A 144,179-nucleotide genomic window follows, 5' to 3' on the forward strand; every position below is an offset into this window, starting at 1 on the left:
AAACAAATCATGAGTTTGTTATTCATAATAATAATTATAGCAACTATTTATTTTGGACTTTAACAGGAATCAAGGCACTAAACAAAATAAGCTCCAATAATAAAAGAATAAACATCAGTAATAAGAAGTACACTTCAACAATGCACAAAAATCCCAAATTAATGATCTGATAATACTTATAAAAGTGCGACTTACATATGTGTTTTTCTTTTTCAAGAGGCCTTTTGTAACAGGTGCGATTTATACTCCGGTGCAACTTATAGCCAGAAAATACAAGTAACTGTGCATGATCACATTTGACATCATTAAATCAACAAAACTGACAGATTATGAATAAATATTGATACTGACAGAACAGTCCATATCAAATTCATATATAAATGAAATGATGTAAATCAAGAATGTGACTCCAAACACTACATCATATAAATAAATATATATAAGATAAAATAAATGTTATATAAATGTCATAAATAATAAATACATTTCAAAATATTATTATTTATTTATTGGAAAGGCAAATTGCTCAACCACAAGTAATCAAGTGTTAAAATTTGTGATTAGAAGCAGTTTTTCTATGCAACAACTGCTATTTGAAAATCAAAACTTGGGTTTTAGGCTACAGTGTGTATATAGGGCCAGCAGAGGGCAGTGTTTTCATTCCTAATGCTTCACTCCTCTGCGATCCATCCTTTGGGTGAACAGACAAGACATCTGGGAATGATGGACTGAGATCTTACCAGCTGTCTCATCCCACTCTGAGTGTTATTAAAGTCCAGGAATCATCGCTCGATAGGACTTTTAATGTATATGTTTTTCAGTCTAGTAAACTGGCTTTTCCTGCCCGTCCACGTGTATGTGCTGGTATCACATCAGAGCTGGAACCTTGGCTTGCTTCAGTAGACTGTGATATTGTTGCTGGAATGTCCTCTGAGAGGATTTTATGGTGTTTTCCTGTAAAGTCTCATTTGGGACTGACTGAAAATCCTCCTCAACAGACGGTCAGGACGCTCGGCGTGTTTGGACAAATTCCCCCTGACAACCACAGAACAAATCTCATAAAGTCTGAGCACCTCGCTGGGCTTTGTCAAGTCTCTGCGATGATTTCAGCGTTCTGCCCTCGTAGGAGAGAAACTCAATCTGTGAGAGGAGCTTTTCCTTCATCACAGTCCTGATGTATTCACAGGGACATAAATTATAATGCAGCTGTGACATTACAAATCATATCCACATTTGGAGTCATGCATTGCACAGAGTGAAGAGTTTTGTTTTTGTTGGAGTTAAAATATTACAGCAACCCCAAGATCTTTGAAACAACTGCTGAGAAATGATAGGTTTGCATGGAGCCAGTGGCAGTGTGGGTGAACGACAGCTGGTCCAGATGACGCCACAGTGCAGCAGCACAGAAGCAAAAAACAACAAAATAACCCAACCTTAAAAAAAAAAAAAAAAAAAAAAACAAACAACCCAAACCCTTAGTCATATTAAAACATTGCCAGTGTGAAGTCTGTGGTCACCTTTGATTGGAGTTCAAACTAATGATTATTTTCAAGATCAGTTAATTTGTTGATTATCTTCTTGACAAATGGATTAGTTGTTTTGTGCATAAATTAATAAAAAATGGTGAAAAATGTAGATCAGTGTTTTCAAGAGCTCAAGACGATGCCTTCAAATGTCTTGTTTTGTCCACAGTCCAAAGATTTTTAGTTTACTGTCACAGAAGAGTAAAGAGCTCACAAAATGTTCACATTTAGGAAGCTGAAATCAGCTAATTTGCATGTTTTGAACCAGATGTTAAAATGGTTGATGATTAATTTAGTATTTCCATTAATAATAATCAGTTAAATGTTGCGACCTTTGACGGTTACTTCGAATGACAGAAATCCCCTTTTTGCACAAATTGATGGAAATAGAATATATGAGTGTGACTGAAGTTAATTTATATATATATATATATATATATATATACGAGGTCTCTTAGATAATAAACCGACCCTTTTATTTTTTTTTTTAACTATATGGATTTGAATGACATGCGATTACACCAATCATGCTTGAACCCTCGTGCGCATGCGTGAGTTTTTTCACGCGTGTCGGTGACGTCATTTCCCTGTGGGCAGGCCTTGAGTGAGATGTGGTCCCGCCCTCTCGGCTGAATTCCTTTGTTTCACACGCTGCTCGAGACGGGTTGCTTTATCAAAATTTTTTCTGGACCTGTGAGGAATATCCGAGTGGACACTATTCGAGAAATTAAGCTGGTTTTCTGTGAAAAGTTTAACGGCTGATGAGAGATTATGGGGTGTTTCTGTCGGTGTAAGGACTTCCCACGGAGCGGGACGTCCTGCAGCGCTTCCAGGCGCTGTCGGCGGCCTGTTTCGACCTGAAATCATCCTAATTTAAGGCTTAATTCACCCAGGACATCGGTGAGAGAACAGAGAAGATTCAGAAGAGGCCGGCATGAGGAATTTATGCGGACATTCCACTGTTTAAGGACATTTTTTTAATGAAAGACGTACGCGCAAATTCGCCGAGTCGTTTCCGTGACGACTCGGCAAATCTGTGTGCGCCGCGACAGGAAAAACACCTCCGTGTTGAAAACCATTTGTAGAATTCAGGCGGCTTTTAATGGCTTTCAACAAGTGAGTAACTGAGAAATTGTTTAACAGCTTGGGCATGTTCCAACTTGCCCGTTAAGATTTCCAACGGAGGTGTTTTTCCTGCCGCGACCCCCCGCGGTCGGGTCCAGCCCGACATGCGACTCTGCCCGCACGTTCTTTCATTACAAAATGACCGTTAACAATGGAATGTCCGAATAAACTCCTCATGCCGACTTCTTCTGAAAGTTCTCTGTTCTCTGACGACTTCCTGGGTCAACAGAGCCTGAAATGTGGAAGTTTTCAACTTGAAACGGCGAGACGCTGCCGCCTCAAAGCGTAGATCGCCGTCAGGCGCCGTGGACCGTCCTTAAAGCGACACTACCAGACCAAAATCTCTCATCAGCCGTTAAAATTTTTACCGAAAACCAGCTGAATTTATTGAATGGTGTCCACTCAGTTGTGCCTCACAGTTTTGAAAAAATTTTTATCAAACAAAGCAACAGTCTCTGAGCCATTCCTAAACAATGAAAAAAATCGACGAGCAGGTGGACGACTCCTCACTCAAAGACTGCCCACAGGCGAATGACGTAACCGACAGGCGTGAAAAAACTCTCGCATGCCCACGAGGGTTCAAGCATGTCTGATGTAATCACACGTGATTCAAATCCATATGGTTTTTGAAAAAAAATAATAAGGTCGGATACTTTTCTAATAGACCTCGTACACAGTGAGGAAAATAAGTATTTGAACACCCTGCGATTTTGCAAGTTCTCCCACTTAGAAATCATGGAGGGGTCTGAAATTTTCATCTTAGGTGCATGTCCACTGTGAGAGACATAATCTAAAAAAAAAAAAAAAAAAAATACAGAAATCACAATGTATGATTTTTTAATAATTTATTTGTATGTTACTGCGGCAAATAAGTATTTGAACACCTACCAACCAGCAAGAATTCTGGCTCACACAGACCTGTTAATTTTTCCTTAAGAAGCCCTCTTATTCTGCACTCTTTACCTGTATTAATTGCACCTGTTTGAACTTGTTACCTGTATAAAAGACACCTGTTCACACACTCAGTCAATCACACTCCAACCTGTCCACCATAGCCAAGACCAAAGAGCTGTCTAAGGACACCAGGGACAAAACTGTAGACCTGCACAAGGATGGGATGGACTACAGGACAACAGGCAAGCAGCTTGGTAGAAGACAACAACTGTTATGATTATTTATTAGAAAGTGGAAGAAACACAAGATGACTGTCAATCTCCCTCGGTCTGGGATTCCATGCAAGATCTCACTTTGTGGGGTAAGGATGATTCTGAGAAAGCTCAGAAGTACACAGGAGGACCTGGTCAATGACCTGAAGAGAGCTGGGACCACAGTCACAAAGATTACATTAGTAACACATGATGCTGTCATGGTTTAAAATCCTGCAGGGCAGCAAGGTCCCTCTGCTCAAGCCAGCACATGTCCAGGCCTGTTTGAAGTTCACCAGTGACCATCTGAATGATCCAGAGGAGGCATAGGAGAAGGTCATGTGGTCAGATGAGACCAGAATAGAGCTTTTTGGAATCAACTCCACTTACCATGTTTAGAGGATGAGAACAACCCCAAGAAAACCATCCCAACCGTGAAGCATGAGGGTGGAAACATCATACTCTGGGGGTACTCTTCTGCAAAGGGGACAGGACGACTACATCGTATTGAAGGGAGGATGGATTGCGAGATTTTGACAAACAACCTCCTTCCCTCAGTAAGAGGATTGAAGATTGGTTATGGATGGATCTTCCAGCATGACAATGATCCCAAACACACAGCCAGGGCAAACAAGGAGGGGCTCCGTAAGAAGCATTTCAAGGTCCTGGAGTGGCCTGGCCGGTCTCCAGACCTGAACTCAATAGAAAATCTTTGGAGGGAGCTGAAACTCCAAACCTGAAAGATCCAGAGAAGATCTGTATAGAGGAGTGGACCAAAATCCCTGCTGCAGTGTGTGCAAATCTGGTGAAAAAGTACAGGAAACGTTTGACCTCTGTAATTGCAAACAAAGGCTACTGTACCAAATATTAGCATTGATTTTCACAGGTGTTCAAATACTTATTTGCAGCAGTAACATACAAATAAATTATTAAAATATCATACATTGTGATTTCCAGATGTTTTTTTTTTTTAGATTATGTCTCTGTGTGGACATGCACCTAAGATGAAAATTTCAAACCCCTCCATGATTTCTAAGTGGGAAAACTTGCAAAATCGCAGGGTGTTCAAATACTTATTTTCCTCACTGTATATATATATATATATATATATATATATATATATATATATATATATATATATATATATATATATATATATAATGAAAAATTTCAATAATTTTTTCTTACGTATTCCAGAAAGTGAAACTTTTATATTCTCGGCTCAAACATAAAGTAACATGTTTCAAGCATTTTTTATTTAATTTGAATAATTATGGCCTCTAGCTTTAAAAAAGTTGAAAATGTGCATCTCAAAATATTAATTTTTTTTCATAAGATCAGTTTAAAAAAATGGAGATTTATATTACAGAAATGCCAAACTTCTGGAAAGTATGTTCATTTGTGCCCTCAGTATTTGGTCAGGGCGCCTTTTGATTGAAGTTTTGCATCATTGCATTGAGGCGATGAGCCTTTGGCACTGCTGACATTTTATGGAAGCCCTGGTTGCTTTGATAGCTCATCTGTATTGCTACTCTGGTGTCTCCCATCTTCCTCTTGACAAATTGTTTATGGGGACAATCAAGTACAGTAACACCATGCTCAGAAAACCAGTTACTCATAGTTTTGGCACTGTGGGCAGTTGCCAGTAAGTCCTGCTCTCCATCTCCATCAAGTTTGTCAGCAGATCGAATCATAAATCGTCCTAACATATCATTGTAGATGGCTGCGTTGACTTTGGACTTGATAAAACAACGTGGATTAACACCAGGAGATGACATGATACTCCAAATCATCACTGACTGAACCTTCACACTAGACTTCAAGCAACTTTGATTCTGTACCTGTCCACTCTTCCTCCAGACCAGGGGTGGGCAATCATGTGCCATGAAGGGCCGAAGCACTGCAGCTTTTCCTTACTACCAATCACCTCAGCAGGTGATTTCATTAATGTTCAGGTGTTTCAGCAGGTGATTTCATTGACAACCAGGTGTTTATGTTCAAGGGAGAAGCTCATCAGCAACCCACCTGCTGAGGTGATTGGTTGCAAGGAAAACCTGCAGTGTCTTGGCCCTCGTTGCCCACCCCTGTTCCAGACTCTGGGACCTTGATTTCCAAATTTACATTTGCTTTCATCTGAAGGAGGGCTTTGAACCACTGAGCAATGGTCCAGTTGACGCTTCTGACATTGTTTCTGGTTCAGGAGTGGCTAAACACTACAAATGTAACACGTTTAGCCCATTTCTTGGACTCGTCTGTGTGTGGTGACTTTTGATGTACTGACTCTAGCTTCAGTCCACTTCTTGTAAAGCTCTCCAAAGTTCTTGAATCAGCTTTGTTTTGCAATTTTCTCAAGGCTGTGGCCATCCCTGTTGTTTGTTCACCTTTTCCTACCACCCTTTTCCCTTGGATTTGCTTTGATACAGCACTCTGTGCACAGACAACCCTTTCAACAATAGCTTTCTGTGCCTTACCCTCCTTGTGGAGGGTATCAGCAAGTGTCTTCTGGGCAACTGTGAAGTCAGTAGTCTTCTCCATGATTATGGTTATTTGTACTGAACCATATTGTCACCTTCCTAAAATAATGGCCAAAGTCAAACATGACTTAGCCCATTATTTTAGGAAGGTGACGATAATACAAACACATTTGCAGAGGTGATGCCTTAAAAAGAATTTTGTCTGTTGCATTGTTTCCACTGTCAGGTATGGGCCATGTTCTCGGTGCAGCTGGTCTGTGCAGTGCACACCTCAGCGTCCCACATCTCACAGCTACAGTTACATTATTAGCTACGGCTGTCATTACAGTAATACGTGGATTTATCATCAGGGTTTTTGGCGTTCAGGCCCCAAAGGTTTGCAGAAAATGGTTTTAAAAGAGTGTTTGGATAAAACAAGTGTGACTGTGAGATGTGTAACATGTTACAGATGATGTCATGCTGCTTTTTTTCCTTTTAGTTTGTCCTCCTCTGGCCTGTAGACAGAAAGCAGAGCAGGGAGATCAGCGCCTCCTCCACTTGCCTCTGACTCCTCACGGCTGTGTTTACAGTCGGCATACCTCGCCCCGAGCGGCTGCGCTCTAGAGTTTCACTAAAAAGACCCATGATGCACTACTGGAGTACGAGTGTGAATCCAAACTTTGTTTATGTCTCAGTGTTTGGGCTCTGCTGTCCTTCTGCTGCCTTACAGGATAATAGGATGAAGTTGGAAGCCCAACACAGCGCTCTCTTATTGGATAATGAGAAGATGTGGGTTGCTGACACTACATGAGCTGTTCGCTCGTGTCCTCTTTCATCTGCTTTCAATTGTGGCTTTTAGTCTTTTCCTTATCAAACTGAAGGAAAGGCGCTTTGGAAGAAGAAAAGGATCAGCGAGTGAGTTCTGGAAGGCAAATGGAGTCTTTTTAGAAATGCTGAAACCAGCTGTGAATAGTGAACATTTTACAAAAATGTTGTGCAACATCTGATGAAATTTAGGGGCAGTGCCAGTGTAATTTATTGCAAACTCCAAGGTATAAAGATTAGGTGCCATAATGCACCTAACCTGTATATATACACCATACCAACTTTATTTATAGAGCACTTTAACACAGTCACTGCTGACACAAAGTGTTGTACACTAAAACATCCATTAAAGCAGATTTAAATAAATAAATAAATAAGAAGTACAATTTAAAAACTAAGTCTCCCTGGGGCCAAAGCCAAGGAGAAAATAGGTCTTTATACAAACTTTGAAAATAGGCAATGAAGGGGCCTCTCTCACAGACAAGGGCAAGCTGTTCCATAATTTAGGAGCAAAAATAGAGAAGGCCCTGTCCCCTCTGAGCTTCCTTCTGGATCTCGGTACTTCCAGGAGGAGCTGGTCAGCTGACCTGAGAGGCTGACATGGTACATAAGGATGAAGACGCTCAGAGAAGTAAGGCGGGGCAATACTGTGAAGAGATTTAAAAACGAACAAAAGAATTTTAAAATGTACCCTAAAACATACAGGCAGCCACTGAAGTGAAGCCAAAACAGGAGATATATGATCTCACTTTCGCGTTCCTGTCAAAAGTCATGCAACTGCAGATGCGAACGTAACGACTGATTGACTCCCACATAAAGTGCATTACAATAATCCAGCTGAGATGAAATGAAGGCATGGATCACTGTTTCAAAGTGCTGCCTGGACAAAAAAGTTTTCACAGTTGCTAACTGCCGCAAATTATAAAAACTAGACTTAACCACAGCTTTATTTTGGCTGTCCAATTTAAAATCACTGTCCACTTTAAAACCAAGATCATTAATAACAGAAAGCATCTTCACAGCACAGTCTGGTTCCATTTTGATCCATGCAAAGAATTCCCTCATAGTAAGTGTCTATATCAATTTTTCTGAACTACAGATCTATTGAGAGTGCATCCATCCATCCATTTTCTTCCGCTTTATCTGGAGTTGGGTCGCGGGGGCAGCAGCTCAAGCAAAGCCGCCCAGACCTCCCGATCCAGACACACCTCCCCCAGCTCCTCCGGGGGAACCCAAAGGCGTTCCCAAGCCAGCCGAGAGATGTAGTCCCTCCAGCGTGTCCTGGGTCTTCCCTGGGGCCTCCTCCCAATGGGACGTGCCCGGAACACCTCTCCAGCGAGGCGTCCAGGGGGCATCCGGAAAAGATGCCCGAGCCACCTCAACTGACTCCTTTCGACCTGGAGGAGCAGCGGCTCGACTCTGAGCTCCTCCCGAGTGACCGAGCTATCTCACCCTATCTCTAAGGGAGCACCCAGCCACCCTGCGGAGGAAACTCATCTCGGCCACTTGTACTCATGATCTCGTTCTTTCGGTCATGAGCCAAATCTCATGACCATAGGTGAGGATCGGAACGTAGATCGATCGGTAAATCGAGAGCTTTGCCCCCCTACTCAGCTCTCTCTTCACCATGACGGTCCGATACAGCGACCGCATCATTGCAGATGCTGCACCGATCCGTCTATCGATCTCACGCTCCATCCATCCATCACTCATGAACAAGACCCCGAGATACTTAAACTCCTCCACTTGAGGCAAGGACACTCCACCGACCTGAAGAGGGCAAAGCACCTTTTCTGGTTGAGAACCATGGCCTCGGATTTGGAGGTGCTGATTTTCATCCCGGACGCTTCACACTCGGCTGCAAACCGCCCCAGTGCACGCTGAAGGTCCTGATTTGACGAAGCCAACAGAACCACATTGTCCGCAAACAGCAGAGACGAGATTCTGTGGTTCCCAAACTAGACCCCCTCTACATCCTCGCTGCGCCAAGAAATTCTGTCCATAAAAATAATGAACAGAACCAGTGACAAAGGGCAGCCCTGGCGGAGGCCAACGTGCACTGGAAAAAGGTTTGACTTACTACCAGCAATGCAAACCAAGCTCCTGCTGCGGTCGTACAGGGACCGATAGCCCTTAGCAAAGGACCCTGGACCCCGTACTCCCGGAGCACCCCCCACAGGGTGCCCCGAGGGACACGGTCGAATGCCTTCTCCAGATCCACAAAACACATGTGCACTGGTTGGGTGAACTCCCATGAACACTTGAACACCCGATGGAGTGTGTAGAGCTGGTCCAGTGTGCCACGACCAGGACGAAAACCACACTGCTCCTCCTGAATCCGAGGTTCGACCATCAGTCGAATTCTCCTCTCCAGTACTCTGGAATAGACCTTACCGGTGAGGCTGAGGAGTGTGATCCCCCTATAGTTGGAACACACCCTCCTGTCCCCCTTCTTAAACAGAGGGACCACCACCCCGGTCTGCCAATCCAGAGGCACTGTACCCGATTGCCATGCGATGTTGCAGAGGTGTGTCAGCCAAGACAGTCCCACAACATCCAGAGACTTAAGGTACTCAGGACGGATTTCATCCACCCCAGGAGCCTTGCCACCGAGGAGCTTTCTAACCACCTCGGTGACTTCGGCCTTGGTAATGGATGAGTCCGCCTCTGAGTCCCCAGTCTCTGCTTCCTCTTCGGAAGATGTGACGATGGGATTGAGGAGATCCTCGAAGTATTCCTTCCACCGCCCGACAACATCCCCAGTCAGGGTCAACAGCTCCCCACCCGCACCATAAACAGTGCTGGTGGAGAGCTGCTTCCGCCTCCTGAGGCGTTGGACGGTTTGCCAGAATCTCTTCGAGGCCGACCAATAGTCCTCCTCCATGGCCTCTCTGAGCTCCTCCCAGACCCGAGTTTTTGCCTCTACGACCGCACGGGCTGCGCACGCTTGACCTGCCGGTACCTGTCAGCTGCCTCCAGGGTCCCACCTACCAACAAAGATAAGTAGGACTCCTTCTTCAGCTTGACGGCATCCCTTACTTCCGGCGTCCACCACTGGGTTCGGGGATTGCCGCCACGACAGGCACCAGAGACCTTGTGACCACAGCTACGAGCGGCCGCATCGACAATGGAGGTGCACAACATGGTCCACTCGGACTCCATGTCTCCAACCTCCCCCGGGATCTGGGAGAAGTTCTCCTGGAGGTGGGAGTTGAAGACCTCGCTGACAGAGGGTTCTGCCAGTCGTTCCCAGCAGACCCTCACGATACGTTTGGGCCTGCCAGGTCTGACCAGCTTCCTCCCCTCCCAGCGGATCCAACTCACCACCAGGTGGTAATCGGTCGACAGCTCTGCCCCTCTCTTCACTCGAGTGTCCGAGACATGTCAGATGATATGACTACAAAGTTGATCATCGACCTCCGGCTCAGGGTGTCCTGGTGCCACGTGCACTTATGGACACCCTTGTGCTCGAACATGGTGTTGGTGATGGACAAACTGTGACTAGCACAGAAGTCCAACAACTGAACACCACTCAGGTTCAGATCGGGGAGGCCGTGCTTCCCGATCACCCCCCTCCAGGTCTCACTGTCGCTGCCCACGTGGGCATTGAAATCCCCCAGGAGAACAATGGAGTCCCCAGTCGGAGCGCTATCTAGTACCCCTCCCAGGGACTCCAAGAAGGTCGGGTACTCTGCACTGCCGCTCGGCCCGTAGGCGGAGACAACGGTGACAGACCTGTCCCCGACCCGAAGGCGTAGGGTCGCGACCCTCTCGTTCACTGGAGTGAACTCCAACACATGGCGACTGAGCTGGGGAGCAATAACCAATGTGACCCCAACTCTCCACCTCTCCCCATGGGCAACACCAGAAAAATGAAGCGTCCAGCCCCTCTCCAGGAGTTGGGTACCAGAGCCCAAGCTGTGCGTGGAGGTGAGCCCGACTATCTCTAGTCGGTATCGCTCAACCTCCTGCACAAGCTCAGGCTCCTTCCTCCCCAGCGAGGTGACATTCCACGTCCCAACAGCCAGGGGCTGTGAGCATGGACCGGGCCGCCGGGCCACATGCCCTCGACCACCACCCAATCCTCTCTGCACAAGACCCCCATGGCCCCCTCTGCAGGTGGTGAACCCACAGGAGGGCGGGCCCACATTGCTCTTTTGGGCTGAGCCTGGCCGGGACCCATGGGCTAAGGCCCGACCACCAGGCACTCGCGCGTGAGCCCCAACCCCAGGCCTGGCTCCAAGGTGGGGCCCCAGCTCCACCATACCGGGTGACCTCTCGGTCCTTGATTTTTTACTGGTCATAGAGGTTCTGAACTGCCCTTAGTCTGACCCGTCACCTAGGACCTGCTTGCCTTGGGATACCCTACAAGGGGCACAAAGCTCCCGACAACATAGCTCCTAGGATCATCCGGGTACGCAAACTCCCCCACCACGATAAGGTGGCAGCTAGAGGGGGAACAATTGAGAATGCATAAATAGCCTATTTTGCATAAATAATGCATAAATAGCCTATTTTGTCAAATAGGCTATTTATAAGAATACATAAATAGCCTATTTGACATTACTAAATGGATGATTATTCTACTGTCACGTAATATCATGTCCTGTTTTACCTAAGACATGAAAACATTACATCCATAATGATTTGATTATACAACCCCAATTTCATTGAAGTTGGGATGTTGTGTAAAATGTAAATAAAAACAGAATACAATAATTTGCAAATCCTCTTCAACCTATATTCAATTGAATACACCACAAAGACAAAATATTTAATGTTCAAACTGATAGACTTTGTTTTTGTGCAAATATTTGCTCATTTTGAAATGGATGCCTGCAACATGTTTCAAAAAAGTTGGGACAGGGCAACAAAAGACTGGGAAAGTTGATGAATGATCAAAGAAAACGTAATTGGAAACACGAGTGTCATGATTGGGTATAAAAGGAGCATCCCCAAAAGGCTCAGCCATTCACAAGCAAAGATGGGGTGAGGATCATCACTTTGTGAACAACTGCATGAAAAAATAGTCCAACAGTTTAAGAACAATGTTTCTCAACGTTTAATTGCAAGGAATTTAGGGACTCCATCATCTGCAGTCCACAATATAATCAGAACATTCAGAGAATCTGGAGAACTTTCTACACGTAAGTGACAAGGCTGAAAGCCAACATTGAATGCCCATGACCTTTGATCCCTGAGGTGGCACTGCATTAAAAACTGACATCATTGTGTAAAGGATCTTACTGCGTGGATTCAGGAACACTTCCGAAAACCACTGTCAATTAACATAGTTCATCGCTAGGGAAAACCATACATCAACAACATCCAGAAACACCGCCGCCTTCTCTGGGCCCGAGCTCATTTGAAATGGACATACGCAAAGTGGAAAAGTGTGCTGTGGTCTGATGAGTCCATGTTTCAAATTGTTTTTGGAAATCATGGACGTTGTGTCCTCCAGAAAAAAGTGGAAAAAGACCATCCAGATTGTTACCAGTGCAAAGTTCAAAAGCCAGCATCTGTGATGGTATGGGGGTGTGTTCGTGCCCATGGCGTGGGCATTTTACACATCTGTGATGGCACCATCAATGCTGAAAGGTACATCCAGGTTTTGGAGCAACACATGCTGCCATGCAAGCGTCTTTTTCAGGGACGTTCTTGCTTATTTCAGCAAGACAATGCCAAACCACATTCTGCACATGTTACAACAGCATGGCTTTGTAGCAAAAGAGTGCAGGTACTAGACTGGTCTCTCTGCAGTCCAGGCCTGTTGCCCATTGAAAATGTGTGGCGCATTATGAAGCGCAAAATACAACAACGGAGACCCCGGACTGTTGAACAACTGAAGTCGTACATCAAGCAAGAATGGGAAAGAATTCCACCTACAAAGCTTCAACAGTTAATGTCCTCAGTTCCCAAACACTTATTGAGTGTTGTTAGAAGGAAAGGTGATGTAACACAGTGGTAAACATACCACTGTCCCAGCTTTTTTGAAATGTGTTGCAGGCATCCATTTCAAAATGAGCAAGTATTTGCACAAAAACAATAAAGTTTATCAGTTTGAACATTAAATATCTTGTGTTTATGGTGTAATCACTTGAATATAGGTTGTAGAGGATTTGCAAATCATTGTATTCTGTTTTTATTTACATTTTACACAACAGCCCAACTTCATTGGAATTGGGGTTATTGTAAGAGAAAATTGCAAGAGCATTCTGGAATTGTTTGGCTGTATTATATAGCCATGTATGATCATCATTATTCTTCACAATGTATACCACTGAACTGTGTGCATACCTATCAAATGCCTTCAATCATCGTTATGCAGATGACACTGTAATCTATTGTTCAAACTCAGTGTCACAGGCATTTGGGTTTTGCAGTCTGCTTTTGACATAGTGCAGAACCATCTGGATAAATTCAAACTCTTCTTGAATGCATATGCATAATGTTGCATAATGCATAATTTCCTTGGAGAATATACCATCAATCAAAACTGCTCAAGGTAAATCTGTCAAGGTAGTCAGCAGTTACAAGTTTTTTGGATTAACTACTGACACTGAGCTTTCTTTTAAAGTTCACCTGAAACACTTGATCTCCAAATTAAGGGTGAAGCTAGGCTTCCTTTATAGAAATAAGTCATGTTTGTCCTTAAGTGCTCAGAACCTCCTGATAACTGCTACCTTCTTGCCCTTACTGGACTATGGCGATGTCGTATATATGTGCGCTTCAACCAGTTGTCAACAGTCCCTGACCCCGCTGTATTACTGTGCTCTGAGATTCACCCACCACTGTGAGTTGTATGCCAAAGCTGGCATGCCCTCTTTGACTGTAAGGCGATATACATATTAGATGACTCTGATTTACAAGACTCTTATTGGACCATTTCTGACCTGGTATGAATGCCAGTTTACTTCGGAGATCTGAAAGCCATTATGGTCTGTGTTTGAATGGCATGCTGTACATCCGTGTACCTCGTGTTCACACTGAAACAGAAAAGAAAGCTTTTAGTTTCTCTGCTCCCTCTGATTGAAATGTCCTCCAATCTGAATTGAAACTGTCTGGGTTGATTTCTTTGAACGCCTTCTGCTCTATTATGGAATTCTTTTGCACAGTGCCCGTGTTTCTACATTCTAATTTGTTTTATCCTATACATTATAACAATGACCACGCTGATTGTGTTGTATATTCCTTGTATTTTATTTGTTATTAACATTCTCATGATGATGTTAACTTCTCTATTATTATGTGTACTGCTGCCTTTCTTGGCCAGGTCTCCCTTGTGAAAGATGTTTCAATCTCAATGGGCTTTTATCAGGTTAAATAAAGGTTATTATTATTATTATTATTATTATTATTATTATTATTATTATTATTATTATTATTATTATCATCATCATCATCATCAGAATGTCTGTAATCACGGTTTTCCTCTATGTTGTCTCCCTGCTCAGACACATTCTCCTCCAAATCTTTATTTGCTTTCTCATCTTCAAAGATCCAAGCATTGGCCTCCTGCACAGTAAAGCCCCTCTCACACAGACGTATGTTTGCGGCGTTTAGATGTGCGCTTAGGACCCGCCACCCAAATCGGCGCTATCTCCCACAAACATGACATTCTGCCACAAACAAGTCACACAATGCCACATGGTTGCCAGCACTCCCCAGGGGGTGGACAGTGTTTTGGTCATGTTCAAACCCCGTGCCATTCAGTTTCACTTGTCGCTCTGTCACCTCTTTCACATGCCATGCACACAGCACAAACACGCTGTTATTAATTTAATCCAAAGTTATTAAGAAAATCCAAATCCATGTGTAACCCAGGTCCCACATAGATATGTTATCCTTCCCTTCAGTGTGTAGTACTATGGGGCCGGGCCTGAGTTCATTGTTAAACTGTTGTAATATTACCTTTTAATTTACCTCTTTTGAGTTTTACCACAATTTTGGCTTCTGAACCTCTTCAACAAAATTAATAAGGAGACCAAACAGCAGTACTTTAAATGGAATAATCCTTTTACAGGTATTTATTTACAAAATGAAATAATAAAATTTGGTACCTCTTTCTTTGTGAAATTAAAAATAAACAATACTCAAAATGTTATAAATAAAAGTGTACAAAATGAAATGTCAGGTTTCTTTATATCCCCGTCACACGTAGCCGGAATCACGCAGAGTGGCATTGGACTTATGAATTGGCGCACATCAAAGGTGTCGGATTTCAGTTCCAAAACATTCTGACAGCCATCTGCGAAAGTCGACACAGTTGGTCAAAATTGGCCCGCGGCCCCGAGTGTGATGCACATATTCAAAACTATCCGGGCGCCGTCGAGATGGGGCATCTATCTGACAGCGATCCATGGGTTATGTGACGACCATCTGACCGCAATTTACATATTCTGACGGCATCAAAAAAGCATCTGAAACGATCTGATCGTGGCTGATTGAGCTCTGAGATCACAGCAAAGCCTGCCGACATGTTGTGCCACGTTTGTCCACCTCCACTGGACCCCGGCCAGGGAGTGTGAAGGAAATGTTGTTATGTAACAACACGTATGTGGCACAGTGCGTGCATCAGAGGCTCGGTGCAGTGCTGCAACGCAGCTGAATGGGATGTCGCCGCTGTAAAGCGCGTAATATTACACGTTCACCTCCTAAGTCTGTAGCATGTATGATGTGGAAATGTTTGCCCAGCACTTGACGACATAAATAAACATGTAACTCACCTCCATTACCCTGCGCTCCACAGTGCAGCGTAGATAGCTGGTCAAGTCCCTTTCACCCGGCTGCGCTGCGTGCTGGCAACATCGACCAGCTGACAAATACATAATCCACCTGTGGTATGAATGAATCCCATGTGAAGTGCCGTCCCACAACGATAATCCAACTACAGTTGTGTTAAGATCCGCATAAAGTAAAATGACAACAAAAAGGAGTTTAAAAAAGAGAAAGTCCACTGGCTGCATCTCAAAGTTGTGCACATGTGGGAAGTTGGCACACTGCCGACACAGTCCAGCCGCCAATAAAATCTAGCAATGCAAGTATATACTGATCAAACACCTAAAGCGATTTTTCACCGGACTATACAACTGCAGGCGATCACTGACAGCTGTCAGCCAGTTTGTGCTGACTCCTGTGCTCACGCACACGGAGTGGCTGGTACAGCGTTTATGAAGACATATACACGCAGCTGAGTGAACATTTCAGCCACACACTCGCACACTGCTTGGATCACCTGTTCTACACACTCAGGCACATGCGGCTCGTTCAGCCATTGTGAACACATGTGTGCAGCTGAGTGGACACACACTCATCACTTGGATCGTCTGTGCTACACACGTACATGTGTGCACTCAGTCATATGAGACACACTGATGAGAGGTCAGTTTAGCGCTGGGAACGTGAGGCCAAGCGGAGGTTTGATTGCATGGGTGAGTGAGTGGGTGACAGGTCCATTGTCGGTGCTGTCTGACAGCAGTCTGTGTCATCTGACTGTTGTCTGAAATATGTTTGGGCTGCATCCTGCAGGTGTGCATGAGGCAGTCTGGATGCATTCAGACCACGGCTGACCACGCCTCTTTTCCTCCCGACTGTGTCGGATTATGGCAATATTTGCCGTGTCGGAATGGTTCCTCCGCATTCTTGCTATGTGTGGCGGGGGCTTCAGTTTCAAAAATCTCTTTTATACCTTTATATTCAGTGAAGAGAACCTTTTTAATGCTTTTAAGTTACACAAAAATATCTTTACTTAAAAAATAAAAAATAAGCACCTTTTAACATTTGTTTAATCACATATGCATAATCAGAATGACTCAGTGTACACACACACACACACACACACACCTTCACTCCTTAATCAAAGATTTACCCTGTTGCAGGCCTGATTTGAATCTAGGGTGCGATGAGGCCTTAAACTTTAATGGCCGCTTCACTCTGACATGAGCAGAAACAAAAAACACGTGCAAGTTCACTTAGTACTCACAAATCCCAAACAAATTGTTAGGGGGGATACCAGGGATCATGGCAGTCACATCTGAGCAGCTAGAAACAGGAATCACAGGAAGAAGCCCATTCACTTGGAAGACTGGGAATACCGCTCCGAACCTCTGTCTTTCCTCTCTCCACAAATCCTTTAAGCATATTAACTTAGTTGAGCCACAATACCAAAACACTATTTCATGACAAAATAAAGTGAAATCTGTTTTAACTACAAAGCATTACAATGCTACAATAACAGAATGATATCAAGGCACATTTACATGGTATGCTAAGCTGAATAGCAAGTCGCTAACTAACATCATATATCACATATTTTTACAACAGTTAGCTACAGCACAGAACAAAAGGTACATACATATGTATTTACCTTTTTTTAGGTTACAAACAAGTTATTATCTGGACTAGGGATGGGTATCGAGAACCGGTTCCTTTCGGGTATCGTTAAGAAATGATTCGATCCACCAACATCAATAAGCTTTGTGCTTAACGATTCTGTTATCGGCCCTTCAGAGTGGCCGTTGTTTTGGGGGGTGTTTGTCAGGAAAATAATCATTTCTCTACATTGATTACGGACCCTGCAGCGGGTACGTAATCAACTTTTCCGCAGCGCGGCTTTGCTTTGAACCTTGAACCAATCGAAGCAGTGGTTCGCAGATTGAAGCAATGCTTCAATCTATTGCTTCGTTTATTCTTTCTTTCTTTCGCTTAATTTTCCCCCGCTAAAACCCTAAAGAGCATACGTCTGTGAGTATTATTTACCTTTTCTATGTTAAACCGACCTGTTATGGTCTTCTGAAATAGTTGACAGATGTATTTTATAACTTAAAAACGGGAGCGATACTAACGCGTTAGCATGTCTATGGCATTTTCAGTGTTAAAAGTTAGCATTAAGCAGTTGCAGCTGTCATCACGTTCGGGTGAATTGTTTTCAAATTGTAATATTTCTTAAATTTATTTTTGTTTATATATTAATAATCTAATGATTATTATATACAATTTTAGAGAAAGAGACAAAAAGAACCTGAATAGAAACACAACAGAAAATATAAAAGCAACTAACAATGAACATAAATAAATACATACATACATACAGAAATAAGTGCTTCCTGTGAACACCTAGTGACTCTTACACCTCCATTTCATCCCTGTTTTATTTAAGTTTAATGACAGTTTGTTTCGGTCAAACCATATTTTCATTGTGTTAATTTCTTCAGTGATTTCCTCCAGAACCATCTGCCAAACTAGAAAACTGCTGCATCCTAGTAAGAGCAGAATACTACTGGAATGAATCTGAATAAGGAAAGTTGTTTTTTTTTTTTCTCAGCAAAATGGATGCTGCACTCACTGCAGTTTATTGTCTGGAATAGTCCCAGATTGCATTTCAGAGCTTCTAGAATTCAAACATTTTCATGCAGGTGGTGTTGGGGGGTAATTTTGGGTTTCATCTTTTTTTGTTTTGCACCACTTTCATCCCTGAATATGTCAATCGTGAGTCACGTTAGTGCAGATTAAAGTTACTAAACTGGGACTCCTGTCTTGTTGCGAGAAAGAAACGAGAATCGTCCTCCGTTCTGTTCACACAGCTCCAAACGTTGCGCGGGTCTCTGACGAGTCAAGTTAGAACGATAGAGTCCAGTCAGAATTAACTTCAAAGTGAAACACCGTTTTATTTATTTTTATTTACGTCCAGAGATCAAGGATACAGTGACTAATTTCATATTTATTTACTTTAAGACTCAATGAAATACATAGAAAACCTGTAAAGCCTACTTTTAGTACAAAATTCACGAGGTATCGATAAAGGAATCAATGAGGAATCGGATCGATAAGCAGAATCGATAATGGCATCGATATCGATAAAATCTTATCAATACCCATCCCTAACCAGGACCACAAGTACGGTGGCCATATGTCCGGCTTTAAGTTGGACAGTCCAGTTTTAAAAAGGCCTGTCCTCTGTCTGCCGCAGCCTTGAGCTGGACACTCATTTGTCCTCCTTTTGAGATAATCACTTTTTTGTATTTCATCTAATTGTATATAATGAAAAAGTAAATATGTTTAAATAAAAATAAATCAATAAACAATAAATAACGAACAGGTTACATGCAATTACACATTCCCTTTTGACGTTTGTTCTAACAGATTATTGGATGAAAACGGTGTCAAATAAATATCTGTTATTCTGTTGGTCAACAGCTGAACATATCCAAATTAGCCACGTGGTTAACGTCAGGTCGTGCCAGGCGACGTGAACACACCCAATTCACCTGCAGCAGTAGCAAACCATTGAAATGCCAAAACGACAAACTTTGCTTAATTCCAAATGGTCCAAAGAGTACGGATTCATCTCCAAAACCAGAAAGGACGACTTCCATCAACATCGACCGACATGCTAGCACAGGCAAGCATCAGCGCAACAATTGAAGCGCAAGCGCATCGTCACTCTTTTCTTTTTCTATAAGACCACATCACCCCAGGATGACAAAATTTCTGATGCAGAACTTTGTAAAGTTTATCGCACTGTCAAGCATCACCAGTCATACAGGAGTGTCGACTGTGGAATTAAAGTTGATCTACAATGACTCTTCAACAGCTAAGGTGGTAACCTGTGGAAAAACAAAGGCTAAAGCCTTGTGTGAAAATGTCTTAGCACCCTACTCAATCCAGACACAAGTGGACTACATGAAAGAAAATAAACTGCATTATTCATTGACGACTGATGCATCAAACAAAGGTACGATCAAGGGTTTTCCTGTAGTATTGAGATATTTTCACTTTGAGGAGAACTGCAGATTTGTGTGAACTTCACATTCAAATGCACAGTCGTACCAAAAATTCTTGGTCAACAAAAAACTCTTGGAAGCAGCCAGGAAAGGCCTAAAAGATCGAAAATAGACATTTACCCCTTTGTTCAGTACACCAGAGTCATGTTATGTTATAGGTTTAATGTTATTTTTGAGTTTTATCTTTGTTCAGTCTTGAAAACTGTCCTCCGTTTCATTGTGATCGAAATGGCCACCCTAACCATGAGTAGTCAACCTTGCAGATAAAACTTGAAAACTCTCTGTAACCCACTGCTTGCCTTTCCTTTCTCTGGACAATAGTACTTCTGCCCACAAAACCCAACGCTACCCTACACCACTTGTCCCTGGCTGTTAATTTGTTAAAGTTCCAATATCAACACACTCAGGGTCGTTACATCAGAGCCAATTTGGATCTGCATGTTGATTTGGCACAAGTTTTACACTGGATGCCCTTTCTGACACAACTCCACATTATATGGGGAAATGGCAGAGGTGGGGTTTGAACCAGGAATCTTCCGCACTGAAAGCAAGCGCAGTAACCACTTGGCCACCACCCCTGCCAATACATAAACAGATTGACATTAAATTTATAACCAGTTAGATTGCACAGACATCAGATCAGACAAACTCATTTTCTCCTAAATTATAGATTTTAAAGGAGCATTACTTTTTTTTTTTTTTTTACAAATATTTTAACTTTTACCTTTTAAACTGTACATTATACAAATAATGAATGTTTATGAGTTCAATGGTAGGAATATTTCGTGAGGTGAAAGCTGGAACATACCATTCAATGAGGCGAAGCCGAGTTGAATGGTATGTTCCAGCTTTCACCGAATTATTATCTCCGCCAAGGAGGTTATGTTTTCGGTCGCGTTTGTTTGTTTGTCTGTCTGTCAGCAGGATAACTCAAAACGTTTTGAACGCATTTTGATGAAATTTTGTCGAGTGGTTGGAAATGACAAGAGGAACAAGTGATTAAATTTTAGTGGTGATCCGGATCACGATCCAGATCCCGATGCTAATGCGTTAGCATGTCTATGGCATTTTCAATGTTAAAAGTCAGAATATTCAGAAGAATATTCCTAACACCTTAGACACACTACAGTTTGCATACAGATGGTACCGGTCCACAGACGAGGCAGTTAACACAGCCATACCCATGGCTCTCGCACACATTAGAAGGCTATTTATCAACCTCAGCTCACCTTTCAATACTGTCATCCTCCATAAACTCTCTGCAAAACTCCTCCCCCTTGGACTGGCACCCACCCTTGTAACTGGGTGTTGAAGTTCCGAACTGACAGCTGGAATCAGCAGTCACACATCCAGCACAAAAAATGTGAGCACAGGGACCCTGCAGGGCTGTGTACTTAGTCCTCTATTATACATGATTTACACTCATGATGGCGTGGCCTGTCATAGTAACACACGCATCATCAAGTTTACCAATCCTGGGATTGGTCTCCAGTGCGGATGTGATGGCATATAGGAAAGAGGTGGTAGATCTGGTGGACTGGTGTCATGACAACAATCTCTTGCTTAATGCAGACAAAACTAAGGAGATGACTGTTGATCCAAGGAGGAGGGGGGGAGTCGCATGCACCACTCTACATAGATGAGGTGGAGAGGGTGACAACCTTTAAATTGTTTGGTGTTCACGTTAGCACAGTGCATCATCAGGAAGTCCCAGCAAAGACTGTACTTCCTGAGAAGACTGAGAAAGTTTGGCATGATAGCCAATTTTATCAGTAATGCCTACAGATGCGCCATTGACAGTGTCTTTACCAGCTCTATCATAGTCTGGTATGGAAATTACGCTGCACAGGACAGGAAGCCTCTCCAACGGGTGATTAAAACTGCAGAGTCCATTTCTGGAGTAGCTTTTCTCCCACTGTAGCAAATTTGTCACAGCAGAGTCATAACGGAGGGCACACAACATCATTACTGATAATACACATCCCCAGCACAATCTCTTCACACTACTGCACTCAGGCAGGTGTTACAGGGGTGTGACGTCCTGGACAACAAGAATGTTGAACAGGTTTCCCACTCGGCCTCCTTGCACACTTCCTCATCAATATGACCTCGTAAAATGATCTCAGTCACTTTATTCTGTACTGTTGTATCATCATTGTTGTTGTTATTAACATGGTATTATTCATAATAATTATTATTACAGTACTTTTATTCCTTTTTATTGCATTTATCATTTTTTTATTCTATTTTTATTATTTGTAGGGAGATGTGCAAGTAAGAATTTCATTATACAGTTAAACTGATTGTCTGTGTATATGATAATAAACTTCTATTCCGTTCTATATCCTCTAGTAGGAACAGGTCAGGATTTTAAGCAGGTCATTGCAAATCTCTTTTTGGAAGAAACAGACACCACTGCTCTGGCCCAAAGATGAAAAGGACCATCTAGACTGGTATTAGTAACATGTCCAAAAGCCAGGGTCAGTCATGGTATGGGGTTGTGTTTGTGTTGTTACTGACACTGCTGTGATGGCACCATTAATGAAGAAAAATACTTTGCATTCTGTGCACATCACAAAGGCAGAGCTGCAGAAGAAGCGTTTGCAGGTACTGGACTGGCCTGCCTGCAATCCTCACTTGTCCACAAGAGAAAATGTGTTGAGAATTTTTTTTTTTTTTTTATTGTGATGTGAGCGTGACTCCTCTGACTCGCTCCACTCGGGACGCAAACTCCTCATCTCCGGCATGGGAGGCGGACGCTCTCACCAGTCGGACAAAAACCCGGGCTCTGGCCTGAGTGGTCAGAGAATCCTTTGTGTGTCGTGGGAGTGAAGCCTGTTTATTACCATGTGCATAGCGACTCCTGCTGGCCTCTGTCACACATAAAAGAGTGATGATTGGAGCAGACTTCAGTGGGCATGTTGGTGAAAGGATCAGAGGTGAGAGGAAGTAATGGGTAGATATGGTGTCTGTGGTGAATACTTATTTTAAAAAGAAGGTGAGGTTGTCAGTAATGTGCAGACCCAGGTACTTGAAGCTGGAGGCCACCTGTACAACTGTGACTGCAGTGTTGGGGGTGGTTGTTCCTCTTGAAGTCCACAATCATTTCCTTCATCTTCATCACCTTTATACAAAGATTGCTGGCTCTACACCACACCTCCAGATGTTCAACCTCCTGCCGGTACTCTGCTTCGTCATTGTGGGAGATTAGTCCCGCCACCAGCTGGGATGTTTGGCCCAGCACTCATAAGTCAGCAGAGTGTACAGCAGGGGGCTCAGGACACATCCCTGAGGAGAGCTGGTGTTCAGGATGGTGGATGAAGATGAGCATCCATGGAGCTTCATCGACTGTGGCCTGTTGGTCAGAAAGTCCAGTACCCAGTTGCACAGTGATGGTCTAAGCCCCAGTAGTGCCAGCTTGTTCATGAGGGTCTGTGCGATGTTGTATTAAAGGCTGAACTGAAGTCCTGTCATACATTCCTGCTCTCCAGGTGGGTGAGGGCCTGGTGGACAAATGCCGACACTGCATCAGATGTGCACCTATTTTTCCTGTAAGCATACTGATGAGGGTCCACAGTGATAATGCTGGTGTCCTTTAAGTGGGCCAACACCAGCACTCAAAGCACTTCATGACTATTGGGGTGAGCACCACATGGCGATAGTCATTCATGCATGATGCTGTGGAGGTTTTAGGTACAGCAATGATGGTGGCCATCTTGAAGCATGTTGGCACCACAGCCTGGGAGATGGAGATGTTAAACACATCTATCAGCACCCCTGTGAGCTGAGAAGCAGCATCTCTCAGAACCCACCTCGCGATGTGATCTGGTCCTGCTGCCTTGTGTGGGCTGATTCTGAGCAGAGACCTCCTTACACCCCCAGCAGCCATACTGAGGGACAAGTTCACCTGGCGGAAGAGTGAGTCTGGTGCGGGAGGAGGTGTTGGATGCCTCATAGCGAGCATAAATTGTGTTCAGAGCATCGGGTAGAGAAGGGTCCACTGAGCACTCAGCAGCCTTCTTTTTATAGTCTGTGAAGGTCTTCATGCCCTTCCACATGCTCCATGGGTCAATGGTGGAAAAATGTCCCTGTATTTTTGGAGCATAGCTGGCTTTGTTCTTTTAATTCCTGCATCCAGGTTCTGTCTTGCTGCTGTCAGTGCTGACACGTTGTTCCACATTAACTGTTGTAGTTAGTGAAGGTAGATGCATAGTCCTCCAGGTTCCTCCCATCATATGTAGCTACATCCCTGAAGATCTGCCAGTGAGTGTGCAGAGGAGGAGCTCCAGGTGAAACATTAGAGTGGAGGAAGGCGCACAAAGGTGTACTACATTCTATGTAGGAGATGCAACCTAAAACAAATTGGAGACTAAGGTAGTATCAGGGGAAAGCATAGCTACACAGCTTCAGATGGTGGGTTAAAGGATGACTTTGTAGGTGAAGAAGAAGAAGAATGGTGGAAGGAAGGAGAAGGAGATCATGGAGATCAAATTGTGGAAGCTGAAGGAGGAAGACTGTCATGTGAAATCCAGGGAGAAGGTGAGACAGGCACTAGATGGAAGTGAGGTGATGCTGGACAAGTGGACAGAGACTACAGAACTGGTGAGGGAAATAGCAAGGAAAGTGCTGGGTATGACATCTGGGCAGAGGAAGGCAAAGAGACTTGGTGGTGGAATGAAGATGTACAGTACAGGAGGGGTAAGGTGGAAGAGGCTGGTGAAATATAATTGGGATAGTCAAAGATATGAAGTAAGTATAAGGGGATTTGGTGTGAGGTAAAAAGAGATGTGGTAAAGGATAAAGAAATGGCATATACCAAACTGAATATGAAGTTGAACACTAGAAAAGTAGAAAAGGACTTGTACCATCTGACAAGACAGAGGCAGTGAGCTGGAAAGGTGATAAAGGATAGAAATGAAGCGTTGACAAACAAGGATAGTCCATTGAGGAGGTGGTACTTTGAGGAGCTCATCAATGAAGAAATGGAGAGGGAGAGAAGGCTGGATGATGTGGAGAGAGTAAATAAGGAAGTGTAAAGGATTAGTCATGTTGAGGTGACGACAGCTTTGAAAAAAGAGTGGAAAAGCACTTGGTCCAGATGATATTTTAGTGGAGGCATGGAAATGTTTAGATGAGGTGGCAGTGGAGTTTTTCACCAGACTGTTTCATAAAATCTTGGAGAGTGAGAGGATGCCTCAGGAGTGAAGACATGTACTGGTCCAAATGCTTAAGAACGATGTGCTGAGCTGGAGTAACTACAGTGGCATAAAGATAATCAGACACAGCACAAAGTTATGTTCTAGAATTTAGGTCTATGGAGGAAGCATGCAAAATGTTTGTCCATTTCCTAGTATTTATATTTGCACCTTAACAGACCTCCTTGCCACGCAAAATCAAGACAAAAGAAAACCATTTGGAGAGAGAACCCTGGAGACCTGCCTTATCTCCAGTCACAGGTTCATTTTGTATCAACTGACAAGGGGGTTGTGTTGAGGCCAGGTGGGTACACGACAGTGCAAACAAGCTCTGAAACTGCTCCAGGATGTCTTGAACATGGGGTGGATTCCCATCACCATCCTTCCCTCCCTCATTCTTTCCCTTGAACTGTAACCTTCTCTCTCCCTTCGCACTCCATCTCACCGTTACCTCCTCCTCTGTGTTGATGCATTCAGTGTCACCCAGCGTGAAAACTGTACTTTTTGGATGAAAAAAGTCAGTAACACTAACTACATCAGAGTTTTTAAACTTTGTTTCTCTTCCCTCCCTCTTGAAGAAGAGATGACAGGAAATAAGCTGGGTAAAATGTTTTCAGAGGGGATGTTTGCTCTTAGCTCCTCTGAGTTAATGATGAACTCACACTTGTGTAGGTTGCAGATAAAAGCAAGACCTCCTCTTTCTTCTTTTCAGCACCTTCTGTATCTATGATGGGAAAGAATGTGATGTGACGGATGCAGATGACACCACTCCAGGATCTTTCTGTCATCATGTGAATATAGCTCAGACCAGTGAGATGTTACGTTCTTTAAGCTGTGCACTGATGGATTCACTGAGCATTGGGGAAGTGTGAGGAGATCACTTAGTGAGGTCACAGAACATCATCCCCCAAAGCAAACAGAGGGTCTCTCCTGGAAACCGTGGTCACCAAAGCAGGGACGTGTTCTGGACTGAATGGGGAACATTGTAAAATCCCAAGATATTTGATGTTGTGGTATAAAACTTATCAACTCATAAACTCACTCCTTGAAGCTGTACTTTTCAAATAGCTTACATTTGAGCATGCAGTTAAACTTGAGCGAGCTCAAAGCTATTCCGGTTTAAACCTACTTTTACTATGTAAAACCTTCGAGAAAACAACACCAGTACAGCATATTTAGGACCGCAACAAATCTGTGCTTACCAAATAACTCACGGCGAAGCATCTTTGGTTTAACGATGTTGATGGTATTGAAGCTTAAGGTCCCACTGCTCTTTTAAACAGGATTTTGCTTTGTAAATATTCACAGAGATCAATATTAATACAGTATATTTAGAAGAACAATTCAGAAGCAGAAAAGTTTGACCACATTACACCCATTCTGGCATCCCGTCACTGGCTTCCTGTCCCAGTGAGATCAGATTTTAAGGTTCTGCTACTAGTCTATAAAATTGTTCATGGACTGGCACCTCCCTACCTAGCTGAACTAATTAAACCTTACGTACCGGCCCGGGAATGCGTTCTCAGGGTGCAGGACTACTTTGTGTCCCTAGGGTGAATAAGAAGTCTGCAGGTCATAGAGCTTTTTCTTATCGTGCCCCTGTTCTGTGGAATGACCTCCCTGAGTCAATAAAACAGTCGGATTCTGTGGAGACTTTTAAGTCCAGACTTAAGAAGCACTTATTTTCCCTTTTGTATGGCTAGCATACTGGCATAGTATAGTTCTTTTCACTCTTTTAATTTATTTTATTAGGAAACGGGCCTCAACTTTACCTAAATTCTGGGTCTTTTAGTGAAGCTTAGGGCTAGTGGCTGACGATAACCTTAGTATTTCCTGTTTTTCTTGTTGTTTAATGCTGACAAATTATACTGTATTTCTGATGCCTGATTCTGTTTTTTCTCTCTGTTTAAGGTGCAGCTCCATCCAGAGATGGGTACGGTATTTGTGCTGGAGACCATCCTGTCCTGTGCATCAACAGCATTTCCTGTATATTCCTTTTTGTGAATTGTTCTGTAATTTGTGTCTGTAGCATGGCCCAAGCAGAGGGTCACCCTTTTGAGTCTGGTCTGCTTGAGGTTTCTTCCTCAGAGGGAGTTTTTCCTTACCATTGCTGCTCTGGGGGTTAATAAGGTGAGACCTTACTTGTGTGAAGCACCTTGAGGCAACCTTGTTGTGATTTGGTGCTATATAAATGAAAATAATTTGAAATTGAAGAATATCAGACTTGTCACATCTCACATGATAAAGCATCTTTGGATAACAAAAAGGAAGAAGTAAAGCTGAAGGTCATGTTTACATCAAAGGTCTATAATTGGCACTGCAATATACTTAGATAAAAAAAATAACTTAAAAAAAGCATCAGTCTTTTTGCAGATGATATGGTTCTGTTGGCTTTATTAGATTGTCAACTACAAATCTGTTGAAGCGCAAGGTGATAGTTTTCACTGTGACCTACTTTTGCTGTGTAAATTTTAACAAAGATAATTAATAGAATATATTATAATTGGAAAACAAATTAAGATGTGCTTGTCAGAATACTCATTAAAGCACTGGATAAACGAAAAAGATATTGAAGCTCCAGGTCCTGCTGCTGTGTTTGGCATTGTTTACCCGCTGTTACCTGTCACTACCTGCTGTCAAATATACTCTTTGGATGATTGGTTATTCTTTGCCCCTGCAAGGCAAGTATCGGTGCACAGACATTTTCAGATCTCTCCAGAGATGTTCAATCAGATTCAGGTCTGGACTCTGGCTGGACCACTCAAGGACATTCACAGAGTTGTCCTGAAGCCACTCCTTTGATATCTTGGTTGTGTTAGGGTCATTGTCCTGCTGAAAGATGAACCGTTGCCCCAGTCTGAGGTCAAGAGCGCTCTGGAGCAAGTTTTCATCCAGGATGACTCTGTACATTGCTACATTAATCTTTCCCTCAATCCTGACTAGTCTCCCAGTTCCTGCAGCTGAAATACATCCCCACAGCATAATGCTGCCACCACCATGCTTCACTGTAGGGATGGGCTGCCATGTGCCTTTTACCAAGGAGTGGCTTCTGTCTGGCCACTCTACCATACAGGTCTGATTGATGGATTGCTGATGGTTGTCCTTCTGGAAGTTCTCCTTTCTCCACAGAGTGATGGTGGAGCTGTGACAGCGTGACCATCAGGTTCTTGCTCACCTCCCTGACTAAGGCCCTTCTCCACTGATTCCTCAGTTTAGACGGGCGGTCAGCTCTAGGAAGAGTTCTGGTGGATCTGAACTTCTTTCATTTATGGATGATGGAGGCCACTGTGCTCATTGGGGCCTTCAAAGCAGCAGAAATGTTTCTGTACCCTTCCCCAGATGTGTGTCTCGAGACAATCCTGTCTCAGAGGTCAATAGACAATTACTTTGACTTCATGCTTGGTTTGTGCTCTGTCATGCACTGTCAACTTTGGGACCTTATATGTAGATGGGTGTGTGCCTTTCCAAATCATGTCCAATCAACTGAATTTACCACAGGTGGACTCCAAATAATTGTAGAAACAACTCAAGGATGATCAGTGAAAACAGGAGGCATATGAGCTCAATCTTGAGCTTCAAGGCAAAGGCTGTGAATATGTATGTACATGTGATTTCTTGTCATTTTTTATTTTTTTAATAAATTTGCAAAAACCTAACAAAATTTTTTTTCACATTGTCATTTTGGGGTATTGTGTGTAGAATTCTGAGAAAAAAAAAATGTATTTCATCCATTTTAGAAGAAGTCTGTAACATAAAATATGGAAAAAGTGAAGTGCTGTGAATACTTTCTGGATGCACCGTTGACACAAATTGGAGTTTTTTTGTGAGTTTTATTATAACATAAAAAAGATATGGTCAGTGAGTCATAGTCGTTTGTTTCTTTAATTTACTTCCACTTAACATCATTAACTGTAAACTTTCAAATGAATTTCATGAGCAGGCATCACACACACTCAGGTTTGTGAGTCAGTTCACTGAAATGAAAATTTCAACCTGTCAGTTTAACAGTGTGAGATTTGCATTGAAACATAACTTTTAATGTTCAGTTTAGTCACATTCAGCAACTGAATATATGTTTTTAAGCAAAAGCCCATTAATAATTATTTACAGTGTGTGAAAATGCTGCAACTTTATTTTTATTATTATTCCGAACAAAAATTTACACAACAATGACTTCAGTTAATTTAGAGCTTGAAACTTGGTTATGACATGATACTGTATGTATTTTTTCATGGCTTTCTGGTGATTATTTTTGCCTTTACATTTGTATGTAGTTACAATGTCTATGGGTCAAAAACTTCCTCACGAACATCTTTGACAAACGTGGAGGGGTGGGTCCACTGGTCGTAGGGTCCACTGGTCCTAACCTCTTTATATTATTTGATGGTGTATATTACAACCCCAAACTGATTTTAAAGTTCACAAACAAATGTAATACTTTGAAATTTCTAACAAACCAGATCCAGTTTTGTTCAATTTACAAAAATAAAACATATGATTTTGCTGACATACACCATTAATCACCATCTGTTGTCTATAAATTTGTTGAATTAAAAATCAACAAATAATGGTAATTCACCATAATTAAATGGATTTTTTTTTGTTAGGCTTTTGTAACATTCCTGAACCTACATTAGTGCAACATATAGACAAACATGAATGTAAAAACAACTTCAACATGCTGTCCTTAATACTAGGACTAGGACTAGTGGACCCTAGGACTAATGGACCTTCGGACTAATGGATCCTAGGACTAGTGGACCCTAGGACTAATGGACCTTCGGACTAATGGATTCTAGGACTAGTGGACCCTAGGACTAATGGGATGTTCCCATTTGGGGGCAACAGACTTCACTGAAACTGGAAAAGGAACAAGACTATTTGGACTTTATTAGCTTCAGAGCAACTTTTTCAGAATTTTGGAATTTTTTGATTTTTGACTTTGAGTCCTTTACCCCAAATTTTCTCAGCTTCCTCTTTTCTCAGAAGCAACATCATCAATAACAACACCAACAATTATAATCATGGCAACTTGGTGGCTTAGTGATTAGGATTGTTGCCTCACAGCAAGAAGGTCATGAGATCACTTCCCACCTGTGGCCTTTCTGTGTGGCGTTTGCATGTTCTCCCTGTGTTTGCGTTGGTTCCTTCCAGATGTTCCGGCTTCCTCCCACTTCCAAAGATATGCAGGTTAGGGGGATTGTAAACTTTAAATTTACCGTTGTTGTGAGTGAGAGTGTTTGTATGCTTACATGGGTCCCTGTGACAAACTGGCGTCCTGCCCAGAGTGTATGCTGCATCTCACCCTATGACTGCTGGGATAGTCTCTAGCCCCCTCGTGACCCTAAATTTGAGTAGGCATGTATGGAAAATGAATGAATAGCCATCATCATCATCATCATCACTGATCAAAGGGTCACATCAAGATTTTTTTAACCTTTTCATTTTGATGAATTACACAGACAGAGAGACTAAATTAGTTGATCATGATGTTTCAGTCTGACAGGGCAAACAACAATCATCTCTGTCTTATTTGCACGGAAATGCAGTAAACTAGAATACATCCAGTTTCACTGAAACTAGATAAGCCTCTAGTTTGGGAATCTGAGAGACTGAATTCAAGTACATTCAAGAAATATCCAACCTTTGGAAGCAAAAAAAAGAAATTACTCACCTGGTGGTCTAGAATCCTAATCCCCTTCCAAGTAGTCTCTGTGGGACTGCACACACTTCTCCCAGCGGTTCTGTCATTGTTGGAAGCATTTCTAGGCGGCTTCCTTTGGAATGGTGTCCAACTAGGCAGTTGTGGTACACATGATGCCTTCTTCAAACTCAAATGGAGTCTGTTTTAGTGTTGTTTGATCTTGAGGAACAGCCAAAAATCAGAGGGAGCCATGTCAGGAGAGTAGGGAGCCTGAGGAATCACCGGAATGTTGTGTTTGGCCAGAAAAGCCAGAATCACCTGAACAGAATGGGCGAGTGCATTGTCATGATGGAACTTCCAGACACAGTTGTTTCTGCTCTGCCATCAGCAGCTTCTGCACAACTTTCAGACACTCTTTGCATGCCCAAATCCTCCATCAAAATGCAAAGTAGCAAATGTGTACTTATCCCCACCTCGCCCGCACGTTCTTGGATGGTGACATACCAGTCATTCACAACCAAAGTTTATATTCTATTAATCACTTGGTCATTTTGGCTTGTGGATGGCCTACTGGAACGTGCTTCACTCTCCACAGATGTGCGTCCATTTATGAAGCGGTTATACCACTCTTTTATATGAGTTAAGCTCATGGCATCATGCCAGAAGCCTCCTGAATCTTGTAAATGGCTTCCATTTGGATATCAGAAAGACTGCAGCAAAATTTGATGCAAAACCTTTGCTCAAGTCATTCGGTCATGTTATAGCACATGAAAATCAGATGGATACTCAGTACATGTGTTCACTCTATCTGATGCACTCTGCGGGAGGGAAAAAAATTCACACATGTGCAATAAGGTTCCTGACACTTCCCCGGCAAATGACCACTCGCACCCTTCATTTGTCTCCGCGGGATAACATAAGATCAGATACATTGTGAATGCACCTCGTATACATCTGTACATCGTCAGCATAACAGTGAAATTCAATCCCATGGCTCCGTATAATCTGACCAAGAGATGACGGGTTTTTTTTAAACTCACTATTACTAACCCTACTCCCACCCCTAACCCTAACCTTAGCCATAACCTAACCCTACTCTTTCCCCAAACCCTAACCTTAACCATAACCATCCCTGACCCCTTCCCCCACTTCACTTTTAATTTCGTGCAGCCATCATTATGCATTAGAATGAATGCTGAATTTGTGCTGCCGTGACGAAAATGAGGCGCTTTTCGTTACAATATCACGAACCAATAGATTAATGTATATTTCGTGCTGCTACATCCCGACTTGCGTGAGACTGGGTTGGCTACATCAAGAGAGTACAAGAGTGGACTGAAAACAGAGCCCTGAGGTACACCATATTTCATTGTTGAGAATTCTAATTGAAGCTGAGAATCTTTTTTTTTTTTCTGATTTTAGCTACCGTCATTCAGTGTCTCAAACTCCTCTTCTTGCTATGCTCTGTTTCAGTTGCTTGCTTTGAGTTAATCTAGCCCTGGTTAACTATATTATACCTAAGCTTTTTTCTTTTTAACTTTCACTTTTGTTATAGCTTTACCTGGCCTGGCTAAGGCTTGCTTTCTGCTGCTTTCTCTGTCTTCTTTTTTTTTTAACCTTTCTCTAACTTTACCTATTCTAATACAAGCATTTACTAGCTTGCACAGCAATTGATGGCAACTGGGAACTCAAAACCTCTGATCTATGATGATGAAATAACAAAGAAAATACCACCAGAATATGGATTTAGTAATCAGTAACACTGGAAAGGTTTCTCAACCATGAAATCTGCATTTTACAGGTCAAATCAGGTCTGGGAGTATGCACTGTTGCTGCATGTCACGGCAACCATCACATGATGGAACCGCACTGGGTTATGGATGGCAACCACCCAGACCAACAACTGCTCCATTTCAGTCTCTCAGAACTAACCATCTATCTGTTGCTGTCAGGTGAAATGTGGGCATCCCATTGGCCATCTCCAGTTACAAGCATCCTCAACATTGAGGCACTGAGATAGGACTGCATTTATATAGTGCTTTTCCATCTGCACCAGAAGCTCAAAGTGCTTTATAGTTATGCCTCACATTCACCCATTCACAGAAAACACACTCACACACCAGTGTCGGGTTTTGGTCTCTGTAGATAGTTTCTGCCTCCATGTCAACTGTATGGGGATGAATTTTTGTCAAACATCTTAGTTTAAGGCATTTTACTTAATAAAATTCTCTACAACTGTAGGGCGGCACAGTGGATTAGTGGTTATCACTGTTGCCTAACAGCAAGAAGGTCATGGGATAGATTCCGACCTGTGGTCCTTATGTGTGGAGCTTGCATGTTCTCCCCGTGTTTGTGTGGGTTTTCTCTGGGTACTCCGGCTTCCTCCCACATCCAAACACATGCAGGTTAGGTGGATTAGAAACTTTAAATTGTGCATGAGGGTGTGAATGTGTTTGTTTGTCTATATGTGGCCCAGCAACAGACTGGTGTCCTGTCCAGGATGTACCCCACTTCACACCTCATGAGTGCTGGGATAGGCTCCAGACGCCCCCCCCCCCCCCCCCCCCCCGTGACCCCCAATTGGAGTAAGTGATTGAAGTGAGTGAATGTATAATAGGGCAACGCAGTCTTGTTTGAACCCTGCATTATATCGCGGGATTTGACCACTTATGGGGACCTCCACTCCGTTGAGCAATATATACACAGCATAACTTCACACGAATAAATGGTGTACTATTTTGTTTTTGGCAGCAATCACTGAAGCAGTTGCGAAAGTATTTTTTTTTTTGGATGGGAGACGTTGTGTCGGTAAGCGCCTACATAGCTAACCAGAGTAGCTCCATTCTCTCGCCTGCAAAACTGTCTCAACACATATGTGCACCAGGTCATAAACAAACTACAACACATGTCCACTTTCCACCACATCATCACTTTTTCACTTTTGCATTTTCACTTTGTTTGCATGTAACTTTCCAAAAAACCAAAAGAAAATGCTGTGGTTAGTCCCATGGAAGAAGAGAAATTACATCATATGTGTCAAAAAAAGTAAGTTTCTATCTCATATCATTAAAAAGTTATTTATAATTTAGTAAAGCTTGGTCTTAGCCATCGTATATGACAGCGTCGGCCCCAGAGGATTAAGAAATGATTCGATCCATCGACATAAATAGCCTTTTTGCTTAGCGATTCCTTTATCAGTCCTTCAGAGTGGCTGTTTTTTTTTTGGGGGGGGGGGGTGTTTGTCAGGAAAATGATCATTTCTCTACATTGATTACAGACCCTGCAGCAGGTCTGTAATCAATCATTTCTGCAGCGCGGCTTTGCTTTGAACCTTGAACCAATGAAGCAGTGCTTCGATCATCTATCTGTTGCTTCATTGGTTCTTTGTTTTACGAGGTCTATGATAAAAGTAACGGACCTTATTATTTTTTTTCAAAAACCATATGGATTTGAATCACGTGTGATTACATCAGACATGCTTGAACCCTCGTGGGCATGTGAGAGTTTTTCACACCTGTCGGTTACGTCATTCGCCTGTGGGCAGTCTTTGAGTGAGGAGTCGCCCGCCCTCTCGTCATTTTTTCATTGTTTAGGAATGGCTCAGAGACTGCTGCTTTGTTTGATAAAACTTTTTTCAAAAACTGTAAGGCACAACTGAGTGGACACCATTCGATAAATTCAGCTGGTTTTCGGTAAAAATTTTAACGGCTGATGAGAGATTTTGGTCTGGTAGTGTCGCCGTAAGGACGGCCCACGGCACCTGACGGCGATCTGCGCTTCGAGGCGGCAGCGTCTCACCGTTTCAAGTTGAAAACTTCCACATTTCAGGCTCTGTTGACCCAGGAAGTCGTCAGAGAACAGAGAACTTTCAGAAGAAGTCGGCATGAGGAGTTTATTCGGACATTCCATTGTTAACGGACATTTTGTAATGAAAGAACGTGCGGGCAGAGTTGCATGTCGGACCGGACCCGACCGCGGGGGGTCGCGACAGGAAAAACACCTCCGTTGGAAACCTTAATGGACAAGTTGGAACATGCCCAAGCTGTTAAACAATTTCTCAGTTACTCACTTGTTGAAAGCCATCAAAAGCCGCCTGAATTTTACAAATGGTTTTCAACACGGAGGTGTTTTTCCTGTCGCGGTGCACACAGATTCACCGAGTCATCACGGAAACGACTCAGCGAATTTGCGCGCACGTCTTTCATTAAAAAATGTCCTTAAACAGTGGAATGTCCGCATAAAGTCCTCATGTTGGCCTCTTCTGAATCTTCTCTGTTCTCTCACGACATCCTGGGTGAATTAAGCCTTAAATTAGGATGTTTTCAGGTCGAAACAGGCCGACGACGGCGCCTGGAAGCGCTGCGCGACGTCCTGCTCTGTGGGAAGTCCTTACACCGACAGAAACACCCCATAATCTCTCATCAGCCGTTAAACTTGTCACCGAAAACCAGCTTAATTTCTCGAATAGTGTCCACTCGGATATTCCTCACAGGTCCAGAAAAAATGTTGATAAAGCAACGCGCGCCGTCCGCAGCGGCTATTCAGACAAAGAGATTCCAATGGGCGGGGTGGAGCACTCCTCACTCAAGGCCTGCCCACAAGCGAATGACGTCACCGACACGCGTGAAAAAACTCACGCATGCGCACGAGGGTTCAAGCATGTCTGACGTAAAAACATATGAATCAAATCCATTTATTTTTTGAAAAAAATAAAAAGGACCGCTTTTTTCATCACAGACCTCGTATTTCACTTTATCTTAATTTTTCCCTGCTAAAACCCTAAAGAGTATATGTCTGTGAGTAAGATTTACATTTTTTATCTTAAACCAACCTGTCATGATCTTCTGAAACAGTTGACAGATGCATTTTATAACTTAAAAATGGGACAGATGCTAACGCGTTAGCTTGTCTATGGCTTTTTCAATGTTAAAGTTAGCATCAAGCTGAGCCATTATCAAGCCTCCCTCCCCAGCGCGCAAACGATTTTGGGATACTCTAAAATTGTGAATATACGAGGTCTGTCCGTAAAGTATAGGTCCTTTTTATTTTTTTCAAAAACTATATGGATTTTATTCATATGTTTTTACGTCAGACATGCTTGAACCCTCGTGCGCATGCGTGAGTTTTTCCACGCCTGTCGGTGACGTCATTCGCCTGTGAGCACTCCTTGTGGTAGGAGTCGTCCAGCCCCTCGTCGGAATTCCTTTGTCTGAGAAGTTGCTGAGAGACTGGTGCTTTGTTTGATCAAAATTTTTTCTAAACCTGTGAGACACATCGAAGTGGACACGGTTCAAAAAATTAAGCTGGTTTTCAGTGAAAATTTTAATGACTGATGAGAGATTTTGAGGTGATTCTGTCGCTTTAAGGACTTTTCACGGTGCGAGACGTCGTGCAGCGCTCTCAGGCGGCGTCATCAGCCTGTTTCAAGCTTAAAACCTCCACATTTCAGGCTCTATTGATCCAGGATGTCGTGAGAGAACAGAGAAGTTTCAGAAGAAGTCGGTTTCAGCATTTTATCCGGATATTCCACTGTTAAAGGAGATTTTTTTAATGAAAGACGTGCGGACGGGTCCGCGTGTCGGCTCGCAGCCGCCGCGACGCTCCGCCACAGGAAAAACACCTCCGTTGGAAGCCTTAAGGACAAGTTGGAACATGTCCAGCTGTTAAACAATTTCTCATATACTCACTCCACTGAAAGCCATCAAAAGCCGCCTGGATTTTACAAATGGTTATCAACACGGAGGTGTTTTTCCTGTGCCGCCACACCGCGCCGGCTGCACGTCTTTCATTAAAAAAAATCTCCTTTAACAGTGGAATATCCGGATAAAATGCTGAAACCGACTTCTTCTGAAACTTCTCTGTTCTCTCACGACGTTCTGGATCAATAGAGCCTGAAATGTGGAGGTTTTAAGCTTGAAACAGGCTGATGACGCCGCCTGAGAGCGTTGCGCGACGTCTCGCACCGTGGGAAGTCCTTAAAGCAACAGAATCACCTCAAAACCTCTCATCAGCCGTTAAAATTTTCACTGAAAACCAGTTTAATTTTTCGAACCATGTCCACTTCGATGTGTCTCACAGGTTTAGAAAAAATTTTGATCAAACAAAGCGCCAGTCTCTCAGCAACGTCTCAGACAAAGGAATTCTGACGAGGGGCTGGACGACTCCTCCCACAAGGAGTGCTCACAGGCGAATGACGTCACCGACAGGCGTGGAAAAACTCACGCATGCGCACGAGGGTTCAAGCATGTCTGACGTAAAAACATATGAATAAAATCCATATAGTTTTTGAAAAAAATAAAAAGGACCTATACTTTATGGACAGACCTCGTATAATAAAATTGTGCAATTACTCGTGGCATTATTTGGGTTGTGAAGGATCTACTGATGTATCATTTGTTTGCAGAAGAAAGAAGAAAGAAGGCTTTGAATATCGGCGGCTTCAAAAGCAGCATTTGAAATGGGACAGCCTATTCACACCACTTATGCCCTAAACAGCTGGAGATTACAGCCTTCGAAATGTGCACTCACTCAGTTGGGATGCAGCCCTGGTACCAAAGACATCCAGGTTTGACATTATTCCCTAAAATTGTGTTCTTTCACCCCCCCACAACATTATTTCAAAAAGCCAAACCACTTTAATATAGTTATGCAATGTATTACCAAGCATATGGCTGCCAAACCAATGATGTTTCCTACTTTATTCATAATCAAATGAAACAATAGACAATGCAGACTTTACTCCTTTTTGGTTCTTTTGTTTCTTAAGTGAATCCGTCTGTTGACACAGTTGTTAGACATAGAAAAGCAACAGAGTAAACCTGGAGGCCGCAATGTTATTTTTCCAGTTTTGCCGCATAAAATACTCAGTTTTAAGTTATGTAATTACAAGTTCTGGCATCCCACTTCTGAGGTACATCAAATACAGCATTTCAATAGCTTTCAGGTGTGGAGAACCCCGGCTTCAGACAGTAAAAGTCCTACTTCTCCCTGTGCACCTGAAACAGATGATTTCATGAATTGGCTCATTGACCCGCCTGAAGAGTTGAATTGATTCGAATCAGCTGGTTTTTAGTGAGTGTAACACTCCACAGTGTTGAATATGACTGCTTGTTTACATTTGTGGTCTTATTCACAGTTAGGTGAAGATAGAATGTGAGATCAATAGAATTATTGAGGCTGCATCTGAACTCCTGCAGACTCTGTACTGGACCATTGTGGTGAAGAAAAAGCTGATTCAGAAGGTGAGGCTCTGGACCTACCAGTCGATTTATGCTCCTATCCTCACCTACGGTCATGAGCTTTAAGTAGTGACTGATAGAACAAGGTCATGCTTACAAAAAGCAGAAATGTGGCTCCCTGTAGGGAATCTGGGCTTACACTTAAGGACAGGGTGAGAATCTTGAGACAGAGGCGTCGGAGTGCAGCGGAGTATGCAGTCGACTTCCGCATCGCGGCTGCGAGGCCCGGCTGGCATAACTTTGCACTCTGCGCCACCTTCGTAAACGGACTGTCTCCGGTCCTGAAGGAGCACCTGCTGGCTAAGGATGAACTGCGGGATTTTGATGGGCTTGTTGATCTGGTTATACGATTAGATAACCAATTAGAGGAACATCGTCTGGAGCAGGGCAGGGGGCGTGGCCGGGCACGAGCCGTCCCTCTTCCTTCCGGGTCCGAAAGGGTGCCGCCATCCCCACGCTCCACAGCCAGAGACTCCCGTGTGGCAACAGCTCCCCCTGCTGATGAAGCTATGGACACGAGCAGGGCCAAAGTCAAGGTCACTTTGAGTACCTGGTCATGCCGTTCGGCCTCACCAATGCGCCCGCGACATTCCAGGCCTTGGTTAATGACATCTTGCGGGACTTCCTGCATCGGTTTGTCTTCGTATATCTAGACGATATACTCATCTTTTGCCCGGATCCTGAGACCCATGTCCAGCATGTACGTCAGATCCTGCAGCGGTTGTTGGAGAACCGGCTGTTTGTGAAGAGCGAGAAGTGCGAGTTCCACCACTCTTCTTTGTCCTTCCTGGGGTTCATAATCTCCTCCAACTCCATTGCCCCTGATCCGGCCAAGGTTGCGGCGGTGAGAGACTGGCCCCAACCAACAAACCGTAGGAAACTGCAACAGTTCCTCAGTTTTGTAAATTTTTACCGGAGGTTCATCAAGGGCTACAGTCAGGTAGTTAGCCCCCTGACAGCCCTGACCTCCACTAAAGTCCCCTTCACCTGGTCGGATCGGTGCGAAGCCGCGTTTAGGGAGTTGAAACGCCGGTTCTCGACTGCACCAGTTCTGGTGCAGCCCGATCCAAAACGCCAGTTTATAGTTGAAGTGGATGCCTCTGACTCAGGGATAGGAGCCGTGCTATCCCACAGCGGGGAGTCCGACAAGGTTCTCCACCCATGTGCCTACTTTTCCCGCAGGTTGACCCCGGCTGAAAGGAACTATGATGTCGGCAATCGGGAACTTCTAGCGGTGAAAGAGGCTCTGGAGGAGTGGAGACACCTGTTGGAGGGAGCTTCGGTACCATTTACGGTTTTCACGGACCATCGGAACCTGGAGTACATTCGGACCGCCAAGCGTCTGAACCCCTGGCAAGCCCGCTGGTCACTGTTCTTCAGGCGTTTTGACTTTCAGATCACATATCGCCCCGGGACAAAGAACCAACGATCTGACGCCCTGTCCCGGGTGCACGAGGAGGAAGTCAAGACCGAGCTGTCAGACCCAACGGAAACCATCATCCCCGAGTCCACTGTCGTTGCCACCCTCACCTGGGACGTGGAGAAGACCGTCCGGGAGGCCCTAACACGGAACCCGGACCCGGGGACTGGTCTGAAGAACAAGTTGTACATCCCACCAGAGGCCAGGGCTGCAGTCCTAGACTTCTGTCACAGTCCCAAGCTCTCCTGCCATCCAGGGGTGAGAAGAACCGTGGCAGTGGTCCGGCAGCGCTTCTGGTGGGCGTCTCTGGAAGCCAACGTCCGGGAATACGTCCAGGCCTGCACCACCTGCGCCAGGGGCAAAGCTGACCACCATAAGGCCCAAGGCCTCCTCCAGCCTTTGCCCGTGTCTCATCGCCCCTGGTCTCACATCGGCCTGGACTTCGTCACGGGCCTCCCGCCGTCCCAGGGCATGACCACCATCCTCACGATAGTGGACCGGTTCTCCAAGGCGGCCCACTTCGTGGCCCCTCCCGAAGCTCCCGACGGCCCAGGAGACTGCAGACCTCCTGGTCCACCACGTCGTGTGTCTGCATGGGATTCCATCGGACATCATCTCGGATCGTAGTCCTCAGTTCTCCTCTCAGGTCTGGAGGAGTTTCTGCAGGGAACTGGGGGCCACCGTAAGTCTCTCGCCGGGTACCATCCTCAGATGAACGGACAGGCAGAGCGGGCGAACCAGGATTTGGAGCAGGCCCTCCGCTGCGTGACCTCCGCACACCCGACGGCCTGGAGCAACCATCTGGCCTGGATCGAGTATGCTCACAATAGCCAAGTATCATCTGCTACCGGCCTCTCCCCGTTTGAGGTGTGTTTGGGGTACCAGCCCCCATTGTTCCCGCTAGTGGAGGGAGAGGTCGGGGTGCCCTCGGTCCAGGCCCATCTGAGGAGGTGCCGCCGGGTGTGGCGTACCGCCTGCTCTGCCCTGCTCAAAGCCTGGACGAGGGCCAAGGCCCATGCAGACCGCCGGCGTGCCCCGGCCCCTACATATCAACCCGGGCAGGCGGTCCACTTGCAGGACATCCCCCTGCAAGTGGAATCCCAGAAGCTCAAGGACAGATTCATAGGACCTTTCACCATCCTCAAAATCCTCAGTCCGGCCGCAGTGAAGCTGAAGCTGCCAGCTTCACTGCGGATTCACCCCGTCTTTCATGTGCCACGACTCAAGCCCTGCCATACCTCTCCACTCTGTGCCCCTGGACCGTGCGCCAGCTCCTGAATGTCCGTCGGAAGGGCCGGGGGTTCCAGTACTTGGTGGACTGGGAGGGGTATGGACCTGAAGAACGCTCCTGGGTGAAGAGGAGCTTCATCCTGGACCCCGCCCTCCTGGCCAACTTCTACCGACGACACCCGGACAAGCCTGGTCGGGCGCCACGGGGGGTCCTGTTGTGTGGGCCGCTGAAGAGGAGGTACTGCTGGCCCACCACCACCAGATGGTGCCCTGCTTGAAGTGCGGGCTTCAAGCACGAGAGGGCGTCGGAGCATCCGGGAGTGACAGCTGTCATTCATCATCAGCACCAGCTGTCACTCATCCACGACTCATCACCATCACCATAAAAGGCCGGACTGCAACTCCACCTCCCTGCCGAGAAATCAGCTACTATAGAGGCAATTTTTCTGCTGAAGTTAAACTGAGTAATAGTCTGATCTCTTTTGCAGCCGTTTTCCTGTGGTGGTTTCCTTGTCTGCTGGATTGGCGTTTGTGTGAGTTGCGACGGCTTCGCCTCACACCCCAACCAGATAAGTGGTTACACAGGAGCTGCACGAGTGTGTTATTGGAGGTGGAGGTTCTCCCTCCTTAAGGAACACAGACTGAGGGATTACTGAGTGTGCGAACTCACACTCATCTGTGCTGTTTCTGTTCTCTGCCAGCAGTACCAGGTCTGACAGCTGGAGACGGTGGCCACCTGGGGACCCAGGACTTGGCGGCTCCGGTGTTCTTCAGATCCGTTAGTGGTGGAAGCCGTGTGGGATCCGGCTCGTTTCTGGACGGACGTCTCCTATCCTCGAGCCTGCCCACACGTCACTCAACGTATAATTGACTGTTTTTCCAAACCTGTTATTGTCTGTATTCCATTGTGCACGTCATAACATTAAATTGTTACTGTTTTGGCTTATCCATTGCCCGTTCATTTACGCCCCCTGTTGTGGGTCCGTGTTCCTACACTTTCACAACACAGATGGTGCATAGTTATTTTATTCTACCGTATACTGTATAGTTATTTTAAACATTGCTGTATTAATTTCTATCAGATATTCCTTCTGAATTGTATTTATAGCCTTTTATATTTTAGGCCTAACATCTAAGAAATTTATGAAATTTTACCAAAAAAGGTAAAAGTTCATTTGTATCAACACATACAAACTAATTTCAGATGTTGTGGTAGTGATGCTGTCTGCTGAAAGACATCTTCGTCTGCTGTATGACCCGAAGAAAGTCACAGTAAATGCATCAGAGCTACATCTTCAAACCCACGTGTTAAAAGATGTAGGCACTGATCTGTTCGACTTGAGTTCTCATGCAGTAGCGACAGCTGAAGGTCTTGACAACCACTACTACGACCTCATCAGGCTACTGGTCCACATCTATTACAATGTCCATCTCCATCACATGGCACGCCTGCAGAACCTATGGCTCCAGGGTAAAAGCATTCGGCAAAAATATAACAAACTTGTCCTTTTCAAAGGACAGTAGTTGTCAGCTAAGTCAGTACTGGATCATCATAATTTAGTTTTGAGCTGATGGTACCTATCCTTTTTTCCCCACATTAAGTGGCTTTTAGGCCTAGGCTATATTGTACATGTATGGTAAATGTTGATTGTGGAGAACTCTGTATTGTATAATTTTTAGGCAGTTATAGCTTACAAACTTCAAACTTGTATATACCTACATTTTGTCCCACATTAGGTGGTTTTTGAAATGGATGTAAACATGTGTATGAATGTTAGTTACAAACCTTGCATAACTGTAATAAACTTTGAGCTGTAAATACAAAAGAAGCTAGTGTACGCTGTACAGTAGCAAATTCTGTCAAAATATCTGTATGGAGACTTGTATGTATTCTAATGATACGGCAAATTCCTATGAAAAAATAAACATGTTTATGTTCTTGAGTAGTCAAGTGTTGATTTTACTTTTCTAAATCTTAGCTCAGGATACCAGTTCAGCAGGAATGAAATTATAAGAATTTTCATTACAGTAAATATATAAAAGGATGCAAAATTGTACCAGTACAAAAAGACCCATAAATTGCAGCACCCTTAAAAATAGTATCTTGCTGCTGTTGACGCTATCATTACTGACATTAGACTGACACTGACAGCCGTATCGGCACGGACTATGGCGCTAATATTAGACCTACATTAAATGTCGCTCTGTCATTAGGAAGAACTCTTCATTTCCTTTGTATAGAAGTTTAAATTTTGAAAATCGGTTGAAAATTAGTGACTTTAGAGCCTGGGAAAGACAGCAGTGCAGGCCATGTGCAATTGTTTTCAAACTTCATCGCCATACAAGATGGCGGCTCCAGTGATGTCGCCGGCTTCACTGCCAGCGAATAGGCAGCGTCCTATCCAGTAATACAGGTCAGTGGTTAAATCCTGCAGAGGCTTGATTGCAGATTGGTTGCAGGTGAGCAGACACAGCAGCTGCCGAGGATCAGATGGGTAGCTGGAGAAGGGAGCACATAGTGGAGCAGATAACTGTAAGAATTGTTCATTCCTGGAAACAAGCGCCAAAATTGGAACACATACTCCTCAAACATTACTCTTTTGAAAAAACTGAGTATCCACTTGAATTTTCAATCTGTGTTCAGGTAGGGGTCAATTGAAGATACAAAAACAGATCTGATGTGTACAATTGTTGAAGAAATGACAATTATGAATGATGTCATAGAAATTGTAACAGTGGAACTTGTACATGAAACATCTAAGAATATTTTAATTAGTTGTGTATACAGAGCACCAGATTCTTGTGTTGTGAAATTTACAGATAAAATAATTGAATTATTCCATCAAATTAAAAACAAAACGCTTTTTATGTGTGGGGACTTTAATATTAACATAGAAAGCTCCAGCTGCCAAAGATTAAGTGATTTTGTGAATACAATGTATAGTTTGGGGTTATTCCCCTTGATAACAAAACCAACCAGAATTACATCGCAAAGTGCAACGGTAATTGATAATATATTTACAAACAGAACAGATGAAATTATCAAGAATGGGATCTTCATGACAGATATTAGCGACCATTTACCAATTTTTTCAATATTTAAATATAAAAATAGGTACAACAAAAAAACTGATATAAACTTTAAAAGAGATAAGTCAGTAAAAGCCTTAGAGGCATTAAAATATGACCTTAAAAATCAAAACTGGGAAGAAGTTTATGTCAGTGATGTTAATGTAGCATATAACTCATTTATGAAAATATTGATGAAATCATACAATAAAAATTGTAAATTAATTGAAATTAGTAAGAAAAGAGTAAATAAACCATGGCTGACAAAGGGAATAAAAAATGCTTGTGCAAAGAAAAACTATTTATACAGGTGCTTTTTAAAATTGCAAACAAAGGAATCAGAACATAAATACAAAAAATATAAAAATAAACTATTAACAATAATTAGGAAACAAAAAAAAGATTATTACAGTGAAAAACTAAATAAGAGTAAAGATAATATGAGGGTAACATGGGGAATTATAAAAAGTGTGATTGATAGTGATGGAACGAAAGAAACTATTCCAAATTACTTTGTTAAGGAAAATAAAGAGATATATGATATAAAAGAAGTTGCAAATGGGTTTAATGATTATTTTTCAAATGTAGGGTCAAGTCTGGTGGGAAATAAACCAATAATAGAAGATAAATTATGTACATTGGTAAATACGGTCAATAGTATTTTCCTGGACAATGTGGAAAAAGATGAAATAAGAAATATTGTAAAAAACTGTGTAAGCAAAAGATCAACTGACCATGAAGATTTAGACATGATGACTGTAAAAAGTATAATAGAAATTGTTATTGAACCATTTACTTATATTTGTAATCTGTCTCTGTCAACTGGGGTTTTTCCAGATGAAATGAAAATTGCTAAGGTAGTCCCATTATATAAAAATGGAGACAAACATAATTTTTCTAATTACAGGCCAGTATCATTGCTTCCACAGTTTTCTAAAATTATGGAAAAAGTTTTTGTAACAAGATTGGATAAATTTATTGAGAAACATCATATTTTAAATAATGCTCAGTATGGATTCAGAACAAAACATTCGACAGCTATGGCAATTATGGAACTAATAGAGAAAATATCAACAACAATAGATAATAAGGATTATTTTGTAAGTATTTTTATTGACCTGAAAAAGGCTTTTGATGTTATAGACCACTCAAGATTGCTCCACAAGTTACAACAATATGGAATAAGAGGTGTTGCACATCAGTGGGTAAAAAGCTACTTAGAAAATAGAAAACAGTTTGTTCAGATAAATAATACCAAATCAGAATTGTGTAACATTATTTATGGAGTACCACAAGGATCGGTACTTGGACCCAAACTGTTTATTTTGTATATCAATGATTTTGTGAATGTATCCAATGTGCTTGGCAGCATTTTATTTGCTGATGATACAACGCTGTTTTACTCTGGATCAGATATACAGGAAGTAGCACAAGTGATAAATACAGAGTTGGAAAAAGTTAAACATTGGTTTGATATAAACAGATTGTCACTAAATATTAATAAGACAAATTTCATATTGTTTAATGATAGAGCAAAAGAAAATAATGTGTCATTACAAATAGATGGAATGGATATACAAAGGGTAAAAGAAATGAAATTTTTAGGAGTCATGATTGATGAAGATCTTACATGGAAGTCACACATAAATTACATAAAAGGAAAAATAGCGAAAGCCATTGCTGTTTTGCATAAAGTAAAATATTCATTAAATAGTTATGGTTTATTAACATTGTACAATTCATTGATTGTCCCATATTTAACTTACTGTGTAGAAATCTGGGGATCAACATATACAACCTATATACAACCTTTATTTATTTTGCAGAAAAGAGCTTTAAAAGTGATTAGTAACAGTGGTTTTAGAGATCCATCTAATCCATTGTTTATTAAGTATAGGGTACTTAAATTTCATGATTTAGTTGATTTGAAAATATTACAAACGATGTACCAAGTTAATAAAAATACTTTACCAACAAACATTCAAAATATGTTTGAAAAAAGAGTAAGTAGTTATAAATTGAAAGGAATAGAAGTCTTTAAAAAACCAAGATTTAGAACCAAAGTAAAGGAAAGGAGTATTGCAGTAAATGGTGTCAAATTATGGAACAATCTTAATAAAGAAATTAAAGAATTAAGGTCACTTAAATTATTTAAAAAACATATTAAATTAGATGTATTAAGTAAGTATGAAATTATGAAGTAAGTCAGTGGGCTGCAAGAAAGTAAAAAAAAAAAAAAAAAAGTAAACTGTTAATAATGTTTGGAGTGTCTTAAGTTTAAATATAACCTGTCAGTGATGTAATCTATTAATTAATGGTCATAATTATGAAATGGGTCAGTGGTATGTGACAAGTTAAAGAAATGCAATCTGTTAAATAATGTTGACTATGATGCTGTATATTGAAAGATTGTATTGTTAAAAGGGGCAGAAATCATAAGACTTGTTCTTCTTTCTGCTCCTTTTCATTCTGGTATTGTGGTGCTTTTGTTTTTTGCTTTTCTGTTTTTCTTTTAAATGAATGAAATAAATATTAAAAAGAAAAGAAAGAAGAAGAAGAATTACACAGGGGTCAAAATTTAAAAATGTTTCAATTATATTGAAAGCTATACCACATTATTTGTCTGATCACAACAATACCAAAAAGGTATAGTTTGGACTATCTATGACTGAATCTTATGGGGTAAAAACAACAAGAATGGTGACAAAGGTCAATTTCAGTTTGTACAGGGGTTAGAAGTTAAAGTTGTTCCAATTTTGGTAAAAAGTGCTGCAAATTATTGGTTGAACTAACAGGATTAATAAATGAAATAGTTTTGACTGTGTTGAATGCTTGGTCTGCAAGGTAAAGGTAGAGCAATGTCGACATCCATTGGATTCTATGACGTGACATATGTTACCCTGTAACATGATAACTAAGCATGCCATATAGTGCAAACTATTCCTTTTTAAAACCCTATTAACTCAACCAATAATTTGCATCACATTTTACAATATTTAGAGCAACTTTAACATCTGACCCCTGTACAAACTAATGCTGACCTTTGTTACCATTCTTGCTGTTTTTACCCCATAACTCCATAAGATTCAGTCATAGATAGTCCAAACTATACCTTTTTGGTATTGTTGTGATCAGACAAATAATGTGGTATAGCTTTCAATATGATTGAAACATTTTTAAATTTTGACCCCTGTGTAATTCTTCAATTGACCCCTACCTGAACACAGATTGAAAATTCAAGTGGATACTCAGTTTTTTCAAAAGAGTAATGTCTAAGGAGTATTTGTACCAACTTTGGTGCTTGTTTCCAGATTTGAAGGATTCCTCTGTAAATATTCTGTTATCTGCTGCACTAACAGAGACAGAATGATAAAAGCATGACAAACCAGGGAGGGAAAACAACAGGACACATAAGGAAATGGGAAGGCAACAACCTAAACCCTAACAAAAGCACGTGTTAAGTCATCGGCTCTCAGCCAATCAGAGCCACACACATTCCTTACAACATTAACAGTCACTCACCTTTCACTACTTTAGTGGGGCAGCATAGCAAAACAATTGTTCATTTTGTGATAAAAGCATGGAATTTGACACACATATTCTAATTTAACTAATGTTTATTTTCAGATATGGAGCCGTCCTGCAGCTGACCTCTAATGAGCTACAGGGGTCAATAAAGAATTACACAAGGGTCAAAATTTTAAAAAGCTCCAGTCATGTTGAAAACTATACCACATTATTCGTCTGATCATAATGATTCCAAAAAGGTATAGTTTGGACTATCTCTGACTGAATATTCTGGAGTTATGGGGTAGAAACAGCAAAAATGGTAACAAAGATCAGTTTCAGTTTGTACGGGGTCAAAAGTTAAAGTTGCTCCAATTTTGGTAAAAAGTGATGCAAATTATTGGTTAAAATAAAAGGATCAATAAATGGAATAGTTTTGACTGTGTTGAATGCTTGGTCTCCAAAGTAAAGGTCAAACAAGGTCGACATCCATTGGATTCTATGACGTATGACATATGTTACCCCATAACATGATAACTAAGCATGACAAATGGTGCAAACTATTCCATTTTAAAATGCTATTAACTCAACCAATAATTTGCATAATTTGTTTTTTTACCAAAATTGGACCAACTTTAACTTTTGACCCCTGTACAAACTGAAACTGACCTTTGTCAACATTTTTGCTGTTTCCATAACTCCATGGAATTCAGTCATAGATAGTCCAAACTATACCTTTTTTGGAATCATTATGATCACACAAATAATGTGGTATAGTTTTCAACATGATTGAAGCATTTTTCAATTTTGACCGCTGTGTAATTCTTTATTGACCTCTGTAGCTCATTAGAGGTCAGCTCCAGGATGGCTCCATATCTGAAAATAAACATTAGTTCATTTAGAACAGGGGTGCCCAAGTTCAGTCATTGAGATCTACCTTCCTGTCACTCTTAGTTGGCTCCCTGTTCCAACACACCTGAATCCAATGAAAGACTCGTTAGCAGACTTTTAATGAGTCTTTCATTGGATTCAGGTGTGTTGGAACAGAGAGACAACTAAGAGTGTCAGGAAGGTAGATCTCAATGACTGAACTTGGGCACCCTTGGTTTAGAATATGTGTGCCAAATTCCATGCTTTTATCACAAAATTAACAAATTTTTATTGAAATTTTAGCTACAACTGTTTACAGATCACTGTCAAGACATCCCCTCCTTCACCCCACCACCACTAGCTGGTCCCCGTCCTCTGCTTGGAGCCAGGCTGCCATTTCCATTGGCAGGATTTGTGGTCATCTCAAGTCTACTCTCTGCCATGATGGGGACCAGTGCCAAATACAATTCACCAAAATCTATAACTTTCTGTGCATTGTCTTGTTGCATTAAAATTATTAACTTTACTTGCATTGTGAGTCTGACTGGTACGCGCAGTAGTTCTATCCATCTCTGTGTCATTTTGACACTTGAACTAACTTTATACTTCAACAATTCATATCAGTGGTAGTTTTGTCAGCAACACAGTTCAGGACAGCATAATACGAGTCGCTTTAGAAGTGTATGCACTTCCTCCAGGAAATGCACTTGTCTAAAATGAGTGCAGCGATGTTGTGCAGAGGGATGAGGAGTACAGGAGCCACCTCCTTGTTGGCCTCCTCCCTCTGTCTGCAGTAAACTGTCCCTGGTGTGGAGTCATTTACAGGATTCTGGCAAGATGGACTGCGTGCATGTGAGCGCATGTGTGTGTTACTGTGAGTGTACATGTCCCCAGAGTGGATTGGTTTTCACAGCTTGATGGTGTGGCTAATAACGTATTTCAATTTGGCATCTATTTTAATCCCAAGGATGTGAAAGTCACAGCAGCACTAATCATGTCACTCACACTCACACTCACACACACACACACACACACACACACACACACACACACACACACACACACACACACACACACACACACACACACACACACACCACACACACACACACACACACAGAGAGAGAGAGAGAGAGACAGAGGGAGCACTAAACAGCCTGTTTGCATGGTGCAAAACACATTTTCCTTCAAAACTAATGTTCCATCACAAAGATGACGTCATAATGTGTAATTATGGTTTCCAAAATCCTGCCGTTATCACTATGTCCTTGCTCTTGCAAACGCTAGATGTTGCTGTTGCACTAAGACTTTGTAGGGTTTCTCAGTAACAGCTCCAAACTACAAACTGATGTTTAATCACGACGGTTCCGTTTGAGACGAGAGCTGCAAAAAGTGCACGTTTTAAACAACTCTGCGGGGAAAATACATTACAAGTTAATTAAAGTGATTTATCTAACTTGTTCTTAATTGAAAGTGTTGTTAAAAAATGTGACTTTTACAACAGAATAGAATGTCTTTATTGTAATTGCAATCCACATGGTGACGTTTGCTGCTGTTTCGATGTCAGAAGAATAACAATAAAGAGAAGCTGAATGTATAAATTAACACCTATATGTGATTCATAAATGTGTTTTCAGAGATGTAATAAAGCCGATATGAGTGAAAGAAGAACTGAGATAAGACGTGCGACCCATCGCGCGTGGAAGTTCACAGAAAGCTACTTCACGTGGTGCGTAAAGAGGAAACAGCAGCATCCTCTGCGCTCCTGGTTCACACGTGGAGCAACATCAGGCCATAAATTTGGGGGCAATCCACATCCAAGAGAGGATGTTATCTTGATTAAATATTTGCTTTTAGTTTGAACATCTCGGTGGGAATTTCCACAGCTGATCTTTGTCTTTGGCGTCACGTTCCTGGCCAGATATTTTCTTCCCATCATCAAAGTGGCTTTCCAGCACAACCGTATATTTATATTTTATGCTTTGCGTAGAATAGGCCCGTGACCCAACTTGCCTCCGCGCAAATGAAGCCCTGAGGGTTGCGTGACTGACAGAGCGCAAAGTAATAATTTCCTGAGCGCGTCACAGTCAAGAGTTCGCGTAGAAGAAGTGTGAAGGGGAACCCCGCTGGAGAGAAAACACAATATCACAGTTACGCACGGCCGACCGACGCTGACTATAACACTTATATGATTTTAAATATTACACTTCTCTCTCTCTCTCTCTCTCTCTCTCTCTCTCTCTCTCTCTCTCTCTCTCTCTCTCTCTCTCTGTCTGTCTGTCTGTGGGCTGTGAGTGCCAGTCAGACCTGGGAGGACCTCTGTCTGTGGAAGGAGGGGGCTGGTTCTCATTCTCCGACTCTTCAGAGCGCACGGAAGAACTTCACACCAGTCTACCTCCAGTCCGACGGAGGTTTGAATCTCAGCAGTCGAAGCGCGGACGCAGTGCCAGGATAACCACACACACGCACACAGGCACACGCTGCATACGAGAGACCAGTTAAACCCGCGAGAAAACGACAGCCACGCAGCAGAACCACTGATCCAACACGAAGAGAAGGAAACTACTGGACACTAAACTCCACTTTTCTTGACATTCCTTTTGTAAGCTTTGGTGATATCACAGTTACTGGAAAAAGACGCGCATCTTACGCACAACTAACTCGAAAGGTAAGATTTTATTTGGTCGATCTTCTTCTCAGCCTTTGTGCTTTATTTTCCTGACTCTTGATTTTTGGCTGCACATGCACTTTTTCACAACTCGTGTCACAAAAGACTGCAGACGAGTCTGTTTGTTTTTTCCCCCGTCTTACAAACTCATGGAAGTCAAAAGTTTGAAAGACGTTTCAATCAAGCCTGAACTCGCATGCGCTTTTTAATCCGAGCTCGTTCGGTTTGGCCCGCGCCGATCAGCGCATGCATGGTGAACTTTGGAGAATCTGGTTTGGAGCCTCCGTGGGGTTCCCATATATGCTCCCCTGGGGGGGTAACACGGATTCAACCACGCCAACAAACTCAATTTGTCAACACGCGCGGAGCTCGTGCACATTTTGTTTTCATGCAAAAATGTGAGAACATTTGCACGTTTATTCCGCGTCACCAAAGGTGCTTTTACGCACCTGCGCGCTTCGCCAGTCCTGCCTTTGAAGTTTTTTTTTTTTTTAACACGTTTGATTTTCAATCAGCTGTTTTAGTTCAGATTCACGTGTTTGTGGGGCATGATTGGAGTTGCGCCCCCCCGCATGTGAGCAGTGTTTTTTACTTTCTGGGGGCTGAATAACTGTAGGAGCCGCACAGCCTCCCTTCTGCTTTCTCAGGAGAATGAATCATGAACAAAAAGAAGTCTGAAAATGGGAAGGTCCGCGTCGCATACCGTAACTAAACCGTGATTTACATATGAAAACTGGGCGCTGAAAGAATTCCGCCAGTGTGCGCCGCAGCCATTTGCGCGCACAGAAGTGACAGGCTCCGGTGTATATACAGTGTCACATCCCGGTGGAAGATTAAGCACACAACTTGTTATTTCCTTCTTAAATTATTCATCATATTCACACCCACTCGCGGTCCCAGTCTCCGGGACACATTCATTTGGCAAAGCCGCTCTTTGTGCGCCATCAGACGTACGCAGCGCGCACTCAGTGCTGCTGAACAGGCTTTCTGTGCTTCCTCTGCCCATCACAGGCCGTCCTAACTGACTGACTCGTTTCCCACCACGCCGGCCTGTGCCCCGCGTGACGGGCAGCGGGGTGGATGACTTTCCCATGGGGCATTTAGGGTTGGAATCAGTTAGAGCTACTCGTTCCCCCCTGTGACCTATGACCTGACCCTGTCCTCCTTCTACACTAAAGAAAAAAAAAGTTTGTTTGGTTTCTTTTATGCGCACCTACGGGATAAATATATCAGATACAATCTATAAAGGATTTGTTGTACACCAGTAAGTAAAATGAAGAGCTCAACCTGAGTGGGATGAGCACCACAAACATGATGTCCACAAAATGAAAGTTCTTAAATTTGGGTGCTGTAGCTGTGGTTAGTTGCCTTCTAATAAGAAGGTCCCAGTTCAAGGTCTCACATTCCCTTTTCAGTTCCTAGATACTTTGCCTCCAAACCATTTCACCCCCTAAGTATTATTAAAGTGCATGACTGTTATGCTTTATTACTGTTTTTAGAATGTACAGGGTGTCCCAAAAACAATGCCAGAAAAATAAAGCCATAGAAGATCTATACACTTTTGGATACTAAAATATGTCATACACTGTAAAAAATGTCCGTGAAAATTACAGTGAAAAACTGTGAAATGGCAACAGGAATAAACCGTAAAGCAAGAAGAAGCTTACTGTTGTAGAATAAACATTGAATTACCATAAATTTAAAAACTGTCAAAAATGTTATTTTTAATTGTTTTAACATGTGAAATATATGGTGAAAAGCTGAAATGGTGACAGCATTGGACAGTCATATTAAAAATAGCACATTACTGTATTATTTACGGAATATCATCCAAGTCATCCAGAGGCATACATTTTTAACTTATGGTTCAAATTTTAACCTACTCATTTTGGACAAGTTATTTAAAATTACTGTCATGTCTGAAGTTTTATAAAGTGAAAATAGCAGATATATGTTTTTGTTTTAAAGTAATGTGCTAATTTTTAAGAACCAATCAGTGTTTAGCAGAGGCACTTTTACCCAGAATGCTTTGCGGTCTGTGTTTGTTACAAAACCTCAGAATTAGTGCATTATTCAACATTAAAAGATATATGTTATATTTTAACTTTTTACAAATGACAGAATTGACATTAATGGAGTTATTCTATCAGTATTTTCACAAAACCATAAGTTAGTATGACTTTATTTTTCAAGACCTCCGCCTGACCGGTTGCATTATGATTAGTAGAGAGGTGATTTTGTGGGTGCTCTCAGGATTTGTCTGTGCAACTTCCTACAGGGGGCAGTATGGTCAAACATGGAAATACTGGCTCATTCTTTGGGTCTTTTGTCACTTTTGATGCATTCAAAAGTGATTGTGTTAAAAGTCAATTTCAGCTTCTTAGTAATTGCAAATGTACCAGAAAAAACAATGGAATTTATTGATTATCTGTAACTTCCGATACATTTTTGTGCTGTTGTTTTTAGCAGGAATAAACCATAAAATAGGGTAATAAATTATGTGGAATGGATAGAAATTCACCTTAAAAGCAAATACTGTGAATTGAACAGTCATACCGTCAAGGCATAAATAATTGTGCTGTTGTTTTAACAGAAATTGACCATAAAATAGGACAATAAATGCTGTGGAATGGATAGTATTTCACTTAAAAAGCAATAGGGTTACATTGTGAATTGTACAGCTATACCATGAGCCTATATACAATTTCACCGTTATTTTAACAGTAACTCATCTTTATTGGAACATTTTCAAACTGTTGTTTTTACAAGTGTTAATATACCTTACCGTGAAGCCATATACAATATCACTGTATTTTTTATTTACAAGATTTTTTTTACAGTATATGTCATCTTGAAGCATATCTCAGGGAATTTTATCTCTGGTGTTCATTTCTAATTTCACCTCAGTCTGTAAGAGGTTTGGCATTCACAAGATGTGCTCAATGATTCAGTTAGATCTCTGTTTGTTAACATTGTAAACAGTTCGATCACTTTGAAACTTCTTTACAATCCTCCATATTGTCTTTCTGTCTGGGGCTTTTCAAACTGCAAAATGACATTGATATTTTTGTTGGGTTTGCACGATCAACTTGGTCTTAAAGTAGAATTCCACCAGTTTACCTTTTTGCTCGATTGTAAGTGGAATCCTCATTGGATCAGTCTCAAAACTACATCAGAAGAAATTCCTCACATATGTCTGAAAAAACAAAACAAAACACAGAATTCAGATTAGCCATTGCAGAATTCGAGTCAAATTATTTTGTGGCACTTTTTTTGGGACACCCTGTATTATACAGTAGAGTGGGTAAGACTACACCTTAGAGCCCCTTCACACATAACACGAAAGACGCAGAACCAGAAGAAAATCCGTGAACCAAACATGAAATGGAGAACCACGAAACATTCCACCTGTTGTCGTGAGGGAAGCATGGTCACACAGGCATGCACAACACACCGGCGGGGGTTTCATGCACGTGTACAAAGACAGTGCGAGCACCTGGAACGTGTTTCACCACATTGCACCTCTGCCATGGAGAAAAAAAACACACACACCATAAAAAACACCGCATTTTATTGAATCACCTCTTAGCGAGCGGACAGTACAAGTATGACCCGTCTATTCCTCTGTAGATGACCCATGGTCACAGACGTACGATCATGAAATGAAAGGAATGAAGCAGTGCACTCTCATTGTCTTATGTCCAGCTGGGTATATAAATAATTAATACAATCACTGGACACTGATAGATGAGATATAGGTGTATAATTAGTGAAAATCACTGGGTTGGTATAAAAAAATAAATAAAAGGGGGCCCAATACAGAACCCTGCAGTTAAATAACCCTGGTTAATTAAAAAAAATTAAATGCCACTCATGGGGTTCGAACCTGCAATTTACAAAAGCTGTGATTAACAGATGAAAACTTTACCACTGCACTATAATCGCTGTCTTATAACAGGAGCGTGAAATGCTTAAAATCAACAAGGAGATAAATGTATGTTTTCAAAAAAGAGAAATTAGACAATGTATGGACACATGTGTTGGGCTGGCCCACAGCCTGCCGAGATGCGCTGTGGGCGGCCGCTGCAGCCAGCGCAAAGGCCAGGGGCGGTCCTGGAGGCGGGTCGCCCGGGCAGCCAACTGTGCGGAAAAAAAAAAAACGTTAAAAAAAAAAAACCTGTCCAAAAAAAAAAAAATGGGGGGGGTTGTCCTGACCGGGGGGGGGGGTTCGTGGTTACAACGTGCTCAACTTTTGTTCAGAATCAGCTTCTTATCACTGGTAACGACGCGGCTTTCCCCTCACTCATTCCTGCAGCTTCACAGTACTTTAAACTGTGGACGCTGAGCGTCCACAGACTTCAATAGCGACACAAAGCATGCAGTGAAACCAGACGAGTCATTGGATAAATGCTGGGCTTTGTCCCGCCCATCGGACGGTCAGGGTGTCTGGGGGTCTATGGGGCAGTGGGCTGGCCTCAGCTGGCCCGGACGCTCAGCTTCTGCATGATGATTGGATGATCTGTCTGAGGCTGAATCCCTTTTTGATTGACAGCGAAATGAGCGACTCAGCGATCTTTTGGTGTAAACATCCGTGGGAGCATTTTTTAATTTTCATTCTGTTCTGAGTTGAACCGGAGACTTTCCTAATCCTCTTAGCGGTATTTTCTTTGTTAAAAACGACTAGCGACAAATCGAGCTTCTATTTCTGGTGGGGGGTTTTTTTTGTAGCTGCTTGTGTTTGGAGACTGACTTCTATCACTCTTTCTGACTTCTATCGCAGTTTCTGTCCCTACCGAGCAGCGGGAGCTGCTGAGCTCCTCCACCATCACAAAGCACTCAAAGGCGAACAAACTTCACACTAGCCTCGCACCAGTCCCAGCTAGCGAGCTAGCTAGGTAGCAAGCTGCACATAATGGCAAACAATTTGAATGTTGTGGACCGGATTTTGGTGAAGCCATCTGATAGTCTTCCTTACGAAGAAGCCATGGCTGCTGTCATGGCTTCAGCTCTCAATGGTTTGCAGGCCAAAGTTAAAGCAATAGTCCCCAGTGCAATGTTTGTGCATTGCTATGCACACAGACTGAATCTGGTTCTGTCTCAGGGGGCTAAATGCTTATCTGAGTGCAGAATATTTTTTGCATAACTCTCTGGGTTTGCCACATTTTTCTCAAAATCCACAAAGAGGATGTCTTTTCTTGAGTCTGCAGGCTGCTCAAGGTTGCCCAGAAATGCTCCTACTTGATGGAATTTCACATCACGGATAGTGAGCACTGTGGCAAACAATTATGATGCCCTCCTGCTAACTTTTGAGATGATCATTGCAGATAAGTCCATGGATGATGACACATTAGACTGTGCCAATTTCTTTGTGTTTGTCATTGCAGTAGTCATTAAAACCGGAAATTTGTTCTTGAAAATAGCTGTTGTGAGTTAATTTGTGGGATTGTGGGTGTTCTGGATGAAGTTAGTGTTTTCATGGGTGGTGGGGCAGAGGTGGTGGCCATGTTAGTGTGCGCGGGGGGGGGGCACACAGGGGGTTTCGCCCGGGGCGTAAATCGCTCTAGGACTGCCACTGGCAAAGGCGAAAGATGTTTTATGTATTTCCATGTGAGGACAGCAGGCAGAGACATGCGCCTCACAGAGGAGAGACATGCGCCTCACAGAGGAAAGTTGTAAGTTCATGTCCTTCAAAACACGGTACGTGTTCCCCACCTGGACGTCCAGGAGCAGAGATCTCAACAGCAGCTGCTGTTGGCAGCCACACTCCCCTCTCTGTTCAGCGCCCAGACCAACGTGCCACTCTCTGTTTCTGTGTTATGTGGTCATTCATTTTAGTTATTTGTTATGTAATTGCGTATGTAGGCATTGTCATAATTATTTCTATACCTATCCTGGCTGTGGTCTCTGTGTTTTTAATGTGACACGTCATGTGCACTGGGCCGTCATTTCCAATTGTCAGTGTGCTGCGATCAGCTGACAGGCTGCTCCCTGTGCTATGTGCGCTCAGACATGGCTGTCTGGTCCTCATGTGATCATGTCTGTACATACATATCAGCATTTTATGCAAGTGTGCCCCCCCCCCCCGGGGGTGAAACACACGTACGCCACATGTGTTTCGGGGGAGCGCGACACATGGGCACATATACAATACACATGCATGCCACGTGTTGCTTTTTGCAACACCACACTTGTGGGGGCACTTAGACAAATTTCACATCCAGCTCAAAAGTGATCGTTTGCTCACTGTTTTCATACTAACAGTGCAAATGACCACACATTTTCTAAGTGTCCAGCGAGCGGGGTTGGTTGTTCGTGTGTGTCACCTGGAATTTAGCCGACACCTTCTGCGAGAGGAATTGAATGGGCTCTAACAGGGCACTCTCTGTATTTCGGCCGCTGGTGTGCGTGAATAATTGCAGTGACAGCTGTACGAGGCATTGGAGGCAGCTCCGATTTTTCACGAATGGCGTGCAATTCCTCCTTCATGTGCTCGTCGGCTTCAATCGTGTTATGTTTGAAGGGGCCATTACTAATGTATAAAAACAAAACAGAGAACCAGCAGAAATCATCCAGCCTAACAAAAGCTAATGGATAAAAACACACCATGTACCAGCTGCAATCAAAATGTCATGTGTAACACCAAAAAAGTTCTGTTTCTAAATTTATGTTTTCAACAAAACAACGAGAAATATCTATTTTAACAAGTTGCTCTGTGATCTAAAATAACGTGATGCCGTGTAGCTTATGTAGCATGTCAGGATTTAACACAAATGACTGTTATGTGTTGAAATAAACAAAGTGACATGTCTATTTTTACATTTATTCTGCGCTAAAATAATGAGGTGTAAAGTATGTAACATCCCAGTACTTCACACAAATGGCTGATATTCTGCAGTTTATATTATAGGTGAAATGGCATGAGGCAAAATTGATAGGGGCAAAAAAAAAAAAAAAAAAAAAAAAATGGGAGAAGCCAAGACAAACTAAAATCACTTTACAATGAATGTGAAAAGGCTTACAGGAGTTTCTAGCAGGAGAAGTCAATTAATCTATCTGTTTGGATTTCATTTTTAAAGCACTTTTCCATGTCGCCATTCAAGGTGCTCAACTGCACACTGAGATCAACGTGGGGAATAAGGACCTCACCCAAGACACCTTTGTGATTTTCCTACCTGATGTAAAATCAAAGTGAGCATGCACTTGTCTTGAGCCTGCCCCTTTAGCCTCTTGACCTCAAGCAAAAAGTGGTGGAAGCCAAAATAAATTACAATTTGATAAATGAATACATCTATCTATCGTTATTGTAATATTGTTTCTTGTTACATGTCCACAGAAGTTGTGCAATGTGGCCTCCACCCTGTAATATCATAGTAAGTACACTATACAGTATTGAACAGTAGATATAAGTATTCTTTAGTGAGCTGTTAAATGAGGTGCAATGTAATGAAGCTTATGAAGAAGCATTTGGCTGAGCCCCAACACTTCAGTGTGGCTTCAACTTGCTATCACTATGGTGTGTTTTTTTTTGTTGTGTTATATTTGTTAATATGAAGTATTTGTGCCTAGCTCCATCTTCTGAGAAATGCAACAAGTGCAGACATTTTCAGCAGTGTTGGAGTGGTTAGCATGGCTTCCTTCCAAGCAGTTGACCCCAGTTTAATTCCTGGCCAATGCAAGACTTTTTTATATAATTTGTTCAGGTAACTGCATATTGACAAAAAAGAATCTTGAATTCTGTGGTTTTGTAAGTACAGTAAAACTTGCATAATGGATCCAGGTGGACCAGCAGATTTTGTCTGTTATAATTGAAATCCGCTATATGTATAAAACGTTATGTAAGAGATAACGTAGTTACAGTCAGGAGGCATCGAAGGATCTAGTGGAAATTCCCAGCACCAATTAGGCTTATGTATTTCCTTGATTAAACGCCTGACCTTGAATAGGGGTTGGCTTTCATTTAATGGCCAGGTCAACACTTTGTCTGAAAAAAAAAAAAAAAAACTCCATCCTTAAATATGCGCCAGGCATTATATGCATTAAAAAGATTACATTTGGTCAAGTCACTCTTTTTTCTAAGTCTACTGTGGAGTGGTACCTTAAAATCCTAAAGCCTGATTTATGCTTCTCCAACTCCGTAACTCTGTGACCATGCAATGACGTCAACGTGCACGTGATCCTTTTAAAGTTCTCTGTTGTGACTTTATGAAACTTGCCATAGGAACCTCAGCTTTTTCTGGATTAATTTGTCCCTCAATGAGCTCCACTTCTTTATACAATCATCAACCTTCAAACCAACGTAACGGTATGTGCAATTTTCCTCCATGAATTGCGGGTCATTTGAGTGTCTTTGTAGTTTTTGGACTCCGTGTTGTAAAGTTGGTCATATTTGCAAACTTTTCTGCCAAACATTCTTCTAGGTGATCCATGATGGAAATGTAATCAGTGTGCGGACTGCAAAAAATTTTAAAATATGACAGGAGAGGAAGGAGTGAAAGCAGAAAACTGACCAATCATAGCCCTTGCGGTCTCTGTTGTTTGGCAGGTGCGTTTCAGGCTACAGGGAGGGTTCACAGCCACGCAGAGGGCTCACCTGGTTTAGGCACAGGGTCTGAACATAGTTTGAAAAAAATAAACAGCTGGGCTTTTAATCAAGGAAATACAGTACCCACTTTCCTTGAATCGGCGAGTGTCAGTGCTGAACTTCACTTCGTATTTGTCGCGACTGGGTACGCCTAGCGTGCTTTGTCCGTTACATGCAAGGGTTTTTTAATGGAAACACATTGTGATGGTACGGGACATTTTATTCAATCTGAGCAAAAATCCGTTATATAAAATCCAGTATATACAGAGTTTATTACATGGAAAACCATACAAAAATATTGGGACTTTTGCTTTTGTCTGGTATGTGGTTTATATGATGACAGTTTAGGTGAGTTTTATTGTACACAACTGTGCGTGTTTTTAAATGTTGTCCCTTGAGGGAGCATCCCCAGATAACCAAATGAAGCTGAGGATGAAACTGAGTTGTAAACCTGAGAAGTACAGTGGCATAGTCCTTTAGGACCCCCCCACACACACACACATAATATATGAGCTTCTCTACAGAATTCAAAACTCAAATTTTATCAAATTAAGCCCTTTAAAGTGACATTGAAGCCAAATCCCTGCAACACAATTTAGTAAGTAATTCCCTTCAGCTGTTCACTTGTTTTCACTCAGGGTCACCAGAGCAGATTTAAGGTGGATCTGCATATTGATTTAGTACAAGTTGTACACCGGATGCCCTTCCTGACTCCACATTATGTGGAGACTGGGCAGAGTTTGAACCAGGAACCAATGGAAACGAGCACACTTGACTGCTTGGACACCACAACCAGCTGCAATGCAATAAAGTAATTTAAATAAAAATATTATAGTCTAAATCAGTGTTTTTCAACCTTTTTTGAGCCGCGGCACCCTTTTTATATTTACAAAATCCTGCGGCACACCACCAACTAAAATAATATTATAATGCTATTACCTCTGGTTTTGCGCAAAACCCAATTATCGCAATAGAAAATCGATACAGAAAACATCGCATTTCGAAAATCCTCAAGCATTTTGCGCTCTGATCTCAAGTAGGGCTGTCACGATTAGGAATTTCTGGAGACGATTAATTGTCAAATAATTGTGATTGACGAATATATTGTCTATTTTTTTTTCCTTTTTTCCCCTTCTTTATATTCTACTATTGTAGTATAATTACACAACTCTGGAAGAACGTTTGGCTTCTGTGAGTGGAGAAAATGGGAATGGTGCAACATTTTTATTTTTATCTTCATTTTACATACAGTCCCAACTTTTTCTGATTTGTGGTTGTTTCTGTTGCATTTCTGAAATTGTTTCTCCTCATCAGTCACGTTTTGTGCTTAAACACTACATTAAGCTTAAGATTGAACAAATAAATACCTTTGGAAAATAACAGCTGTTAAAGTTCAGAGTTCTCACCTGCTTTTTGTGATCTGTGCATCTGAACATTGTTTTTTTTTTTGTGGCTCAGTTCATTCATATATTCTCATTTTTTAAATATGTTTTTAAAGCTATTTGACCGTTTATTTCATCTCATGATCTCATAAATTCAGCATACGACGCGCACATGGTGTGAACAGGACGGTAACGGCAGAATCACACCTTTAGAGAAAGTTCAGAGAGAAGTAAAGGCAGCTTCACGTTTCAGTTTTGTTAACGTTAACTCGGGTTAAAATCCTCTCTCTGCTCCGCGCTCGCTGCGCACTGAACGTGTCGCGCCTGCATTCAGGAATCTCTCTCACTCACCCCCCCTCCCTCGCAGTCTGCAGCCTGTTAACTCCGCGCGCGTGCGCACACACACACACCGACAGCTCCGCATTTTAGACGGCTTTTGAAGAAGACGGCACTGTTTTAATCGGCCGTCAGCCTCCTTGTTATTGTCCCGCCTTAAGACGAGAGCGAGGCTGCAGCACGTTTGACGTCAGATTCTGAGTCGTTTTATGCTTTGTGGATAAAATAAATAATTCACGGTAATAATATAATATGAATATGAAAAAGAATATGAAAAATACCCACGGCACCCCTGACGATCGATCACGGCACCCTAGGGTGCCGCGGCACCCCGGTTGAGAATCACTGGTCTAAATAATATCACACATATCACTCTTACCTTCATTGTTTTCTTTTAATTTACCTGAATGCACACCTATAAATTTTTGGTGTGGATTGCTATCTTTTTGCATTGGAATATGGGATATTTTTCAATATTTCAGATTATCAAGAAGTTTGCATCCACTTCCCACAACTAATAAAGGACATTAAATTTTGGTCTAGATCACAGTCCAAATGTTCTTGTTTTTCTCTGCTTTCCTTAACAGAGTGACACGTGACATCTCCAAGACTTGGTGGTGGTCATTTTAAAGGGGCCGTATTGTATGAATTGCATTTATGAAAATTTGGTCTGAAACTGTTAATTTTAGACTTGTCTTACTGACACGTGTGGGTGTGTTTTTGGGATGCAACATTTTCTTGTCAAAGTGATATCTTTATCTATGAGCTTTAATGTCTGTTTTTGTGTAAAAACCTGCTGACCTGGATTATCTTGCTCCATAATATGACCCATTTAAATACCTAATCTCCCATCACCAAACAGCTGTACCGGGCGCTGTAATTTGTAGACATTAGGGGTTGGGTTAACAAATGTGGAACAAGGGCAATATCCTCATGTTTGTCACATGTGATACAAGAAATACATAAAAAGAGATTCAGCAATGATGTATTAAAGGATTATTAACCAACTGTGAGGTCTGTACTGTTGGGAAAGTGTCGGTACACCGACCCACAACAGGGGGCGCAAAGGTACGGACAATGGAGTAGGTCAAATAACAACACTTTACTGTTGTGAATGTGCACAACAAATACAACAGATTACAACAATAGATCAGAATCAATTCACAAAGGTGTCGTGTGGGCAGGCTCGAAGATAGGAGACACCTGTCCAAAGCAGAACCGGAACCACACGATTTCCTCCGCCACCAGACCCCGGGAATACTGGAGCCGCCAAGTCCCGAACTCCCAGGTGGCCACTGCCTCCGCGTGTCGGACCTGGTACTGCTGGCGAGGAACAAAAACACAATTAAAGGTGGGCGTGTTTGCACCCAGTAATCCGCACGGCAGGAAAGCTACCTCCACCTCTCGTTGGAAAAAAGGTCTGTTATCACTCACAAAAATCACAAAAGGTTACTGTCAAGCAGTCAGCTGAGAATATTACCTTCCAGGTAGAACGATATCTCGGCAAAGAGGTGGAGATGTCATCCTGCTGATGTACCCCTGCTGATTGGTAACAGCTGTTGCAGGTGATGCATGACAGCTGTCACCCTAGCTGCTCCTCTGAGGGCTGCGCCCTCTTGTGCCTGGAGCCCGCACTCCAGGCAGGGCGCCCTCTGGTGGTGGGCCAGCAGTACCTCCTCTTCTGGGGGCCCACACAACATGTACGGTTACATATCAGACCGACGTGTAGTCGTCAGCGAGATCCGTACTGACACAGAGGTCTGATATCCCTGTACAGACTGAGCAAGTGAGGTTAATAATTTGTTTATTATATATATATATATATATATATATATATATATATATATATATATATATATATATATATATATATATATATATATATAGCAGCAGAGGTTAAGTTCACCTCCAAAAAAAAAACGGGTTCACCTCCTCTGCTCACCTCAACTCATCTCCGATGGTCAAGGTTGAGCCGGTAAGATTTCAAGCTGTTTTTTCAGATGCGTTTAGCTATTTATGGAGTACAAATTGAGTCTGAATTGATTTTTCTAATCGTGTTTTTAGCTTCCTGGTTGGTAAAGAAAATACGTGTTTTGGACTGATTGTCATGGAAACCGGTCCGATATGGGAAAATATCCGACCGGTAATCAGCCAATCAGAGCCCGTGTAGCATCGCAGTCATATAATAAAAAGCTTTATTTAACATTATTGCACCAAAATATATTTGATGCTCATCTCCTCTGTGTGTGTGTGTGTGTGTGTATGTGTGTGTGGTGCATTGTGATAGTTTTGCATGAAGGAATGCAACACACTGCAGTGGTGTATTACATTGAAAATTTTAATTTGCTGAACTTTGAGCATGAAATATAGTGTTACTGTCTGAATTTGCTAAGATTGGGCAACAACAAATTAGTTTTCCTGCTGAGACCAAAGTAAGAAATCCTGCATGGGGTCTGGTTTCTGATTTGCCTTTTTTTCATCTTAAATTTAAAAGTATGTATGGATGCGGGTGAGTGTGTATACCCATCTGTCCAAATGATGACTGGTCTGTTGCTTAGCAGCAGTAACTGTCGCAACCATTTCATTATAAAAACGGGAATGGGACAGGGAATTTCGCAATGTTTAGGGGTCATGCCTATGAAACTCCACACTGTGGCATCTGCTAGTAAAATATAAACTCTAAAATAAGTGCAGTTATTGTAGTCCAGCTAATAATGTGGCTAATGTAAGCCAATGTTCAGCAATAGGGGCAAAGCAGAAGAAAGTGTGGAAGCTACTGATATTTCTGTGGTGGTAAAGATCTGCATGGACCAACTGCGGCATGCAGAGTGCACAACTGCAGTAATGTGGAGACGAAATAAAAAAGCAAAAAGGAGTGAACAAGAGACCTGCTTCAGTGCAGAGTGAAATGTGAGCTCCAGTGATGGAGCGAAGTGAGTGAAAGGAAACTGGGCTCTCCTTTCCATCAGGCTCCGACCGCCAGCTTTCGTCTTCGTGGTCGTGATGATGCAGGCCGCTCAGAAAGTCAAACTGTGAGTGATGTTGTGGATGGCAAGGAGACAGCAGCCGAGTGATGATTTAGACTGCTGCACAGCGTGGAGCTCAGGAATGCCATGGTTTGGACGGGCTGATAAAAAATGTCTGGAGCTGGATTGGAGCCCTCACCACAGGCTCTACCAATTCATTAATGAGCTGTTTAGCTCTCCAACAGCACCAGACCTGCTGCGGTTTGGCCGGGCTTGGAGAGCAGGTTCGGGTCCTGTGCGGTTCCACCTCTCTGTGCTCCACGCACTCCAGTCGCCACTTTGGACCTGATGGAGCTCACTGCTGAGGAGCCTCCATAAATCTGCCTTCAGACGTCCTTAAAGAAAACACTCAGGCTTCGGCTTCTTCCAGGCATCTTGTTGGGTGGAATCCGAAATGTCTCTTTATTTGTGTTGAAATTAAACTGTCTTTTACTCCCTCCCGTTTGTTAATGAGCTCCATGTGGCAGCACGGAGGAGGCTTATCCATCTCCACGCGGAGGGGAGTGGGGGGGGAGCAGTTAAACAAAGTGAGGGGAGAAGGTCAGCATTAGTTTGGATTACTCACAGGAGCGTATCTGAAATAACGTTGGGGGGGGGGCTGTGCATGCACATAATTTGCAGTATGTTCACAAACACCTCTATACACTATAAATGTGTGTGTATGTCGCACAGGCTGATGGGATTGTCCTCTCACACATTGTTGGGAAAGTTATGAATACTTAACACATTAAATAAAAAAAAAATGATTATATCAGAATGTGATCCCTTTGTAATCACCAATATTTTAACTTTTTTTAAGATTTAAAATGAACATTTTAACTGTAATTTAATTTTATTTTTTTTCTCAGTAAGTGTAATGGAGGGCAGCACGGTGGTTTAGTGGTTAGCACTGTTGCCTCACAGCGAGAAGGTCATGGGTTCGATTCCTGCCTGTGGCCTTTCTGTGTGGAGTTTGTGTGTTCTCCCCGTGTTTGCGTGGGTTCTCTCCGGGTGTTCCGGCTTCCTCCCACATCCAAAAGACACTCTGCTTAGGTGGGTTGGAAACTTTAAATTGTCCGTAGGTGTGCGTGCAGGTGTGAATGTGTCTTTTTGTCTATATGTGGCCCTGTGACAGACTGGTGCTTAACACTCTACTAGTGCTGGTATGGGCTCCAGCCCCCCACGACCCTTAATTGGACTAAGCGGTTGAAGATGAGTGAGTGTAATGGATTGAACTTACGTTTAATTTCTGTAATATAACTCCTTTACATGTAACTAATATGGCTCACACATGTGCATATATAGACTTTCAGGAGTTGAAGTGTTGCAAATCTGGTCATTCACAGCCCAGTGATGTGATATGAATACACACTTTGCCACAATCATACAAGTCCTATTGCTATTACAAGGAGGACCTGCGTTACAAATATATGCTTTGATGACATGAGATCAGCATTTCAAGAGCTTTCAAAATTTATGCAGTTACATGGTTTTAAATAGATATTATTAAAGGGCCACTAGAGGGCCACTGACATTTCACTAAACTGAAAAAAATTAGTTTCTCCTGAAATCCAAGCATTATAACGATGGTTTATTTTAGAAAGGTCTTGTAAAATTACAGCTCATTTTAATAAAGAGAACTTATTTATCTGGGGGGAATTCCATAACAAATATTTTCTTTTCTTTTTAATGCTGTCTACAGGGGTGTGTGTGTGTGTGTGTGTGTGTGTGTGTGTGTGTGTGTGTGTGTGTGTGTGTGTGTGTGTGTGTGTGTGTGTGTGTGTGTGTGTGTGTGTGTGTATAAGCTTTTGAAAAGACCGTAAGTTACCTTGATGCGATGCGTGACACTGACGTCCATGAAATTTCACGTTACAAAAACAGTATTTTTTTCATTTTAGAAGTGTTTATTTCTCACTAGCTTTTACATAATATATGACAAACATCTTAGATTTGCACAGAAACACCACGGTTTCCGAGCGTTCCCGCTATTTTCGATTAGGAGCCAGAGAGAGACTATACCTCTATACTCTGATTGGCTGCTAACATGTGCTATCCATAATGCTTTGCGTAAGTTTGGGGAAACCCCCCACGTGATCTATGACATCAGTGTTGGTCTCAACCATTGCTGCCATAAGTATACTGAACAAAAATATAAACGCAACACTTGTTTTTGCTCCCATTTTTCATGAGCTGAACTCAAAGATTGGAAACATTTTCTATATACACCAAAGACCTATTTCTCTCAAATATTGTTCACAAATCTGTCTAAATCTGTGTTAGTGAGCACTTCTCCATAATCTGTCCCACATCACAGGTGTGACATATCAAGATGCTGATTAGACGGCATGATTATTGCACAGGTGTGCCTTAGGCTGGACACAGTAAAAGGCCACTCTGAAAGGTGCAGTTTGATCACACAGCACAATGCCACTGTCATGTTATGAATCTACTACATAAAGGCTAATAAATAAAATTATACTGGTGCCATTGAAAATTCTTTTCATTCCTTAAATCTTAAGAAGCTTAGTGGCCCTATGCCTTTAAAAGCAGAAGAAAGCATGCAGAGGTGCACAGTACGCACACAACAAAAAGACAGACAAACACATTGCACCTGAGCAAAACAGGAAGAGCCAAAGGACACAAATATAATGCTGTCATCGTTTGAGGTGAAGATGAGTGGTTCTGTTTCTGAAACCCCAAATTAAAGCAGCCAAAAGAATGTGAAAAAAGTTTTGCACCAAAATCCTATTGTGGGTGTGCAGTATACACAATAATGCATTTCCATGATGTGATTCATTTGTGTGCATGAAGTAAATACTTGAATAATTCTGTCAGCACATGTGACCACTGGAAAAGGCGATGTGGTGGCTCACATGACGGGCTTTTCTCTCTGGCCAACAAAATATTATGTGCTCAATAAATATGTTTCTGTTTTTGCTATTATCCATATAAAAACAGTTATTAACCTTTCTCATACTGGGTGTTTGTTGAAGTCTCTGTGAGTGTGTGTTGGAGGCCAGCAGGAGGCACTGTGCAATAGTAGTCAGTAAATCTCACTTCCCAACAGCGAATAGGACGCTCTGACCAGAAGACCAAAACCCAGTAGAGATAGACCGATATATTGGCCAGCCGATAATCTGAATCGGTTGATAATCCCTCTGTGTACTCTGTAGGGATAGATCAGTAATCGGTTGGGTGATAATTGGCATTGGCCGACAATCCCTCTGGGTGCTCTGTAGGGACAGACCAACCAACAGCTGGGCTGTCAATTGGCCAGGGGTGATTATCGGCCCCAGCTGATTATCGGCATTGGCCGATATATCGGTCAATGCCAATAATTGGCATGGCCCATGCATAGCCAATTATCAGATGGCCAATATATCGGTCTATCTCTAAAACCCAGGGCTCTGACCCTGTGGCTAGGGAGCCCTTTTAGCTATTAGCTAGTTCTATTAGGTTTACTGACTATTGTTGCACAGTGACTACTGCTGGCCTTGTCACATGTGCATGTAACAAACTGGCACAGCCCAGACATTTATCATGTATTTATAATAAACCTAAATAGATCCTTGTCATTTGATTGGTGGATTGTATATCACGTGACATTCATGATTTGCCCCATGTATGAATGATTTTTTGGTAGCATTTACTGTGTTAAAACCAGTAGCTGCAGTGTTCATTGGAATATCTTTAGCAGCTGTTGAAGAGCTGTCACATGAAGAATTGAAGAAGTTGTTATTGCAATTTTTTGCTGGATTGAAGAAAGCAGACGTGTGCTCCATTCAGCTTGCTAAACTCCTCAGGGGCTATCGCTTCTTCCCAAAGAAACATGTCTCTAATTTTAAGTGTAACGGAGGCTAGCAGGTGTTGCTGTGCAGATGTAGTTAGTAAACCTCACTCCCAACAGCTCAAAAGGATTCTCTGGTCACAAGGCCAGAGCCCTGGGTTTTAGCCTTCTGGTTAGAGAGTCCGACTCCCATGCCGGAGCTCGTGAGTTCGCGTCCCGAGGGGAGCGAATGGGCGGAGTCATAACAACACAACGCAACACAGTGCAGCCACTACATAAGCAAAATATTAAATAATGCACATCTATGTAGGTGTAATATAAAACAAATAATGAGTGGTTTTCCGTTTCCAAGATGGAACACACAATGCATCTGGTGCCTCATTGAGTGGTACATTCCATATTTCAATGAATGAAATATTCTTACGATTCCACTCATAAACATTCTTTATTTGTATACTCATAAAGAAATCAAACGTGGGAAATAATTCTAACTTTATACATATATATATATATATATATATATATATATATATATATATATATATATATATATATATATATATATATATATATATATATATATATGGAGTTTGTATGTTCTCCCTGTGTTTGTGTGGCTTCTCTCCATATTCCGAGTTTCTTCCAGTTCCAGACATGCAGGTTAAGTGAACTGGTGATTCTAAATTGACCATAGGTGAGAGTGTGAAGATGTCTGTCTGTCTACATGTGGCCCTGCAGTAGACTGTTGTCCTGTCCAGCGTGTACCCTCCCTCTCACCCTATGAATGCTGGGATAGGCTCCAGCTCCCCTGTGACCCTTACTTGGAATAAGCAAGTATAGAAAATGAATGGATTATAAACATCTTAGTTTTTGTTTTTTAACATTCTTGCAGACATATAGGGCTTTGGAGTTTGATGGGGCTGTAGCACAGTGCCCCCTAGGGTTCTATAGCACTCATGCAATATTGTTGATGTACTGGGAACAGTTGACTAAGTTCACACCGCTCTCAGAACTAACATGTGCTTACTTTGTTATTCTATTTGCTTTGGCATACTAGTCTGATTAGTAATGAAGCATTTCCTTGTTAAAAAATACTCTGTCCAGAAACCAGAACCTGATGAAACTGAGAAACCAAGTGTGACAGCACCACAGTCAGTGAAGGATGATAATGCCCTGTAAAGGAGTGCAGCTTCTCTCCTGACACTGTTTTTCTGTTGTGTTGACGATTTTCCAAACTTGCATTTGTGTCATTTCAGAAGGGTTATCATGGTTTTTCAACAGTTTCTACTGTTAGTATGTGTGAAATAACATGTATGTATGCTGATCAACAAACTGCATCAACTCGTAACACAAAAAGGAAATAGAATGGGCACTGTGAGAGTGCAACGCCAGCGCCTTTTGTGTCTGACACAGATTCATGGAAATGATATCTTTGTGATTCAGTGATACCGTAACATGCCGTTCTATGTGGCCTTGACATTTGATCAGTTCTCTTCAAAGTGGAACCACTTAATGTTTGACAAACACACAACCTTCTACCATGTTTAATCCATGATGGCTTCATGCTATTTGAGTTAAACAGGTATGGCTATGAGCTTGACCATTCAAGGCCACCCAAGGTCAAAGGTCGCATGACTAGCAAAAAGGTGATGTATGACTTAATATTAGTGTTTAACAAGAGCAATCCGAGATTTCTGATGTCCACCAAGGGTTGATGAGGACTCAAAATAAAAGATATGTGATTCACATGGTGACCCAGACTTTACCTGGATCCAGTGTTGCTGACCGAATGGTCCCCCCTAAAAATTGGCCCACCCTGCCTTCACTGCATATGTGTCATTTCTGAGCGTCAGCAGCGATTCACCAATTATCACATCGTTGCTTAAAACTGACTTTAGACTGATTTAAGAGTTTTTACTTTGTTATCTGGTGGTTAATAATCACATTATTCCCTTTGATCTCTTTGGGTGCAGAGAGTCAGACTCAGAAGGTCAGACTCAGAGAGTCAGACTCAGAGACATGCTGTTCTGGCACTCTGATCGCTCTCCCATCTTTTATTATGGAATGATGCTAAATTTATGTGGAAATGATTGTTGTACAAAAGCTTCAGATATCTGTTGCTGAGATAGATGATGACCGCAGTGCAGTTTGAAGCAGAAACGACGTGATAATCGATGAACTGCTCCTGACGCTCCACAATGACGCGTGCGAAAAAATTCAATGGAGTCTTCCATGGCTGATTATCTTTCTGTGGTGAAAATTTAATCAAAATCTGTGCAGTAGTTTTGACATAATCCTGCTAACAGACAGACAAATAAATAAATAAATGCCAGTGATTTTATTACATCATTGGCAGACGTAATCATAACTATAAGTACAACTTTAACTAATTCCACAAAGTAACCATTTTGAAATAGACTTGATTTTCTTCTTTTTTTTGTTCTTTAACACTGATTTTGATTTCATATATGAAAAAAATTCCTGCTCATAGCTTTTGAATGCCCTTTATACTCCATAGATTCCACATGCACAAGATGCTGTTCAGTTCAAAAACACTGGAAAAGTTCCATAGAAAGTGAAACATAAAAAAATTATATGTATATATATAAAAAAAAAAATAGATAAAAAGCAGCAGCGAAACACAGTTGACACGATTGCGGGCAACTTTGCCTTAAAATTATCCTCCTTCCAAATGCGATCATACATTCTTCCTCATTGTAATTAAACATTAGACTTTATTTGTTCCAGATGCAACTGTTTTTTTGATGTGTTATTTTGGTGAGGGAGCTCTGTGGCATGAGAAATGGTGCAGGCTTGCATGTAAAAAAAGCAGCTCCAGCCTGTGTGACCACGCCGTCTCTGTTCCACAGAACTGCGGGGACTCCACACCAGAAGCTGCTCTGATACTCAGATGTCATTTGGGTTGCGGGATCATGCATTTGGGATTCAGTCCATGCGCTTAAATCGTGGTGTGGGGCCATCATTGGGCAGGGTTGGACAGAACATCATGTTTGGGGATGTTGGAATGAAAGCCGTGAACAAGCCGGATCTCTACATGCCACCTCGGAGCTGTCTGGGGTATAATAGACGTGTCTTTGTTCAAAGTGACATGTGTCTGAAGTGGGATGAGACAAGCTGAGGCGATAAGGATCTCCATGCTGTGTGTGAGTCAAACCTCAAAGTACCACTTAGACAGTTTTCCTTCTTGCTCTCTGAAGTCTGGCAGGCAAAAGGAACGACACAGACTGGAGCTGTGGAGCAGACACACGACTCAGAGGGCGGAGCTTGGTTTAAACCACTCCCTCATTATTCCACACACAGAGAGAGCAGCAAGAACCGAGCAGGCCGGATACTGCATGAAGTGATTCACTGCTCCAAAACATGAAGAAAAAAAAAGATAAACTACAGCACCACACTCGTGGAGCACAAACCTTCTCCAACACTAGTTTCCAATTCCACAAATTTTTATCTTGGAAAAAAATTTCAAGCTCAAAGAGCTGTTCAAAGTGATTTTTCTTAAGCTAAATTAGATGGGTTCAAATGTCAGGAATATGCATTTAGTTCATGCACTTTAATCAAAGTTTTTTTGTGTGGCGTCAAGGTTTTTTCCCCAACTTTTTCCAGCTTCTGAATTCTTTTTCAGATATTTTTCACAGAATATTGGTTATCTTTGCTGTGCACAATTTATTATTGCTTTTTGACACTTGGTTTCCGACTGATAACTGGAAGACAAACAGGCATAAAATTGAAACCTCCATCCAATTTTGGTGGTGTAGGTAAATCCACAACATAAAATGAGAGTGACTGAGGCACTTTTGATTAAGATATAATGCTAGATGTACGCCAAATGGGCTTTTCAATATTAAATTCAAATGTCCACAAAATCCACAATCCGGATCAGATCCAGATCAAAGTTTGTCAGGCGATAGTGAGTGCCATTCTGCACCTCACTTTCAAATATGAGAGTGATTGGGGCATGTATGATTCAGATATAATGTAAAATATTAATTAATTGGGGTTTTCAATGTTAAATTTAAATGGCTACAAAATCTGTAATCTGGATCTGATCCGGATCAAATGTGATATGATATGAATAAGTACAAATCAGGGCGAATTGTGGTGGAATAGCTCATATGAGCGAACCACGAAAACATCGAGCTGATGGGCAGGCGTGAAAGAACCCGCTGCGATGGTGTCGTGCACGGGACGGTGTTGTGCGAGCAGGAACACAGTGTGAGCAGCTGGGACGTGGTGCACCACATCTCACCACTGATGTGGAGAAAAATAAATAAAAACCAGCTGTATAATTAGTGAATATCATAGGGTTGATATAAATAATACATAAAAGGGGACGCAATACAGAACTCCACGGTTAAATAACCCTGGTTAATTAAAATATAAATGTCACTCACAGGATTCAAACCTGTAAGCTCTGATTACCAGACGGAAACTTTACCACTGCCTACAATCACTATCTTATAACAGGAGCATGAAATGGCTAAAATCAACAAGCAGATAAATGTATTTTTAAAAAAAGAGAAAAAAAATGCCATGATAACTGACCACACAGCATTTGTTACAGCATATTTCTGCTGATACATGACTGAAAGGGGCGTGTTTGTCACACTGTTGGCTTGTCATGTGGTCCTGCGGCACGTCACTCACAAGACATGCGTGTCCTGTCAGACAGATGTGACATTCAGATCGCCTGCTGCATGTCCATATGAACTGATGGTACATTCCAGCTGGAACAGCCCATCAGTGTGGGTGCTGTATGTGCTCTCCAGTCCGTCGCAAAAGTGATATATGTTTTTATGCATTTCCACGTGAGGACAGCATGCACAGACATGTGCCTCATGGAGGAATGTTATAATTCATGTCCTTCAAATCACAGTATGTGTTCTTCACATGGGGCGTCCAGGATCAGAGATCACAACAGCAACCGCTGTGATCAGACCCCACCCCCCCCCCTCCCCGGTTCGTTGAGCGCCCAGACCAATGTGTCTCTGTGTTATGTGGTCATTCATTTTCGTTATTTGTTATGTAATTACGTATGTAGGTATTGTTGTAATTATTTATATAACTGTCCTGGCTGTGGTTTCTGTGTTTGTAATGTGTGCACTGAGCCGTCATCCAGCTATCAGTGTGATGCAATCAGCACCTCCTCGTGCTGTGTGCACTCAAACTTCGCTGTCTGGCCTCATGTGGTCAGATCTGTACATACATATCAGCATTTTATGCAGGTGTACTGGGGGAGCACAACACATGCACACATGTGCGAGACACATGCACCACATGTGTGTTGCTTTCACGCCACACTTGTGGGGACACTTAGACAAATTTCACAATCCATCTTGACAGTGATCATCTGCTGACTGTTTTTTGTGTTAATAGTGGGAATAGCCACACATTTTCTAAGTGTCAAACGAGTGGTGTTAGATGTGCAACCTTGTCACCTGGAATGTGGCCGACACGTGCCGTGGCAGGGCTTGAATGGGCTCCCACAGCCACACTCTGTCTTTCAGCCGCTGGTTTGCGCAAATAGTTGTAGCAACAGGTGTACGAGACGTTGGAGGCAGCTACGAATTTACACGTATTACATACGATCCCTGCTTCATGTGCACTTCATGCGCAATTCGCCCACATTCATACTATGTGTGAAGGGGCCCTAAAGGATACCATCCTACATAACACTCCCAAATATGAAAGAAATTTGATCTTTTTTGACAGCGTTATGAATTTCAGGGATTTTTCCAATTTCCAAGATTTTTCCTGACTTTGACTTTTGACCTTGATTATTTAATCGCTTCTTGCCTATCAGGATATGAATGTTCTGTAAAAATTTCATAACGGTATATGAAAAATTGTGAGCGCCGGGCCTACAATTACCTCCACCCAACTTTGTTGATGGAGATAAAAAAAAAATAATAATAATAAAACAACAAACAACAACAACAAAAGATGGATGGTTTTGAAACACTTGAATCACTTTGGGCCTGATTTATGAAGATCCCATATAATGAGTGTCTAATTGCATGGACAAACCAAAGTTTTGTATGTTGAGGTGGAGACAGTTTTACGGGTTAATGGCTGTAAGCAGAAAATGAAATTAAATGAGCCACTTGCAGGTGTGCATCCTGTGTTTCATTACACACTAACTGTGCCACATAACACCCTGTCAGCTTAGAAAAAAACCCTCCTATTTTAGAAATTTACTTATTGTTCCATTCATGATATTTTAGCAAACTGGTGAACCCGTACTCTTAAAGAAACAAACATGAAGTAAACTGTTAACTCTATAAATATGTCCAATGGTTACAATGATTTATTTCTTTATTCATTTAATTCTGTGCAGTCTCTGTGCACACAGCATTCTGTCAAGTAAAGTAAGTTAATGCCAAGGTTTCAAATGCACAAAATATGGGCGCTATGAGCACCCGCTACATTTTCTTCTGACCTTGATAAATCATGTTGAGTGTGCATCACCTGTTTTCATGTTCTCGCCCAGAAGTTTGCACACTTGGGTGCTTAAATCCAAACTGCATATGCATGAATGTAAATGCACTAAATGGACAATAATCACTATTTTGCACATTTGACAGACAATGTCCTTGTTACGCACTGTTTATAAATCAGTATGCAGGTATATTTGTGAGTGCAATGCTGTTTGTCCACATTTTTAGATGCAATCCTTTCATACAACAAGACTTGAATATCCCAAAATCATTCACATGCAACATGTGGAACACTGAAATAAACAATCGCATCAGAAAGTAGAGGGCAGTCAGAGAGTGTAAACATCTTGCAAGGCTGAACAGTCCTTTGTTTATCTGCCCTTAACTGAGTTGATGTACAGACGGGGGCCTTGTTAAGGCAAATTACTAGGGGTGCAACAGATCACAAACCTCATGGTTCTGATCATGGTTTGAACTCGTGGGTTTTAATCACAGCTCAGATCATTTTTCTCATCAGCAAAAAAGTGGAGACAAATGTATCTTTGCTAACTCGTGCCGAGATGCGCACCACTTGGCAAAATTTCCAGAGCACAGTGCTCTCCCAGGCACCTCGGCCCTGCCTGCCCTCGGCTCACTGGACTCAGGACAACATGGGAAAACGTGGCCAATACACGGTATCCTCAACTCCTAATGTTTTGGAGTGATTCTTTCCATACTTGATCGTCGATGTGCCTCAAGCCTGAACCAGGCCACCTCGAGCTGAGCCCAAAATGGCAGAGGCTGTCTGTTTTTAACACATGAACGCATAACTGCTTTTCTCCACTTACATCTGCAATTCATTCACACATTGAGATTTACACAATTACATGTAAATCTGTATTTGACAGTATAACGTAAATTTTTCAATTAACCTACTGTTCGCATGCATGCTAAACCGTGGGAGGCAGTCCGTAAAGATCATGGATTAACTGTGGTCCCTTACAATACTAAAAGGAAGTCACTTCAGTTGCTCCCTTGTGGTTGTCACAGCAGATCCAAGGTGGAACGACATGTTCATTTGGCTTAAGTTTTACACTGGATGTCTTTCCTGATGCAACTCAGTATTCCATAGAGAATGGGCAGGAGAGAGTTTTGAATAGGGAACCAAAACACAGAAACCAAGCACACTTATCCACTTGAATGCCACCCCAAATAACGTGCCAGTCAACATCAGACTTGAATATGTATCCAGTTCAAAATTTAATTTCATCAGCTCTTCCATGAACCAAGGGCCTATCTCAACCAAACTTTGTTGAAATGTATTCATGACTTTTTGCATTACAAATAACATGGAAATCAATGGAATACATTAGAGAATATTCATGTCTATAACCAATATCTTCCTGACAAACAGGCAAACAATGCTGAACACAGAGAACTCAGCAGCGGTGAATATTTACAGTTTTAAATCATAAAATGAAACAATTGCTTCAGAAAAGAATGAACAGTCTTGAAACACTCCAAAACCCTAAGTGCTTCAAAAAAAAAAAAAAAAAACTTTTAATGAAATGTTTGAAACACAAAGTGAAACAATTCCTTGAGAAAATAATTAAACGGTTCAAATCACTAAAGAAATGAAAAAAAAAGTCCTTCCGTAAACAGTCACCGTTTTAAACCATACAAAATATTAAATAAAACAATTGCTTCAAATAAGGGTTCACTGCGGTCAACTGAAATATGAAGGTAACAAAAAATACATTTACCGGGAATCAGAAAATGAGTCATTACACTGAGTCATTCAATGGTCACTTTCTATCATCTATAGTTTTTTTTTTTTTTTTTTAAGGAAAAAGACAGGCAATAGAACAATTGCTTTATTAAGTAAAATAATTAACCTTTTACTAACAATCAAAACAATACATTCAGGACAGGTTGATAAGTCCAAGGTTCCAAACCTGGGGTCCAACCTGGGGCACCAAAGATCACACAAGCTATCTGAGGTTTTCCACATTAAAAGGTCACTTAAATGAAGTCATAATAACACACTCACCAATCAAAACTATTTAAACAAATCATTTTTTGGATGAACCAAAGAGAAGAATGGGTGGGGGGGATATAACCTATCGTGTCGTCTTCTTATTTTAAGGAAGGACTCACTTTATTTTTTGAGGGGTGGGGGTGGGGGCAGAGGTCTTCTCAGGTACGAGTACTGGGGTTCTGAAGAAAAATGACATACATTTTGTAATCTTGGTGCTGTGCATCACCACAGTAGGGTTTAATAAAACAGTCAAGATGTGTTTGTAGTATAACTTGTCAGCTGTAATTCAAGTGGGTTTAACAAATATATTACATTATCAGTTTAGGAATTACATTTTTATACACAGTGTTTCCAATTTAAGAGGCCATAAGTCTGTGGTTCACAAACATGGGTCAGAGGGCTCAAATGCTGAGGGGTGTTACGTACTTTCATCCAAATCAGGGACATTTTGTCATGTCCATTGTCTGTCCGTCAGTCCCTTGTTTCAGCATGTTTTAAGGAAAGGGATAACTGATCACCTCAGAACTTTCAGGATATGTTTGAGCCTGGTTGCCGCCGAACCCTCCTGATTTTACAGTTTGAAGGTCAAAAATCAAAGTCACTTTAAGGGTTTTTTGTTTGTTTGTTTGTTTTGGTTTTGCAGTATGTAAAAATGTTGTGTGTTATTGAATGTAGCCTGACAACAAGATATTGTTTTAAGGTCAGAAGGGCAAAACTCAAGTTTAGTAAAATTGGTTATGTGATCATCCAGTAAGCATTAAAATCTATAAATGTTAAGATATGAAAGTTAAAGGACAAGGTTAGTTGACTTTTCTTTTTAACCTTCAAACTGCTTGTACGTACAATAACTTCTGTTCTAATCCAATTACATTTTTTTCCGCAAATCTGATTGGTTAATCGTGTAAGATTTCAGACCGTATAATATGTGTAATAACAGTGGCAAAATATTCTCCATTTGACATTTGGATGTATTACTCCGTGCCCTGACCCTGTTCTGATGAGATGTCATTCCTGTCCTCCGCGCAACTGCGCATGCGTGGAGGACGCAACTGTGCATGCATGTGCAGTTATGCGCAGTATTGTCAGGATGCGGAACTGTAGATTTATGCGACGAGATGCACAATTAGACAGAACACTGGCCGCTCAAGCTGCTAGCTGTTAGCGCTGTTAGCTGAGAGCAAGAGAAAGTCGCATACCGACAATGCTGCCACCGAAATGGGTGAATTTAAGATACCATACAAAAGTATTGGTGTGGATTCTGATACAGAATTACCGTTTCACATTTGATGGATTACTCCACGCCCTGACTACTGTTGGAGTGACGCTGCCTCACGGTAAGCCTCGTTGACCGATTTCCCTACAGAAAAATAAACCGTGCAAACGATGGAATTGGATTAGAATGAGAATAACTTCCTTGTGTCTGATGATTTGCAGACGTTCATTCTGTTATACAGTCACAAATATCCTTTGTACCTTTGTACCAGTGACGCATTTGCGACCATATAACCAGCATGAGCATCCGCAAATCATCAGACACAACAACATTATTCCCTAATTGTATATGCTCTCTTCATAGGTATATTGTTATAATGATGTACATATATTGGTTTTGTTGTTGGAAGGTGGCCACTGGGGCATTTTTAACACAACATTTTCTGGTGAGCTCCATAACATCTGTTGTAGATACCTGATTGTTACCAAACTTGGTGTGATGTTACGTTTTCGTTCCAACGTGAAGCTTGGTCTGCTGTTTATTGTGCTTATTTTGAAGCTATACAATGTTTGTCATTTTTGCATGTTTACTGCAATTTGGTTTTCAATATATCTAAGTAATAATAACGATGGTCGGCAATGGCCGTCGCAATCTGCTCTTTGACCCCAATGACCTTGAGCATCATGCAAAAAACTGACCTCTGGCTTACTGTCTCAGGGCATTTCTGGAATCTACCTAAGTGCGTTTGACATTTGGTCCAAACTGAGTTGAAAATCAAATTCCTTGACTTTGTCCTTTGCCAAAATAAATGTTTGCATGGCTGTTTCAGTGCCATCCTTCACTGATTTACCAAGTTTGGTCAAAATCACAAAAACACTTGGGAGGAGTATGCCAACAAACAGACGAGCAGACATGACCTTGAGTGACCTTGACCCCTATGAACGACCTTTGGAAAATTTGACATTTGACCCCAGTGATTGATGTTTGCCAAATTTGACCTCACCTGGGAAATCCAAAATCTGTCTACATGTTTATGCCACGTTTGGTGGACATAGGAGAGAAAAAAAAAATCATAATTTGACCTTGACCTTTGCCAAAACAAAACCTTTAATGGCGATTCTGGGCTTGACAGTCATCCACATATCAAGTTTTGTGAAATCAGCCAGAGGGTCTTGGATGAGTTGGGGGAGACACAGACAGATAAATCAAAAATTTGACCATTGACCCCAAATGACCTTGACCAAACAATCCTGTTCAGGGCAATTCTGGGGTCATCCAATATGCAGGGGCAGCAAGTGTGGTGGAAACTGACCCAGGCACCCCAGAGGAACAGTGGAACAAACAAACAAACAGCAGGTACTCAAATTAATCGTCTGATTAGGTTTGTTGATGGATTTCTGCATTTGTGGAAGCTGATGGGGATTCATGAATGATAAACACTGTCAGCCCAACAGAACACAGTAGGGCCATAGGCAGTCCTGGGCTTTTCAAACAGTGGTGATAGCATGCAACTGTGGTGTGTCAAACATGACAGGTGGATGAGCACAGATATAACTGATGCAGGGGCAATGACAAATTAGGGAGAGAAGGTTTCATTTATCAAAGATTAGCTTCTCATATTTTACTTATCTGTCTATAAGCCTCGTTGCGACGGAATTAGTTTTACATGGGGTGGAGTAATGTAATTGTACCACAGCAGATCTGTAATATTTATGGCTGATTCACATGGGATAAGAAAACTTGCCATAAATGACAGCGATGGGAGGGGCTATTCAATAAATAGGCCTGACACCCCACCGTCACCCCTCAAATAAAAAAAACCTAAACAAAACAAAAAAAACACAGGAAGAAAAGGAAATTAGTCAGCTGAATAGAATGGATTCATCTGTATGGTCACTTTCTATCATCTAACTGCTGTCAATCTGTTGGCTTCATTTTGTGGTAGATTAGGCTGCGCACGGAAGTGCACATCACTGATGTCTCTATTCACAATGGATTAATGTAACATGAGGTATGGATTGTTTCACAAAAGGTAAAAGGCACTGGAATGTTTCCTGAACACAGGAACACGCAATCAGTAAAAATGACCAAAACGGCTCATTCGGACTGGATTAAAAATCACTGAGGAACTCTGATAATAATTACTTTACCCCGCCTCCCTGAATAAAATTAATCCTGTCCGAGCCGGATTCATGACAAGGAAGATAATGAAAGTGAAGTGGAAGAGAAAATGTGAAAAGGCCCAGAAAAAGACAATATGTTTATGTAAAGCTGTGAAAGCGATGAGATCTGTGTCTATTGAAAAACGTGTGATCAAGATAAAGACAAAGGGTGAGCAGAGAAAGGGAGAGGGGTCATTAAAAGGACACAGTCTGGCTTGCAGTAAATGGCAGTAAAGTATCTGGCTAATCTGCCGTCATTACGCTGATTAAATCACAGGGGATTTGGTGTTCCCATCAGCTGCAATCAATGGGGCAAAATCAATAGAGGGGAGATATATGAGAGGTTCTCAGCTGCTCCTCAGCCTCAGCCTGCATCTGTGCATGGCAATGACAAACATTTTTAGATCACAATCAATAAAAATGAAATGACTTAGATTTGGACATTTCTATGAAATAATATGATCCCCTGGAGCTCCAGCAGTGTCTGTTCCTTCACACATTGGTGTATGAGTGCAATCCTTTCTTCATCGCTGTTGGCTGGAGATGATGGTCATCCTTTCATACTTTCACTCACTAATTCTGTCACAGATGGCGTCCGTATTGTTGTCACCCACATATAATGTCAAATAAGGCTGAAAGTCAAATTAAAAATGAGGTCAGAGAAAGGCATTTGCAATGACATGCCAGAAAAATATCACAAACTGTAAACCAATAATTCTGTCACAAAGTGATCCCAAAATGCAATCAACTGAAAAACTCTGCTTTTTGAGTTTTTATGTCATGTCCATGATGGAAATGTTCTGCTTCTGATTAGTACTTAGAATATATGAAAGAAAAAAGTAAAAAAAAAAGAAAAAAAGAAAAAGAAAGGAGAACTATGTTTGGTTGCTTTTTTTTTGCTGCTTGTTTGTTTGTTTGTTTTTTGGTTGCAATGTTCTCTATTCAACCTATTGAGATATCCCATAATCCCTTGCACACCAGAGAGTCACTGCAGTCAAAACAACATGGAGAAAGCACATGACATCAACTGCCAGTGAACATTATACTACCAAAGTATAAATTTTTATGCCTTTCATAACATTTATAAGAAGGGGTGCACATAACTGGTACTCATCATGCTCGTGTGTGCTAAAAATCATTAATGCACAGCAGACAGCACACAGAGGGAAACAATTTTCCTACAGTCTATCATTGCTTTCCTCCTATGAAGTGCTTCCCTTGTGTTTTCTGTTGCGCATCATTTCTTTTTAGCATGCACAAGCACCATGGGTACCAGTTATGTGCATCCCTGAATAAGCGACTGCATGCACGAGACCAAACTTGCTAAAACAAATATTCCAAATAATCCGTGTCTGCTACGTTTAACTTGCGTGCAGCTTCATAAACGCAAACTAAATTTTGGACATCATATAAATATATATCACTCTGGAACAAACAGCACATACAGTGTTGTAAAGGATAATAATCAGGACGTTAAAGAGCAAACTTCACTTTCCCCCAGAACGACATGAACAGGAAGCAATCGTGGCTCACACCGATTCCTATTGAAAATAACTGAGAAACAACCTGAGCTTCTCCCATGTTTACATAAACACAATAACAATGTCTATAAACTCAGATAATATATTCAGCAGAGTTTTAGGCACAATATACACAGTTTTATTTTGCGATGTTAATGCTGTTGTCCGTGTGCAGTGCTTTAGAGGTGGGCCATACTGGGAATTTTGGTATTGATCCGATACCAAGTAAGTACAGGCCCAGTATCGCCAATATCGATACCGATACCGATACTTTTTCATATTTAAGCTTCATAGATCCAAAGGATCCAAAAGAACTTGGATAGAATTTCGCCAAACACTGTACGTGACAACAAAATGCTTTATTATCACAATCAACATTTTTGTTTAAAACATATCACTCAACACAACTTAAAATCTCCTGAGGTAGAGGAGAGCACTGAGTGGGCGGACCAGGCTGAGCCTACCTGCATGGCTGTTGGCTGGCGCTGCTGAGCCACGTGACGGCGCAACAACAAAGAGGGAGCCAGAGGGAGGAGGGTGCGCTGCTCCGTGTTGTGTGACACAGCGCAGCGCTGCTCTTACAGACAGAGAGTAGACTGATGAATCTGCATGCGTAGCAGTCAGTGTGTGCGGGAGAGAAAAAAGCTTGCGTATCATTCTTTCTACATGAGAATCGATCAATATCAATACCAGCGTTGGTATTGATGTTATCGATATTAGGATCGATCCGCCCACCTCTACAGTGCTTAAAGTGCAGCCTGATCAGAGCATCTCAATGCATCTCTCAATGTTACTGACATCTTGCAGCAAATCTCAATAGGGGGAATGGCGCTCCCCCTACAGCTCGACAGTACATATGCCACAAAACTGTCGCAAAAAAACTCACTGCTGATGTCGGAGACTGATCAGTCCGCCCCTAAAAATCCTCTCCACCCGAAAAATTGACCCGCCCTGCCTCCACTGCACATGCGTCATTTCGGAGCTCAGCAGCTCGTCTGAGACAGAGTCTCTTCACCCAAAGCGATCAAATGGATTAATTGGATTATTAACCACTAGATGACAAGGTAAAACCTCTTAAATCATTCTAAAGTCAGTTTTAAGCAGAAACGAAGCGATATTCGGCAATGCTTTGAAATGACGGACATGCAGTAAACACAACAGCTAGCAGCCTGTGTAGCCGTGGCATTCTGATCGCTTCCTCCATCTTTTATGATGAAATAATGCTGAATTTATGTGGAAATGATTGTTGTACAAAAGCTTCAGATATCTGTCGCTGAGATAGATGATGACTGGAGTGCAGTTTGAAGCAGAAACGACGTGATAATCTGTGCACTGCGGCTGATGATGCATGCTCAGTGAAGGCAGGGCAGACCGATTTTTAGGGGGGACCATTCGGTCTGCAACACTCCCCACCCCACTCTCCATGTGCACTTGTTTTTATGCAGTCTGTGGAACCGTGTCGAGAAAGTAGCAATCCACAGAAATACACAGAGAACAGTCTAGATCAGGCGGCTCTCTTTCTCTCTCTTTCTCACTCTCTCTGCCCCTCCCTCTATCTCTCCCCCTATCTTGTGTGCATAATCTCTCACTCTGCTCCCCATCTTCCGCATGTGAGATCTCAATTCAGTTTCAATTTCATTGGAGCTTTATTGACATGGGAAACAGACGTTTACACTGTCAAAGCAAGTATTCGATAGAGCAACAAATAAAAATTAAGAAGGTGTACATACACTTAATATTCTACAGTAAATAAGTGTGTAAACAGGAGATATGGGATTGAAATAAAAATTGTGTTTTCGGTGTAAAAGTAAACTATCCTGTCTCTCTGCTTGTTTCTCTCTTTCTCTCTCTCTCTGTGAGGATGTGCACAATCAGTGAGGAAATATGATGTCATGCTTTCACGGTGAACTCTGTTCCAAAGCTTCCACCAGCGGCAGGAATGCAGGTCTTCATCTGTTTTACACACTCCATCTTTCAGTTCTGCTATAAGAAAGCCTGTCCAATGTTGACATGTGTGTGACCGCTCACTGTGTCACTCTGTTTTTTTCTTTTCCTCACTGCCTCTGACATCATTTTTTTAAATTTACTTTTGTCACTGGCTCTGTCACGATTATGAACATGTAAGAAATAAAGCCTTTATTGGCTTGTTCTTATAGCTGCTAGCTTGGTGCTGCCTTTACTAGGGATGGGTATTGATAAGGTTTTATCGATATCGATGCCATTATCGATTCTGCTTATCGATCCGATTCCTTATCGATACCTCTTGAATTGTGTACTAAAAGTAGGATTTACAGGTTTTCTATGTATTTCCTTGAGTCTTAAAGTAAATAAATATGAAATTAGTCACTGTATCCTTGATCTCTGGACATATATAAAAATAAACAAAACTGTGTTTCGCTTTGAAGTTATTAATTCAGACTGAATTCTATCATTCTAACTTGACTTGTCAGAGAGCCGCGCAACGTTTGGAGCTGTGTGAACAGAACGGAGGATGATTCTCGTTTCTTTCTCGCAACAAGACAGGAGTCCCAGTTAGTAACTTTAATCCGCACAAAAGTGAATCACAACTCATATTCAGGGATGAAAGTGGTGAAAAACAAAAAAAAGCTGAAACCCAAAATTACCCCCAACACCACCCGCACGAAAATGTTTGAATTCTAGAAGCTCTGAAATGCAATCTGGGACTATTCCAGACAATAAACTGGAGTGAGTGCTGAATCCATTTAGGTGAGAAAAAAAATACAACTTTCCTTATTCAAATTCATTCCAGTAGTATTCTGCTTTTATACTCAACAAAAATATAAATGCAACACTTTTGGTTTTGCTCCCATTTTGTATGAGATGAACTCAAAGATCTAAAACTTTTTCCACATATACAATATCACCATTTCTCTCAAATATTGTTCACAAACCAGTCTAAATCTGTGATAGTGAGCACTTCTCCTTTGCTGAGATAATCCATCCCACCTCACAGGTGTGCCATATCAAGATGCTGATTAGACACCATGATTAGTGCACAGGTGTGCCTTAGACTGCCCACAATAAAAGGCCACTCTGAAAGGTGCAGTTTTATCACACAGCACAATGCCACAGATGTCGCAAGATTTGAGGGAGCGTGCAATTGGCATGCTGACAGCAGGAATGTCAACCAGAGCTGTTGCTCATGTATTGAATGTTCATTTCTCTACCATAAGCCGTCTCCAAAGGCGTTTCAGAGAATTTGGCAGTACATCCAACCAGCCTCACAACCACAGACCACGTGTAACCACACCAGCCCAGGACCTCCACATCCAGCATGTTCACCTCCAAGATCATCTGAGACCAGCCACTAAGACAGCTGCTGGAACAATCGGTTTGCATAACCAAAGAATTTCTGCACAAACTGTCAGAAACCGTCTCAGGGAAGCTCATCTGCATGCTCGTTGTCTTCATCGGGGTCTCGACCTGACTCCAGTTCGTCGTCGTAACCGACTTGAGTGGGCAAATGCTCACATTCGCTGCCGTTTGGCACGTTGGAGAGGTGTTCCCTTCACGGATGATGCAAAGGAGATGTGTTGCACTGCATGAGGCAAATGGTGGTCACACCAGATACTGACTGGTATCCCCCCCCAATAAAACAAAACTGCACCTTTCAGAGTGGCCTTTTATTGTGAGCAGTCTAAGGCACACCTGTGCACTAATCATGGTGTCTAATCAGCATCTTGATATGGCACACCTGTGAGGTGGGATGGATTATCTCAGCAAAGGAGAAGTGCTCACTATCACAGATTTAGACTGGTTTGTGCACAGTATTTGACGGAAATGGTGATATTGTGTATGTGGAAAAAGTTTTAGATCGTTGAGTTAATCTCATACAAAATGGGAGCAAAACCAAAAGTGTTGCGTTTATATTTTTGTTGAGTGTACTAGGATGCAGCAGTTTTCTAGTTTGGCAGATAGTTCTGGAGGAAATCACTGAAAAAATTAACACATTGAAAATATGGTTTGACTGAAACAAACTGTCATTAAACTTAAATAAGACAGGGATGAAGTGGAGGTGTAAGAGTCACTACGTGTTCACAGGAAACACTTATTTCTGTATGTATTTATTTATTTATGTTAGTTGCTATTATATATTTTCTGTTGTGTTTCTATTCAGGTTCTTTTTGTCTCTTTCTCTAAAATTGTATATAATAATCATTAGATTATTAATATATAAGCAAAAATAAATTTAAGGAATATTACAATTTGAAAACAAATGCACCCGAACGTGATGACGGCTGCAATTGCTAAAAGCTAACTTTTAACACTGAAAATGCCATAGACATGTTAACGCATTAGCATCGCTCCCGTTTTGAAGTTATAAAATATATCTATCAACTGTTTCAGAAGACCATAACAGGTCGGTTTAACACAGAAAAGGTAAATAATACTCACAGACGTATGCTCTTTAGGGTTTTAGCGGCGGAAAATTAAGCGAAAGAAAGAAAGAAATGAAGCAGTCGGCCGAAGCATTGCTTCAATCTGCGAACCACACTTCGATTGGTTCAAGGTTCAAAGCAAAGCTGCGCTGCAGAAAAGTTGATTAAGGACCCGCTGCAGGGTCTGTAATCAATGTAGAGAAATGATCATTTTCCTGACAAACACCCGCCAAAACAACGGCCATTCTGAAGGACCGATAACAGAATCGTTAAGCACAAAGCTTATTGATGTTGGTGGATCAAATCATTTCTTAACGATACCTGAAAGGAACCGGTTCTCGATACCCATCCCTAGCCTTTACAGGGTATTGTGTTGTTGTAGTGCCATAAAGAAATTCATGATTCTTGTGCGACCTGAGACTCGTTCACACAACTCTGGGTTGGTTTCTTTGTAGTTACAAGACTGGCTTTCTGCTATGAGACCCCTGGTGGGGGAGACAGTACCCCCATTCTCCCCAAAACAAGTCATTTAACCATTACAGTTACTCCCAAACTGTAAAATTATGGTAAAAAGTTACTTTGTTCCCCTTTAATTTGAAGGACATGTCACATGTTGGTTAACGTTAGCAGCAGTTTATCTACATTCCATTCAACAGTGCGCTGGGACGTTTGCTCAGAGTGACAAACACTGTCGGAAACACTCGGAAAAATAAGTACTAATGAATATTTTGTTTTTGTCAGTCTCCTTTTGCTGTTTGTTTTCATTGGTGTATGCTGACAGACTGTTCACAGTCTGTCATAGCCAAAATGTGAGTTGTTATGAATTTTTTGCAACATGTTCTTTAATTGAAGATTGTACGTTGTAGTTTTTATCAAATGACACAGTGAGAGTGTAAACCCTGTTTAATTTGGATCTGCCTTGTATCAAGAGACTCTGTTATTGCAAAAGAAAAATGTATTGAATTTCATGTGAAGTCAAAAACAGATCTGGGTCCTCACAGACAGAGCTCATAGAAGCGCCATCCGAAAAGGGCAATGAACACATTTTACAGTAATGTTTTATAGACATCCATTGACATCATTCATTATATAGAGGTCATCCTCCCATGTGTGTGCTTAGCATGTGAAAAAGTAAGCCATGTGGTAACTAGGTCAAAACTGGAAAGACGTAAAAACAGGACCTTGGGTTGGGAGCTGACTGGTGAACCACTACGCCTGTTGTCTTTTATATTATAAGTGAAGGCTAGTAGTTACAATATGTGCTTCTGTGTATATAAAACAGATTTTAACAAGAACACAGTGAGTCACTGTGCAGACATAAGATTTCAGCAAGAACATATTGACCCCATGCAAACTTGCTGACTGCCATCATTCCTAACCTCACGTAACCTTTAGCACCAATGTAACAAAGCATTTAATATGTGTTGGAATCAATAATATATAACATAAGTGTTTCTAAAGAATATAGCAGCATTTACACAAAAACAACACTTTGGGCAGAATAATCATCTCAACTGAATTTCACAACAAGACAAAAATGATTGATTAAATCTAAACTGAGATGAACATGCATAGGTGGTGGCGTGCTGCCTGTTCTATCTGTCATGATATCGGACTAAAGCTGAAGTGGCGTTTGTGTGTTTCAGAATGAGGCCGTGCGTTCAGGCTTGGAGGTGCGTGCTGCTGGTGCTGCTGGCTGTTGGAATGTTGGCCCAGAAGCTGCCCACCAGAGACGAAGGCCTGTTCCAGATGCAAATCAGAGACAAGTCACTTTTCCACGACTCATCTGTCATTCCAGATGGAGCTGAAATCAGCGGTTACCTGTTCAGGGACACGCCTAAAAGGTATGAGCTCCTCAAAGAAATGAGCAATTAAATTACCCACAAAAACTCCAGAATATTCCAGCAGTTCCCACTTAAGTTTCTTTGCCAGCTCTCATGTTCACTGAGGAACAACGTGAAAGTTGATGATGGCCACTAACTGTAAATGCACAGGAAGCATCAGATGTTGTCCCGCAACATGATCTGTTGCACTGATGCCAAAGCTGAATAATTGATGATAAAAGCGATGTCCGACACATCACAGAGATCAGGCTCAGTGCTCCAGTGGCATCGCCACGTGCCGAGACACCGAGGGTCTCACTGAAGCCATGTGTTCTTTTCCCAGGTACTACTTTGTGGTGGAAGAAGACAACACGCCGCTGTCTGTGATGGTGACGCCTTGTGACGCTCCTCTGGAGTGGAAGCTCACGCTGCAGGAGCTTCCCGAGGAGGCCAGCGGAGGAGGATCAGGTAGAGGCGGAGACGCTTAATGACACGCTGTTCTCCTCACACGCACACACACACACACACACACACACACACACACACACACAGGTCTGGCTGTGCGTGCAGCGTGACACGGAGTCTTCTGGGGGGTCACAGTTGCTGTGTCTGCTCTGACCACGTCTGACCTGCTGACGACTATAATTTTAGTTCTGCTGAACCAAAGTCTTCACCTCCCTTTACTTAAGTTCTTCTTAATGTAAATTCTGATGCACTCTCTCTCTCTCTCTCTCTCTCTCTGTACACCTTCCTATTTCCTATTTATCTTTCTTTTCTTTGTCTCCTTCAACATTTCCTCCTTGCAATTACCTATCCTTCCTTTCTTTTTCTTTCCCCGTTTCCCCTTTTTTCTTTCTCTTCTTCTTATATTCCCTTTCATTTCGCCCCTTATCTTCCTTTCTTAGTTTCCTTCCTCCTTTCTTCCCTCTCCATGTATTGCAGCTTTATCTTCCCTCACTTCACTCTTTCATTCTTCCTCATTCCTCATGTCCTTCATTACTTTCATCACTCTTCTTTTCCTGCCTACTTTCTTGAGCCCCATTTTTCTTCTTTTTCTCTTCACCTTCCCTTCTATCCTTGTTCATTTTATACTTTCATCTTCTTTCCTCCTTTTACTTTTCCACTCTTTGTAATGTCTGTTTTTTCTTTTCTCATCTTTTTCATCAGTTATTCTGTTTTCCCCATTTCTCACTCTGTCATCCTTTCTTCTTTCTTTTCTTCTATCTCTTTTGTCCCTCTATTATTCCTATCTTTAGTTCTTCCGATTTTTTTCTTTCTTTCTTTTCTTTCTGCATTTTTTCCTGTCATTTTTTTTGTCATTCATCCTTCCATATTTCACCTTTCTTTATATTACCACCGTTAGTCCTTCAGGTTTTCCTCCTTTCTAACCTTTTCATTATTTCTTCCTTTCTTTTTAGCTCCTTGAATTTTTCATTATTTGTTACTTCATTGCATCCTTTCTTCCAAACTATATTGATGTGTTTTATTTCTTTTTTCTTCTCTCACATTTCCATTACTAGTCCTTCCATCTTTCCTCTTCTCTTTAGTGATTTCTTCCTTCCTTTCAGTTACATTTCTATCTTTATTCCGTCCTTCTTACATTTAAGTTTCTTCTTCCCTTTCTTTCCCTCCCTTTAATCCTTCTTCTCTTCCTAACTTTAATCTGTCCTTCCTTCCTAATTCCTTCCTTCCATCCTTCCTTTCCTTAATCAATCTCTTCCTTCAGTCGTTCACTCTTCTTTTCCATATTTCATCAGTTCTTGTTCCTTTCATTCAATCACCCTTCATTTCCTGTCGTTTTTCCTTCCTTTCTTTTCCTTCTTTTATCACCTTCTTTTTCCTTTTTCATCACATATGGAGGGCTTTCTTTCACGTGATCATGTCAGATGATTTAAATGAGATTGCAGCATTGCTGTTTGATGTGAGCATGTATTTGAATGTCAGTACCTCACCACCTGTGTGTGTGTGTGTGTATGCACCCTTGTATGTGTGTGCGCATGCAGTCATCAGCTGAAATATTCTGAAATGATTTCCTGTGCACTTACATCACTCAGACACATACCTTGCATCAAGAGAAAAGAATTCCTTCCTAACTGAAAACATAATGACGGAACAGAAGCGGTGCCATTGCTGGAAATCTGACTTCCCAGAGGTGAAATGATGCAGCACTGCGAATGTTCAGCCAGAGAATTCCACAAAATTGGAATTCCAAAAAACCCCTCTCTTTTTCTTTCCTGCTCTTTTGCATTAATTTTCAGCGCACTGCTGAGCGCGCTCTTAGGTTGACAAACATAATATTATGGGTTCTTGCTAAGGCTGAAGTAAGAGCTTCGACTGTCTCCGGCTACAAGGTGCCTCTTTGTAGCACAGCTTCTCGTGAATGCCTGAGTGAATACGGGCTTGTGATCTTTGTGGATGTTTGGAGTGAAAACAGGGCTGCCGTGTGAGGGGCTAATCATTCGTGACGCTTCATCGTGACCTCACAGCATCGACACATTAGTGGTTTTTTAGGAAGTAATCCAGGAGTGAAACACAAGAAAAAGGCTGGCGATGAAGATCTTAAGTGTGTTGTGTCAGTGTGAAGAGCTCATGTGGTTCTTGTTTGTGTTTTCTAGGAGAACCTGAACCTCTGGATCAGCAGAAACAGCAGGTGACTGTCGATGAGGGAACGGAGCTCTTCACCTACAAGGGTAACGATGTGGAGTCCTACGTGCACACCAGCACGCCCTCTGGCCTCTACCAGCTGGAACTGCTCTCCACAGAGAAAGACAGCAACTTCAAAGTGTACGCCACCACCACCCCAGAGTCTGACCAGCCCTACCCGGAGTTGCCCTATGACCCCCGTGTCGACGTGACCGCCTTGGGCCGTACCACCATCACACTAGCATGGAAGCCTACACCAACGGGCCTCCTGATGGGTCAGCCTGTTCAGTATTGTGTAGTCATCAACAAGGAGCACAATTTCAAGAGCATGTGCGCGGCTGAAGCTAAGATCAGTGCCGATGACGCCTTCATGCTGGCTCCAAAGCCTGGCAGAGACTTCAGCCCTTTTGACTTTGTGCACTTTGGCTTTGTTCCCTCTGACAATGGCTTAGGAAAAGGCCGAGGCCTCACAAGCAACAAGATCTCAAGGGCATACACGGCAAAACCTAAAACATTAGACATTCTGAAAATGTGCATTGGCAACAAGAACATTTTCACAGTATCTGAACTGAAACCGGACACACAGTACTACTTTGATGTATTTGCTGTGAATTCTGCAACCAACACCAGCACGGCATACGTGGGAACGTTTGCTCGCACCAAAGAGGAGGCTCGCCAGAAGACAGTGGAGCTGAAGGACGGCAAAGTATCTGATGTTTTCATCAAGCGAAAGGGCAACAAGTTCCTACGCTTTGCTCCTGTGTCATCCCACCAGAGGGTGACGCTCTTTGTCCACGCGTGTTTGGACAATGTCCAGGTGCAGGTGAGGCGTGACGGCAAGCTGTTGCTGTCCCAGAACGTGGAGGGTGTGCGGCAGTTCCAGCTGCGCGGAAAACCAAAGGCAAAGTACCTGATTCGCTTGCGAGGCAGCAGGAAAGGCGCCTCCACCTTGAAGGTGCTAGCCACAACCCGGGCCAGCAGCAAGCAGCCTTTCCCGTCGCTTCCAGAGGACATGCGCATCAAGGCCTTTGACAAGCTGCGTACTTGCTCCTCTGCCACTGTGGCCTGGCTGGGCACGCAGGATCGCAACAAGTACTGCATTTACCGCAAAGAGGTGGCCGACAATTACGGCGAGGAGCAGCGACGCCGAGAACAAAACCAGTGTGCCGGGCCAGAGACCCGTAGGAAGTCTGAAAAGGTACTATGCAAGTATTTCCACAGCCCAAACCTGCAAAAAGCTGTGACAACAGAGACCATCACAGGTCTGGAGCCGGGAAAGACCTACCTGCTGGACGTTTACGTGGTCGGCCACAGCGGCCACTCAGTAAAATACCAGAGCAAACTGGTGAAAACAAGGAAATACTGTTAAATGACTCTGCAAAGAATAAATCTATTATAAATATATAAATATATATTAAATAAGTTTATTTAAATGTAAGTGATATTCTACTAGAAAGCGTACACAGACTGACTACTCGCACAGCTGACAGGCTTGTGGCAGTGACAGAACTGTTTGTAGAGAGAGATCCACCTGTATATTTATGTTTACACATCGGTGTGGCGCGTCCGGGTGACGCGGCTTGTGAGACGATTTGTCGCCGGGCTGGTCGTCTTGACGTCATGTTGCCACTGAGGGGAGGAAGAACTTTAAAACAAAAGAGATTTTGTCATCTTTTCTTTGTCGCTGCATGACTTTTGCTTTTGTCTGTCATATTTGTCTGATCCTTTGGTTTAAAATCAGCGGAGGAGATACGGTAGCGTTGTATAGATTTCTCACTATATACATGTTTTAGGAAAAATTTAAATTATTTTATACTTTTTGTCTCTTGTTTGATTATCCGTGTTTTTTTTTTTTTTTTATCAATGACAGTAATAAGTATTTGGAGGAAGTTTATGAGGACATTGTGGTAGTTCAGACATTCCCTTATGTATCTCAGCCAGTGTTTGCTCTCGAGCCCATCTGTAAATGTGTTCTGTTGCTGGAGATCTGTGTATTATCGTTGTATCGCCATGTGTGCGTGTCACATGTACAGATTTGTCCTGCCAATATTCATGTACATAAACACTAAATATAGAACAAGTAATCCCTCTGTCACCCTGGGTGTCATGTTCTTTTGCCATGCAGTTAGCATCACCATTCAACCTCATTATTTAAGATTTATATTTTACGTTTTTGCAATGTTATTACAAAATCAGGCATCTGCAAAGCACAGCCTCATACTCCAAGTGATCTAAAATGACTGTTTCAGTTTAAAGATGATTTTAAATTTCAGTTCTATTTAAGTTATTTATACGGCACCAAATCACAACATAAGTTACACCAAGGCGCCATACACCAGTAAGGTTCAAACATTACGCACCCCATGAGCATGCACATTGGTCTGCTTGAGGTTTCTTCCTCAAATCATTAGAGGGAGATTTTACTTGCTCTGGGGGTTGGTAAGGGTTAGACTTTAGATAGATAGATAGATAGATAGATAGATAGATAGATAGATAGATAGATAGATAGATAGATAGATAGATAGATAGATAGATAGATAGATAGATAGATAGATAGATAGATAGATAGATAGATAGATAGATAGATAGATAGATAGATAGATAGATAGATAGATAGATAGATAGATAGATAGATAGATAGATAGATAGATAGATAGATAGATAGATAGATAGATAGATAGATAGATAGATAGATAGATAGATAGATAGATAGATAGATAGATAGATAGATAGATAGATAGATAGATAGATAGATAGATAGATAGATAGATAGATAGATAGATAGATAGATAGATAGATAGATAGATAGATAGATAGATAGATAGATAGATAGATAGATAGATAGATAGATAGATAGATAGATAGATAGATAGATAGATAGATAGATAGATAGATAGATAGATAGATAGATAGATAGATAGATAGATAGATAGATAGATAGATAGATAGATAGATAGATAGATAGATAGATAGATAGATAGATAGATAGATAGATAGATAGATAGATAGATAGATAGATAGATAGATAGATAGATAGATAGATAGATAGATAGATAGATAGATAGATAGATAGATAGATAGATAGATAGATAGATAGATAGATAGATAGATAGATAGATAGATAGATAGATAGATAGATAGATAGATAGATAGATAGATAGATAGATAGATAGATAGATAGATAGATAGATAGATAGATAGATAGATAGATAGATATACACACACGGTAGTCCAAAGTTCCCAACAACAGATGGCTGAAGGTTGTCCAGGATGTGAGAGTGAGAGTCCGAGCTAAACAGACCTCACTCATAAACCATTTATTACATCAATACCAGATCAGTCTTTGAATTTAGGATCTTCCCTAGTTCTCACCCTCCAACCCCCAAATCAAACTCCCAGATCAGTTCATGAATTAGCGCAAGCACCAGTTCTGCAGTTCTCATCCAAATCCACGACCAGATCAGTCATTGAAATTTTTGATTTGTTGCTTGAGAAAACTAGAAAAGACTGGGATTGGAATTTTAAAGTTGTGCTGAAACTCCAGTCCAACATACTCCCTGTTTGGCACCATCTTCTGTAACCAAACCAACAAACCCAAATACATCACTTTGATTTTTATTGCCAATTTTCATGCATTGTATTACTAGCTCTAAGACTTGTTCTGTGCAGATAAAAGGCTTATTTCTCACAAATTTTGTTCACAAATGCATTATAATCCATATTACTGAGTACTACACCTTTGCCAAAATCATCCATCCATTTGCCAGGTGAAGCAGATCAAGATGAAACATTAAACAGCATGACTGCCTTGGACTTCTTCAATAAAAGGCAACTCTATAATGTGCAGTTTTGCCAAACACCACAATTCCATACCTCAGGTTTTGAAGGAGTGACTAATTGGCATGTTGACTGCAGGAACATCCACTAAAGCTGTTGTCTGTGAACTGAATGGTAATTTTACCACCATAAGCTGCCGCCAATGTAATTTCCAACCAGTCTACAACAACAGACCATGTGTAACCATGCCAGCCCAGGACAGTATAGAGCCACATCTGGCTTCTTCACACAATAAAGGTCTGTTTTCAAGATCAACTGCATGTTATAGAATGATCTTTTTCTGTGACCAGTCCAAGGCACATCTGTGCAATAATCATGCAGTGTGATCTTTAATGTTGATATATACCTTCACCTGCCAGTGGATGGATTATCTGTTCAAACTTGATATACTCACAGCTACAGATTTTAACAAATGCTTGAACAAAATTCAAGGGAAATACAAATACACAAAAGGCACCTTTGTGTGCATATAAGAAGTATAAATCTGGTCCTCCAACTGAAGAGAAATGTGAGCAAAAATGAAAGTCTTACATTTATAAGTGCGTTTCTTTGACTCTTTTGATCAGCAATAAAAGAAGTTTTTGTCTCTCAACCTGGAGTTGGTGTCTGGGCATCAGACTGTGGCTGACCTCAGGTCCTAATGGTTGGCTTGAGTACCAACCTATAAACTATTACAATACATTTTGTGCAGTAAAATTTAATTTGCTGTCCTTGTACATTTGGTCTCACTCCAAATAAAGTCATCCAAATTCCATCAAAGATTGAAATAGTTATATAATAATAATAAAAATGACTTATTAGAGATGAACACCTTGATTTAGCACCATAATATCTTGACTTCAGTCTAAACTATACATAATTACTCTTTTTGCAGTGGTCTTAATGTAGTACCAGAAGAGTAAATTTTACTCTGCAAAAATGACTGTGTTGTATGGGACAAATGCAGAGGATAAATTTCATCAGAAAAACTAACAAGGACAGGAAAAATGTAAGCATGCTTTTCCTCTTCATGGCTTTGAGAACATTTTTGCCCCAGATCATTTTTTGTGTTGCTGTATATTTCAAATAGATTTTGAGAATTGTTTAGTGATGAGTGTGAAGTTGAAAATTGAAGGAGTGATGATAAATGTCATCAGTGCATATGCCCCACAAGTAGGTTGTGAGTTGAAGGAGAAAGAAGATTTGTAGTGAGATAGATGAGGTGTTAGAGAGTGTACCAAAGCAGAATCAGTGATAATTTGAGCAGACGTCAATGGTTGTTTGTGAAGGGAACAGAAGTGATGAAAAAGCAATGGGTAGATATTGTATTGAGGACAGGAACATGGAAGGACAGATGATAATTAATTTTGCAAAAAGGATGGAAATGGCTGTTGTGAATACATAGTTTGAGAAAAAAGAGGAGCACAGGGTGACATATAAAAGTGGAGGAAGGTGCAGACAGGTGGACTACATTCTTTGTAGGAGATGCAACCTAAAATAAATTGGACACTGTAAGGTCATGGCAGGGGAGAGTGTAGTGAGACAGCATCAGATGGTGGTTTGTAGGATGACTTTAGATGTGAAGAACAGAAAGAGAGTGACAGGGATGTGGTTAGGGGATGGTCTACTGGTTAAAGTGTTGGGCTTGAGACCAGAGGATCCTCGGTTCAAATCCCAGCCTGACTGGAAAATTACTAAGGGCAAGTTCCTATTCCCTAGTTGCTCCCGGTGTGTAGTGAGTGCTTTGTATGGCAGCACCCTCACATCGGGGTGAATGTGAGGCATTATTTGTAAAGCGCTTTGAGCATCTGTGGCAGATGGAAAAGCGCCATTTAGCATTTAGCTCAACAAAGGATCAGATGGATGCTGAAGGAGGAAATGTGTGAAATTCAGTGAGGCTGTGAGACAGGCACTGGATGGATGTGAAACAGCTTTTGAAGTACTGAAGATGTGGTGTGGGAGACAGCTAGGAAGGTGCTGGGTATGACATCTTGACAGAGGTTAAGATAGCAGGTGTAGCAGGTTAATGTGGTAAAGGATACAGATGGTAATGTGTTGACAAGCAAGGAGAGTGCGTTGAGAAGGTGGAGAGAATATTTTGAGGAGCTGATGAATGAAGAAAATGAGACAGAAAAGGCTGGATGATGTGGAGACAGTAAATCAGGAAGTGCAAGAGATTAGAAAAAGTGAGGGTAACTATGAAGAGGATGAAGAATGGAAAGGCAGTTGGTTCATATGACATTCCAGTGGAGGCATGGAAATGTGTAAGAGTGGAGGTTCTAACCACTTTGCTTAATAGAATCTTGGAAAGTGAGAGGATGCCTGAGGAGTGAAGACAAAGGGTGCTGGTTCCTATTTTTAAGAACAAGGGAGATGTGCAGGACTGCAGTAACTAGAGAGGCAATAAGCTGATCAGCCACAGCATGAAGTTATGGGAAAGAATAGGAGAAGCTATTGGACAAGGACAGTGTAACAGTACTGAAGCACAATATGAATGACAGATTCGTTCAAGATGGAGGTGAGATTAGACCAAGGATCAGCTCTAAGTCCTTTCTTGTTTGCAATGGTGATGGACAGGCTGATGGATGAGGTCAGACAAGAGTCTCCATGGACTATGACTTTCACAAGTGACATTGTGATCTGTGGTGAGAGTAGAGAGCAGTTTGAGACAAGCCTAGAGAGGTGGAGATATGCTCTGGAGAGAAGGGGAATGAAAGCCAGTACATGCAAGACTGAGTAGATGTGTGTGAATGAGAGGGTGCCCGGAGAGTGTGATAGAGAAGTGAAGAAGAGAGTGCAGGCAGGTGGAGTGGGTAGAGAAAGGTGGTAGTGAAAGGGAAAGTCTGCAAGACAGTACACTCTAATAAATGAACCACTGTCTCAACAAGAAAAAGCGATGCCACAATTTGCATAGATGTTTTTTCAAAATATGTTTATTGTCTTTTTCATTCTATACACACTGTTATACAAAGAGACAATCAACAGAAATAATAGAAGTGGAGTAATGAACAAACCAATAAACAAGCAAACAAACAGTGGCCTGTACAGATAGTGACATGTTTCAGGTCAAAATACAAATGCTCATTTAACAATGGATGAAATTTCCAGTCCCATATATGTTATGAAAAGTTCCCAAGTCTTATGGAAGACATCATCCTTGTGGTGTTGTTGACATGTAAGATAGTCCAGGGAAACATACCTGAAAACAGTCTTATGCCATTGTGTCCTATTGGGAATCTGGTCTGAAATCCAATTAATAAGCACAAAAAGCATTTGGTACAGTTTCTTATGAAATTTGTTGGTGACAGTAGGGTCAGTTAACCCAAGCAACAAAAATAAAGGCTTGCATTTCAGATTGGTTGAAAATATTTTGTTCAGTTCCTGTCCGATCATCTGCCAGAATAGCAAAAGCAATGTGTGAGGGTACCAGTCTCAACTTTACACTTTAAGCACGATGGGGAAGAATCAGGCTTAAAGTTGTGGCAAAGATATGGAGAGATGTGAGCTCTATGGAGAATAGTGAGTTGAGTTGCTCTAACTCTGCATAGACTGTTGTGAAAGTGTACAGGGGGCGCAAATGAACGGACAATAGAAGGAGTCAAATTTGAACACTTTACTGTTGTGAATGCCACAACCATACACAGCAGATTATAGAATGATACAAAGTCAATGGATAAAGGTGTCGTGTGGGCAGGCTCGACGATAAGAGACGTCCGTCTAAAGAAGAACCGGAACCACACGATTTCCTCCGCCACCGAACCCGAAGGATACTGGAGCCGCCAGGTCCCGAATCCCCCAGGTGGCCACCGTCTCCGCGTGTCGGATCTGGTACTGCTGGCGAAGAGCAAAAACAGTCAAGTGTGGGTGTGTGTACACCCAGTAACAACAACGGTGGGAATTCCACCTCCACCTCAAATCACACACTCGTGCAGCTCCTGTTTCAGCACTTATCTGGAAAGAGTGAGAGGCGAAGACGTCGGCACTCTCATAAACCACCAATCAGCGGACAAGGCTCCACAGGAAAGCGGCTGCAAAAAGAGTTCAGACTAAGATACAGTTTAGTTTATGGCTGAGAATATTACCTCCTTAGAAGAACGATATCTCGGCAACGTGGTGGAGGTGTCATCCTGCTTTTATCTGGGGTGAAGTGCAGATGATCGGTGACAGCTGTCATAGCTGATGAGTGACAGCTGTCACCTCGGCTGTTCCTGTGAGGCGGCAGCGCCCTCTCGTGCCTGAAGCCCGCACTTCAGGCAGGGCGCCCTCTGGTGGTGGGCCAGCAGTACCTCCTCTTCTGGCGGCCCACACAACATAGACGTTTTAAAGTTATTTCAACTTAACCAGAGAAGTCTTGTGGCATTAACTCAGCTGAAAGTTAAAATAACTTTAAAAAAAAATCTGTGCAAATTGTTATATCAATTTTTCTTGTTGAGACAGCAGTTCTTTTTATAGAGTGTAATGAGAGTGTAGGGTATATAGGGAGAAGGAAGCTGAGGATTGAGTCACCTGGCAGGAGGAGAAGAGGGAGGCCAAAGAGGAGGTTTATGGATGTGCTGAGGGAGGACATGCAGGTGGTTGGTATGACAGAGGAAGTTGCAGAGGACAGGGTGAGATGGAAACAACTGATCTGCTGTGGCGACCCCTAATGGGAGCAGCCGAAATAAGAAGTTTAAATTATAATCAGCGTGTCAAATAAAAATGAATTTGAAATGCCTAAACATTCCCATTCCAACAAATATTAAACATGAGGTTTCTTTCTTTCAGTGACATTAAAGAAACCAAACCATATCGAAGTTGCAAACCTCGTTTTTAAAATGATCAATAAACTAATTTTAAAAACCTCAGTAAATACTGCATATACTATATGTAAGACTATATATACTAAGAGATGTATATGTGTGTGTGTGTGTGTGTGTGTGTGTGTGTGTGTGTGTGTGTGTGTGTGTGTGTGTGTGTGTGTGTGTGTGTGTGTGTGTGTGTGTGTGTGTGTGTGTGTTGTGTGTGTGTGTGTGTGTGTGTGTGTCCAAACGACACCTCTGAATTGAGCCAAACTTGGCACACTTGTACTTTTACATTTGGTGAGTGACATAGGCTACTGAGTTCCCAAGGGGACATGCTGTGTCATTCGCCAGCTTGCACCAGATCATCACTGAAGCGGCCATTCCCTGCGGTCTGTACAAAGATGAAGTCGTCCTCCTCCCTTGAATACATATCTACCTTCCCAGGTCAGAAGGCTCCAGTTTCATGTAAAGCTGTGCTTTGCCGTGACCATCAACAAGGTTCGGGTTGAGACTCTTAAAAAAAGCCATTGGCGTGGATCTCCCTGAGCCTTCTTTTTCACATGGCATGTTCTAAGTGGCAGCCTTGTGAACTGGTACCCCTGAGCACGTTTTCCTCTTCATCCCAAATAGACAGACAAGAAACATTGTGTACCACAAGGTGCTGTAAATAAGCTGTCTCTTGTTTAGTCATGCCTTAAAAGTTCTCTGGAATCCGGGATCGATGGGAGGTGATAGCTTTTTTGGTGAAGATGAAGTTTTCAGTTCAGTTTCTGGTTTTCAAAATAAAATAAGTAAAATTCATAAAATTAAGTACAAGCATGCACAGCATAGAAAAAATATTGTTTGTTAAAAAGACTGATGGTGGCTGACAAGAAAGACTTCCTGCAGTGTTCACACATACACCTTGGAGGGATCAGTCTGTAACTGAAAGTGCTCTGTCGGAGATGGTTGTTGACTTCAGGAAGAACCCAGTCCCAGCCAACCCCATCAACCTGTGTGACTCCCCAGTTGCCATTGTAGAGTCCTTCCATGACCTGTTCAACACCATTACCTTGGACCTTAAGTGGGAGCTGAACATGAACTGTCTCACCAAGAGAGCACAACAGAGGATGTACTTTCTGTGGCAGCTAAGTTCACCCTGCCAAAAACAATGATGGTGAACTACTACACTGCCATTGAGTCCATCATCTCCTCCTCCATCACTGTCTGGTACAATGCTGCCACTGCTAAGGAGAGGAGCAGACTGCAGTGCATCATCCATGCAGAAGAGAAGGTGATCGACTGCAATCTGCCATCCCTACAGGACCTGTACACCTCCAGGGTGCTGAGGTGAGCAAGGAAGATAGTGGCCGATACCTCGCACCCAGGATACAAACTTCTTTCACCCTCCCCTTTGGCAGACAGCTGAGGTCCATCAGGACTAAAACCTTCAAGACACAAAACAGCTTCTTTCCATCTGCAGCTTGACATCAATAATACCAAAGACCCCCATTTACCCTGCCCCCCACTCCCACGAAGTGCAGACGGATCATCCTTGTATTGTTCATCTGCAGGCCTGCACAGCCCCATTCCACTATTCCACTATACATATCTATTTGACAGTAAACTTTGCTTTGTCTATTTGACTCCTTTACTTCTTGCAGAAGTATTTTTTCCTTTTCTTTTTATTGTTGCTTTTGCACCTATTGTTATTGTTGTTTATGCACCTATTACTTCTTACAGAAGTATTTTCTTTTATTGTTGTTTATGCACCAACGATATCAGATCAAATTCCTTGTATGTGAGAACTTACTTGGCAATAAATTCAATTCTGATTCTGATTCTGAAACACCAGTGAGTAAGAATGACTGTTTATTATAAGCAAGGACCAGTCTCTCTCTCTCTCTCTCTCTCTCTCTCTCTCTCTCTCTCTCTCTCTCTCTCTCTCTCTCTCTCTCTCTCTCTCTTCCTCATGAAGCCCCAGTCATACAGAAATAAGACGGTTGGGGATTTGCAGCCCCTTCAACAATATGGTTGTGGACTTTGTTGGGGAGGGGATATAAGACTCTTTTCCAAAAAGGCACTGATGTGCACACGTGCATGATAGTGGCAACATTGATGTGTGACAGCTGTGTGTTTGTGGCGGTATACTTTGAAAGACTATCGTCCTTTTTGGCCTCCCGAGGGAGCTGTCTGTGGTGCTGAACCCTGGTGCCTTTTGTCAAAGAGGACGTGTGTACCACAAAACACGCATGCATGTGGCATGAGGCCATACATGTAGACTACAGTCTTACATATAGGAGGACACACTATTCCTGACCAAAAAGGGGAAAAATACAGATTAGACCATTTTCCTGTGGAGTGAAGGCTCATTCTCTGAAAATTAAGAGGACGTTTTATATTAAGATGCCTACCTGATAGATTTACAAAAGAAGCTTCTGGGAGTTTGTCGAGGTGCACGGCCATATGAAGTTTGAATGCAAACAACACAGGATCACTGATCGAACATCACTGACATGACTGTTTATTTAATACTGGATAATAAAGTCTTCATTTCATTCAGTAACATCTGGGTTCGAAAGAGGTCTTATTCATGTGTCGTCACGTTGTTATTTTGTGGTAGGGATTGCAGTTTAGACCTTTTGCAGGTGGAGCTGTATAGCTTTGAAAGATTGTGTGTGTGTGTGTGTGTGTGTGTGTGTGTGTGTGTGTGTGTGTGTGTGTGTGTGTGTGTGTGTGTGTGTGTGTGTGTGTGTGTGTGTGTGTGTGTGTGTGTGTGTGTGTGTGTGTGTGTGCATGTCTGTCTGTCTGTGTGTGGTCACTGTAATAAAAATCTGTTTGCTTGGTTGATAGAACCCTTTTTTTAGTTCCGTATGTTAAAAAAGAGGAGAAAATTTAACAACTTCCACATTAGACACAATTAAGCACCAATAAGCAAAGAGAAAAACCAGGCTGACATCAGTCCACATGTCCCCACATTCTAATTATGCACAGTCTCAGGTGAATGAAAATGTTCTCTGTAGTGGCCAAGAAAAACAGCTGCTGCCCTTCATTTGCCATGTTTCTATCATAAACCATACATTCTACATCTTACCATCAGTCAAGCAGTTCTGGTTGCTGTGAGGCGCCACCTGGCTTCCATTAACCTGTTGCTATGCAGGAATAATGTCCTGAGAGCTGTGATACTCCTGATAACTACCACTATTGAAAACCTGGCCAGCAGAGATGGCTTTTAGAAACAGAGAAACCAAAAGTCTTCTGCCCTCTGGTCAGTGTGAGATGTCTATGATAGGAAATAGTACGCATACCAGGAGATGTCTTCACAAACACACAGATACAAATAAAACTTTGTCTCAGACCTAACATCTCCAGAACTGTTTGTCCTTTACATGGTAAGGAATACAGCACGTTGATGTGTGAGTTTCGTCTTTGGAGTAGAATAAGGAATGAAGAGATGATTGAATTTTGGAGTAATGCTAGCAGGGCAAAGAAGACCTGAGACAGAATCATGGCCATTGTAAGGTGAAAATATAAGTTGTGGGGAGCAAACTCAGGAGGCTCAAAGATTGACAGGAGATGGACTTAAAAACCAGATGCTGTATTACAAAGATGCCCACATTGAACAAGAGCGTCACCATTTACAGCGCTGGGAGCTTGACAACAGATGTCTCATGCACCTCTGAGGCCAAACCCCCCGACTTCCTTCTTAAGCCTGTGCTGGGTCCTCCCCCCAGGTGGGCAGGCCAGTGGGTGGATCAGTGGAGCTATGTGACTGGGCAGCCCAGTCTCATGCACTCACAGAAATATTTAACCCTAACTTTAAGATTTATGTAATTTTATTACATGACAAATTCCCATTTACTTTATTTGAGATAATTTTAATACAAACCTACCAAATAAACCTTACATGATGCATATTCATTACTGTAATAAATCCTACTTATTTGAAATGCATAATCCTCAGCTTTATGTATTTAGTACTGGTAAAATATAATTACTCTAAATCAATAATAATGACAGTATTTATTTAAAATACATATAGTATATTGTTTGAATTGCATAATAATTATGTTACCTATACAAGATAAATGGCATAGGTAACATAATTATTATGCAATTCAAACAATATACTTTATGTATTTTAAATAAATACTGTCATTATTATTGATTTAGAGTAATTCTATTTTATTAATACTAAATACATAAAGCTGAAGATTATGCATTTCAAACGAATAGGATTTATTACAGTAATGAATATGCATCATTTAAGGTTTATTTGGTAGGTTTGTACTTAAAAAAGTAAATGGGAAGCTGTCATGTAATAAAATTACATAAATCTTAAAAGTTAGGGTTAAATATTTCTGAGTGGTTTTTTTTTTTTTTTGTGCTCCCGTGACGAAATTAGTCACATTTTCGTGATGAGTGTTTTTAACTCACTATTACTAACCCTACTCCTTCCCCCAACCCTAACCTTAACCATGACATAATCCTACTCCTTCCCCCACCCTAGCCATAACCACCCCTGATCCCCCACTTCACTTTTAATTTCGTGCATCCATCACAGAATGAATTAGAATGATTTCGTGCTGCCGTGATGAAAATGAGGAGCTTTTCGTTACAATATCACAAACCAATAGATTGATGTATATTTCGTGCTGCTAAATCACGACTTGCCGTGAGACCAGGTTGGATTGGGTTAAAAGTGTTACGTTTGACATTTATATGTGGTGACTGCTCAGTTGTAGTATCTGAAATGGTATGTCTAAAAGTAAAACTGTGTTTTGTCTGTGTAGCGTGGTAACCAAAAGAACAGTATACATCATGGCCTTCCAGAAGAGATATGAAGTTACACCAAGAACATGGCCATGAGACATACGTACTGCTGGAGTTCCAGAGGCAATATGAAGTTATCAAAAAGACCAAGAACATGGCCGTGAGACATACTACCCAACAACTCCCCCTGTTGACGTGACCTTACGTCACGTCACCGAAGACAAAAGTGAAGTGTGAAAACAATAAAAACTAACAAAAACATCCAAAAAACAGATCTATCTACCAAAGCAACAAAAACACCCGAGAGTACATGAGCCTGTGAGGACCCAAAAGGAGTACCTTGTCAGTGGTGTCTGTGCCCCCAAGCAGGGCTTGATGCAACCATCCAACCTTGGCTGGACTATGTGAACCAGGCTCCCTTCAGGCAAGCAATGTAGCATGTGGAGAATTTTTGCAGGATTTTACTCTGCTTATTGCAAAGCATGGAATATGAAAATATTAACAGCATGTGTAATAACACGGTGAAAAAGAATAAAAAATACCACCCTACATATAAAAATACAAACCTCAGCTATTCCTGCAAATAGCGTGAACATGTATTCCCTTAGCAACATAGTAAGATCAGTAAATGTAGACCTGACCGTTGACTCTATCCTTGCTATATCAGGTGGGAGGTGGCGCTGTTATCCGGATAACCCAACTCACCAGCACGTGGTTCAGCCTGGTCTGTCACCGCATCATCTGGAACCTCAAGAAAAGCTCCAATTTTGCACATCTGGTACGGATGCAGTTTAAGGAAATGTTCAGCAATAGCAGTATCAATAAGCCTAACACACAGAGCCCTTGTACACGGAATGTAGCAGCAACTGCAAGAAATAAGGATGGAAAAGACCAACTCACGATCTGAGTAATCTGGTCCCTGTAAACTAAAATAAAATGATCTAAGCACTGCTTTTCAGTGATGGAAAGCTTATTTTGGTTTTTAGATGTAATACCAGATGTATTTATCTCGTCAGAACATATCCGTACTTGAAAAATACTGGTTTTCTTGACTGTGTCCAAAACTGCCACCTATGTGATGCCACTCTGCAACATGAGTTCCCCAGACAGAGGTGTTTGGTAATGCAGATACCTTTGCATTCGAATGGAGGTCCAGGGCCCTCATGTATCATACAGAAAATGTTGTAAATGCTGTCATCCGAGCAAAATTTACTGTGTGTAAGTACGCAAGTAAATTGCCCATAAGGGCAAGGGACACAAATGTAAGTTGATTTTGGGCTATCAGCCCATATTATTTTCATCAAAACAGTCAATAGTCGAGACCTTGCCACATATTTAAGCAGCTTTTGTCCCCATCTAGGGGGTGATGTTAGCATTTCAGGGCTGATGTCATATTTCCTACTTGAAACACAAAATTCAGTTAAAGAATACTAATAATTATATATATATATATATATATATATATATATATATATATATATATATATATATATATATATATATATATATATATATATATATATATATATATATATATATATTGGCGTGGATCTCCCTGAGCCTTCTTTTTCACATGGCATGTTCTAAGTGGCAGCCTTGTGAACTGGTACCCCTGAGCACGTTTTCCTCTTCATCCCAAATAGACAGACAAGAAACATTGTGTACCACAAGGTGCTGTAAATAAGCTGTCTCTTGTTTAGTCATGCCTTAAAAGTTCTCTGGAATCCGGGATCGATGGGAGGTGATAGCTTTTTTGGTGAAGATGAAGTTTTCAGTTCAGTTTCTGGTTTTCAAAATAAAATAAGTAAAATTCATAAAATTAAGTACAAGCATGCACAGCATAGAAAAAATATTGTTTGTTAAAAAGACTGATGGTGGCTGACAAGAAAGACTTCCTGCAGTGTTCACACATACACCTTGGAGGGATCAGTCTGTAACTGAAAGTGCTCTGTCGGAGATGGTTGTGGATGATTTTGGGCTATCAGCCCATATTATTTTCATCAAAACAGTCAATAGTCGAGACCTTGCCACATATTTAAGCAGCTTTTGTCCCCATCTAGGGGGTGATGTTAGCATTTCAGGGCTGATGTCATATTTCCTACTTGAAACACAAAATTCAGTTAAAGAATACTAATAATTATATATATATATATATATATATATATATATATATATATATATATATATATATATATATATATATATAAATCTTAAAAGTTAGGTTATTAAAATCTTAAATTCTTCCACAATTTCTCGGATAGTCACATGACTGAAAAGCCACCGAAAGCCGTCTGAATCTTCAGAATGGTGGAAGAGGTGGGCATCATTTTTCGGAGTCCAGCATTGGAAGAGGTGGGCATGTCACAGCATGTCCTGTGAGACTTCATCAAGGAGATGCTTTTGCTCCGCCATCAGAAGCTTCAGGAAAGAATTTCGCCACCACTCTTTTCATGGCCAAATCTTCTGTCACAGTGGAATGTGCCAAAAAAGTGCTAATGTCCACCTCTTCCGCAATTTCTTGGATAGTCACACGACGGTCCCGCATCATCACAGCGTTCACTTTGGAAATGATCTGGTCATTTTACCATGTTGATGGCTGCCCGGAGCGTGGCTTGCTCTCCACCGTTGTGCGGACGTCTTTAAACCGGTTGTACCGCTCCTTAATCTGTGTGATGCCCATAGGATGGTCACTGAAAGCTGTCTGAATCTTCTGAATGGTTTCCACCTGGCTGTCGCCCAGTTTCTGTCAAAATTTGATGCAGTTGCGCTGCTCCAGTCGTTCTGCCATTTTCCTTGAAATGAAAATCCGATGAGAGACAACACACATCCTCACACAAAGGCTGCTTACCAGCAAATGACGCAATCGACAGGTGTGAAAAAGTTCAGGCATGCGCATGAAGGTTCAAGGTTGGCTCATGCAAGCACACGTGATTCAAATCCATATATACGAGGTCTGTTAGAAAAGTATCCGACTTTTTAATTTTTTGCAAAAACTATATGGATTTGAATCATGTGCGCTTGCATCAGCCAAGTTTGAACCTTCGTGCACATGCGTGAGTTTTTTCACGCCTGTCGTTGCGTCATTCGCCTGTGAGCACACTTTGAGTGAGTAGTGGTCCACCCCCCTCGTCGGATTTTCATTGCGAGGAAAATGTCTGAACGATTTGGAGCTTTGCTGCATCAAATTTTTCCAGAAACTGTGAGAGACAGCCAGGTGGAATCCATTCGGAAGATTCAGACGGCTTTCAGGGACGATTCTATGGGGATCACACAGATTAAGGAGTGTTACAACTGGTTTAAAGACGGCGCACAATGGCTGAGGGCGCGCCGCGCTCTGAGCAGCGATCGACAGGCTGAAACGACCAGATCATTTCCAAACTGAACGCTGTGTTGATCCGGGACGTCATCTGACTACTACAGAAATGGCAGAAGAGGTGGACATACCACTTTTTCGGCACATTCCACTGTTACAGGAGTTTTTGTCATGGAAACAGGAGTGGAGGAATTCGCCACGGAGCCGCTAATGGCGCGGGACAAAAGCACCTCCATGTTAGTCTCACAGGACATGTTGTAACACACCCAGCTCTTGCACCATTCGGAAGATTCAGACGGCTTTCGGTGGCTTTTCAGTCGTGTGACTATCCAAGAAATTGTGGACGAGCTGGACATGCCACAACATGTCCTGTGAGGCTTCATCACGGCGTTGCTTTTTGTTCTCCGCCATTAGAGGCTCCATCCCGACGCGCGAATTCCTCCGCATGTCGAGAGAGGAGGAGAGAGCTGGTTAAAAGAGAGAAAGGAAGCGAGAGAGGGGAAAAAAGATCATTTCTCTTTACACCATACAGACTTGCTGGCATATCACGCAAGTCATCCGCAGGCATACAGTTTTAACTTATGGTTAAAATTTTAACCAAACTAATTCCAGACAAGTTCTTTAAATTAATGTTACATCTGGTGTTTTATAAAGTGAAAATATCAGCTATACGAGGTCTATTAGAAAAGTATCAGACCTTATTATTTTTTCAAAAACCATATGGATTTGAATCACGTGTGATTACATCAGACATGCTTGAACCCTCGTGGGCATGCGAGAGTTTTTTCACGCCTGTCGGTTACGTCATTCGCCTGTGGGCAGTCTTTGAGTGAGGATTCGTCCACCCGCTCGTCGATTTTTTTCATTGTTTAGGAATGGCTCAGAGACTGTTGCTTTGTTTGATAAAAATTTTTTCAAAACTGTAAGGCACAACTGAGTGGACACCATTCAATAAATTCAGCTGGTTTTCGGTAAAAATTTTAACGGCTGATGAGAAATTTTGGTCTGGTAGTGTCGCTTTAAGGACGGTCCACGGCGCCTGACGGCGATCTGCGCTTCGAGGCGGCAGCGTCTCGCCGTTTCAAGTTGAAAACTTCCACATTTCAGGCTCTGTTGACGCAGTAAGTCGTCAGAGAACAGAGAACTTTCAGAAGAAGTCAGCATGAGGAGTTTATTCGGACATTCCATTGTTAACGGTCATTTTGTAATGAAAGAACGTGCGGGCAGAGTCGCATGTCGGGCTGGACCCGACCGCGGGGGGTCGCGGCAGGAAAAACACCTCAGTTGGAAATCTTAACGGGCAAGTTGGAACATGCCCAAGCTGTTAAACAATTTCTCAGTTACTCACTTGTTGAAAGCCATTAAAAGCCGCCTGAATTCTACAAATGGTTTTCAACACGGAGGTGTTTTTCCTGTCGCGGCGCACACAGATTTGCCGAGTCGTCACGGAATCGACTCGGCGAATTTGCGCGTACGTCTTTCATTAAAAAAATGTCCATAAACAGTGGAATGTCCGCATAAATTCCTCATGCCGGCCTCTTCTGAATCTTCTCTGTTCTCTCACGATGTCCTGGGTGAATTAAGCCTTAAATTAGGATGGTTTCAGCTCGAAACAGGCCGACGACAGCGCCTGGAAGCGCTGCAGGACGTCCCGCTCCGTGGGAAGTCCTTACACCGACAGAAACACCCCATAATCTCTCATCAGCCGTTAAACTTTTCACAGAAAACCAGCTTAATTTCTCGAATAGTGTCCACTCGGATATTCCTCACAGGTCCAGAAAAAATTTTGATAAAGCAACGCGCGCCGTCTCGAGCAGCGTGTGAAACAAAGGAATTCAGCCGAGAGGGCGGGACCACATCTCACTCACTCTTCTTCTTCTTCTTCTTCTTCTTTCACCAGACCTCTTTTGCTGACTGAAAGCTAATCTGGCACAGAAGCACTGGCTCGTTGTTGTGTCAGTAGCTGCTAGTGTACTAAAATCAACACTGAAAGCTATCGGTTTAGCTTTTATCTGTAACTTCCACTAAAATTTTTAGGGGTTTATCGGTTTAGCCTTATAAAAGATAAATTTTCAGTTAGCGGATTAACTGTTATTGAAGCTAACTTTTTGGTTAGCTGTACCCACCACTGAGAACCAGCATTAAAAGTTCCAATTAACAGAACATCTCAGCAATTATTTATTGCTAGAATTGTTTGTGGAATCTTTTGTCCTCCTGTGATGTCACTGTGCTATTGTCTTTATTAAGATAAAAGCAGTCAGTATCTGGTGTGTGACCACATCTTCTGTGAGGTGAGATGGATTATCTTGGTAAAGGAGAAGTGCTCACTAACACAGATTTAGACAGATTTGTGAACAATAGTTTAAAGAAATAGGTCTTTAGAGTATATGGAAAATGTTGTAGAGCTTTGAGTTCATCTCATGTTAAATGAGAGTAAAAACAAAAGTGTTGTGTTTATATTTTTGTTCAGTGTAGCTTAGCATTTCCATGCTTAAATACCAGTTACACCATGTTGCACGAAGAATGAAAAAAAAAAACTGGCTGATCTTGTTCATGTGACTTTGCTCTGTGAAATTTTATTCATCAAATTAGCTGTAATCTGAACTGAGAGCAGATGACTACTTCCACCAAAATCCTCCCTCTCCAGGAGACAGGGTCAAGCAGAGTGTTTGAGTTTCCCATTGGGATAATTGCTATTGATCCTTCTGATGCCTTGATTTATCTGACAATTTATCTTATCCATCGTCTGCTGACCATGTGACCTCCAGCTGCAGGCCACAGGTGCCTCGTACAGTCATGATGGTGTGACAATCTGACCCTGATATGGTCGTCCAGCTGTAAGACATCTGCATACCGTTCTGCCGCGGATGTTTCCCCGCATGCTGGTGGTGTTGTGGACAGTTGCGTCAAGTTCAGTTGCTGAAGACAACATGGCAGTCGTGTGTTGCGCTATTCACCATTTGTGCATCTGGTTGCGATTGATCATGGACCCATCTGGTAACCTGATTAAGACCCCGAAGATATAAACTTTGAAGAATGCGTGTTTCAATGATGAACAACCTCCTGTTGCGGTCTTCCTCCAATCATCAGTCCATCTGCTTGTTTTCTTTGACCTGACCTTTGCTGAAGCATTAAGGAACTAAATGTTAACACTAAAGTCATTGTGATTCATTTTTTAAAATAGAAAACAGGTAAAACCATCCTGCCCATAGTACATGGACTCAGTGGAGAAAAAAAATTCCAAGAACCAATTTAGGTATTATAAACTAATATCCACAAGAAAGCAGAAAGGATACATGAACATCAATACATATAACTGCAGCTGAATGGCGACTCGTTCAGTAATAGTAGGAATGCTGCCATGTACACATTTAAGTGCAGCAAATAACAAAAAAAAAATCATGTGAATAACTGGAAAATTAATGTTTTCATACGAAATCTTAATTTGCATGCAATTACAAACTTGTATATTTATATTTTAAAATACACAATTTTCTATAGACTGATGGCCTGTCCAGGGTGGTCTTGCCCAGTGGTGGTCACCCCCATGACCCTTAACTGGAGAAAGCAGGTATAGAAAATGGATGAATGAATGAAGTAATGCATTTTTTTATGATACTGTACCATCTACGGTGAAGGAAATAAGTATTTGATGCACTGTCAATTTTGCAGGTTTTCCCACCTACAAAGAATGTAGAGGTCTGTAATTTTTATCGTAGGTACACTTCAGCTGTGAGAGACAGGAGCTAAAAAAAAAAGAAAAAATCCAGAAAATCACATTGTATGATTTTTAAATAATTAATTGTATTTTATTGCATGAAATAAGTATCTGATCACCTACCAACCAGCAAGAATTCTGGCTCTCACAGACCTGTTAATTTTTCATTAAGAAGCCCTCTTATTCTGCACTCTTTACCTGTATTAATTGCACCTGTTTGAACTTGTTACCTGTATAAAAGACACCTGTCCACAAAATCAATCACAGTCCAACCTGTCCACCATAGCCAAGACCAAAGAGCTCTCTAAGGACATCAAGGACAAAACTGCAGACCTGCACAAGGCTGGGATGGACTACAGGACAGCAGGCAAGCATCTTGGTGAGAAGACAACTGTTATGATTATTTATTAGAAAGTGGAAGATCTGTCAATCTCCCTCGGTCTGGGATTCCATGCAAGATCTCACTTCGTGGGGTAAGGATGATTCTGAGAAAGCTCAGAACTACACAGGAGGACCTGGTCAATGACCTGAAGAGAGCTGGGACGACAGTCACAAAGATTACATTAGTAACACATGATGCTGTCATGGTAGAGAAGCTTGAATCTTCGACTGGACTCCTCTACAAGGGTCAAGACAGAAGTCAGACTACCAGAGCAAGAATTTTAGTTGAGGAAGCTTTTGCGATTTGAAGCAAAACATCCTCACGTCAAGCAACCCAGTCCAGTCAAAGATTCAAGCTTCTCTGCTATGGAAACCACCTGGACAACTGAGAGCCTTCACAGAAACAATGTCGTCATGGTTTAAATTCCTGCAGGGCAGTAAGGTCACCCTGCTCAAGCCAGCACATGTCCAGGCCCGTTTGAAGTTCAGTGACCATCTGGATGATCTAGAAGAAGCATGGGAGAAGGTCATGTGGTCAGATGAGACCAAAATAGAGGTTTTTGGAATCAACTCCACTCGCCGTGTTTAGAGGATGAGAACAACCCCAAGAAAACCATCCCAACCGTGAAGCATGGGGGTGGAAACATCATACTCTGGGGGTGCTCTTCTGCAAAGGGGACAGGAGGACTGCACCGTATTGAAGGGAGGATGGGTGGAGTCATGTATTGTGAGATTTTGGCAAACAACCTCCTTCCCTCAGTAAGAGCATTGAAGATGGGTCATGGCTGGGTCTTCCAGCATGACAATGACCCCAAACACACAGCCAGGGCAACTAAGGAGGGCCTCCGTAAGAAGAATTTCAAGGTCCTGGAGTGGCCTGGCCAGTCTCCAGACCTGAACTCAATAGAAAATCTTTGGAGGGAGCTGAAACTCCAAACCTGAAAGATCTAGAGAAGATTTGTATGGAGGAGTAGACCAAAATTAGTGTGTGAAAACTTGATCAAGAACCACAGGAAACGTCTGACCTCTGTACCAATTGTTAAGGTCTGTTTTTCTAGGGTATCAAATACTTATTTCATGCAATAAAATATAAATTAATTATTTAAAAATCATACAATGTGATTTACTGGATTTTTTTTTTAGATTCTGTCTCTCACAGTTGACGTATACCTACGATAAAAATTACAGACTTCTCTATTCTTTGTAGGTGGAAAAACCTGCAAAACTGACAGTGGATCAAATACTTATTTCCCCCACTGTAACATGTACAGCTTCAGACATAAATTTGCATACACTTGGCTAACAACAGAAATCTAAATACAGTCTCATTAATTGACATATATTTGGCAATAGAAATATATGTTTTTCATTGAGCCAGGATGAAAATCTTTTGAGATTTTTTTTTTTTACACAGGGCAGTATTGTTTTTCACGCATTCAACTTCTGATATGGCTGGCTGTCTACTTTGTGACATAAGAACGCTGTATTTGCCAATAGATGAAAATGTATTATTTTGTGTATTAACATATTATGTTCACAATGTTTGTGTGAAATATCAAAATTTTACCATGAATAATTTGGAGTAGACAAGTATTAGAAGTTCCGCTTTTGGCTCCAATGTCTAAATTTTGTTGTGATTTTCAACTTTGCTTGTTTGTCATTTGGCAATGATTTTCTTAGAGAAATTGTAATGGAATACCTAAAAACTGAAGTTTTGAAAGTTCAAATATGGTTTGTGAGTTCCATGCAAACTTTTCAGGTGCCTATATAAATAGAAAATGTATAACAGGGCAAAATTGGTGGCACTGTCTGAAATTTTCAACTCAAAAATCATGTGATTTTCACCATATATCAGTACTTTTTTAATAGCAACATATTTTCATGACTACAGAAAGGTTATAGATCCAAAACCAACTATTTTCTGCTAATAATGCCACAAAAATGAAACAAATATCTAAAAAATTGGTTTCCTGAGATTTTTTTCACGCCCATGTCAGTAAAATGTAACAATGCTTGAAGCAACAGCCTTTGCCATGAAGCTCAAAATTGAACTCAGGTGCATCCTGTTTCCACTGATCATCCTTGAGATGTTTCTACAGCTTAACTGGAGTCCACCTGGGGCAAATTCAGTTGATTGGACATGATTTGGAAAGGCACACACCTGTCCACATATAAGGTCTCACAGTTGACAGTTCATGTCAGAGCCCAAACTATAAGCATGAAGCCAAAGGCATTACCTGTAGACCTCTGAGACAGGATTGTCTTGAGGCACAAATCTGGGGAAGGGCACAGAAACATTTCTGCTGCTTATGACACTTATGTGCCTCTGTGTCCACTGTCGTGAAACAGTAGTATTTTGTAACATAAATAGGACCCCTCCCTTTTTGAAGCAGTTTCGAGTTGCAAATTGTGATCTTGTGGCCGTGAAGGCACTTGCTGCTCAGCTTAGCACTGAGTGACACTTTTAAACCCAGATTGTGAAAAAAGGAACAGAGGCTCTAACACAGTGGTGTTGGCAGTAAATCTTGTGGCAGAAAAAGCACAGAAACTGAGTTGTTTGCCAAAATCCCCGGCACTGAATGATGCCTTCTTTTGGGTTGGTACCACAAGTAAGAGCACTTATATCAAATGAAACAGCCTTAAACCAATGCCACTGTCCACGACATCGCCAAAGAAAACACTATGAAATGAAATTATGATACTTAGGCCTTTGAAATCTCAAACATGAGTGCACACGGAGGGCGCCCCGATTGGGAGGTAAAGAAGTGTAGACCATGATGAAAATTATTCTGCTTCAGTGGATCAGGGGATAGATCATTGTTGAGGCTGGGGTCCAAACCAATTCCACATAGCTCTGATTTAATAGAAGGCCAAGCAGGAATCAGCGGCTGTGTTCCAAACCCATCGTGACCAAAAGCCCATTCCCAGGAAGGGTGGAGAGAGACTGATGGCCCTGGGGCGTTGCTCGTCTCAGACGATCTCCATTAGGATAACTCAAACAATGAATGGCTCTGACTTTAATGTTCTTTGGCTCCTGCTTAGTTTTACTATCATGTCGAAATATTAACGATGTTTGTTTGACATATATTTCAGGGTAGTAATATGAAAAGGGAATGTGTGTTCAAGTAGTTTTGCTTCATTAGGCGTTATGTTTTGGTGCACTAATGCTCCTTTGTGCCGGAGCATTGGGGTGGTCTCTCTGCTAGCCTGTGCTCCTGAAATCCTTCCTAAGTGGCTATAATTTCTCATGCTTCATCAGTACTGTAATTTCAAAAGGATCCTTCTAAAAGCCTGCTTTAGTAGCGGCCTGGGGTTGTCAAATGAAAACATCGTTTATCCGGCGACCTCAGAGCTCCAGGAAATGGTTTGTTGGATATTCAGCGAGAGCCTTGAAATGAGGAGCTGTGGTGAGGAACTGCAGGGGTTTCTGAAATATGAAACAAAAGGTGGTCTGGCTCCTCAGTCTACAGTATCAGGTTTGGGAGATTTTAAGGGAAAAAAATGCACACATCTATTTGGAAAATCTTGTATGGAAGCATTTGTAGGTTTGCCAAACTGAGGTTTTCCTCCAGTTAAAATATTTGCTCAGAAAGAAAATTGACTCAAACTATTTATTTGAATGCCATCCTTTACTTCATCATGTCCTAAATATGGTTTGTGTACATTTTGGCCCCCAGAGACACTACTGGCAGTCCAACCACTGAGTGGCTCAATTCCATGTCTGGGTCTTTTCACGTTCAAAGTCTCAGTGACGTGAAGCTGATGATGAAGGTATCTGTGCAGAAAAAAGGCTCATACAAGACTGGGTTTACACTCATGGGTCATTGTCAGGTGAAGGTTGCAAACATGCTGGCGAAAGGGCAGATTGATGAGCGGATGGGTGGATATGTACAAAGAGATGGATGAATGAGTAAATGGAAGAGACATTTTTTGGATGACAACTGCTGAAGGACCATAGGGCCCTGTCCCACTGGGGAGAGGATTAATTGCGCATGAATTGAGTATACAAATTACAGGTGTTCGTTGTCGTCCGCAACAAAAATGGCCAAAAATGACAAATGTCCCAGTATGAATTACGGATATATTGATAATATATGATGAACAATCATGGTTGTATAACGCATGTAGTGAGGAAACGGATCAGACACATTGCGATTATCATGGCAGTATTATGGGTGTATTATGATGCATCGTGCACGTGTTGCGTGTGCACGGCATCTGCATTGTGGTCATAATTGAAGTGCACTCGGGCCGTTGGCATCACTATTCACACCAACAATACAGCCTCTGGAGCATTTGCTAGACTTGGACAAGTTGACTGGAGTAAAGAAGCAGTGAACAGGGCAAGTGGTGATGTCAGTGGATCGCACCACAGAGCAGCTCGTCTAAACGATTATAACAAGAAGGTAAATCTCTTATAAACATAGGAATAAATACTGTAACAGCTGCAGACAAGAAGGAAAAAACAAGCAACTGTTTTATCAAGCCTTGACAATGCAAACAAGTCAAATAATGACCTTTTTAGATGGCTCAAAATGCTTTCTGCAGCTGGAGCCGTTCGCGCGCTTGCAGCTGCAGCTTCCTCTGATTCAGGAGGTGATTAGAGCCGTTTTCAACAGGCAATTTGCAGAATAAAACGATTAATCCACCACAAAATAATTATTTTATATACACAGCATCCAGCGCAGAGCGCGTGGTAGCTGGTAGAACAAAGAACGGCATCCAGCTGTGAACACAGCGCATCTGATTTGCATCTGCCGCAAATCAGATGCAAAGCAGATGTAATAAAAACGCTTTATTCGTGGCCATTCTGTATGCAGTCGATACAACTTATTTTAGTTTGTGATGTGGACATGATGGGCACACAAAATATCCGTTTTACACACTGTCGTAGTCCGCTGCCAAGCCGCAAATCCCTGTCAGTTGCAGATATCAGCAGATGACGGTGAATATACAGCGCATAGATTATGTATTGAGTATGTTGGAGTATGTAAGGCGGAGCTCAAAAATCCTGGTAACGGAAAAACGTGCCTCTGCGGATAATTACGGACGTGTGCGGGTGTCAGCCGACTCATACAAGCATGTTTCACGCATATTGCGGATGTTAAGCGAATATGAGCCAAGTTTGTGCGCAATCCATACGCAAATCCTCCTAAACGCCAGTGGGACAGGGCCCATAATCAAACTGTTTTTCTGTTTTTTTTGTTGTTGTTGTTGTTGTTGTTTTTTTTGCATGTTTGACAATTCTTTGTTGTAAATTATTTGAGCTTTGTTATTGTTAGTATGTCTAGAGCAGGGGTGGCCAAGTTCGGTCCTCAAGAGCCACCTTCCTGACACTCTTAGTTGTCTCCCTGCACCAACACACCTGAATCCAATGAAAGGCTCATTAAAAGTCTGCTAACGAGTCTTTCATTGGATTCAGGTGTGTTGGAGCAGGGAGACAACTAAGAGTGTCAGGAAGGTGGCTCTCGAGGACCGAACTTGGCCACCCCTGGTCTAGAGCAATTGGTCACCCCTCTGAGTCTGATCTGCTTAAGGTTTTGTCCTCAAAAACATGTGAGGGATGTTTTCCATACCACTGTTGTCTTTGAGTTTGTTCAGGGGGTTTGGTGAGGTTAGACCTTATTCATGTGACGTGAACCACCTTGGGTCAACTTAATCATCCATCCATTTTCTATACCCACTTACTCCAATTAAGGGTCATGGGGAGGCTGGAGCCTATCCCAACAGTCATACACTGAAAAACATTTGGAGTGATATTTACTTTCTTTTTCACTCAGAAATTCCAAGTAAATTTTACAAGGGAACTCTTAAGTCAGTTTTACTTGCATATATTAGTTTTTCTAAAAGAATAACAAGTAACATTTGCTACCAATCATCAATTCAATCACTGAATTTTACTCTCTCTTTATTAGTAAAAAAAATTAAGTCCCTTCAACTACTCTCTTGTTTGCACTTGGGGTCACCACAGCAGATCCAAGTTGGATCTCCATGTTGATGTGGCACAAATTGCACAATGGATGGATGGATGAACTGACAGATGTGTGGACAGACAATCCATCCATCCATCCGTCATCTGTCTGTTTGACAGATTGACTAGCGTAGTCACTCACTACCTGGATAATCTTCGGAGTGAGATTGCATCAGAATTTTGGCTCTCTGTTGGGACTGTTTACACAGAGACTGCTACCTGCTGCTTTGGACTTGAACTAACAGTCTTTTTCAAGACTTTTTTACTTTTTTACCTTTTTACTTTTTTTAACTTTTTTACTGTGCTCCAACGCCTAAGGAAGACCTCTAACGGTCGAAACATCGCGACGGAGCACTTTTATCAGCTAACTTTCATTAGTGTTGGCAAGCTAACTAGCTTGCTAACGCTTTCGTTTTTATTTTTTATTTTTTTTTATTTTTATTTTATTTTAGCACCGTTGTCGTGCGTTCGCTGTTGTCATGCGTTGCCTGTGCTGCTTCATGGCCTGTTTGGTGCCTTGATTGGGGCACTCCTTCTGCTGAATCACCTCTGGATTATTTGCACATTATTCACTTTGTGTGTTTTTGGGAATCCGCTAGCTTAGTGCAGCTACTAGCTCTTAGCCGATTTAGCATGTTGGCTTCTCCTGTCTCTCCCGCACTTTTCTGCTCTGGGTGTGAAATGTTTAGTTATTCCTCGGCCTCCTTTAGCAGTACTTGTAATAAGTGCAGCTTATTCGTAGCTTTGGAGGCCAGGCTGGGCGAATTGGAGGCTCGGCTCCGCACCGTGGAAAATTCCACAGCTAGCCAGGCCCCTGTAGTCGGTGCGGACCAAGGTAGCTTAGCCGCCGTTAGTTTCCCTCTGGCAGATCCCGAGCAGCTGGGAAAGCAGGCTGACTGGGTGACTGTGAGGAGGAAGCGTAGCCCTAAACAGAAGCCCCGTGTACACCGTCAACCCGTTCACATCTCTAACCGTTTTTCCCCACTCGACGATACACTCGCCGAGGATCAAACTCTGGTTATTGGCGACTCTGTTTTGAGAAATGTGAAGTTAGCGACACCAGCAACCATTGTCAATTGTCTTCCGGGGGCCAGAGCAGGCGACATCGAAGGACATTTGAAATTGCTGGCTAAGGCTAAGCGTAAATTTGGTAAGATTGTAATTCACGTCGGCAGTAATGACACTCGGTTACGCCAATTGGAGGTCACTAAAATTAACATTAAATCGGTGTGTAACTTTGCAAAAACAATGTCGGACTCTGTTGTTTTCTCTGGGCCCCTCCCCAATCAGACCGGGAGTGACATGTTTAGCCGCATGTTCTCCTTGAATTGCTGGCTGTCTGAGTGGTGTCCAAAAATGAGGTGGGCTTCATTGATAATTGGCAAAGCTTCTGGGGAAAACCTGGTCTTGTTAGGAGAGACGGCATCCATCCCACTTTAGAGGGAGCAGCTCTCATTTCTAGAAATCTGGCCAATTTTTTTGGATCCTCCAAACTGTGACTGTCTAGCGTTGGGACCAGGAGGCAGAGCTGTGGTCTTATACACCTCTCTGCAGCTTCTCTCCCCCTGCCATCCCCTCATTACCCCATCCCCGTAGAGACGGTGCCTGCTCCCAGACCACCAATAACCAGCAAAAATCTATTTAAGCATAAAAATTCAAAAAGAAAAAATAATATAGCACCTTCAATTGCACCACAGACTAAAACAGTTAAATGTGGTCTATTAAACATTAGGTCTCTCTCTTCTAAGTCCCTGTTGGTAAATGATATAATAATTGATCAACATATTGATTTATTCTGCCTAACAGAAACCTGGTTACAGCAGGATGAATATGTTAGTTTAAATGAGTCAACACCCCCGAGTCACACTAACTGTCAGAATGCTCGTAGCACAGGCCGGGGTGGAGGATTAGCAGCAATCTTCCATTCCATCCTATTAATTAATCAAAAACCTAGACAGAGCTTTAATTCATTTGAAAGCTTGTCTCTTAGTCTTGTCCATCCAAATTGGAAGTCCCAAAAACCAGTTTTATTTGTTATTATCTATCGTCCACCTGGTCGTTACTGTGAGTTTCTCTGTGAATTTTCAGACCTTTTGTCTGACTTAGTGCTTAGCTCAGATAAGATAATTATAGTGGGCGATTTTAACATCCACACAGATGCTGAGAATGACAGCCTCAACACTGCATTTAATCTATTATTAGACTCTATCGGCTTTGCTCAAAAAGTAAATGAGTCCACCCACCACTTTAATCATATTTTAGATCTTGTTCTGACTTATGGTATGGAAATAGAAGACTTAACAGTATTCCCTGAAAACTCCCTTCTGTCTGATCATTTTTTAATAACATTTACATTTACCCTGTTGGACTACCCTGCAGTGGGGAATAAGTTTCATTACACTAGAAGTCTTTCAGAAAGCGCTGTAACTAGGTTTAAGGATATGATTCCTTCTTTATGTTCTCTAATGTCATATACCAACACAGAGCAGAGTAGCTACCTAAACTCTGTAAGGGAGTTAGAGTATCTCGTCAATAGTTTTACATCCTCATTGAGCACAACTTTGGATGCTGTAGCTCCTCTGAAAAAGAGAGCTTTAAATCAGAAGTGTCTGACTCCGTGGTATAACTCACAAACTCGTAGCTTAAAGCAGATAACCCGTAAGTTGGAGAGGAAATGGCGTCTCACTAATTTAGAAGATCTTCACTTAGCCTGGAAAAAGAGTTTGTTGCTCTATAAAAAAGCCCTCTGTAAAGCTAGGACATCTTTCTACTCATCACTAATTGAAGAAAATAAGAACAACCCCAGGTTTCTTTTCAGCACTGTAGCCAGGCTGACAAAGAGTCAGAGCTCTATTGAGCTGAGTATTCCATTAACTTTAACTAGTAATGACTTCATGACTTTCTTTGCTAACAAAATTTTGACTATTAGAGAAAAAATTACTCATAACCATCCCAAAGATGTATCGTTATCTTTGGCTGCTTTCAGTGATGCCGGTATTTGGTTAGACTCTTTCTCTCCGATTGTTCTGTCTGAGTTATTTTCATTAGTTACTTCATCCAAACCATCAACATGTTTATTAGACCCCATTCCTGCCAGGCTGCTCAAGGAAGCCCTACCATTATTTAATGCTTCGATCTTAAATATGATCAATCTATCTTTGTTAGTTGGTTATGTACCACAGGCCTTTAAGGTGGCAGTAATTAAACCATTACTTAAAAAGCCATCACTTGACCCAGCTATCTTAGCTAATTATAGGCCAATCTCCAACCTTCCTTTTCTCTCAAAGATTCTTGAGAGGGTAGTTGTAAAACAGCTAACTGATCACCTGCAGAGGAATGGTCTATTTGAAGAGTTTCAGTCAGGTTTTAGAATTCATCATAGTACAGAAACAGCATTAGTGAAGGTTACAAATGATCTTCTTATGGCTTCGGACAGTGGACTTATCTCTGTGCTTGTTCTGTTGGACCTCAGTGCTGCTTTTGATACTGTTGACCATAAAATTTTATTACAGAGATTAGAGCATGTCATAGGTATTAAGGGCACTGCGCTGCGGTGGTTTGAATCATATTTGTCTAATAGATTACAGTTTGTTCATGTAAATGGGGAATCTTCTTCACAGACCTAAAGTTAATTATGGAGTTCCACAAGGTTCTGTGCTAGGACCAATTTTATTCACTTTATACATGCTTCCCTTAGGCAGTATTATTAGACGGTATTGCTTAAATTTTCATTGTTACGCAGATGATACCCAGCTTTATCTATCCATGAAGCCAGAGGATACACACCAATTAGCTAAACTGCAGGATTGTCTTACAGACATAAAGACATGGATGACCTCTAATTTCCTGCTTTTAAACTCAGATAAAACTGAAGTTATTGTACTTGGCCCCACAAATCTTAGAAGCATGGTGTCTAACCAGATCGTTACTCTGGATGGCATTTCCCTGATCTCTAGTAATACTGTGAGAAATCTTGGAGTCATTTTTGATCAGGATATGTCATTCAAAGCGCATATTAAACAAATATGTAGGACTGCCTTTTTGCATTTATGCAATATCTCTAAAATCAGAAAGGTCTTGTCTCAGAGTGATGCTGAAAAACTAATTCATGCATTTATTTCCTCTAGGCTGGACTATTGTAATTCATTATTATCAGGTTGTCCTAAAAGTTCCCTAAAAAGCCTTCAGTTGGTTCAGAATGCTGCAGCTAGAGTACTGACGGGGACTAGCAGGAGAGAGCATATCTCACCCGTGTTGGCCTCTCTTCATTGGCTTCCTGTTAATTCTAGAATATAATTTAAAATTCTTCTTCTTACTTATAAGGTTTTGAATAATCAGGTCCCATCTTATCTTAGGGACCTCGTAGTACCATATTACCCCATTAGAGCGCTTCGCTCTCAGACTGCGGGCTTACTTGTGGTTCCTAGGGTTTGTAAGAGTAGAATGGGAGGCAGAGCCTTCAGCTTTCAGGCTCCTCTCCTGTGGAACCAGCTCCCAATTCAGATCAGGGAGACAGATACCCTCTCTACTTTTAAGATTAGGCTTAAAACTTTCCTTTTCGCTAAGGCTTATAGTTAGGGCTGGATCGGGTGACCCTGGACCATCCCTTGGTTATGTTGCTTTAGACGTAGACTGTGGGGGGGTTCCCATGATGCACTGTTTCTTTCTCTTTTTGCTCCGTATGCATCACTCTGCATTTAATCATTAGTGATCGATCTCTGCCCCCCTTCTCGGCATGTCTTTTTCCTGGTTCTTTCCCTCAGCCCCAACCAGTCTCAGCAGAAGACTGCCCCTCCCTGAGCCTGGTTCTGCTGGAGGTTTCTTCCTGTTAAAAGGGAGTTTTTCCTTCCCACTGTCGCCAAGTGCTTGCTCATAGGGGGTCGTTTTGACCGTTGGGGTTTTTCATAATTATTGTATGGCCTTGCCTTACAATATGGAGCGCCTTGGGGCAACTGTTTGTTGTGATTTGGCGCTATATAAGAAAAAAGTTGATTGATTGATCTGTGGATGGACAGATGTGTGGACAGATGGATGAGTGGATGGACAGATGGGATGTCTGTCTTCCCTGCAAAAAAGACCTACACTTTAATCATAAAGAAGTAGAAAGTGAGTGGTTTAAAATGCAAATTTATTCTAATCCTTAGTGTGAATGTGTGGGTATTATATGAGTATAAGATTCCTATGATTCTGTAAGACTCTGAACCAGTGACATACTCAGATTAACATAAATGAAAAGCACATAATGATAATTACCTCAATTGTTTTAGAAAATCTTTATGGGCTTGTTGCACATTTTACCCATAAAGTCCAAAATGTCATGCTACAAGGCTACAACACAGTGCAGATCCTTAAAAGAAGCAACGCTGTGAGTGAAAAGTTGAAAGCTTCTAATGGCTTCTTGGCTGTGTGTCCTTTGTGCAGGTGTTGAAGATCAGAGGTGGTTCGGGTAACACAGGGATCTTAGTGAAAGCTGAGTGAAAGTTAATGGCTTTGAGGGTCCTCAGAGGCCGCGAAGGGAGAAAAGGGTCATGACATTTAATCGTGCGGGCCTGGCAGGCAAAGGCTCTGACACAGAGGTCAGAGGAGACAGAAATGGACCAAGAAGGACATGGGTGGAGCAGACACACACAAAAGACCTCTGTCATGCATGTCAAATTCTAACCATTCCTACGTGGTTTACCTCTCTGAAACACACATGGAACATGATTCTGACCCAGTGTTCACACGACATCAACCAAGACAAAACATAAGGGCAAAATTTTTAAAAAATTTGAGTGTAAACTTGCCTTAATAAGCATCAGTATCAAGAAGACCTTTGAATTTACACCAATAACATGAAAAAGAAATAAACCGGAGACTCAGAAATGACTGTCAATGGCATTCAAACACCGGCACACAGACTCAGAGCTAAACATATACATCGTGAGTCAATCAACCACTCAATCAACACGGGCAATCTGGACCAATCACAAAGCAGTTCACAGCACAACAGGAAGCCGTTGGTGTAAACAAGAGGAACAAACACCCTAAAAAAAAAAAATCAAAAACAGCACAGAGGTATTGCTGTTTAAAGTAAATGCACACAAACAGTCGGTGATGAGAGATGATCCTGAGCTTTCTGAACGCCGTGCAGTATCTATCTATCTATCTATCAATCAATCAATCAATCAACTTTTTTCTTGTATAGCGCCAAATCACAACAAACAGTTGCCCCAAGGCGCTATCTATCTATCTATCTATCTATCTATCTATCTATCTATCTATCTATCTATCTATCTATCTATCTATCTATCTATCTATCTATCTATCTATCTATCTATCTATCTATCTATCTCAGAGAAAGTGCAGTGTTTCTGTTACCAGACATAGAGACGTTACATCATATGCATGATATTTTACCCCTTTAGTGCCCGCCCTCAAACAAGACTGTGCTGCCCAATTACCTTTGGATTTTTGGTAACTGTTTAAATTTTCAGTGATGAATAATCTACAAGTTTCATTCATTTTGCTGCTTATTTGGGTCCGAGTCACAGTGGAAGCAGACTAAGCAGCTCATCCCACACTTCCCTATCCTCGGCAAAGTCCTGTAACTCTTCTCGGGGGATCCTGAGGCTTTACATTAATAAAACCTCATTACTAGCTCTAAATACACCCCCCCCCCCTTTTTTTTTTTTGGAGTGTGTTGCAGGCCTTAAATGCCATGCCATGGATAGACATATAGAAGATGGAGCCATTTCACATATCATTCCTCTCCAATCAATCTAGCAAAGTGGGGACTCGCTGAATTTCTTGCAGATTGTAAACTGTGTGGAGAGTGAGGAACAACAGTGCCACTGGCAGGACCAAGTACTCAGGGAACTGGCAGATATGCATAAGAAAAAAGCAGAGACAACAGAGAACATCCAAAAAGAAAACCCAGTTGATTCAGTTCATCCAGGTAGCGGAGATGATAAAGTCCACACTGATCCACCCAACTGCTATCTTTGATGGTACAACATGGGAGATGCAAGTGGATCTTGGGAGGAAGTTGGTAGCCCCATCCATTGTGCAGTCATCACTGAGACCAACTGTTGTGATATAGTCAACTCAGCAGAAACCAGTAGTCCTCATACAGTTGATTGTGCCATGGGAGGAAGCATATGAAGAAGCACATCAGAGGAAGAATGTCAAGTATTTGGAACTGATGGGGTCATGTAAACAACAGGGCTGGAAAGCATTTTTATTTCTAGAGGAAGCAGCGTGTCATGGATGTCCTGTGCACTCAGTGTGGATATTGTACCAGAAACGTGGAGTAAGAGAAGACCAGAGATGAGCAACTGTGTATAGGCTTGGGGAACAGGCTGAAAATCATCATGTTGGTTTTGGCATCACAGAAAAGACAAAGACTGGAAACCATTCAGTGGCATACAGTCACTGATCACCACTGCGGGCTCACCAATTGAAGGACGTAGTGGTTGTAGGGGTCGAAACATCCAGTGAAATTTGGGAACTACCTGAGAATGTCGCAAACAGTCCATCCAGAACCAACGTGGTTGATAGGGTCCAAAACATCTTGAGTAATTTGACAACCACATGAAGATGTCAGAAACACTCTGGTTTGAGACAGTCTTGGGGAAAAAGACATCAGCAGCTAGAAGTCTGACTCAAACAGAGCAGGTAGTATATCTGTAAGTACAACAACCAACAATATACAAATAATGAATGTTTATGAGTTCAGTGGTACAAATATTTCATGAGGTGAAAGATGGAATGTTCCATTCAACGAGGCAAAGCTGAGTTGAATGGTATGTTCCAGCTTTCACTGAATTAAATATTAGTTCCGTTGAAAGACTGTAAAAACATTCAAATTTGTTTTATATAACAGTTAAAATAGATCCTTCTCATTTCAGATTTAATTAATTTATACAACAGAAAAGGGACTTACATTTTGGTGTGTGTCAGTGCAGATTAACTGTCATGGTCTGCCTCCATGTCCTGTTTTTAATCCTGTTGTGGTTTGTGAGTTTTGTCTCCAGGTGGCGCACTCAGAGCCAAGTCACACCTGCTGCACTTCATTGCTCATCATGGCCACACCTGCCATGTATGAGTGGTTGATGAGCAGCGGGATACATAAACCCTGAGTTTCAGCTCAGCCGTTGCCAGATACTTGCTCGATCATTCCAGGTTCCAGATGCTCCCGGTATTCCCTGAAGCTTGTTAATGATTCCTGAGGCTTCCAACTCCTCCAAGACTCCTGACCTGGACCTCATCTTCCTGCTGCTTCAATGCGCTAAGATGACAGAGCTTTCCATAGCTATGTATATTCAAGGTAACCTGGCCAGCTCTCTAATTCCCCTATTAGAGTGTGTTATCTTTCCTGGTGTTCCCAGACACTAACCTGTGTGGCTCCCACGCTGCACCAGCTCCTGGTCCTACGGCTACCTGCACAGCAGTGTCACTTTGGAACTCATTGGCTCTCAGCTCAGCGCACCGCTCTGCTTCGCTCCAGGTAAGTTCCTTCATGTTTCTGTGAGATTCCGTTTTCACATATTCCTGCCAAGAAATATATCCAAGAACTATATGAACTCTGGCCATCAAGTCCTGCTTAATTGGAACTGCATCACAGATGTGCAGCACTTGACCTCTGAAGATAATTCATGAACTGGGTACAATTCCTGAACCTCAAACCTTATTTCCTAAGTGGATAACATTATTTCCAGAACTGTGAACATTTCTGTTTGAAGCCTCCTGTGAACTGTTAAGGCTTCCAGTGTTACGAGTGCAGTCCCTCACCATCTCACTCCTCTGTTCTCCTAGTTCCTAGTCTCGGCTCTGTGCATCCCACCTGGTCCTGACTCTGCGTTCTCAAGACTGGCTTTGGAACCTGCAGCTCCCTAATTTCCACCACCACGAGCGGGCCGACTCTCCACTCTGCAGGCACCCCCAGTGCAACATTATTATTTTCCTTCTTGTAAATAAATATCTTTTTGTTAACAACCCACTGTGTTCCTTGCTCCCAGCATTTGGGTCCATAGCCTGAACGGTCTGGACCGCTAACCATGACATTAACAGTCCAACATGATCTTTAAATAGGAGTCCAAAATTGTTTTCGGTCAACTTGGAAAAAGTTAGATAGTTCAAAAATAATTCTGATGATGTGGTCCGTGATGCTGTGCACTGACTTTGTGTACTTCTAAAAAAAAAAAAAGTCAGGCAAAAAATCATGTCAGAAATTAGTCCAACTTTTCATCCTAACAGCTCTTCATGCCTCCAGATGGCTTACAGCATAGTGGATTTGTGTGTGTGTGTGTGTGTGTGTGTGTGTGTGTGTGTGTGTGTGTGTGTGTGTGTGTGTGTGTGTGTGTGTGTGTGTGTGTGTGTGTGTGTGTGTGTGTGTGTGTGTGTGTGTGTGTGTGTTACAAGAATTAGCACCATCAATTAGCTCCTTCAAATCATCGTCCGTCAACAAAACAAACTCTGTCATGTTTAGCTAAACGCTGCCCCCACTAGTGGGCAGCGTATATGGTACAAAACACATGGAACCAAACTTGCACAGTAAATGGAACCAAATTGCACGCTAAATGCAACGCAACACAAATGGGATGAATAATCCATGTCACGTGGCATACAAAGCACCAATCGAATGACAAGGATTCACTCAGCCGTTATATAACACACAATACACACAATGGATGTGTATAAACAAATGAAATGAAGTTTAACAGAAAAAAAAACATGAAATAAGTTGGGTTCATGCTGTCTGCAATGAAATAGAAGTCAAAGTAAATGTAAGAATCACTTTTTTTCTTAATTTGCATTTTCCATATCATCCCAACTTTTTCTAGTTTGTGGTTTTCAACCTTAATATTTGGATCCACTTCCCTGCACATAAAATCCAACTTACTGACATCACAAAGTTGTTTTGCTCTTTTGTCGTGCTTTGCATTTTTGTGGTGCATGCTGCTATCATCCTGAGTTACGCCATCACTAAAGATACATGAGTCTGATCCAGAAGCAACTGTGAAAGCCCAGGTCAAGATTCTACCTCCTTCATGTTTTACAGATGAGCTTGTATGTTTTGAACCAAAAGCAGATCCTTTCTGCTTCCACACTTTGGGCTTTTTCTAACTTTGGTTGAGGTCAATCTTGGCCTCAGCAATTCATAAAACTCTGTTCCAGAATGTTGTGGCTCATCTCTGTACTTTTTCAAAGTCCATTCTGGCTTTCTGATTCTTACTACAGATGAGTGGTTTGTATCTTGTGGTAAGGCCTCAATATTTCTGCTCACTACTTCTTCTCCTTCAACTTTGGCCTGTGGAGGTGATTGGTGATGTCACTGGTAGTGGTTTGCATGTTTTTCTTCACACATCTCACAATATTTCTCTCATCAGATGTTGTTTTCTTTGGTTGACCCATTTCATGTCTGTTGCCAAGTACACCAGTAGCTTCTTCCTTTTCCAGAACATTCCTAATAGTTGTATTTGCTATGCTCAGTGTTTGCGCTTCTGATTGATTTCCCTTATTTCAGAGACTCACAATGGCTTGCTTTTGTCCCATAGAAAGCTCTCTGGTCTTCATCTTGGTTTCTTTTTTTAATTATACAGCAGTCATAGCTGTGTAGGCAGTGTTGCCACAGTTACTTAGAAAAAGTAATCCAATTACTGTTTACTCCTTGAAAAAGTAATTTAGTTACTTTACTGATTACTCAATTTTTAAAGTAACTAAGTTAGATTACTAGTTACTTTATTAGTCACTTTCAGCAGCTGCCGACAACACCCCCACCACCTCAACATGAAAATGATAACCTGTTTTGCCAGTACTCACTTTATGGTCACCCTTTCTTGACTTAAATGAACATAAATACTTGTTTTATAAAAAATAAAATAAAGACATCTTTGTGGACCTCATATTTAACTGTTGACAGCATTGTAATGGTAAAACTTACAATTTCTAACCAACATTGTTTATAAATGTAAGTATTAAATTCTTTCTAACATTTAAATTGTTGAAATTAATATTATTATTACACTATGTAACACAAATTTTGTTCCTGGCTTCTAAGTGTTATATTTCAACTGCTTATGTCTAAAGTCTATGGAAAAATGACTACATTCAGCACAAACTTTGATTTTATTTATTTATTTATTTTTAATGTTCTAGAAAGTTCTAAAAGTTTCTTGAAATTTCTAGATAATTCTGGAAACTTCTAGAAAATTCTGGACAGTTCTAGCAGTTAAAGAATATTCTAGAAGACTACTCAGTAGTAGTGAAGGCGAATCGAGAATATTCTTGAAAACAGACAAATTTCAAAATATCATTGTCCTGATCACAGAAGCAAAGTTTCTGTGGAATAACAGCTATTTTCTATTTAATTAAAGCATAACAGGTTAGGAAAACATACTGTGTACCCAGGAACAAAATAAAAATAAAACATTTTTACATAGTGTTATTGTAAGTAGTATTAGTAGTAGTACAAATGTCTTCAAAAGTGGACCTTTAATCTAGGGCTGTTGTGGGGAGCTGCAGCCCCCACTCCCACGCCCCCTTCCCATGTGGATTCGCCACGCGGGAAGTTTCTTTATGCAGAAAACACGACCAGATTGACAGGTAAGAAAGTTTTGTCAGCATTTTTTACGTCATGTCGTCCTCAGAAAGAGACTTTATGTGCATTTGGGTGGAAAAAAAGCATTAGTATTTGCGTGTCGTGGATCAGGTGTTTTTAGCGAGAACACACACAGTGGCACAGAGTTTTACACAAAAAAAGCGTAAAAATATCTTTGTAAAACCATAGCTATGAGCTTCACCGTGCTTTGAGAGACAACTGTTTTTCAACTCTGAGCTGCTGCACAGCGGATACGGCTCTGTGCTCACAGCTCCCTGAAAGTGGGTGAAGTGGGCAGTAAACAAACCCTGACCTCCCCCTGTTCATGGGCCGGTTTTAATGCTGCAATTGAAATAATAATAATGCACAGTATCTTGGAGAAGTAACTATAATCTGATTACTGATTTGGAAAGATTAACGCTTTAGATTACTCGTTACTGACAAAAAGCAGTCAGATACCGGCATCACTGTGTGTCGGACCCTGTCAACTTGTATCCTGTATAGGCCCTAAGGCAGACCTGGGCAAACCACGGCCCGCGGGCCACATCCGGCCCTTTCTGCATCCCTGTCCGGCCCGCGTGAGGCCAATCATAAATTAAAAAATAAATTGAAAAAATAACGATGTTATGCATGAAATGCAACTGTGCTGCTTTTATTTTGAAAATACGCTTGCGCCTATTCCGTATGTGTGTGAAGGTGAACAGCGGGATGTGATGCTAGCCAGGTCACCCTCAAAATGTCAGCTCATGCTAAGAAAAGAAAAATCGATAACGAATGTCGTGTTTTCAGTAAGACGTGGACTGCCAAGTATTTCTTTACAGAAATGCTTATTGGACTCTGTTTCACTGATTTGTCCAGAGAAAAAGAACGCGTTTGAGAACATGTCACTCTCCCGACGCACTGTCACGAGGCGGGTGGAGGACATCGCTAGAAACTTGGAGCTTCAGCTGAAGAACAGAGCCGCCGACTTTGACTGTTTTTCTCTGGCATTAGATGAAAGCTGCGATGTACGTGACACCAACCAGCTACTAATTATTTATGTGGGATAAGTACGGACTTTCAAATCACAGAGGAGCTGGCAGCCATGCAGTCAATGAAAGGGACAACCACTGGTCTGGACTTGTTCACAGAGGTAAATGCATGTTTGGACAAATTAGGACTGAAATGGGAAAAGCTAACAGGTGTGACAACGGACGGTTGTCCAAATCTGACAGGGAAGAATGTTGGGCTTCTAAAGAGAATGCAGGATAAAGTGACAGAAATCAACCCTGTGCAGAAATTAACATTTTTACATTGCATTATACATCAGGAAGTTTTATGTAAGTCAGTGTTGCAAATTAATCACGTTGTTGATGCTGTAACTAAAATAGTGAACTTCATCAGAGCGAGAGCATTAAATCACAGACAATTTGTTGCACTTCTGGAGGAAAATGAGACTGAACATAGTGAAATAAGCTATCACTGTACTGTCAGGTGGCTCAGCTTGGGCAAAGTACTGAAAAGTGTCTGGGACTGAAAGACCAGATTCAGGCTTTCTGTATTAAGAAAAGACATGTCATCCCAGAGCTTTCAGATGAAGACTGGGTGGCAGACCTCGGATTTGCCGTGGATGTGACTGCACTTATGAATGAACTAAATGTCAAACTGCAGTGCAAGGGTGCTTTTGTGTATGAGATGTACAGTGCAGTGAAGGCTTTCATGAGAAAGCTGCAGCTTCTCTCGAACCAAGTGAAGGACAACATTCTGACCCACTTGCCAACACTAGAGGAAACCACAAGATCAGCCAATCACCTCCACAAGTACGCAACCATGTTAGAAGCTCTGCATGAAGAGTTTTCAAGGAGATTTCAAGATTTCAAAACTCTTGAAAGTGAAATGCACATGGTTTCTTTTCCCTTCAGCTTTAGTGTTGATAATGCACCAAGTGATGTTCAGATGGAACTCATTGACCTACAGTCTGACATACTTCTGGCAGAGCACTTTAGGTCGGTCTCACTGCTGGACTTTTACTCCTCTCTGAAAAAGGAGAGCTTTCCACACCTGAGGAGACATGCTCAGAGTATCCTAGCCCTCTTTGGCTCTACATTCGTGTGTGAACAGACATTCTCAGTGATGAAGTTCAACAAATCTAAACACAGATCCTCTATCACTGATGACCACCTCTCAGCTGTTCTGCGCATAGCCACTTCTGACAATCAGCCAGATTTCAATGCCCTTGTTGAAGCCCAGAACCGACTGGATTATTCTCACTGAAGAGGTGAAATGAGGTTGAAAACATTGCAAGATATTGTTTGATGTATTATTGTATGCCTGTATTTGACCTCTACACTACAATTTCACATAGCCTAATTATAAAAGTTACAGAATAGTTTTATTCTCCCAGTTACCAGCTATTCAAAATATGCAATTAAGTGCATTTTCCAATGAAAAAAAGTTGAGTAGAATTGTTTTATTTACAATATTTACAGTTATAATGTGAAAAGTTGCCATGTTGGAAGAATTGCAGTAATGGTAAAAATTCAGTTGCCAGAAATTTATTTTATTCTGAAAATGCCTGGTTAAACTAGTCAGATGCTTTTATTGTGAAGCTAAAAGAGCGAACGTGTCATTGTGTGTTTATATATGTGACATGACTGGATTTCGTGTGGTTCACACCTGTAAGATGTTTCAGACCACGTGTCTTCTGTTTTTCACTCCACCTGTATACTGCAGCTGCGAATTAGTAATTAAATGTGAAATTTTTAGCGTACAACAGTTCTCCTCATTATTAAAAACTTCAGATATTCATGAACTGAATGATACACATTATGTAACTAAGTGCATTTTACAATGGAAGACAGTTGGGCAGAATTAAGCTAAAGATATCATTGGTATGGCCCCTTGACACAATTCAGGTCCCTCATGTGGCCCCTTGTAAAAATTAATTGCCCACCCCTGCCCTAAGGCCTGGTAGTGTCACCACTTCTCCTCAGATCTTTGAGTGTGAAGTGGATGAAAGTCTATAGCACTGCCTGGATGGAATGCCAGTCTGACGTAGCTCACTTCTCCAGCCAAGGCCAGTACCCAATTACAGCTGGGTGGACTGACACAATGCAGAAGTGTCTGTTCCCAGGACACAGACAAGTAGCATGAGTGGGATTCAAAACCAGGTCTCCATATTAGTAGTCCAGCTCCTTATCCTGCTCTGTCATCCATCAGGTGCAAAGCAGCTCAACGCAAGTGTCATAAGTAGTGTACAACCAACATAGTTGTAGTTTATGGTGAACGCTCATGTGGCTTAAATAACAAGTGTACTTGTTCTCATCTGTGCAACCATGCTGGTCTAAACCTGAGGTGTAGTCAGCTACAGTAGTGGTGTCTTGCTGTTTCAAAATACAGTTGTATGTAAAAGTTTGGGCACCCCTGATAATTTCCATGATTTTCCTTTCTAAATCATTGGTTGTTTGGATCAGCGATTTCACTTAAATATATCATAGCAGACAAACAGTGATATTTGAGAAGTGAAATGAAGTTTATAGGATTTACGTGTACAAAAAGTGCAATAATTCTTTAAACAAAATTAGGCAGGTGCATAAATTTGGACACCCCAACAGACAAAATACATCAATAATTAGTAGATCCTCTTTTTGCAGAAATAACAGCCTCTATGTTGTGTGGGCTGCCCGAAGAGGAGGTACTGCTGGTCCACCACCAGAGGGCGCCCTGCCTGAATGGCGGGCTTCAGGCACCAGAGGGCGCAGTCGCCGCATGAGAACCCCAGGAGCCCGAAGCTGACAGCTGTCACCACTCATCTCATCATTCATCCCACCATAAAAGCCTGGCAGAGACGTCACATCCCTGCTAAGAAATCAGCTTACCCGACAGGTAAACTTGCTCAGCCGTTCTGTGCTGTACGCACACATTTTTGCAGTCGTAACCTTTTGTACACTTGCAGCTTGTAGCCGAGTTTGTGGAAGTTGGAAGGAGTTGGCATACTCACTCCTCACTCCTGTCTTGATTTAAGTGTTACATAAGGCACTGCACGTATGCAGAGTTCCTGTGTTTGGAGGTGGAGGTTTTTCCCTCAGGAAGGAACTGTATCTTTGCTGACTGTTTGCTGGGTGTGCACACACCCACTTGATCTGTTTGTGCTTCCTGCCAGCAGTACCCGATCCGACAGCTGGAGGCGGTGGCCACCTGGGGACTCAGGACTTGGCGGCTCCAGTGTATTGCAGGTCTCCGCTGGCAGTAGAAATGTGTGGGGCCCGACTCTTCTCTGGACAGGCGTCTCCTATCCTCGAGCCTACTCACACGTCACCTATTGTTTAATTGACTGTTACCTAAAGTGTTATCTGTATTCCATTGTGCACATTTTCACAACATTAAATTGTTATCGTTTGGCATTTCCATTGTCCGTTCATTTACGCCCTCTGTTGTGGGTCCGTGTCACTACACTTTCCCAACAGGATTTCTCGGCCAATCATCATGGATCCCGAGGGGCGTCAACCATCGCGTGAACCACCAATGGAAACGCAAGGTGCACAGGCACCAGCAGGAGGCGTATTAGGTGAGCTACAGCAAATCTTAACCGCCTTCACTGCTCAGTTGGACTTGGTAACCGAGCAGAACGTTATACTCAATCGGAGGATGGAGGCTCTCACCGCTCAGGTGGAAGCACACGCGCAGGGCGCTGCTGCAGCACCTCCTCCTGCTGACCGAGTGCTGAATACAGACATTCCACTGGTCGTTCAACGAACCCCCCCCCATCCCTTGAAGCATACATAAGCCCTCCGGAGCCGTACGGAGGTTGTGTCGAGACGTGCGCAGACTTCCTGATGCAGTGTTCGCTCATCTTTGCACAGCGTCCCGTCATGTATGCGTCAGATGCCAGCCAGGTGGCTTATGTTATAAACTTGCTTCGAGGAGAGGCATGCGCCTGGGCTACAGCGCTCTGGGGGCAGAATTCACAGCTCCTAACAACATATGCTGGGTTTGTGCGGGAGTTCATGTTATGTGTCGGACGCAGCTCGGAGAACCGACCAGCGTTTGAAGGACCCAGTATGAAATAAGCAGAGCACGGTACAAAGGCTAACTGAATTTAATACATAACAGTGATGTGATACAAAACAACAAAAGAGTGTGCGGTCTGGCGTGGTGGTGATACGGTGCGCTCCCAGCAGCGCTAACGGTCCGGAGCCAGAAGCCGTTCGGACCCAAGGACCCCGCCGACACCCCCCAGGTGGCCGCAACAAACCGAGTCTGTGAAAGAAGGAACCATTATGTGAGTCCACACTCTACACACAGAGAGACCACTCAAAGGTGTACATAAACAGCAAACACTTCCTGGCTTAATTACTAATCAGCTTCCCAACCTGCAGGCATGGAACATCCAGTTCACAAAACTCCACTGCAGTGGAAGCCGATACATGACTAACGTACAGCTCAATATAATAAGGTGTGAGGGACACCACATTTACTGACTGTATAAACGTTAGTCACAAAATCTAACGTACCTCAGGAAGTTTGCTGATGAGCGTGAGACCTCACCCCCTCCTCTTTCACAGACCGTGCATCAAACCCTGGACGTTCTCTGCATCCACTGATGATGAGATGGCTCCCGAGACGACGATCTCACCCGTCTGGTCACAAGGTCGAGTCTCTGGCAAATACACACTGTATACTCCAGTCTTAAATGCCACCATGTTCCAATCCATATAGATGCACCACAGCTGTGAGTCCTGACAAGCCGCAGGTGATCAGGGTGAGGTCCTGATAACCTCAGCAACACAGCCACTCAGTCCCAAATGCAAGCCACCTGGAAGGAAAAACAAAAGACAGAAACAAAAAGGCAGCCAGGCCCCCCAGCCATACAACAGTACCCCACCCTCACGGGAAGCCTCCCGGCGACCACACAAACCTGGCCCAGGAGAAACACCCCCCTCCAGGGACCATGGCTGGAAACCGCATCTGCATTCGTCTTCCAACAGAATGGTTGATGTCCTCTCCTCTGGCTGCATCCTTGCCTTTGTTTCAATCAGTCACTTAGCACAGGTGTGGCCAGGAGTTCTTAAACCTGTGCGGTCAGCCTTTATCCAACCATGTGCTGTCATTAGTCATAAAACAAAAAAGACAAACACAAACAACCAAACCACCACCCCCCCTCCCCAGGGGACCGTCCTATCAAACCCCGGGAAGAGGAGAAAAGAAAACACCCCAAACCCCCCCCCTCTCCCGGGTGCAGAGGCCACCTGGGAAATACCCAGCACAACCAAACTGCACCCCTCCAGCAACGCCGACACTACAGCTCACCCGGCTGGAGTCAGAGGGGAAGAGAGGGCATAACAAAAAACAAAACAAAAAAAAAGAAAAAACAACCCAATTACCCCCCCATGACCCCCCAGGGGACCGTCCCATCAAACCCTGGGAGGCGAAACCGAAAGAAATAAAAAAGACTAACAGACTAACATAAGATTGCTTGGGTCCTTTTTTTTTTTTTTTGACAGAACTGCAGGGTCACGACCCAGACACTAAATAGTGTAAAACAAAAAATAAAATCCCACACAAAAACCAACTCAAAAAACACCCACACAAAATGAACTAACACAAAACAAATCAGTGACGTATACCGTTAAGCTCAAACAAGTCGAACACACCTGTTCTAACTTAAGAGCTTAACAGTAATGTGACTAAGTCACCAAAAGAGGGAGCCAAAGTGCTAACAATGAAAAAAAACCCTTTGGTGACAAAAAACAAACGAGCTGCATCTCCGTGCGCAGCTGTGTGCAACACACAACCAAAATGTGCTCAACTAAATAACGCCGGAGCTGATACAACAGACGCAGTAGTTATCTTTATCCGGGGAAACGGGGCTACAACTGTAACACAGGAAGCTCAGCGACCCGTGCCACAGAGCTCCGCCGTGCGCGTGCACCCATTACAGACACACTCTTGCAGCTCCCGTTTAAACCTCTTATCCGGTCGGAGCGTGACGCGAAGCCGTCGCCAGTCACACTCCACCACGACCCACGGATAAGGCACAACACAGGAACACGGCTGCAAGAGAGCACAAATCAGTATTCAGCAATGGGTCTCAAACACGCACCATCCGGGCGGAGAGCACCCGCAACTGATCCGGATAACTACTGAACGTCTGCTGCCGCCTTCCCGGCGCGTTACCATCTCTGCTACCGCTGGGTCTGTGATGTTTGGCCAGAGACTACTGTTATGTGTCGGACGCAGCTCGGAGAACCGACCAGCGTTTGCAGGACCCAGTATGAAATAAGCAGAGCACGGTACAAAGGCTAACTGAATTTAATACATAACAGTGATGTGATACAAAACAACAAAAGAGTGTGCGGTCTGGCGTGGTGGTGATACGGTGCGCTCCCAGCAGCGCTAACGGTCCGGAGCCAGAAGCCGTTCGGACCCAAGGACCCCGCCGACACCCCCCAGGTGGCCGCAACAAACCGAGTCTGTGAAAGAAGGAACCATTATGTGAGTCCACACTCTACACACAGAGAGACCACTCAAAGGTGTACATAAACAATGAATGAATGTTTTGTTTGTGGCTCGAGTGAGCACATTCAGAAGAACTGCCCCAAACGGTTAAACTACAACGACTGCCCTTAGAGACTGGGCTAAGGGTGGGCCATAACACTCACGCGGGGAAACCCCATAAATCCGCACGCATCCCATTCACGATCCTGAGTGGGGATCTAACCCTTCACGCCCCAGCACTGGTGGACACGGGGTCGGAAGGGAATCTGCTGGACAGCAGATGGGCAAGGGAAGTTGGGCTCCCTCTAGTGGCTCTACCTTCACCATTGAAGGTACGGGCACTAGATGGCACCCTTCTCCCATTAATCACACACCAGACACAGCCCATGACATTGGTTGTGTTTGGGAATCACAGGGAGGAGATTGTGTTTTATGTAACACCTTCTACCTCCCGAGTGATTTTGGGTTTTCCATGGATGGTAAAGCACAACCCCCCGGATAGATTGGCCGTCTGGGTTTGTGACGCAGTGAAGCGAAACCTGCCACCGGGAGTGTTTATTATCCTCGGTTCCACCCGGTGTGACAGCTAAGGAGGAGGTTCTAGTCCCCCCCAATCTGGCGGCGGTGCCAGCCGAGTACCACGACCTTGCTGACGTCTTCAGCAAGGATCTGGCTCACGCTGCCCCCGCACCGTCCGTACGATTGTGCCATTGATTTAATCCCGGGCATCGAGTACCTGTCCAGCAGGCTGTACAACCTCTCACGTCCGGAGCGCGCATCAATGGAGACCTACAGCCGGGACTTTTTAGCTGCCGGGTTGATCCGGAACTCCACCTCCCCGATGGGTGCTGGTTTCTTTTTTGTGGGCAAGAAAGATGGCGGACTCCGTCCATGCATTGATTACAGAGGGCTGAACGAGATCACGGTTCGCAACCGATACCCGTTACCTCTGTTGAATTCAGTGTTCACGCCCTTGCATGGAGCCCAAATTTTCACAAAACTGGATCTTAGGAATGCGTATCACCTGGTTCGGATCCAGAAGGGAGATGAGTGGAAGACGGCATTTAAGACCCCGTTAGGTCACTTTGAGTACCTGGTCATGCTGTTCGGCCTCACCAATGCGCCCGCGACGTTCCAAGGTTTGGTTAATGACGTCTTGCGGGACTTCCTGCATCGGTTCGTCTTTGTATACCTTGACGATATCCTCATCTTCTTCCCGGATCCTGAGACTCATGTGCAGCATGTACGTCAGGTCCTGCAGAGGTTGTTGGAGAACCGGTTGTTTGTGAAGGGCGAGAAGTGCGAGTTCCACCGCACTTCTTTGTCCTTCTTGGGGTTTAGAATCTCCTCCAACTCCATCGCCCCTGATCCGGCCAAGGTTGCGGCGTTGAGAGATTGGCCCCAACCGACACCAGTTCTGGTGCAGCCCGATCCCAGTCGCCAGTTTATAGTTGAAGTGGATGCCTCTGACTCAGGGATAGGAGCTGTGCTGTCCCAGAGTGGGGAGTCCGACAAGGTTCTCCATCTTTGTGCCTATTTTTCCCACAGGTTGACCCCGGCTGAATGGAACTATGACGTCGGCAATCGGGAACTTCTGGCGGTGAAAGAGGCCCTTGAGGAGTCGAGACACCTGTTGGAAGGAGCTGCGGTGCCATTTACGGTTTTCACAGACCATCGGAACCTGGAATACATCCGGACCGCCAAGCATCTGAACCCCAGGCAAGCCCGCTGGTCACTGTTCTTCGGGTGTTTTGATTTTCAGATCACATACAACCCCAGGACCAAGAATCAACGATCCCACGCCCTGTCCCGCATACACGAGGAGGCAGTGCCACGACCGTGGCTGTGGTCCGGAAAGCGCTTCTGGTGGGCGTCTATGGAAGCCAACATCCGGGATTTTGTCCAGGCCTGTACCACCTGCGCCAGGGGCAAGGCAGACCACCACAGAGCACAAGGACTCCTCCAGCCGTTACCTGTGCCTCATCGCCTCTGGTCCCACATCGGCCTGGACTTCGTCACGTCATTTACGCCCCCTGTTGTGGGTCCATGTCACTACACTTTCCCAACACTCTAAATGCTTCCTATAGCTTCCAGTGAGAGTCTGGATTCTGGTTGAAGGTATTTTGGACCATTCTTCTTTACAAAACATCTCAGGTTTGTTGGTTTCCAAGCATGGACAGCCCGCTTAAAATCACACCACAGATTTTCAATAATATTCAGGTCTGGGGACTGAGGTGGCCATTCCAGAACACTGTGCTTGTTCCTCTGCATGAATGCCTTAGTAGATTTTGAGCAGTGTTTAGGGCTGTTGTCTTGTTGAAAGATCCAGCCCCGGAGCAACTTCAACTTTATCACTGATTCATGGACATTGTTCTCAAGAATCTGCTGATATTGACTGGAATTCATCTGACCCTCAACTTTAACAAGATTCCCAGTACCTGCACTGGTCACACAGCTACACAGCATGATAGAACAACTGTAGGTTGCAAGTGCTTTTCTTGGAATGCTGTGTTCTTTTTCTGCCATACATACTGCCCCTTGCTATGTCCAAATAACTCAATTTTAGTTTATTCAGTCCACAGCACCTTATTCTAAAATGAAGCTGGCTTGTCCAAATGTGCTTTAGCATACCTCAAGTGACTCTGTTTGTGGCGTGTACAGATGCATACAGCATCTCTTTGTGCAAAGTACACTGTATAGTTGAACGATGCACAGAGACACTATCTGCAGCAAGATCATGTTGTAGGTCTTTGGAGCAGGTCTGTGGGTTGATTATGACTGTTCTCACCATCCTTCGCTTCAGCTAATCTGAAATTTTTCTTGGTCTGCCACTTCGGGCCTTAACTAGTACTGTGCCTGTGATCTTCCATTTCCTCACTATGTTCCTAACAGTGGAAACTGACAGCTGTAATCTGTGAGATAGCTTTTTGTATCCTTCCCCTAAACAATGATTTTGAACAGTCTTTGTTTTCAGGTCATTTGAGAGTTGTTTAGAGGCTCCCATGTTGCCACTCATTAGAAGAGATAGATGCAAAGAGGGGAAACATTTGCAAATGACCACCTTAAATACCGTTTCTCATGATTGGATTCACTTGTGTAAGGAGGTCAAGGGTCAATGAGCTTACCAAACCAATTTTGTGTTCCAATAATTAGTGCTAAATGTATTCAAACTGATAATATGACAAGGGTGCACAAATTTATGCACCTGCCCAATTTTGTTTAAATAATTATTGCACATTTTCTGTAAATACTTTAAACTTCATTTCACTTCTCAAATATCAGTGTGTTCGTCTGCTATATGATATATTTAACTGAAATTTCTGATCTAGACAACCAATAATTTATAAAGGAAAATCATGAAAATCATCAGGGGTGTGCAGACTTTTGCATACAACTGTATTTAGGTAGCCTCATATAGGCCAGTTCATGACATGTGTAAACTGTGCATCCAGTGCGACACTTTCATAAAACTGAAAACAGTATCAATGATCATATTCTAGAAAATTTGACACTGGTTTTCTTCCCTGGGTGTCTGTACGGTGGCCGATAGGGGCCACGACACTTCCAAATTATGAGGACACTAGCAGATGCAGAAAACACAAACAAACAACAAAACACCTACATCAATTCAACAACAGGTAGCTGTATCAAAAACACATCTTGCAAATTGAAAAAATGTTTGCAAACATGGCATACTGAAAATATTACAGTTTAATTTCAGAACGTGTTTATTCCAAATTCACACAGTACGGTGTTTTACAACACAAGCCAAAGTTGCTGATCAGAAAGCTTTAATTGACTTTGACTCTTCAGTGTGGAAATATAGCAATCTTAAGAATAAAACTGTGAATAAATTACAACTCCAAATCAGAAAAAGTTGGGATGTATGGAAAATACAAATTATAACAAACAAACAACAATAAAAGCAGTAATCCAGATGTTTACATTTACTTTTACTTCTGTTTCATTGCTGGGAGGATGAATTAATGATATTTCATGTTTTGTGTGATTAACTTAGTTTTATTTCATACTGTAACATACATTAATTCTTGCATTTCAGGTGTGCAACACATTCCAACTGGGACAGGGCAATGTAGGGCAGATCAGTCGTTTCCATCTCACCTTGTCCTCTGTATTGTCCTCTGTCACATCAACCGCCTGCATGTCATCCCTCAGCACATCCATAAACCTCCTCTTGGCCTCCCTCTTCTCCACCAGCCTGGTAGCTCCATCCTCAGCATCCGTCTCCATATATACACCGGGTCCCTCCTCTGCACATTTCCAAACCATTTTAATCTCACCTCTAACTTTGTCTCCTACCTGAGCTGTCCCTCTGATACAACCTGGTCTTACGGCAAGTCGTGATTCAGCAGTACGAAATATACATTAATCTATTGGTTCGTGATATTGTGACAAAAAGTGCCCCATTTTCGTCACGGCAGCACAAATTCATTGTAATTCATTCCATGATGGCTGCACAAAATTAAAAGTGAAGCGTGGGGGGTGGTGGTGATGGTTAGCGTGGGGGGAAGGAGTAGGGTTAGGTTATGGTTAAGGTTAGGTTTGGGGGTAGGAATAGGGTAAGTAATAGTGAGTTTAAAAAAAACTGTCACAAAAATTTGACTCATTTCATGACGGGAGCACGAAAAAAACCCAGTGAGACTGGGATGTCTGATATGTTCATTTCTAATCCTGTCCATTCTCATCACTCCCAAAGAGAATAGAACATCTTCAGCTCTGCCACCTCCAGCTCTGCCTCCTGTCTTTTTGTTAGTGCCACCGTCTCTAAGCCGTAGCTGGTCTCACTACTGTATTGCAAACTTTCCCCTTCACTCTTGCAAACATTCTTCTATCACAAATCACTCCAGTGTAGGGCTAGTAATGACTAAAAAAAAAAAAAAAGATGTTATTTCGAACAGTTGATGTCAGCAGGTGACTATAATCATGATCTGGTACAAAAGCAAAATCCACAAATGACAGTGCCTTTGAGTAGCAAAAATGGGCAGAGGATCTCCAGACAAGGACACACTGCACCATACACACTGCTGTGAAGGTGGTTGACTGCAGGTCTCCCATCTCTCCAGGGCCTGTGCATCTCTAGGACCCTGCCTGAGGTGAGCCAGAAAGTTCATGCCTGACCCCTCCCACCCCAGATACTATCTTCTAGAGACTCTCCCCTGTGGTAGGAGGCTGCAGTCCATGAGGACTAAAACCTCTCGCCAGAAGAATAGCTTTTTCCCGTCTGCAGTCAGCCTCTTTTGGAGGGGCAGTGACACCCACTGACACTGTCTCACACTATCACTGCACCTCCCTCCCTCCCTCACCCCACAAGACTCTACATGTACAGAAGATTTGAACATACTCATAACTTTCCTTTTTTAAGCAAACATATATTTTCTACTTTTGCTCCTGAAATTGCAATGCTGGTTTTATTCCACTTACGTTTGTTGTTGTGCACCAAACACCATAACATTTTTTTTATATGTGAACACTTACTTGGCATAAACTTGATTCTGATTCTCTACAGTTCATAATATCATTCAATGATTTAAGGAATCTGAAGGAATTTTGGTGTGAAAAAGGCAAGGGTGCAAGCCTAAGGTGAACACCTGTGATCTTTGATCTCTCAGAGGGCACTGCTTCAAGAACATTCATTAATCAATAGTTGATATAACCACATACTTTGGGAAACCTTTGTCAAGTATTACAATACAGAGTTACATTCATATATTTCACTTAAAACTTTGATGGGCAAACAAAAAAGAAGCCTTATTTTAACCATGTTCAGAAGTATCATTGACTTCTCTGGGCTTGGTGGCACCTGGTTTGGACCATCACACAGTGGAAATATGTATTGTCATCAGATGAATCAGTATTCCCAATCTTTTTTGGAAGCAATGACACCATTTGTTCCAGACAAAAATAAAAAGGATAATCTAGACTGTTCTCAGAAATACTTCCAAAAGCCAGGTTTGTCATGAGATGAAACTGTGTCATTGCCTGGCAAAGGTAATTTACACTTCTGTGATGGCAGGATTATTGCAAGAAAGTACATTAAGCTTTTAGAGCAATGTATGCTGTCTTCAAGATGACATCTTTTTCAGGGGCACCCATGTATTTTTCAGCAAAACAATGCAAAACTACATTCTGTACACATTACAAAGGGAAGGCATGGTTGCAGAAACATGGATAAGGGTACTGGACTGGCCCACCTGCAGTCCTGACCTGTCCCCAGAAGAGAATGTGTGGAGAATATTGAAAGAAAAAAATGTCACAATGACAGCAAAATAACACTGACAAAAAACATCTGAAATGCTTCATTGCTTGTTATCTTCAATGTCATAACATCTATTAAGTGTTGTGAGAAGGAATGGCAGCATTACAAAATAGTATATACTTCAGCATCCCAGCTTGTCTGGAATGTGTTGCAGGCCTGAGATACAGGAATGAATGTAGAAGAAAGGCCTTTATTGTCATTGTACACACAGCGGGTAAAATAAGTATTGAATATTCCACCATTTTTCTCAGTAAATATAATTCTAAAGGTGCTACTGACATGACATTTTTCCACAGATTTTGGTAACAACAAATAATTCACATATACAAAGAAATCAAACCATAGATGTCCATAAATCAATTTATGTGTAATAATGTGTGTCAGAGTTGTTCGGAGTTGGACCTGGAAAGAACAACCCAGTTTACACACAGAAAATGATCACGCAAGAGACACTGAATTTCTTTTCCTGATCAGGAAAGGACAAACGAGAAGCTCCTTCAGAAAGAACTGTTGTCTGCTCGGAAGGCCCCACCCATTTGCTTCTCCTTTTTATTGAATATAGTTACATACAGCATATAGGAGTGACAATATCACAAAACAATGGAAAGACATGAAGTCTGGTCTCACATTGATATGAAAACTGTTATGACTTTGAGCCCTCAGTCTCCTAAGCTTCCCATAATAATGTCCAGCCCTGAACCAGTGTTCCGGTTACAATGCTCTTTCCTCAAGGCTGAACCGTTAATTAAAGGTGCACATCTGCGCTTAGCAAAAACATAACTCTAACAAAACAGTCTGCACATTCTAGCAAAACAGTCTGCACATTGACAAAGCCAAAGATCATCTGCTCACTCTCTCGTGTGGCAGTTTTAATGATTACTAGAACAGTGATTGCTTTGACAATGAGTAATTATTTAAAGGAATAATGGTACATGAACTCTCACACATGCATACATGTATATATGAAAAATAGAGAACAGACTCAAAGACACGATCACAGAGAGTACATCAAAGTAAAGACATTAATATTTGATAATATATATTGATACTATAGAGAAAACCCTGTCATTCTTCACCCCTGTTTATCAAATTTCAATGTCTACACTCACAACTTCATCATTGTAGAAACATCAAAAAGCTTACAAACAGTGTAATTAACCACCAGTTTTTTCCCCGTCTGGATGGGGTGACATAATTCAGCCTCCGATAGCAATAACGCAACATAGTAACGGTCCAGCAATAAGCCAACAACTGTGGTGGAAATCATCCGTTGAGCCATTGATCAAGAAAGAGGAATCATACAACAAATCATAACACGTAATAAGTCCAAAAAAAGAAAAAAAAAACAATACATACCCGTTGAGCACCGTTTCTTTGTATAAATATTCAAACATTGATATTTGGACATAGTTGGAGTTTCTCAGGTAGCTTATTCCATTTTTATATTTCCATTTTAAATTATAAATTCCTTCTCTTTGCATAAAATATCCTTGAATTCTGAGAGGTATTTGCTTATTATTTTTTCTTTACACATCAAACGAACAGTCTTAAATTAAATCATGTCATGGAATCTAAACAAAATCTATAAAATCTTTGATTTAATAAACAGTGGATTGGTATGATCCCGATAACCTGCATTATGAATTATTCTTAATGCTGTAGTTTTGTAGTTATTGCCCCCTGTATGTTTAACTGTATTTATTCATCTTTTTTTTGGTTTCTAAATAACATTATTTTAGATTTTAGACCAATTTAGTTATTAGATGATTAGATCATCTCATAACTGTTGCAAATTATCTCCTGAACAAAATGAGTTTGTATCATCAAATGAGAGCAATCAAGGGGGATTGCTCTAAACAGATCTGAGACTTTACATAAATCATTGATATACAATATGAATAACTTTGGTGCCAACACAGAACCCTGAGGAACTCCACAAATGACACAAACTCCATGTGTTTATTAATCGCTTCTATTACATCTAAACCCATATTGACTATCATTAAGCAGGCTGTGTTGTTCAATAAATCTGTTATTGTAAAGTTTTTCCAATATCTTTGAGAATTGTGACACTAGAAAGACACAGGCCTGTGGT

General features: G+C 42.0%; 1 protein-coding gene and 1 long non-coding RNA gene across 2 annotated transcripts; one reads left to right on the plus strand and one right to left on the minus strand.

Annotated features, from left to right (window-relative positions):
* Window positions 1-26,090: 26,090 nt before the first annotated feature.
* LOC117519234 lies at window positions 26,091-52,263 on the minus strand. The gene is made up of 3 exons (XR_004563219.1): window positions 52,185-52,263; window positions 40,928-40,930; window positions 26,091-26,104 (listed from the first exon to the last, which is right to left on the minus strand). It is a non-coding gene; the product is annotated as an uncharacterized LOC117519234 (long non-coding RNA).
* ndnf (neuron-derived neurotrophic factor) lies at window positions 50,336-92,113 on the plus strand. Its single transcript, XM_034180553.1, has 4 exons — window positions 50,336-50,694; window positions 87,199-87,396; window positions 87,719-87,843; window positions 89,991-92,113. Exons 2-4 carry the CDS (start codon window positions 87,200-87,202, stop codon window positions 91,385-91,387), a joined length of 1,719 nt encoding a protein of 572 aa, XP_034036444.1. The 5' UTR covers window positions 50,336-50,694; window position 87,199; the 3' UTR covers window positions 91,388-92,113.
* The last annotated feature ends 52,066 nt before the right edge of the window (window positions 92,114-144,179 follow it).

This window comes from Thalassophryne amazonica, chromosome 10 (genome assembly GCF_902500255.1).
Source record: "Thalassophryne amazonica chromosome 10, fThaAma1.1, whole genome shotgun sequence".
Lineage (NCBI taxonomy): Eukaryota > Metazoa > Chordata > Actinopteri > Batrachoidiformes > Batrachoididae > Thalassophryne > Thalassophryne amazonica.

Bases quoted from the DNA above. Each gene is read 5' to 3' on its own strand.
- ndnf (XM_034180553.1), top strand. From the start codon at position 87,200: ATGAGGCCGTGCGTTCAGGCTTGGAGGTGCGTGCTGCTGGTGCTGCTG. The intron at 87,397-87,718 runs GTATGAGCTCCT...TTCTTTTCCCAG, and splicing joins TTCAGGGACACGCCTAAAAG to GTACTACTTTGTGGTGGAAG. The intron at 87,844-89,990 runs GTAGAGGCGGAG...TGTGTTTTCTAG, and splicing joins GGCCAGCGGAGGAGGATCAG to GAGAACCTGAACCTCTGGAT.